The following is a 105,238-nucleotide window of genomic DNA, read 5'->3' on the forward strand; positions in this document are numbered from 1 at the left end:
AAGCCTAAGTGGAATCAAAGGATAATTGGGGGGGAAAAAGAGAAATAAGAGGGAAAGAATGGAAAGAAAACTCAGGTGGGCTTGTTAGCTCTGCCGCCGCACAGGGTTCTACTTCTGTGAAGGAAAGGGGCTGCAGAAGTGGACACGGGGAGGCCACCCAGGCAGCCCAGCAAAGCAGGCCCCAGAGAGCAGGGGCTGGGCTGCGGCGAAGCAGGCGTGGCCAGGGCTGGGGAGGCCCAGGCCCTCTGCTCTGTCAAGCGGGCCAAGCAAGCTCAGAGAAGACAGGACACCCTTGAGTGTGGGTGGGTTGGGGACGCCTGGGGACTCAGTGGTTGAGCGTCTGCCTTTGGCCCAGGGCGTGATCCTGAGTCACGGGATCGAGTCCCAAATCAGGTTCCCTGCATGGAGCCTGCTTCTCCCTCTGCCTATGTCTTTGCTTCTCTCTCTGTGTGTGTCTCTCACTAGTAAATAAATAAAATCTTTAAAAAAAAAAAAGCGTGGGCGGGTTGATTTTCCCCTCCATGGGCTTGCATAATGCTCTTTCAGCGGGGTTCTGAAGGGCAAAGGACCCATGAGAAACAAATGAGGAAAAACACCTAATGTCCTTCCTCCTCCCTTTGCAAATTCTACAGCATAATTTTCGCACACGTTTTCCCCAGTTTTTTTTAAAGATTATTTATTTATTCACGACAGACACACACACACAGACAGAGAGAGAGAGAGAGGAGAGGAGAGGAGAGAGAGAGAGAGACAGGCAGAAGGAGAAGCAGGCTCCATGCAGGGAGCCCGACGTGGAGTCGATCCCAGGTCTCCAGGATCACACCCCGGGCTGAGGGTAGCACTAAACCGCTGTGCCACCGGGGCTGCCCATTTTCCCCAGTTTTATTAAGACATGTTACATTACAGCCTTGTATACATTTGAGGTGTACAGCATAATGATCTGCCCTTACGTATATTGTGAAATGATTACCATGGTAGGTTTAGTTACCATCCATCATGTCCTAGAGAGAGAGATTTAAAAAGGAAAAAGAGAAAAAAGGAAAGCAAACAGTTTGTTCTTGTGTGACTAGAAGTCTTGAAATTGAATCTCTAAACTGTCCTATATCCCATAAGGCAGGGCTCAGTATAGTCATCATGTTACTTCCTAGTCCTAGTCCTTATTTCTCTTAAAACTGCAAGTTTTTAGGCAGTTTCTGCACCACCTCTTCTAGTGGTCACAAATCTGATCCTGATTCCTATGAAGTGGTTGGGGTTTTTCATTTTTAGATTCCACATACAACTGAGATCATAGAGTGTGTGAAGACGATTTTTTTTTAAACATTGAGAGAGAGAGAGAGAGGGGCGAGACAGAGACACAGGCAGAGGGAGAAGCAGGCGCTCACAGGCAGCCCGATGCGGGACTCGATCCCAGAACCCCGGGATCACGCCCTGAGCCAAAGACAGACGTTCAACCGCTGAGCCACCCAGGGGTCCCTGTGCGAAGACGATTTTGACGGATGTCCCCCACCTGCAGTGAGAGTTGTTTTCTGAATCCAGTATTAGAAATATGGAACTAGTATCGGTGACTATGTCACGTAGGCTACTTTGCATTTATGTAGATTTGGCCTCCGGTGAACTTGGATCCCCCAAGATGAGGTCCACAGCACTGGTGTTGTTAGACTACATTTTCATGCAGCAGGAAGGCCAACCAGGAAGATGGCAGAGGGAAAATGAGTCAACGGAGAAGAGTAGAGGCCCCTGGTCTCAAGGGACATTTGCAAATTGGGAATGTCTAATACGAAATACAAAGAAATTCCGTTAAGTAGGATGCAGAGAGGACAGTGGCCTCCAAAGCACAGGTTTCATTTGTAGGGTTCACAGTTGGCAGGTGTCAGAGAGGAGCCATTTTGTGACTCCTCACCCACACGGTGGCTGACGGTCTTCCTAAAATGTCAGTGTCACCTTCTTGCCTTAAGAATACCGTATGATCTTTTAAAAAGGATTTTGTTTATTTATTAGAGAGAAACAATAAGTAGTGAGAGAGAGCATGAGCAGGGAGGAGAGGGAGAAGCAGGTTCCCTGCAAGCAGGGAGCCCTACACAGGGCTCCACTCCAGGACCCTGAGATCGTGACCTGAGCCGAAGGCAGACGCTCAACTGCCACCGAGGAACCCCAGGAATACCATGTGATTGCACTTATACGTGTGGAATCATCAGAACAAAAGAAACGAACAAACAAAGCAGATACCGGCTCAAATACAGAGGACAAAATCGAGGTTGCCAGAGGGGAGGGGTGGGGTTGGGGGGACAAGCCAAACAAGTGAGGCGGATTAGGAGGTACCAAGGTCAGTTAAAAAAAGATAAATCAGTCCCGGGGATGAAGAGTATGACATAGGGAATATAGTCAGTAACACTGCCATCATTTTTGTATGGCCTTGAAGGGTGGTGACTCCACTTAGGGCGGCGAGCCATCTTGTGAGTAGAGAACCGTGGAATCAGTATGTCGTACGCCCGAGATGAATACAATATTGTAGGTCAATTATCCTTCAGCGAAAAACAGAAACAAGAATAAGGGGTGGGAAGGGGCCCTCCCGGCTGAGTTGAGGGGGTCTAGGGAGCCCCGCCCTGCTGGGCAGCGGGGGTCCTGTCCAGGGTGCTGGAACTGTAGCCCGAGCAGAGTGAGCTGACCGGGTGCTGAGCCCAGGAGAGCCTGGAGCAGGGTACGTCCGGGCTGCAGGCTGCAGAACTGACAACAGCGACAGTGGTGTGCCTCTTCTCCCTCAGCCCGTTGGCTGGGCAACGATTTTAAGGATTTCACTAAATCCGGTCCTAGTTAGTCTAAACATTCATTGCCCCCAACGTCTAAAATACTCAGGTCGCGTCCGCCGCCTCGGCTCCCTTCTGTCCCAGCCAGACAAGCCACGGGCTCCTGGGCCCTCCGTGCCCAAGCCTCGCTCACAATACCGTCTTTTCAAGCTAGGGAGAGGTTTCGGAAGATGAAACCTTTAGCCATCCATCCTTAAGGGAAAGCTGTCGTGGAAAGATCCAGCGCGTCCCTATTGATGATTTTCTGTACGTGGAAGGTGGGCGTTGTTCCCCGCAGCAGGACTTTTGAATGGCCCTGAGCTTCCCCCACAAGCGGCGTGACACCTGCCTGGTGACTAGGGGTGACTTGGACAGCTGGTGGTCAGCTGTGAGGGCACAGACATCCCAGGTGGAACAGCGGCAGCAGGGACGGAGCGCGGTTCCTCCGCTACACCTGCTGCTGAGAACAGGGGGCAAGAGCAATATGCAGGGTGGGAGGGCAGAGTCAGAGCAGTGTCCCCCCAAACCCAGGGAACAGGTAAGTGGGCAAAGACAGACATGATTAGTTCACACGGATAGCGTGTGCTGTCCTCTTGCCATACTGCCAGTGGGCTGACCATCACTCGTGCTCCTACGGACCCTCGTTAATGAAAAAAAAACAAAAACACAAATGGACTGAAAATAGGACATGTTCGCGGCAAGGTACGGCCACCGGGAATGTGTGATTTTGTGTCGTCTCGTGGTGAGTTCGGCCACACCTGCTGGGTGGAGGTAGTTGTCGCTGCTATCCTTTACAGAAGGGGAAAACAGGGTTTTAAAGTGGAAAGATAATAAGCAGTCCACAGGGTTAGCCAGCCTAAAAAGGGGGTGACGAGCCGGGAGTTGCAGGTTGCGGCGGACTGCTCCAGAGCCCACTCCCAATGACGCCGGCCCCACGGAACCATGAGAGTGGCGTTTTTGCTGAGGATGAGCTCCATTCCGGTTTTAATTTAAAATGCTGCGAGTGTGAAGAAGGTTAAGTAAAAATTTTAATAAGTAAAAGAAAACGCTACCCACAACCGATGCCCCAGGTAGGGCGATGACATGGCCAGGCTCCCGTGAGTACCTTGAAGGAGAGAGCACCGCGGATGTGACGCTCCGGGCGCCCTGAGACAGGGAGGAAAAGAACCTGGCACGGGGAAGCCGCCACAAAAGATATCGTAGGATAGCGACCACCCAAAGAGGAAAACCTGTGGTTCTCTACGACAGTAACTGATCGTCAAGTCCAGTGTTGTGCTTGGTGTCCAGTCGGGGCACACGATGGGCGTGGGGTGGGCGTGGCGCCTGTGGCACCCCAACGCGGTGGCCAACCTGGGGAGGGACAACTTGGTGTGAGCGAGAGGGAGGCAGTCCTACTGCCATCCTTACCGCTCTTGAAAAAATGAATCGGTCTCCACAGATCCTTTGTAGGTTTAGTTTCTTGCCCTCCATGCAGGAGCACGGGGGCAAGGGGCGCGCTTTCACTCCCTTAGGCACAGTTAGTGAGGCACCTAGGGCCCGAGATTTGGGTTTTAGGAGCCCACAGAATCGAGAGGCAGCTTTCTGCATTCAATTTATTTAAGATACTTTTATCTATTTAAAACACGGGGGGTGGGGGGGGGGCAGAGAGAGAGAGGCAGAGGACACAGGCAGAGAGAGGAAGCCGAACTCCATGCAGGGGGCGCGAGTGGGCAATGGGGATCCCAGGTGGTCTCCAGATCACGGCCCGGCGGCCGGAAGGGCGCTAAAACAGCCGAGCTACCCGGAGCTGCCAGCTTCTGATTTCAATGGAGTTGGAGGGTAGTGAGGCTGTGCGGTAAAGTGGGTGGTAAGTCAAGTCCCGTTGTCCGACAGGACCTTTCGTTGTTGAATCTATGTTCAAAATGTTCAGGATACTAACACAAAAGTGCTGGGCATCTGTTAAAAACAAGCCTCTGGGGCCAAGCAGCCACGGTGGATCAGCGGTTTAGGGCCGCCGGTCGTCGTCCCGGGGCGCGATCCTGGGTCCGCGGATCGGGTCCACGATGGGCTAACCTGCACGGAGCTGCTTCTCCCTCTGCCTGGTGCTCTGCATCCTCTCTCTCTGTGTCTCTCATGAATCTATAAATAATCATCTTGAAAAACAAACAACACACACACACGAAGAAAGAGAAGAAAACGAAGAGAATAGGGAGGAAGGAAAGGGGGGTGGGGAGAAGAAACGGTGGCGGAGAAGAAGTGGGGGGTCATCACCCCAAGATCCCAAGGGTCCCACCCTAAGGGGCATACATGCATTGCTTGTCTAGAGCATCTGGGAAGAGGCATAGACGCTTAGCCCAAACGGGGCTTCAGGATCCATGGTGCAATGGAGAGAAAAACAAAGGGTTTTTGAGCCAAGGGCCCCCTGGGAAAAAGGAAAAAAAAACGCCCCCAAGCCGGAGCTCGTACACCGTTCCAGCCAGGACCAGGAACGCCACTTGAGCGCTTGTGCGGGTTCGGAGCCCTTGTACCGAGACGGGGCTCAAATACTCCAAATTCTAGAGGCGCAGGACATTCTCAAGGCGCAAAAAGGCTCGGTTTTCTGGCAGTTAGTGCGACGTTTCTGAGCACCAGGCACGCAGTCAGATGAAGAGCCGAGCCCCAAGCTTTATGTTCTAGGGTTAACCCGAGAGTCTGGCGGGGAGGGGGGAGGGGGGGGGGAGAAGGGGAGAGGGTCTGGCGGGAGCTCTGACTGGTACGGCGCCTCACAGAAAAAAACAAACTCACAAGTGGCTACACTCGGAGACCGGTGCATTCGTCGGATTTGCCTATCAATGCCTAGTCGCCGCCGCTGGATACGCAGGGCGGCCCAAGAGCCACATTCTCCCAAACACTTCTCGCAAGGGCTCCAGAGCAGGGGGAGGTCTGCCTCTACGCCTCCCAGATTTGGGGCGCGCCATGAGCCTAGCTGGGGACTTGCTTGAAGAAGACTTCAAACCTGTCTCGCTAGGCATTGACCGACGGATTGCACCGAGGGCAAGAAAGTGCTCCCACCGGAGCCTCCCCGCAAAGTGCACCGGCCCTGGGTGGGTGGTACAAGCCACGCACATGACGCACCTCGCCGAGCCCACCCCCGCCCCGCTCGGAAGGGGTTTTTTGTATGATAGAAGTTAGAGAGAGGGCCGTTCTAAGCTCACCCCTCCAGTACATACACGCTTCCTACACACCCCTGTTTACCCTGCTGCCCCGGGGGGTGGAAAACTGAAAGCGCGAGGACCCCGCCTAGTGGGAAGCCTGGCGGTCGCGGGCAAACCTCTCTGCACGCCCGAACCACACGGATCCAGGGGGGACCCCCGCGGGAATCTGCAGGAAAAACAGCGCGAGGGCTATGGAGCCTCTGAGCCGACGCGTAGGACGAAGTCATGGGTTCTTAATCGGCCGGGAGAACAGTCGACGCAGGGCGGGGGGAAAAAAAAAAAAGAGCCGAAGGGTCGGTGTGCCGTTGGGACACGGGCCTCCATGCAAGCCCAGAAACAGAAGGTTCCTGGGCGGGAGGGTGAGCAGGCCCGACGCCCCGCAGATGTGATGCCCCTGCTCCCGCCTCCCCACAGCCTAGGCTCCGATGCCCTGATTGTTCTCCTTACCGTTGTGGCTTTCCCCTTTGCGAGAAAAGGAAAAACCAGCCTGTGGAGCCATTGCGTCGCTGACCCACGAGGGGACGCAGCGGCGGCCGAGTTCACATACTCGGCGGGGGGACACGGCGGGGGAGGCAGACCAGGTCATAGGCGGCAGGGACGGCGAGGGTTCTGTGACGGTTTTTTTTGGACGGTGACGCGATTGACGGGAGGGTGACGGTCAGGGCCAGCGCTGGGCAGGTGACAGGTCAGGGCCAGGCGACGGTTGAAGACAGGTCAGGGCCCCAAGAGCGCGACCGTGACGGTGAAGGCCCAGCGCGACGGCGAGGAGGCAGGGGTGACGAGCCGGGGGATATTTCCACTGCCGGGGGAGCGAGCGAACCCCCAGGGGCACGGCGACCAGGGCCCCCCGCGCCAGGGCGGCCGCCCCCAAGCCACCGTGCGTGTCCCGCGGCCGGGCAACGGGCAGTAGGCGGGCCAGCGCATCGTGATTCAGCCGAGTGCACGTTGCATGAGATGGAGAGCGTGCTTCCAGACGCACCAGTACCCCAGCGGCGGCCCTACGCGGGTTTAAAGCACGGCATGCCACGCGGGCAGGAGGGGCGCGGGGTGGGCGCCGAGAGGGGAGGGCCCGGGCCGGGTTATCAACCGTATCTACCCATCAGAGGCTGAAGTCTGAAGAGTCTAAGCTACTGATTCTAGGCGGCGGGGGGCCGGCTGGGCAACTGGGGCTCGGGCTCGCGCTTCGGCGGTTGTCGGAGCCAAGAGCTCCGGGGGCGGGCCAGGGCGGCGAAGCGAGGTGGGAGTTGGAAGTTTAAGCCCATGTGCTCGGGCCCCCAGCGGGCGTCCACCAAGCATGGTGACATATAAACAATCCCGCCGGAAACACCGTGGCGCGAGAGGCGAGGGGGGCGGGAGGGCGGCAAACCGGCTTAGGGTCTACTACCTACTAAGGTGGTTTTTTTTTTTTTTTAAAATCCCTGATGCGCAGCAGGGCAGCCCGGTGGCTGAAGAGGTTGGCGCCGCCTCGCCAGGGCTGTGATCCTGGAGACCGGCATGGAGCCCCACGGTGGGCTCCCTGCTATGGAGCCTGACTTCTTCTGCTGCCCTGTGTCTCTGCTCCCTCCTGTGTGTTGTGTGGGTTGTGTGTGTGGTGTGTCGTGGTGCTGGCGAAGGAATGCATGAATGAATGAATGAATGAATGAAGGAAAATCAGGACAGTCCTCTTCGTCTCAAGTATTTTGCGCCTGATTCTTAAAATCTTATTGGTTTTGTTGAAGGAATCTCACGCTCACAGTAGGGCCCTGCACAACTTGACATTTTTTTTTAAGTAAGCTATGTCCTATTTTTAAAAAATTTTTTTTTTTAGTTATTCCTGAGAAGCCACAAAGAGAGAGAGGCTGTGGGAGAAGCAGGGCTCCACGCAGGAAGCTGAGTGGGACTCTAACCTCGGTCTCCAGGGATCAAGCCTGGGCTGAAGGCAGAATGGCGCTAAACCGTGGACACACCCCGTGGCTGCCCGAAGTGGTACATTTTTTAATACTATGCAGCTGAAAAACGGATTGAGTGGAATATTCTGCAGCCTGAATTTTGCTCAAGGTCTTTTGAAAATCTTTAAAAATTAAAAAAAAAAAAGAAAGAAAGAAAAAGAAAAGAAAAAGGGGGACGCCTGGCTCTGGCTCGGGCAGTAGAGAAAGGTGTGACTCTTGATTGGGGGGTGGGAAGTTGGAGTCCACACCGAGTGTAAGAGAGATTCTTTGAAAAATAAAATCTGAGGGCGCCGGGTGGCCGATGGTTAGGAGCGTTTGCCTTTTCATCTGAGGTCAGGATCCCGAGTCCGTTGTTTTTTGGATGACCCCAAAGTGGGGCAAATGCATACTGGCTCCTGCTGACCAGGGAGTCCGCTTCTCCCTCTCTTCTGCCCCCTGTCTCTGTGGCACTTGCTCTCTCTACTCATCTAACTGTTCTCAATATCAAATACGTGTAAAATCTTTGAAAAAAATAAAAAAGTTGAAATCGAATAGAAATAAATTAATTAAATTTTGTTCAGAGGAGGAAAGAGCAGAAAACTGCCCCAGAAAAGGAGGCCTCAAGCTAGCCATTACAGAACAGTGTGTGTTGTGTGTGGTGTGTGTTGTGGGGGGGGGGGTGGTAGCTTATGGTTTTGCTGCCCGGCGTCAGGGGACAGAGGCAGAGGGGGGGGGAATTAGTGAACCCACACTTTTAAACACAACACAAAGAATGAACAGCAGTTGTGTGCCATCCTTGACCCAGCGCATGTACTCCAACTTGATCATCAGAGGAGGCGAGAAGAGATGGAGGGACGTTAGGGCTCAGTTACAATGTAAGCACGACGTGAGAAGTCCAAGAGTATCGTCTCAGCATGCCATTCAGGGTACCAGACAGCCGATTGTGTGCTGGTGCGCCCCCTCTCCCAAGACTGCGGGTGGGGGGGGGGGGGGGGGGGGGGGTGGGGGGGGGGGGATGGGAGGGGGGGGCTTCACCGGATAAGAGAATTGTGGTTTTGAATGAAGCAACTGGTGACCTGACATCATCATGGTGGATATGCCCCCATCCTTTCATGAAAGGTAGTTATTCTGCTCATGTGAAACAATTGTCATGCATCTTCACGTTGCCTCGAAAACTAAAAACTGCATTAGAGTGCGTGTAGTCTGGATGGTCACCTACCTCAGCGATCACTGTGCGCTACCCATGAAATTCTCTTTGTTCAACAATGAATCTCGCTGTTAAATCCTCGAAATGGTCCCTAGTGACTTTTTCCAGTGTCGAGACTGGTTCAGAAAAATGCACTGACATTCCCCCCTCCCCCCCAAAAAAAAAAAAACTTTTGTTAAAGAGAGGAACAAAATACACTTGTATTTTATTTTAATTAACCAAACTCCACAATACTGAATACTTGTGGATTTTCTACCCTCAGCCAGTGAGCTTGCAACAAGATTCATGGATTGTGTCTGAAGCCAGAGTGCCGGTCAGTAAACTCAAAACAAAAACAAAGTGGCTGGGAGACGCATTTCTAAAACTGGCCCATCAGGCTGTGGGCACCGTTGTCCTAGGACGAGAGTTATGCACCTCCTGGGTTTTTGTTGCATCTTTTAATAGATTGGGAAGAGAGAGTAGAGTGTTGTGTGAAACTTTTGGGTTGGGGCAGAGGAGTGGGGCTGTGGTGCGTGTTGTGGGGAAGGCGGGGGGGTACGGAACATTGGGATACCTAAAGCCCAGGTTTGGAAATTGCCATTTCGCCGAGGGAAATGTCTGTCCTAAAGGAATGAAAAAAAATTAGTATAGTAGGGGGATTCGCTTCCCCATTACCCACTAATTAAAATCGTGGTTATAGTTATTAACTGTACCTATGTTTATTACTTTAGATGTCACTGAATTATGACGAAGTGAATACACATATTTTATAGTTTTTAAAGGTCTAGTATGTAAATAGGAGACGCTGGGTGGCCTCAGCGGTTGAGGCGGTTCTGCCTTGGCGTCAGGGGCTGTGGATCCACAGAGTCCTCGGATCGGGAGTCCCACATCGGGGGGCTACCCGGAATGGGAGCATGTTCTCCCTGTGGCTGTGTCTCTGCCTCTCTCCTGTGGTTTCCTCACGATATATAATAAATAAAAAGCATCTTTTAAAAATTAAACTAACTAAAAAAAATGGAAAATAGAAAGATAATCACAAGTATAGATTTCATATACAGTATATGTGCTGTTTGTACGCAAATATTAGATTTTCTAGATATATAACATTATTACTTATATATTATAAATATGTACCTGTAGAAATTAAGGAAGTGAGCTGTAACATAAATATAGATACATAAACATACATTTTAATTTGTAGAGAACATATGCCTAATATTATCTTAATAAGGAATATGTATTTTTAAAAGATTTTTTATTTATTTATTTATTTATTATTTATTTATTTTTTATTTATTTATGACAGCACAACACACAGCGAGAAGAGAGAGAGAGAGGGAGATGAGAGAGAGAGGAGAGCAGAGGCAGAGACACGGGGAAGAGAAGAGAAGAGAAGCAGGGCTCCATGCCGGGGAGAGCCCGACCCGGGACTCGGATCCGAGGGACTCCATGGATCGTTGCCCTGGGCCACAGGCAGAGGCGGCCCAAACCGCTGTGAGCACCCCAGTGGGGGGATCCAGAATGATGTATTTGATGGTTTTAAGTTGTACATGTAAAAATCAGTGAGGATATCAAAAAAGACAATATCTTTTCTTTTCCTAAAGTACTCCTTTTTATTGTTCCGTTTATTTTTTTATTGGAAGTTTCCCTGAGTATCTCCTATAGCAGCAAACACCATAGATATCCGTTAGGAAACATCATTGCTATGACAACACAATAAAATACATTTATAGAGGTCAATCAAATTCATATAATTATCACCACATATTGATAGTAATTCTGTAACATCGAAATTGCCATTATACTCCCTGTATATAATATAGCCAATGAGTTGTTCCTTACTGTTAATACGGATCAAATACAGATCAATGGGATCCTGGGATGGCTGGCGGTTTGGCGCCCTGCCTTGGCACCAGGGCACGATTCATGGAGTCCCGGGATCGAGTCCCACATCGGGCCTCCTGCAGCTGGAGGCCTGCTTTTCCCTCTGCCTATATCTCTGCCTCTCTCTGTGTTCTCTCCATGAATGAATGATAAAATAAAACCTAATAAAACAAAAAAATACGAATCAATGGGTCACGTACCATATTAATTGATGGTGATTCAATTAGACACCATCAATATGTTGATATCGTAAGATCATTATGTGGTATTATGGTTCTCTAGAATATAGTCATCAGCTATTATTTGATTCGTATAAATATGAGGTATATTATGAGTTCATATATTATATTTAAGGTTAAATACTTAACATTTAAAACTTGGAGACACCAGTTAGATATTGTGACATAATTTTACATATAAATATATATGTAAACATATATATAATATTTTAAAGATTTTATTTATTCACGAGAGAAAGGCAGAGACGCAGGCAGAGAGAGAGAAGCGAGAAGGCAGCTCATCGCAGCCGGATGAGGAAAACCGGGATGCGGGGATCGATCCCGGGGACGGTCCGGGGTCAAGCCCTGAGGGAAGGCACACAGGATCAACCACTGAGCCACCCAGGTGTTCCCTTATACATAATTATTTTAGACAGAGAACACATTTTTAATAACTATATACTTAACATATGTTATTTTATAGGAACTATAAAGAAAACTCAATGCCCAAAAAAAAGCACACATACTCACCACAGAGGGCAATACTTCATGAACGGGTATATCACTAGGCGGACCTTCATTTGTCGGGACACATCCAATGGAAAGAGAGTCTGGAAGTAGAAATCGTTTCACAATTAATGCAACAAGGAGTTTAATTAGGACAATTACGGAGAAAACAAGCATAAGCTGTTGCAAAAGGATGAATTGACAAATATTTTTGGGCATTGGTCTTCGGAAGAGGGAAAGAAGAAGGACGAGTCAACTATGACAAAGCGAGAAGCAAGAACCTTACGTCCAGTTTAAGCTGAGAATTGATGGGGAGGGTGTTGTAGCTAAAGTACAACTCATAGGCCTCGGCTCTTGGTGTGTCACTTTTAATACATGATGTTTTGTTTTGTAGGGGGATCACCGAAAGCAATTTTATGATCTTTCAATTTATAAAAATTACTTGTAATTTAGTTTTAATCTTATTTTATTTTTTTCTTTTATTTTAAAGTTCAGAAAGTATTTATTTTTACTATTACGCTTTTAGGCTTTTTTTGGCAAGGTGCCGTGACCTCTGCGTGTATTTGGTTGTTGTGTGGTGGTGTGGTTGGTGGTGGGTTTTTATAGGTTATGATTTTGCTCTAGGATCAGGTGAAGGGAATTTTCCACTTTTGTTTAAAAGAGATTTTTATTTGTTTATTCCTTGACAGACAGAGAGAGCGAGCATATAGCACACACAGGCGAGAGGGAGAAGCAGGCTCCATTGCAGGGACACTGACGTGGGGGACTCCGAGCCTGGGTATCCAGGGGATACACGCCCCGGGCCGAATGGCGGCGTCTTAAACACTTTGAACCGACGGGGCTGCCAGGGAATTTCAACTTTTTAATCAATAAAAAAAAAAAAAAAAAAGATTCGTTTAAAAGCTTTTAATTTCATTACTTAGTAGTTTTAGAGCTAGTTGCTTTGAAGGGTTTTTTTTGGTAAAGAGGTGTGGAGAGTGGCAGGAGCTACTTTTCATTTTCTATGGGGAACTCCTGGATGCGTCCAAGCATGCAAAACATGCTAGAGGACAGGTAGGTTGTGGCATTGTGGAGAGGGTAGGGAGTGCCCCGGGCAACTTTGAATCTGTCTAGAAGACAGAACGGATCAAATCGGTAAAACAACAAGTCAAAACAGGGTCCACAAACCTAACAAAAGGGTGGAGGCAATCTACCAGGTGGAAGCCATTCCTAACACAGGTGGAAGCATAAGGGCGTGACTGTGCCTCGGGGGATGTGAACTCACGTTCCATTTCTGAAACTACCAAATGCACTGGTGAAAAGATTCCGTTTGGGAATGTCTGAAACCTTGTTGATTTTTATCGTCTTGTACTTTTAGGAAGAGATTGTGTGGAAATGGTCACTAGTGGGAATCGCTCATTAGCTCAGGCTGGGTTCTGCGAGGGGGCAATTGGAAAGACTTTGTCTTGGCTCGTCGGGACGGCTCAACTTGTGGCTCGATGGATCAAGGGGTGATGAAACCACAGAAAGCCTACTAAGTGGAATCAAAGGATAATTTGGGGAGGGAGAGGGAAAAAGACGAAATAAGAGGAGAAAGAAATGGAAAAGAAAACTCGGGTGGGCTTGTTAGCCTCTGCGCACGACACAGGGTGCTACTTCTGTGAAGGAAGCGGGTATGCGGAAAAGTGGACACGGGCGAGGCCACCCAGGCAGCCCAGCACAAAGCGGCCCCAGAGGCAGGGCTGGCCTGCGGCGAAGCAGGCGTGGCAGGGCGGGGAGGCCCAGGCCCTCTGCTCTGTCAAGCGGGCCAAGACAAGCTCAGGGAAGACAAGGACACCCTTGAGTGTGGTGGGTTGGGGAGGCCTGGGTGACTCAGTGGTTGAGCGTTCTCCTTTGCCCAGGGGCGTGATCCTGAGGTCACGGGATCGAGTCCCAAATAGGTTCCTGCGCATGGAGCTGCTTCTCCCTTGCCTATGTCTTTGCTTCTCTCTTTGTGTGTGCTCATACAATAGTAAATAAATAAACATCTTTTAAAAAAAAAAAAAAAGCGTGGGAGGTGTTGATTTCCCCTTCCATGGGCTTGCATAATGCCTTTCAAGGGGGGTTTGAAGGGCAAGGACCATGAGAGAAACCCAAATAGAGGGAAAAAAACACCTAATGTCCTTCCTCCTCCCTTTGCAAATTCTACAGCATTAATTTTGCACACGTTTTTCCCCAGTTTTTGCTTAAAGATTATTTATTTATTCACGATAGACAAACAACACGACAGAAGGGAGCGAGAGGAGAAGATGAGAGAGGAGAGGGGAGAGAGGTGAGAAGGGAGGGGGAGAGAGGACAGGCAGAAGGAGAAGAAAGGCAAGGCTCCATGCAGGGAGCCCGACGGGGAGTAGCCACCAGGTGCCTCTTAAATTCTAAAAAATACCACCTGTAAAAAGTTACTTTTTAGGCAATCAGAAAACTCTAAATGTAGGCAACTGGGCCATGATTCCAACAGATTGTTGTTGTTTTTAAAGATTTTATTTATATATTCGTGAGAGACACAGGAGAGAGAGAGAGAGAGAGAGAGAGAGAGAGAGAGGCAGAGACACAGACAGAGGGAGAGGCAGGCTCCATGCAGAAAGCCCGACGCGGGACTCGAACCCGGAACCCCGGGATCACGCCCTGGGCCAAAGGCAGACGCTCAACCGCTGAGCCACCCAGGCATCCCTCCAACAGATTGTTGCTGCTATTTCGAGGCTCGGATTGCGCTGTGGCTATGGAGGTGAAGTGTCTAAGTTTTTTGGAAACTCCATACTATAAAAGTGTAGAGATGAAAAGACATACTGTCTTGAGTTTCACTCATTTCTTAAAAGGTTGTTTTTGTTTGTTTGTTTGGTTTTTGCTTTTGTTTGTTAAGTAATCTCGACAGCCAACAGGGGCCTCAAACACACCACCTGGAGATCGAGAGTCCCATGCTCCACTGCCTGAGGCAGCCAGGTGCCCCGCCCTTGAGTTTCTTTTAAATGATCACAGCCAGAAGAGAAGTATGGGCAGAGGAGAGGAAGATGAAAGGAAAGAATGGAGGGAGGGACGGAGAAGACAGGAGTAGATGATGGAGGAAGGAAGAAAGGAGGGAGGAAGGGGGGGGGGAGAGAGAAAAGAGAGAAGAAAGGAGAGAGAAAGGGAAACCATCTTTCCGTACTTCATAAGAATTCTGTGAGGTGATTACCATTATTTTAGTGAACCCTGGTAGTAACAGGAATAGTTGCCCTATTTTCGGTTGGGGAAGAGGCGGCGAGAGACAGTCAGGCCTGCCAGTGTCACATAGTGAGCGGATAGCAGGAAAGCGGAAGGAGTGAAACTGTGCCCTGAAACCAGATGCAAGCGCTCCAAGTCCAGGGCCTGCTTCCTTCCTCAATTCCCTGGTCTTCCCTAGAAGATTTCTTGAGGTGGGAGCGGGTGGTGAGGGGCACCGTCTCCACTCGAGCCCATGCAAGTGCACACGTGACTTAGACAGATGCCACTACACACACAGAATTTTACATTCCAACTCAAGGGGACCTCCGATGTACCTGGTGGACAGCGGTGGCCTCCGAGCAGGGACTCTGGCTCTGGACCTGGGTGCCCACCCCCCCCCCCCCACTAACCGCAAGGAACTGAACCAAGAACCAGCTGAGAGAATCGCCTCCTAGAAACTCATCCTAAAACACTGCTTCCGCCAGGGCTCCCCCTGGCCCCAAACTCTCTCACGTTAACCATCATCCCAGACACACACACGTTCCAACGCCCTCCTTGAATTCACCCCCCACCCACCTAACATGTAAACTCTACGTGCCCCTCAGTATTACAGAGTTCTCTGCAGACACCTCTCTAGCTTCCTCTCCAGGTCACACTCCAGAGCCACCCTGGCTGTGTCTGGGTCCCCCTGAGATGAGCTGTATGCTTCTTCCCTCCTGGGGCTGCTCCTACTACCCCCTTGCACTGAGGTTCCATGCACGGCCTGCTTAGCATTTGCGGAACTTGGACTCCCTCTGAGGTGTAAGGGAAACCCCCACTGCTCCCCAAAAGCCCAATGTGCTTCTACCCGTGGCTGCGAGGAACAGTCTCTTCAGAGGTTTGTATGCCCCACCTCCACCAAGCTCTGCACCTTGTCAAAGTCACGGACACTCTCTAGGCCTTCACTGCCTTGGTTAAGAAAAAAAAGTGAGGCCTCCACCGCCCCCAGCCACCCAAACCCCCTTCCCTCCTCGGGGCAGTAGTAGGATTGAGAGCCAGGCCCTGGGGCACAGTGAGCACTCACAGGAGGTCATAGCCGCTCAGGAGCAGGGGCGAGGCTCCCGGGCCGGCACCTCCGATCCCGGTGAGGGCCCAGGTGCAGCCTGACCCCACGTGGTCCTGACCCCTTCTTAGCTCCAGCGTCAGCTCCAGGTGTCTGAGCCCTCCCCGTGGGCCCTGTGTCAATCAATGGAAATGGCACAGCTCAGGAGAGCAGGGGCCAGCACGAGGAGCCCCATGCTACAGAGGGGCGGCATGGGACGCCGCATAGAGATGTCAGCTGATTTATTTACCTGGGACACAGACAGAGCCAGTTAGAGGTGGTGGGACTCCCATCAGTCTCTGCTTCTTTCCCTCAGGTGGGCTGATGTCTCTCCCCAGCCTGGGAGGGGCAGGATGCACGGCGGCGGCGGCGGCGGAGTCTGGACCAGAGACGCTCCCCACGCTGCCTGGCAGAGGGCCCTGTAAACACAGCAGCCAAAGAGGTTTATGGACTGAAGCCTACGGGGGTACAATGAGACCGGGTGGCTCAGCGGGTGGAGCGGGCGACTCTTGGTCTTGCAGTCACCGGCCCCCAGCCCCACACTGGGTGTGGAGAGGACTTCAAAAAAATCAGAAAAACAGAAAGTCCCCCCCAAAGACAGGTAGGGCAAAGACAGACCTGATAGTCACAGGATAGCGTGCTGTCCTCATTGCCATCTGCCAGTGGGTGACCATCACCTCGCTGCTCTCACGGACCCTCGTTAATGAAAAAAACACAAATGGACTGAAATCGGACATGTGCGACGGGCAAGGTACGGCCACCGGGAATGTGTGATTTTTGTCGTCTCGGTGAGTTCGGCCACACCCTGGTGAGGTAGTTGTCGCTGCTATCCTTTTACAGAAGGGGAAACCAGGGTAAAGTGAGAATAAGCAGCTCCACAGGTTAGCCAGCTAACAAGGGGTGAGCGAGCCGGGGTGCAGGTTGCGGCCGACTGGCTCCAGAGCCCCCTCCCATGACGCCGGCCCACGGAACCATGAGTCGTGGCTGTTTTTGCTGAGGATGATGCTCCATTCCGGTTTTAAAATGTGCGACGTGTGAAGAAGGTTAAGTAAACATTTTAATAAGTAAACGCTACCCACAACCGATGCCCAGGTAGGGCGATGCATGGCCAGGCTCCCGTGAGTGACTGAAGGAGAGCACCCGGGAGTGAACGCTCCGTGGCGCCCTGAGACAGGAAAGAACCTGCCACGGAAGCCGCCACAGATATCGTAGGTAGTCGAACACCAAGAGGAGGAAAACCCTTGTAGGTCTCTCACGCAGTAACTGATCTCAAGTCCACAGTTGTGCCTTGGGTCCAGTCGGGCCAAGAGGGCGTGGGGTGGGGTGGGCGCCTGTGGCACCCAACGAGGGGCCAACCTGGGGAGGAAACATTGGGTGTGAGCCAGGAGGAGGCAGTCCTACTGCCATCCCTTACCGCCTCTTTGAAAATGAATCGGTCCACAGACCTTTTGTAGTTAGTTTCTTGCCCCTCCTGCAGGAGCACGGGGCAAGGGGCGCGCTTCCATCCCCTTAGGCACAGTTAGTGAGGCACCTAGGGCCCGAGATGCGTTTTAGGAGCCCACAGAAATGAGGCAGCTTCTGATTTCAATTTATTTAAAGATCTTTTATCTATTTAAATACACGGGGGTGGGGGTGGGGGCAGAGAGAGAGGCAGAGACACAGGCAGAGAGAGAAGCCGACTCCATGCAGGGAGCGCGACGTGGGACTGGATCCCAGGTCTCCAGGATCAGGCCCTGGGCCGAAGGCGGCGCTAAACCGCCGAGCTACCCGGGCTGCCCAGCTTCTGATTTCAAATGGAGTTGGAGGAGTGAGGCTGTGCGGTAAACGTAGGGTAAGTCAAGTCCGTTGTCCGGCACAGGACCCGTTGTTGGAATCTATGTTCAAAATTCAGGATACTAACAAAAGTGCTGGGGCATCTGTAAAACAGCTCTGGGGGCAGCCCCGGTGGCTCAGCGGTTTAGGGCCGCCGTCGTCGGTCCCGGGGCGCGATCCTGGGGTCCCGGGATCGAGTCCCACGTCGGGCTCCCTGCACGGAGCCTGCTTCTCCCTCTGCCTGTGTCTCTGCCTCCTCTCTCTCTGTGTCTCTCATGAATATATAAATAACATCTTTGAAACACACACACACACACACACACGAAGAAAAACTAAGGGGAGGAGGAAAGGGGTGGGGAGAAACGGTGGCAAGAAAGTGGGTGGGTCATCACCCAGATCCCAAGGGTCCCACCCTAAGGGGCATACATGCATGCTTGTCTAGAGCATCTGGGCAGAGGCATAGACGCTGAGCCCAAACGGGATTCAGGATCCATGGTTGCAATGAGAGAAACAAAGGTTTGAGCCAAGGGCCTGGGAAAAACGCCACCAAGCCGGAGCTCGTACAGTTCCAGCAGACCAGGAACGCCCTGAGCGCTGTGCGGGTTCGGAGCCCTGTACCGAGACGGGCTCAAATTACTCAAATTCTAGAGGCGCCGGACATTCTCAAGGCGCAAGCTCGGTTTTCTGTGCATAGTGCGCGTCTGAGCACCAGGCACGCTCAGAAGAGCCGAGCCCAAGCTTCTGTTCTCGGGTACCCGGGAGTCGGGCGGGGAGGCGGGGGGGGAAGGGGGAGTCTGGCGGGCTCTGACTTGAGGCGCCTCACAGAAAAACCTCCAAGTGGCACCTCGGAGCCCGTGACATTCGTCGGATGCCTATTCCCTGCCTAGTCGCCGCCGCTGGATACGCAGGGCCGGCCCAAGAGACATTCTCCCAACACTTCTTCTGCAAGGGCTCCAGAGCTAGGGGGAGGTCTGCCTCTCAGCCTCCCCAGATTTGGGGCGCATGAGCCTAGCTGGGACTTGAAGAAGACTCAACCTGTCTCGCTAGGCATTGACCGACGGATGCACTGGGCAAAGAAGTGCTCTCCCCCACCGGAGCTCTCCCTGCAAGTGCACCGCCCGGGGGGTAACCAAGCCCAGCCGCATGCGCACCTCGGCGAGCCCACCCCGCCCCGCTCCGGAGGGGGTGTATAATAGATAGAGAGAGGCCGTCCTGCTCAGAAGCGGGGGGAACCTGACAGCGCGAGGACCGCTCAGTGGGAGCCTGGCGGCGCGGCACCTCTCTGCGCCCGACCCACGGATCCAGGAGGACCCCGCGCGGGATCTGCAGGGAACAGCGCGAGGGCTATGGAGCCTCTGAGGCCGACGCAGGGACGAAGTCATGGGCTTCCTCGGCCCGGGAGTCGACGAGGGCGGGGAAGAGCCGCAGGGTCGGTGCCGGTTGGGGACACGTGCCTCCATCAAGCCCCAGAAACGAAGGTTCCCTGGGCGAGGGGAGCAGGCCCGACGCCCCGCAGATGCTGCTGCCCCTTGCCTCCCGCCTCCCACAGCCTAGGCTCCGATGCCCTGATCTCTCCGTGTGGCTTTCCTCCTTTGCAGAAACCCAGCCTGTGGCCAGTCGCTGACCCACGAGGGAGCGGCGGCCGAGTTCACACCTGACCACGGCGGGGGAGCAGACCAGGTCATGGAGGCAGCTGACGGCGAGGGTGACGGTGACGGTGACGGTGACGGCGAGGGTGACGGTCAGGGCCAGCGCGACGGTGACGGTCAGGGCCAGCCGCGACGGTGACGACGGTCAGGGCCAGCGCGACCGTGACGGTGAAGGCCAGCGCGACGGCGAGGAGGCAATGGTGGTGACGAGGCCGCGGGATTTCCACTGCCGGCGGGCGACGGGACCCCCCAGGGCACGGCGACCAGGGCCCAGCGCCAGGGCTGCCGCCCCAGGCCACGTCGCGTGTCCCCTGCCGGGCAACGGGCAGCAGGCGGGCCAGCGCATCGTGTTCAGCCGCGTGCAGCTGCATGAGCTGGAGAGCGTGTTCCCGCGCACCCAGTACCCCAGCGCGCCTACGCGGTAAGCCGGCTGCCCCGCGGGGCGCCGGGGAGCGGGAGGGCCAGGGGCCGGTATTCACCCGTCTCTCTCCTCGAGGCTGAAGTCTAAGCTACCGGCCTCGAGGCGGCGGGGGGCCGGCTGGGCACTGGGGCTCCGGGCTCGGCCTCGGGCGGTTGTCGGGAGCCCAGCGCTCCGGGGGCGGGCCAGGGCGGCGACGGCGGAAGTTAAGAGCCCATGTGCTCTCGGGCCAGCGCGTCCACCAGCTGGTGACATAAACAAGTCCCGCCGAACACCGTGGGCGAGAGGCGAGGGGGCGGAGGGCGCAACCGGCTAGGGTCCTACCTACTAAGGTGGTTTAAAATCCTGATCGCGGCAGGGCAGCCCGGGTGGCTCAGAGGTTTGGCGCCGCCTTCCGCCCAGGGCGTGATCCTGGAGACCCGGCATGGAGCCCCACGTGGGCTCCCTGCATGGAGCCTGCTTCTCTCTCTGCCTGTGTCTCTCTGCCTCCCTCTCTGTGTGTGTGTGTGTGCTGTGTGTGTGTGTGTGTCGAATGAATGAATGATGAATGAATGAATGAATGAATGAATGAAATCCTGATCAGTCCTCTCGTCCTCAAGTATTTCTGCGCTGATTTCTAAAATCTTATTGGGTTGAAGGAATCTCTACGCTCACCGTAGGGCCCCTGCACCAACTTGTACATTTTTTTTAAGTAGCTATGTCCTATTTTAAAAGATTTTTTTTTTATTTATTCCTGAGAGACACAAAGAGAGAGCTGAGGGAGAAGCAGGCTCCACGCAGGAAGCCTGACGTGGGACTCTATCCTCGGTCTCCAGGATCACAGCCTGGGCTGAAGGCAGGCGCTAAACCGCTGACACACCCGGGCTGCCCGCGTTGTACATTTTTAAATACTGCAGCTGAAAAACTGGATGAGTGAATATTCTGCATGCCCTGAAATTTTGCTCAAGGTCTTTGAAAATCTTAAAATTAAAAAAAAAAAAAGAAAGAAAGAAAGAAAAGAAAAAGGGGGCGCCTGGCTGGCTCAGGCAGTAGAGAATGTGACTCTTGATTTGGGGTGGGAAGTTGGAGTTCCACACCGGCTGTAGAGATTCTTTGAAAATAAAATCTGAGGGCGCCTGGGTGGCTCGATGGGTTAGGCTTCTGCCTTCTTCATCTGAGGTCAGGATCCCAGAGTCCTGGGATTGGACCCCAAGTGGGGCTGGCTCCCTGCTCGGCAGGGAGTCCGCTTCTCCCTCTCTTCTGCCCCTGCTCCTGTGCACTTGCTCTCTCTCTCTCTCACTGTCTCTCAAATAAATACGTAAAATCTTTGAAAAAAATAAAAGTTAAATCTGAATAGAAATTAAATTTAAATTTTGCTTGGCAGAAAACTGCCCCAGAAAAGGAAGCCTCAAGCTAGCCATTACAGAACAGTGTGTGTGTGTGTGTGTGTGTGTTGTGGGGGGGGGGGGTATGGTTTCTGCTGCCGTGCTCGGGGACAGAGGAGGGGGGGGAATTTAGTGATACCCACACTTTAAACACAACCAAAGAATGAACAGCAGTTTGTGCCATCCCTTAGCACCCAGCAGCAATGTACTCCAACTTGATCATCGCTGAGAGAGGGAGACAGAGAGAGAGAGATGGATGGGCCGCACCTTGTTTTAGGGCTCTAGTTTAATCCCATAAAATGGGTAAGAGCAACGACTGAAAGTCCATAGAGGTAGTTCCTCAGGCATTTTTCTTCATTTTCAAGTTGGTAACACTAAAAGACACTGCATCAGAGTGTCGTGTGTTCTTGGGGACTGTGCCTCCTTTACCCGCGACACTTGGCTTTCCTGAAATTCTCTGTCAACTGAATCTCGCTGTAAATCCTGAAATGGTGTGACTTTTTCCAGTGTAGAGACTGGTTCAGAAAAATGCCACTGACATTCCCCCCTCCCCCCCAAAAAAAAAAAACTTTTTAAAGAGAGGAACAAAATACACTGTATTTTATTTAATTCACCCCAAACTCCACATACTGAATACTTGTGATTTTCTCCCCTCAGCCAGGAGCTTGCAAGATTCATGGATGTGTCTGAAGCCAGAGTGCAGGTCAGTAAACCTCAAAAAAACAAAGTGGCTGGGAGGCATTCTAAAACTGGCATCAGGACTTGGGCACCGTTGTCCTAGAGAGAGCTTCTCACCTTCCTGGGTTTTTGTTGCCTTTTCTAGATTTGGGAACGGAGTGTTGTTGAACTTTTGGGTCTGGGGCAGGAGGGGGGGGGTGTGGGGAAGGCGGGGGGTACGGGACATGGGATACCTAAAGCCCAGGTTTTGGAAATTGCCCATTTCCAGAGGGAATGTCATTTCCTAAAAGGAATGAAAAAATTAGTATAGTAGGGGATCGCTTATATACAAATCTACATATACGTTTGTATTAACTGTACCTATGTATACTTTTAGATGTCACTGAATTAGACGAATAATACACATATTTATATAGATTTTTAAAGGTAGTATAAATAGGGACGCCTGGGTGGCTCAGCGGTTGAGCGTCTGCCTTTGGCTCAGGGCGTGTGATCCCAGAGTCCTCGGATCGAGTCCCACATGGGGCTCCCGGAATGGAGCCTGCTTCTCCCTGTGCCTGTGTCTCTGCCTCTCTCTCTGTGCGTCTCTCACGAATAAATAAAGAGCATCTTTAAAAATTAACTAACTAAAAAAATGGAAATAGAAAGATAATCACAAGTATAGATCATATACAGTATATGTGCTGTTTTTGTACGCAATATAGATCTATATACTAACATATACTTTATATATTATAAATATGTACTGTAGAAATATATGGAATGTAGTAACATAAATTATAGAATACATAAAATACATTTAATTTGTAGAACATATGCCTATATATTTATCTAATACAGAATATGTATTTTTTAAAGATTTATTTATTTATTTATTTATTTATTTATTTATTTATTTATTATTTATTTATGACAGACACACACACACAGAGAGAGAGAGAGAGAGAGAGAGAGAGGCAGAGACACAGGAGGAAGGAGAAGCAGGCTCCATGCCGGGAGCCCGACCCGGGACTCGATCCCGGGACTCCAGGATCGTGCCCTGGGCCAAAGGCAGGCGCCAAACCGCTGAGCCACCCAGGGATCCCCAGAATATGTATTTGATATGTTAAGTGTACATGTAAAAATATGCAGGATATCAAAAGCATATTCTTTTCTTTTCCTAAGTATCTCCTTTTTATTTGTTCCCCGTATATTTTTTTATTGGAGTTCCTGAGTATCTCCTATAGCAGATAAACACCATAGATATCCGTAGGACATCATTGCTATAGCCAACATAAAATACATTTATAGAGGTCATATACAATTCATATAATTATCACCCATATTGATAGTCATCTGTAACATAGAATTGCCATATAATCCCTGTATAATAATATAGCCAATAGCGTGTTCCTTACTGTATTAATTACGGATCACATACAGATCAATGGGATCCCTGGGTGGCTCGGCGGTTTGGCGCCTGCCTTTGGCCCAGGGCACGATCCTGGAGTCCCGGGATCGAGTCCCACATCGGGCTCCCTGCATGGAGCCTGCTTCTCCCTCTGCCTATATCTCTGCCTCTCTCTGTGTCTCTCATGAATGAATGAATAAATAAAACCTTAAAACAAAAATACGAATCAATGGTCACGTACTATGAATTGATGTTATTCATTAGCACATCAATATGTTGATATCGTAAGATCATTATGTGGTATTAATGGTTCTCTAGAATATAGTCATCGCGTATTATTTGATCAGTATAATATGATGGTATATTTATGGAGTTCATATATATATTTACGTATAAATTACTTACATTTAACTTGGAGACACCAGTAGATATTGTACATAATTTTACATATACATATATATGTAAACATATATATATATATTTTAAAAGATTTTTATTTATTCACGAAGAAGGCAGAGACGCAGGCAGAGAGAGAAGCAGGCTCCTCGCAGGGAGCCGGATGCGGGACTCGATCCCGGGAGTCCGGGGTCACGCCCTGAGCGGAAGGCACACAGGCTCAACCACTGAGCCACCCAGGTGTCCCTATACATAATATATTTAGACAGAGCACATTTTATAATACTATATACTTAAACATATGTATTTTATAGAACTATAAAGAAATCAATGCCCAAAAGCACACATACTCACACAGAGCGCATCTTCTGAACGGGTTATCACTTAGGCGACACTTCATTGTCGGGACACATCCAGATGGAGTCTGAAGTAGAAATCGTTCACATTAATGCACCAAGGAGTTTAATTAGACTAATCTACAGAAAACAAGCATAAGCTGTTTGCAAAAGGAGTGAATTGACAAATATTTGGGCATTGGCTTCGGGGAAGATGTCACACCTATGACACAGCAGAGAAGCAAGAACCTTACGTCCAGTTAAGCTGAGACTTATGGGGAGGGTGTAGCATAAAGTACAACTGCCTAGGCCTCCTGCTCTTGGTGTTCACTTTTAATACATGATGTTTTTGTTGTAGGATTCACACGAAAGCAATTTTATCTTTCAATTATAAAATTACTGTAATTTAGTTTTAATCTTATTTTATTTTTTTCATTTTATTTTAAAAGTTCAGAAATGTATTTATTTTTACTATTACTGCTTTTAGGCTTTTTGTGCAAGTGCCCGGAACTCCTGCTGTATTTGGTTGTTGTGGTGGTGGTGGTGGTGGTTTTATAGGTATGATTTCTTGCTCTAGGATTCAGGTGAAGGGAATTTCACTTTTTTTAAAAGAGATTTTATTTGTTTATTCCTGACAGACAGAGAGAGCGAGGCATAGACACACAGGCAGAGAGGGAGAAGCAGGCTCCATGCAGGGAGCCTGACGTGGGACTCGATCCTGGGTCTCCAGGGTCACGCCCCGGGCCGAAGGCGGCGCTAAACCACTGAACCACCGGGGCTGCCCAGGAATTTCACTTTTTAATTCAAAAAAAAAAAAAAAAAAGATTGCATTTAAAAGCTTTTAAATTTCATTTACTTAGTTTTAGAGCTATTGCTTTGAAGGGTTTGGTAAAGAGGTGTGGAGAGTGGCAGGGCTACTTTTTCATTTTCTGGAACTCCTGGATGCGTCAGCCTGAAAACACTGCTAGACAGTAGGTTGTGCATTATGGTGGAGATGCCCCGGTGCAACCTTTGAAATCTGTCTAGAAGACAAAAGAAACGGAAACAACAAGTTCAAACAGGGTTCCACCAACCTAACAAAGGTGGAGGCCAATCTAACCAGGTGGAAGCCATCCTAACACAGGTGGAAGCATAAGGCGTGACCTGTGCCTCGGGGATGTGACTCACGTTCCAATTTCTGAAACTACCAAATGCACTGGTGAAGATTCCGTTTGGGAATGTCTGACACCTGTGATTTTTATCGTCCTTTGTCCTTTTAGGAAGAGATTGTGTGGAATTGGTCACTAGTGGGGACTGGCTCTTAGCTCAGGCTGGGTTCTGCCGGGGGCAATTGGAAAGACTTTGTCCTTGGCTCAGTCAGGGACGGCTCACTTGTGGCTCGATGGATCAAGGGGTGATTGAAACCACAGAAAGCCTAAGTGGAATCAAAGGATAATTTGGGGGGGAAAAAGAGAAATAAGAGGGAAAGAATGGAAAAGAAAACTCAGGGTGGGCTTGTTAGCTCTGCCGCACGCACAGGGTCTACTTCTGTGAAGGAAAGGGGCTGCAGAAGTGGACACGGGGAGGCCACCCAGGCAGCCCAGCAAAGCAGGCCCCAGAGAGCAGGGGCTGGGCTGCGGCGAAGCAGGCGTGGCCAGGGCTGGGGAGGCCCAGGCCCCTCTGCTCTGTCAAGCGGGCCAAGCAAGCTCAGAGAAGACAGACACCCTTGAGTGTGGGTGGGTTGGGGACGCCTGGGTGACTCAGTGGTTGAGCGTCTGCCTTTGGCCCAGGGCGTGATCCTGAGTCACGGGATCGAGTCCCAAATCAGGTTCCCTGCATGGAGCCTGCTTCTCCCTCTGCCTATGTCTTTGCTTCTCTCTCTGTGTGTGTCTCTCACTAGTAAATAAATAAAATCTTTAAAAAAAAAAAAAAAAGCGTGGGCGGGTTGATTTTCCCCTCCATGGGCTTGCATAATGCTCTTTCAGCGGGGTTCTGAAGGGCAAAGGACCCATGAGAAACAAATGAGGAAAAACACCTAATGTCCTTCCTCCTCCCTTTGCAAATTCTACAGCATTAATTTTCGCACACGTTTTCCCCAGTTTTTTTTTAAAGATTATTTATTTATTCACGACAGACACACACACACAGACACAGAGAGAGAGAGAGAGAGAGAGAGAGAGAGAGAGAGACAGGCAGAAGGAGAAGCAGGCTCCATGCAGGGAGCCCGACGTGGGAGTCGATCCCAGGTCTCCAGGATCACACCCCGGGCTGAGGGTAGCACTAAACCGCTGTGCCACCGGGGCTGCCCAATTTTCCCCAGTTTTATTAAGACATGTTACATACAGCCTTGTATACATTTGAGGTGTACAGCATAATGATCTGCCTTACGTATATTGTGAAATGATTACCATGGTAGGTTTAGTTACCATCCATCATGTCCTAGAGAGAGAGATTTAAAAAGGAAAAAGAGAAAAAAGGAAAGCAAACAGTTTGTTCTTTGTGACTAGAAGTCTTGAAATTGAATCTCTAAACTGTCCTATATCCCATAAGGCAGGGCTCAGTATAGTCATCATGTTACTTCCTAGTCCTAGTCCTTATTTCTCTTAAAACTGCAAGTTTTTAGGCAGTTTCTGCACCCACCTCTTCTAGTGGTCACAAATCTGATCTGATTTCCTATGAAGTGGTTGGGTTTTTCATTTTTAGATTCCACATACAACTGAGATCATAGAGTGTGTGAAGACGATTTTTTTTAAACATTGAGAGAGAGAGAGAGAGGGGCAGAGACACAGGCAGAGGGAGAAGCAGGCGCCTCACAGGCAGCCCGATGCGGGACTCGATCCCAGAACCCCGGGATCACGCCCTGAGCCAAAGACAGACGTTCAACCGCTGAGCCACCCAGGGGTCCCTGTGCGAAGACGATTTTGACGGATGTCCCCCACCTGCAGTGAGAGTTGTTTTCTGAATCCAGTATTAGAAATATGGAACTAGTATCGGTGACTATGTCACGTAGGCTACTTTGCATTTATGTAGATTTGGCCTCCGGTGAACTTGGATCCCCCAAGATGAGGTCCACAGCACTGGTGTTGTTAGACTACATTTTCATGCAGCAGGAAGGCCAACCAGGAAGATGGCAGAGGGAAAATGAGTCAACGGAGAAGAGTAGAGGCCCCTGGTCTCAAGGGACATTTGCAAATTGGGAATGTCTAATACGAAATACAAAGAAATTCCGTTAAGTAGGATGCAGAGAGGACAGTGGCCTCCAAAGCACAGGTTTCATTTGTAGGGTTCACAGTTGGCAGGTGTCAGAGAGGAGCCATTTTGTGACTCCTCACCCACACGGTGGCTGACGGTCTTCCTAAAATGTCAGTGTCACCTTCTTGCCTTAAGAATACCGTATGATCTTTTAAAAAGGATTTTGTTTATTTATTAGAGAGAAACAATAAGTAGTGAGAGAGAGCATGAGCAGGGAGGAGAGGGAGAAGCAGGTTCCCTGCAAGCAGGGAGCCCTACACAGGGCTCCACTCCAGGACCCTGAGATCGTGACCTGAGCCGAAGGCAGACGCTCAACTGCCACCGAGGAACCCCAGGAATACCATGTGATTGCACTTATACGTGTGGAATCATCAGAACAAAAGAAACGAACAAACAAAGCAGATACCGGCTCAAATACAGAGGACAAAATCGAGGTTGCCAGAGGGGAGGGGTGGGGTTGGGGGGACAAGCCAAACAAGTGAGGCGGATTAGGAGGTACCAAGGTCAGTTAAAAAAAGATAAATCAGTCCCGGGGATGAAGAGTATGACATAGGGAATATAGTCAGTAACACTGCCATCATTTTTGTATGGCCTTGAAGGGTGGTGACTCCACTTAGGGCGGCGAGCCATCTTGTGAGTAGAGAACCGTGGAATCAGTATGTCGTACGCCCGAGATGAATACAATATTGTAGGTCAATTATCCTTCAGCGAAAAACAGAAACAAGAATAAGGGGTGGGAAGGGGCCCTCCCGGCTGAGTTGAGGGGGTCTAGGGAGCCCCGCCCTGCTGGGCAGCGGGGGTCCTGTCCAGGGTGCTGGAACTGTAGCCCGAGCAGAGTGAGCTGACCGGGTGCTGAGCCCAGGAGAGCCTGGAGCAGGGTACGTCCGGGCTGCAGGCTGCAGAACTGACAACAGCGACAGTGGTGTGCCTCTTCTCCCTCAGCCCGTTGGCTGGGCAACGATTTTAAGGATTTCACTAAATCCGGTCCTAGTTAGTCTAAACATTCATTGCCCCCAACGTCTAAAATACTCAGGTCGCGTCCGCCGCCTCGGCTCCCTTCTGTCCCAGCCAGACAAGCCACGGGCTCCTGGGCCCTCCGTGCCCAAGCCTCGCTCACAATACCGTCTTTTCAAGCTAGGGAGAGGTTTCGGAAGATGAAACCTTTAGCCATCCATCCTTAAGGGAAAGCTGTCGTGGAAAGATCCAGCGCGTCCCTATTGATGATTTTCTGTACGTGGAAGGTGGGCGTTGTTCCCCGCAGCAGGACTTTTGAATGGCCCTGAGCTTCCCCCACAAGCGGCGTGACACCTGCCTGGTGACTAGGGGTGACTTGGACAGCTGGTGGTCAGCTGTGAGGGCACAGACATCCCAGGTGGAACAGCGGCAGCAGGGACGGAGCGCGGTTCCTCCGCTACACCTGCTGCTGAGAACAGGGGGCAAGAGCAATATGCAGGGTGGGAGGGCAGAGTCAGAGCAGTGAGCTGAGCCAGGGCCTGGCGCCTGGTGGGTGCTGCTGTGTCAGGGTGAGCTGCAGGGAGGCCTGTGTCCCTAACTTCCCTAGGATGTTTTAGCGAGAAGGAAATAGCTTCCCCGGTGCAGGTTCCACCGTGCAGGGCAGAGAGAGAGAGTGGGCTGCGGTGTTGTTTCCCGTATGACATTCAGTGCTCGATGTACTAAACTTTTTCTCTCTCTCTCTCTCTCTCTCTCTGATTTTAGGTTTGGTTCAAGAACAGGAGGGCCAAGTGGAGGAGACACCAGAGGGCAGTGAGGTTCAGAACCATGCCTCCCGTGGCCCTGGTCCCCCCCATCGTCATTAACTTGGGTGGACCCTGCCGTACCATCCTCATTCAGGAGCCGAATCGCATATGGGTTCTTCAGGAGCCACTGCTGCTGGGGCCACCTCAGCCGCTCATGCCATCCTTTCCTGTGGTCTTCTTGCCTCCTCTGCCCTGGCTTCCTCCACCTCTCCCTCTGTGCGGCTACCCTCCCGTGGCCGGTCCGGCTTTCCTACCATCCCTAGTTCTGCTGTAAGCCCTCTGCCCCGAAAAGGGCCTCCGTGACCGCTTTTTCCCCACGGGAAATGCGCTCTGCAGCGCGTGCGGATTCTGTGTAGCTCACCATCAGGAGCAGTGCGCTACCTGCCGCCTGCTCGGTGGATGCAAGACAAGTGCAAATTCACTGACCCTCCGTTTTAGGGCACTTTCTGTCTCTTCAATAAAGTTGTGAACGAGTTCTCTGCGTATTTATTTCGCGTGTGGGACCGGGTCAGTCCGTGTGACGGCCGGTGCCGTCCATCCGGAAAGGCAAGGGGGTCTGCGTCCGTGCGGCCGCGTCCCTGGGCCGCCATCAGGAGGCCGGGCCCACCTGCGAGGTTCCCCAAGCGCCCACGGCCCGCCTGCAGGCTCCCGAAGGCCCACCCGGGGCCCCGGGGCCCCGGCTCCCCCTCCCCCCCGCCGCGCCGCAGCCGGACCACAGCGCCCTGCAAGCCCGGGTGGCGGCGGCCTCCAGGGAGGGAGCGGTGGGCTTCCCGGCGGGGCCGAGCCCCAGGCGCGGGGAGGAGCCGAGGCCCCCCCGGGGGCGGGAAAGGGAAACTTCTGAGGGGCTACTCACTGGGCTCTCGGAGAAGCGGCAGCCCCGCGCGCGGCGGGCGCTCTGCAAGCGGCGGCCGGTGCCCGCCCTCTGGGTGCCGGACACGCGGCGCCAGCCTCCGGGCGGCGGGCGGGCGGGCGGTGCCTGCGTCCGCGAAGGGAACGCGAGCCGAGACCCGCGTCTAGGCCGGCGCCGGGCTCTGCGTCCTCCCTCGGCCCCGCTCCCCGGGGGCGGGGGGGGCCCGGCGGCGCTCGGTCGCCAGCTCCCGGCTGCCCCGCGGCTTTCCGCGACATCGGCCCCGCGGCCCGTCGTCCTTGCGGGCGGTCCTTCCGAGCCCGCGGCGGAGAAAGGACCCGGCTTTCCGTGCACTCGGACTTGGGGGGCGAGAGGGGTTCCTGCGGAACCCAGGCCGTGAACCTGTTGCCCGACCGGGTTACTTACACTGGCACACACCACCCTTCTGGTTGCCAGGACGACCCCAGCCCTGGGGACGAGTTTTGCCGGTGCACCCAAAATGTCTCCTCCGGTCCCCCAGGTTTGGGCTGTGGTGCCGCCGCGGGTTCTGTGAGCCCAGGCGTCCGGGAGCTCCCGGATCCCAGACCGGGCGGCCCCCTCCTGCGCTCGCCGTGGTTCCAGGGTCTCGCCTCGGGACGGGAGCAGCAGAGCCTTCCTTCCAGGCGCCCCCGCCCCCCGACTCCCGTCCCCCCGCCCCTCCGCCCCCCCGCCCGGCCAAGCCGCTGGCTTTCTGCGTAGCCGGCGCCGTGACTCACCTCCTTCCTGGCTGCAGAGACCTGGTTGGCCTCAGCCCTTAGCTGTGGGGCCCTCGCCCCAATCCTGCATCTCCCTCTCGAGGTGTGTTCTCAGGACCAGTGGGGCACCATCTTCACCTATGACTGCACGATCCTTGCGTGGAAATAGCAATTTTTGAAACCACTTCTGGTATGTATCTTGATTGATCTCGTGCTTTTTCTTTTATTTGTGAAATTTAAGCGTCAGATTGTAGAACGAGACCTGTTTATTTTTATTTTATCATTTATTTTTATAATAGAGTTAATTTTGATTTTTGTTTATTTTACTTCGTTTTATCGTGTATTTTCCCCATTATTTATGTTTATTATTGTCTACTTTTACAATGTATTTTCCATTGTATCATTGTTTTTATGTAATTTATTATTTTATTTTAATTTATATGTATTATGTTCTTTGTTTTTATCTTTAAAAATTTAATTGAAATGTACTTAAAATAGTATATTAATAATTTCAGTTGTACGACGTAGTGATTCGACAATTATATGTATTTGGAATTGCTCACCATGGACGTGTAGTTAACCATCTGTTAACATAGAATGTTATTATTTTTTCATTAATTATATTCCCTGTGCTATACTTTGCATTTGGGAGACGTATTTATTTTCTACTTGAATTGCACTGTTTAATTCTCTTCAGCTATTTTGCCCATCCCCCCTCCCTTTCGGCAACCTCGTTTGTTCTCTACATTTTTTATTCTCTTTCTGGTTCTTTGTTGCTTTGTTGTTTAGATTCCACTTATAAGTAAAATCATGTATTATTTATTTCTCTGATATTTCACATAGCATAATACCTCCTGGATCTATCTTCGTTACCAGTAATGGTAAGGTTTCATTCTTCAGTATGGCTAAGTAAAATATTCCATTGTGTCTATATACCACATCTTTTTTATCCAGTCTTCCTTGGGTGGAGGTGTAGGTTGATTCTATATCTTTGTTATTGTAGATAATGCTGGAATAAACATAAGGGTAAATACATCTTTTCGATATTCATGTTTTTGTTTTTGTTTGGTAAATACTCAGAAGTAGAATTACTGTATTGCATGATACGTGTGTTTTTAGTTTTTTGAGGATTGTCCACACTGTTTCCCACAGCAGCTGCATCAGTTTATGTTTCCACCAACATTGCAGAAGGGTTCCCTTTTCGATACATCCTGTGCAACACTTACTTTTTTTCTTTTCGACCCTGGGCATTCTGACTGGTGTTAGGTGATATTGTGGTTTTGTTTTTTTGTTTTTCTAAGATTTTACTTATTTATTCATGAGAGAGACACAGAGAGAGGCAGAGACACAGGCAGAGGGAGAAGCAGGTTCCCTGCAGGGAGCTCTGCCTGGGACTGGATCCCAGGACTCTAGGATCACATCCTGAGCCAAAGGCAGAGGCTTTAACTGCGGAGCCTCCCAGGCATCCTGGATATTGTGGTTTTGATGTGCATTCCCTGATAACTTAATGACGTTGAACTTATTTTCTTGTGTCAATTGGCCATATGTAGTGTTTTTTTGTTTGTTTGTTTTTTGTTTTGTTTTGTTTTGTTTTTTTACGAAAAATGTCTGTTTAGGTACTCTGCCCTGTTTTGATTAGATTTTTGTTTTGGTGGTGAGTTCCATGCATTTATTATACATTTTGATTATTAACTCCTTACCAGATATATAATTTGTAAATATTTTTTCAATTCTAGAGGTCATCTTTTTGTTTTGTTGATTATTTCCATTACTGTGCAAAAGCTTTTTAGTTTGATATAGCCCCATTTAATTATTTTTGCTTTTATTTCCCATGTCCGAGGAGACATATCCAGAAAATTATCGCTATGGCTGATGTCTGTAAATTTACTGTCTGTGTTTTCTTTTAGGAGTTTTATGCTTTCAGATATTACATCTTGGACTTTATCGTTATTTTATTGTTATTATTTAAGATTTTATTTATTTATTTGACAGAGTGAGTGTGGGAGCACCAGTGGTGGTGGGGGCACTGCAGAGGAAGAGGGAAAAGCAGGCTTCCTCTGAGCGGGGAGCCAGATGCAGGTCTTGATGCTAGGACCCTGGGATCTTGATCTGAGCCAAATGCTTAACCAACTGAGACACCCAGGCACCCCTTTATTATTATTATTTTTTGAGCAGCCTCCATGCCCATCTTAGAGCCCAACACAGCGCCTGGAACTCTTAGAACACAGATCAAGACCTGAGATGAGAGTCAGATGCTTAATGGACTATAGCACCAGGCACTCCTCATTTTGGTCTTTATTTTCAGTTTATTTTTGTGTGTTGTGCAAGAAACTGATCCAGTTTCATTCATTTGCATGTGGTTGTTTGTTTTCCTAGCACTATTTATTGAAGAGACTGTTTTTCCCCATTGTAAATTCCTGTCTCCTTTGTCATAGATTAATTGACCGTATAACCTTCAGTTAATTTCTGGGGTGTTATGTTCTCTTGATTTATTGTGTTTTTGCCAGTACCATTCTCTGTTGCTTTGTAGTGCAGTTTGAAATCTTGGATTGTGAGACCTCCAGATTTGTTCTTAAGGTTACTTTGGCTATTCTGGTTCTTTTGTAGTCCAAGGAAGTTTTAGGTTTATTCTAATTCTGTAAATCCTTTGCAACAACATGGATGGTGCTAGGGATTATAATGCTATATACTCATATGTGGAATTTAAGAAGCAAAACAAATGAGCAACGGGAAAAAGAGAGAGAGAGAGAGAGAATCCAAGAAACAGACTCTTAACTATAAAGAACAAATTGATGGTTACCAGAGGATGGGTGGATGGATGGATGGATGAAGTAGGTGATGGGGATTAAGGAGTGCGTTTGTCTTGATGAGCTCTGGGTGATTATATGGAATTGTTGAGTTATATTGTACACCTGAAACTAATATAACACTGTCTGTCACTACACTGGAATTAAAATAAAGCTTAACAGAAAAACAAAACAAAAAACCCACCATAGGTATTTTCATAGAGATGACATTTTAAAAAAAGGTTTTATTTATTTATTCATGAGAGACACAGAGAGATAGGCAGAGACATAGGCAGAGGGAGAAGCAGGCTCCCCGAGGGGAGCCCGATATGGGACTGGATCCAGAGACTTCAGTACCACGCCCGGAGCTGAAGGCAGCTGCTCAACCACTGAGCCACCCAGGGGTCGCAGGGATGGAATTAAACCTGTGAGTTGGGGCAGTCCGGGTGGCTTAGCGGTTTAGCGCCGCCTTCAGCCCAGGGCCTGATCCTGGAGACCTGAGATCAAGTCCCACGTCGGGCTCGCTGCATGGAGCCTGCTTCTCCTTCTGCCTGTGTCTCTGCCTCTCTCTCTGCCTCTCTCTGTCTCTCTCATGAATAAATAAATAAAATAAAATAAAATAAACAACCTGTGAGTTGCTTTGTGTATTATAGAAGTTTTAACAATATTCATTCTTTCGATCTATAATCATAGTATATATATCTTTTAATTTGTTTCATCTTCAGTTTTTTTCATTAAAAATTTTTTTTACGTTTTGCTTATTGAAATAGCTGACATAGAGGATCCCTGGGTGACTCAGCGGTTTAGCACCTGCCTTTGGCCCAGGGCGCGATCCTGGAGTCTCGGGATCGAGTCCCACGTCGGGCTCCCATGGAGCCTGCTTCTCCCCCTGCCTGTGTCTCTGCCTCTCTCTCTGCCTCTCTCTGTGTCTCTCATGAATAAATAAATAAAATCTTAAAAAAGAAAAACAACCTGTGAGTTGCTTTATGTATTATAGAAGTTTTAATAATATTCATTCTTTTGATCTATAATCATAGTATATCTATCTTTTAATTTGTTTCATCTTCAGTTTTTTTTTATTGGTGTTCAGTTTACCAACATACAGAATAACCCCCAGTGCCCGTCACCCAATCACTCCCACCCCCCGCCCTCCTCCCCTTCTACCACCCCTAGTTCGTTTCCCAGAGTTAGCAGTCTTTACGTTATGTCTCCCTTTCTGATATTTCCCACACATTTCTTCTCCCTTCCCTTATATTCCCTTTCACTATTATTTATATTCCCCAAATGAATGAGAACATATAATGTTTGTCCTTCTCCGACTGGCTTACTTCACTCAGCATAATACCCTCCAGTTCCATCCACGTTGAAGCAAATGGTGGGTATTTGTCATTTCTAATAGCTGAGTAATATTCCATTGTATACATAAACCACATCTTCTTTATCCATTCATCTTTCGATGGACACCGAAGCTCCTTCCACAGTTTGGCTATTGTGGCCATTCAGTTTTTTTCATTAATTTTTTTTTTTTTTTTTACGTTTTGCTTATTGAAATAGCTGACATAGAGGATCCCTGGGTGACTCAGCGGTTTAGCGCCTACCTTTGGCCCAGGGCGCGATCCTGGAGTCTCGGGATCGAGTCCCACGTCTGGCTCTCCGCATGGAGCCTGCTTCTCCCTCTGCCTGTGTCTCTGCCTCTCTCTCTATCATAAATCAATCAATCAATCAATCAATCAATCAATCTTAAAAAAGAGAATATGAAATAGCTGGCATACAATATTACTAGTTTCAAGTATACAATTTAGTGATTGGAGAATTCTCTACATAATGCATTATGCAATGCTCATGTGCATAGTTACTGTCACCATTCAAAAATATAATATTATTGAGTATATTTTGTATGCTATACCTTTCCTCTCTGATATTTATTTTTTTGAAGATTTATTTATTTGAGAGAGGGAGAGTGATGGGGGAGGGGCAGAGGAGGAAAATCTAAGCAGATTCCCTGCTGGATGCAGAGCCCAATGTATGGTTCAGGGCTGGTTCAGGCCTCTATCTCACAACCTGCACTGAAACCGAAAGTCCAGCGCTTAACCCACTGAGCCAACCAGGCGCCCCTGTGACATTTATTTTATAACTGGTAGTTTTTTTTTTATTTTTCATTTTTATTTTATTTTTTTAAAAGATTTTATTTATTTATTCATGAGAGACACACAAAGAGGCAGAGACACTGGCAGAGACACAGGCAGAGAGAATCAGGCCCCATGCAGGGAGCCTGATGTGGGACTTGATCCCAGGACTCCAGGATCACGCCCTGAGCCAAAGTCAGATGCTTAACCACTGAGCCACTTAGGCGTCCCTTTTTTTTTTTTTAAGATTTTATTTATTTATTCATGAGAGACACAGAGAGAGAGAGGGGCAGAGACACAGGCAGAGAGAAGCAGGCTCCATGCAGGGAGCCCGATGCGGGATTCAATCCTGGGACTCCAGGATCATGCCCTGGGCCAAAAGCATACGCTCAACTGCTGAGCCACCCAGGCGTCCCATAACTGGTAGTTTGTTCATCTTCATTCCCTTCACCTATTTTGCCTATTCTATCTCTTCCTCCCTTTCCTCTGGCGGAAGGAGTATTTAGGAGTTCTCTGTATTTAGGAATCTGTTTCTGTTTTTTATATGTTTGTTCTCTGTATTTAGGAGTATTTCTCTGTATTTAGGAGTCTGTTTCTGTTTTTTATTTGTTTTTGAATTTGTTTTGTTTTTTAGAATCCATGTACAGGTGACATCATATGGTATTTGTCTTTCTCTGTCTGATTTATCTTATGCAGCATAATACCCTCTAGGTCCATCCATGTTTTTGTGAAAGGGAAGATTTTTTTCTTTTTAATGGCTGAATGATATTCCATTGAATGTATATTTCACATCTTTTTTTAAAAAAATTCATCTATCAATGCACACAGGTTGCTTCAATATATTGAGTTTGTAAATAATCCTGCAGTAAACATAGGGGTACATATATCTTCTCGAATTATTGTATTTGTATTCTTCGGGTGTATACCTGGTAGTGGAATTACTGGATCACATGGTATTTTTATTTTTAATTTTTAAAAATTAAAATAAATTTAAATTTTATGTATATGTTTGAGAGAAAGAGAAAGAATACAAGCATGGGGAGTGTGGCAGAGGGAGAGGGAGAAGCAGGCTCCCTGCTCAGCGGGGAGCCCCCTGTGGGGCTCGCTTCTAGGACCCTGGTATCATGACCTGAGCCAAATACAGTTGCTTAACTAACTGAGCCACCCAGGTACCCTTCTATTTTTAACTTTTTGAGGAATTTTCATAGTGTTTTCCACAATGGTTACGCCAATTTACATTTCCACAAACAGTGCACATGAGTTTCCTTTTTTTTCTCTACATCTTCAGCAATAGTTATTATTTCTTGACTTTGATTTTAGCTATTTTGACTGGTGTGAGGTGATACCTCAAGTTGTTTTGATTTCCATTTCCCTGATAACTAGTGATGTTGGGCATCTTTTAATGTGTATTGACTATCTTTATGTATTTTTTGGACAAATGTACTGTTGATTTTATAACATTGTAGTATAATCTGGGACTGTGATACTTGCAGCCTTGTTCTTCTTTCTCAGGGATTGCTTTGGCTATTGAGGTCTTTCATAGATCCATACACATTTTAGGATCAGATCATTTGTTCTAATTCTGTGAAAAACACTGTTGGTATTCTGATAGGCACTGCTTTGAATCTGTAGATTGATTTGGATAGTATGGACATTTTAAGAATATTAATTCTTCTAATCAATTTTTTAATGTTGTGTTCAATTTTTTAAAAGATTTTATTTATTTATTTATTTATTTATTTATTTATTTATTTATTTATTTATTTATTTAAGACACAGAGAGACTGGCAGAGCCATAGGTAGAGGGAGAAGCAGGCTCCCTGTGGGGAGCCTGATACAGCACTTGATCCCAGGACCCTGGGATCACCACCTGAGCCCAAGACAGATGCCCAACCACTAAGCCACCTAGGCACCCTCAATTTTTTTTTTTTTGTATCAGTGTTTTATTGTTTTCAGACTGCAAGTCTTTCACCTCCTTGGTTAAATTTATTCCTAAGCAATTTTTCTAGTGCAATTGTAAATGGGATTGTTTTCTTAGTTTTCTTTCTGATATTTTGTCATTGTGTAGAAATACAACAGATTTGTTTATTGATTTTGTTTTTTTTTTGTTTATTGATTTTGTATCTTACATGTTTACTTAATTTATTAATTCTAGTAGGTTTTTTTTAGGTTTTTTTTTTTTAAAGATTTCATTCATTCATTCATTCATGAGAGACACAGAGAGAGGCAGAGACATAGGCAGAGGGAGAAGCAGGCTCCATGTAAGGAGCTCGATGTGGGACTCGATCCCGGGACTCCAGGATCACGCCCTGGGCCGAAGGCAGGTGTCCAACCGCTGAGCCACCCAGGGTTCCCCTAATTCTAGTAGTTTTTTTGGTGGTCTTTAGGGTTTTTTATATATAGTATACTATATAATATATAGTATTATATCATCTGCAAATAGTGACGGTTTTACTTCTTCTTTACCCATTTGGATGCCATTTATGTATTCTTCTTGTCTTATTTCTGTGGTTAGTACTTCCAGCAATGTATTACATAAAAAGAATCCTTGCCTTCCTGATCTTAAAAAAAACCCTCAGATTTTGACATTAGTACAATGGTTGTTGTTTGTCATGTATGGCCTTTATTGTGTTGAGGTGTGTTCCTTCTATATCTACTTTGTTGAGAGTGCTTCTCATTAATGGATGCTGAATATGATGAAATGTTTTTTCTGCTTCCGTTGAGATGATCACATGATTTTTCTCATTCATTTCTTGATGTGGTGTATCTCAGTGATTGATTTGCAGATAGTGAATCATGCTTGCATCCCTGGAATAAATATCACTGGATCGTAGTGAATGGTCCTTTTAATGTGATGCTGAATTCATTTTGCAAATATTTTGTTGGGGATTTTTGCCTGTATGCTCATTAGGGATATTGACTCGTAATTTTCTTTCACTGCAGTGTCTTTCTCTGATTTTGGTATCAGGGTAACGCTAGCCTTGTAAAATGATTTGGAGGCATTTTTTCCTCTTCTGTATTTTTGGAATAGTTCAAGAAAAGTAGGTATTAATTCTTCTTAAAGTTACCCTGGGTGGCTCAGTCAGTTAAGAGCCTGCCTTCGGCTCAGTTCATGATCTCAGGGTCCTGGGTTCGAGCCCCGTGTTGGGTTCTTTGCTCAGCAGGGAGTCTGCTTTGTGTTTTTCCTCTTTCTCTGCCCCTTTCCTCCACTCATGTTCTTTGTCTCTGTATCAAATAAATAAATAAAATATTTTTAAAAAATTCTTCTTTAAATGTTTGGTAGAATTCACCTGTGAAGCTGGTCCTGGATTTATGGGGGTTTATTATTAATTAATTAATTAGACTATTTATTATTGTAAGTAGGCTCCACACCCAACATGGGATTGAACTCACTACCCCAACATCAGGAGTTGCAAGCTATAGTGACTGAACGGTTAGCCAGATACCCCTGGTCCTAGATTTATGTTTGTCGGGAGTTTTTTGATTACGTATTCAATTCCATTATACTAATTGTTATGTTAAGATTTTCTGTTTCTTCCTGGTTGTTCTTGGGAATATTGTCTATCTCTAGGAATTTATGCATTTCTCCCTAATTTGTCCTATTTACTGACAATTTTTCATAGTATTCTCATAATCTTTTGTATTTCTGTGGTATTAGTTGTAACCTCTTTTTCATTTCTGATTTTATGTATTTGAGCCCTCTCTTTTTTTGTCTTAATTTGACTAAAGGTTTATCAATTTTGTTTATCTTTTCAAAGCATCAGTTCCTAATTCCTTTGACCTTTAATATCATGTTTTTGGTCTATAATTTTATTTGTTTCCATTCGTCATTATTACATTGATTCTGCTAAATTTGGGCTTCATTTTCTCTTCTTTACTAGCTCCTTTAGGTATGTTTATGTTAGACTGAGATTTTTCCTGTTTCTTGAGGTAAGCCTGTATTGCCATAATCTTCCCTCTTAGAACCACTTTGCTGTATCCCATAGATTTTGAATTGTTTTCAGTTTCATTTGTCTCCAGTTATTTTTTATATTTCCTCTTTGATTTCTTCATTGACCCATATGTTGTTTAGTAGCATGTTGTTTAGCTTTTAGTTTTATAGCACATTTAGTAGCATGTCTGTTTTGTTTTTCTAGTTCTTTTTTTAATAATTGATTTTTAGTTTCATAATGTTGTGGGCAGAGAAGATGCTTCTTATGACTTCAGTCTTCTAAAATTTATTGAAATTGTTTTGTGGCCTAACGAGATCTGTCCTGGAGAATATTGCATGTGCACTTGAAAAGAATGTGAATTCTGCTGTTTTTGAGTGGATTGTTCTGTATATCTCTGTTAAGTCCATCTTGCCTTGTGTGTTATTGAAAGGTGCTGTTTCATTATCAGTTTTCTGTCTCAATCATCTGTCCATTGATAAGTCTTCCATTATTGTTGGATGTCTATTTCTCCCTTTATGCCTGTTAATATTTGCTTTATATAATTAGGTGCTCCTATATTAGGTGTATAGATATTTATAAATGTTATTTCTTTCTGTTAGATTTATGCTTTTATCATATGTAATGCCCTTCTTACTTATTACAGTCTTTGATTGATTGATTGATTTAAATTCCAGTATAGTTTCAGGTGTATAATATAGAGATTCAACAATTGTATACATTGCTCAATGCTCTTCATGGTGAGTGTACTCTTAATTCCCTTCACTTGTTTTACCTATCTCCCCCACCTGCTTCCCCTCTGATAATCATTAGTTTGTTCTCAATAGGGGAGAGAGTCTGTTTTCTTGGTTTGTCTCTATTTTTCATTTTTGGTTTGTTTTGTTTCTTAAATTCCACATATGAATGAAATCATAGGATATTTGTCTTTCTCTTCCTTTTTTTTAAAAAAAAAATTTATTTATTCATGAGAGACACAGAGAGAGAGAAAGCCAGAGACACAGGTAGAGGGAGAAGCAGGCTCCATGCAGGGAGCTGATAGGGGACTCGATCCCCAGACCCCAGGATCACGCCCCTAGCAGAAGGCAGGCGCTCAACCACTGAGCCACCCAGGCATCCCTGTATTCCTCTTCCTGACTTAGTTCATTTAGCATTACATCCTCTAGATCCATCCATATTGTTTTTTTTTAACGATTTTATTTATTTATTCATGAGGGACACAGAGAGACAGGCAGAGACATAGGCAGAGGGAGAAGCAGGCATCCTGTGGGAAGCCTAATGTGGGAGTCCTTGATCCCAGGACCCCAGGAATCAGGACCTGAGCTATAAAGGCAGATGCTCAACTATTGAGCCACCCAGGTGCCCTTGTATTTTTTTGTTTGTTTGTTTGTTTTTTTAAGACTTTTACTTATTTATTTGACAGAGAGAGCACAAGTTGGGGAAGTGGGACCGGGAGAAGCAGGCTCCCCACTGAGGAGGGAGCCTGTTACAGGGCTTGATAACAGGACCCTGGGATCACGACCCAAGATGAAGTCAGATGCTTAACCAATTGAGACACCTAGATACCCCTAGATCCATCAATACTATTGCAAAATGATAAGATTTTATTCTTTCTCATGGCTGAGTAATATTACATTGTGTGTGTGTATGTTTATATATATATACACCACTTACATATATAAAATGTATATTTTAATATGTGCATTAAAATAAAAATATGTATAAAATATGTATATTTTTATATATGTGTGTATATATATATATATATATATATGTATTTTAAAGACTCTCTATGCCTAGTGTGGGACTTGAACTCATGAGCTAGAGATCAAGAGTCACATGCTCTACTGACTGAGCCAGCCAAGCACCTGGATACCACTTCTTAATCCATTCATTCATTGATGGACACTTGGACTGCTTTCATAATTTGACTACTGTAAATAATAGTGTAATAAAGGGGTGCCTATATCTTTTCAAATTAGCATTTTTGTATTCTTTGGGTAAATACCTGGTAGTGGAATTACTGGATCATATGGTAATTGTATTTTTAGTTTTTTGAGGAACCGTCCTACTGTTTTCCACAGTAGCTGCACCAGTTTGCATTCCCATCAACAGTGCATAGGGCTTCCTTTAGCTCCACATTCTTGCCAACACCTGTTTCTTTTGTTTTTCATTTAAGCCATTCTGACAGGTGTGAGTTGATACCTGATTGTGGTTTTGATTTGCATTTCCTTGATACTTAGTGATACTGAGCTATAGTCTTTAATATCTAATTTGTCTGATACAATCATTGCTACTCAGAGTTTCTTTTTTCTTTCTTGGCTTCCATTTGCATGGAATATCTTTTTCCATTCTTTCCCTTTCAGTTTGTATGTGTCTTGAGGTCTGCAGTGAGTCTCTTGTAGACAGCATATAGATGGGTCATGGTTTTTTTTTTTTTTTAATTTTATTTATTTATGATAGTCTAACACAGAGAGAGAGAGAGAGAGAGAGAGAGGCAGAGACACAGGCAGAGGGAGAAGCAGGCTCCATGCACCGGGAGCCTGACGTGGGATTCGATCCCGGGTCTCCAGGATCGCGCCCTGGGCCAAAGGCAGGCGCCAAACCGCTGCGCCACCCAGGGATCCCTGGTTTTTCTTTTTTTTTTTTTAAATTCTTTTTTTAATTTTTTTAATTTATTTATGATAGTTACAGAGAGAGAGAGAGGCAGAGACATAAGCAGAGGGAGAAGCAGGCTCCATGCACCGGGAGCCCGACGTGGGACTCGATCCCGGGTCTCCAGGATCGCGCCCTGGGCCAAAGGCAGGCGCTAAACTGCTGCGCCACCCAGGGTTCCCGGTTTTTCTTTTTTATCAGTTCAGCCACCCTGTCTTTTTTTTCACCATATGTCTTTTGATTGGAGCATTTAACTTCATTTACATTAGGAGTAATTTTTTTTTTTTTTAGTTTTTAAAAATTTATTTATTCATGAGAGACACAGAGAAAGGCAGAGAAAGAAGCAGGCTCCTTGCAGGGCGCCCGATGCAGGACTTGATCCTGGACCCTGGGATCATGCTCTGAGCCAAAGGCAGACGCTCAACCACTGAGCCACCCAGGTGTCCCTAGAGTAATTATTATTATTATTTTAAAAATTTATTCATGAGAGACACAGAGAAAGGCAGAGAAAGAAGCAGGCTCCTTGCAGGGAGCCCGATGTGGGACTCAATCCCTAGACCCTGGGATCACGCCGTGAGCCAAAGGCAGACGCTTGGCCATTGAGCCACCCAGGCGTCCCCCTAGAGTAATTATTGATACATATATATTTATTGCTATTTCGCTCATTGTTTTCTGGTTGTTTTTATAGTTGGCTTTTCTTTCTGTTCTTGCACTGTTCCCTTGATGTTTAATTACTTTCTTTAGGGTTATGCTTGGATTCCTTTGTCTTTATTTATTGAATATCCCAGGGTTTTGGTTTGTGATTACCATGATGTTCATTTATAACTTACTGTATAGCAATATATATTAAATTGGTGGTCACTTAAGTTTGAGCACATTTCAAAAGCACTACATTTGTTCTCCCCCCTGCATTTTTTAAAAAGACTTTAATTATTTGAGAGCAAGAGAGAAGCAGGTTGCCTGTAGAGCAGGGAGCCCAATGCAGAGCAGATCCCAGGACCCTGGGACCATGACCTGGGCCACAGGCAGACACTTAACAGAACGTTGGCCTAAACCACCCAGGCCACTGCCCTCCCCCCTTGCATGTTTTATGTGAATGATGTCATATTTTATGTTTTTATTTTATGTATTCCTTGACTAAGTTTTTAGATATAATTGATTTTATTACTTTTGTTTTTTTTAATCCTTTATACTACCTAAATACATATTTAGGTATGGAACTCATATCTTTATTATATGTTTGCTTTTACAGTGAAATTTTTCCTTTCGAAATTTTCTTACTTTGGGATGCCTGGGTAGCTCAGCAGTTAAGCCCATCTGCGTTTGGCTCAGGGCCTGATCCTGGAGTACCAGGATCGAGTCCCACATCAGTCTCCCCTGCATGGAGCCTGCTTCTCCCTCTGCCTGTGTCTCTGCCTTTCTCTCTGTGTCTCTCATGGGTAAATAAATAAAATTAAAAAACAAAATAAATAAATAAATAAATTTTTCTTACTTCTAATTATGGCCTTGTGTTTTCTCCTTAAATAGGTCCATTTAAGATTTCTTGTATAGTTGGTTTAGTGGTGATGAACTGTTTTACGTTTTGTTTATGAGACTCTTTCTCCTTTAATTCTGAATGATAACCTTGCCAGTAGAGCATTTCTGGCTGTAGATTTTTTTCCTTTGCACTTTGAATATATCATCCCATTGTCTTGGCCTCCACAGTTTTTATTGAAAAGTCAGCTGGAAAAAAAAAGAAAAGAAGAGTCAGCTGATAGCCTTACTGTTTTCCCCTTACGTGGAACTGCTTTCTTTTGCTGCTTTGAGGTTTTCTTTGTATCCTTAATTTTTGACATTTTAATAATTGCATGTCTTGGGATGCCTGGGTGGCTCAGTGGTTGAGCGTTTGCCTTTGGCTCAGGATGTGATCCCGGGGTCAGGGATCGAATCTCGCATCGGGCTCCCTGTGAGGAGCCTGCTTTTCCCTCTGCCTATGTTTCTGCCTGTCTCTCTGTGTCTCTCATGAATGAATAAATAAAAAATCTTTAAAAAAATTGTGTGTCTTGTTGTGGACCACCTTGAGTTCATCTTATTTGGGGCTGTCTGTGCTTCCTGGACCTTATGTATCTTTTCTTCCCCAGATTAAGGAAGTTTTCAGGTATTATTTCTTCAAGTTATTTTTCTATCTTTTCCTCTTTTCTCCTGGGACTTCCATTATGCAAGTGCTATTATGCTTCATGTTATCACAAAGGTACCTTAATCTATTCTCATGTTTAAAAATTCTATTTTCCTTTTGCTACTCCTCATGGTTGCTTTCTGTTACACAGTCTTCCAGCTCGCTGATTGTTCTTCTTTATTCTCTAATTTGCTGCTTATTCCGTCTATAGTGTATTTTTCACTTAAGTTAATGCATTCATCAGCCCTGAATGGTTCTTTTATGTATTTTCTATCTCTTTGTTATATTTCTCACTGAATTCATCCATTGTTCTCTTAAATCCTGTGAGTGACTTTATGACCATTACTTTGAACCCTTTGTCAGGTAAATTGCTTTCCTTTGTTTCACTTAGGTCTTTTTCTTGTTCTTTCTTTCAGAACATATTCCTCTGTCCTCTCATTTTGTCTTACCCTTTGTGTTTCTATGTATTAAGTGAGTCAGCTATGTGTGTCTCATGCTCTTAGAAGTAGTGGCCTTATGTGGAAGGCATCCTGTGTGCCCTTTAGTGATCAGGAGGGATCCTGGTCACCAGAATCAATATACTCCAGGGCTGTCCCCTGTGTGGGTTGTGTGTACCTTCCTGTTGTGGCTGAGCCACATTGCTGCATTTGGATCGGGGGGTCAGGCTGGCCCTCAGCTTCGCTGGCTGCAATTATTGTAGTCTAACTTTTATAAACTATTCAGTTCTTTCTTGCACTGGAAGTCTTCTTAAAGGTAAGATTTTTTGTTGAAGGGGAGAATAACCCACCTCAGAATGTGTCACTTTGGCTTGTGGATCATTTGGAGCTGAAGACTTGGAGACCACCAGACAAAGGAAGAGCTTTCTTGCCTAAAAGAATTTTGATATGGGGCCTGTAAGAAGAGGACTTCTATTAATAGAGATGGCTTTTAATATCAGAAAGCCTTATCTGCATGGTATGGTAAACATTTATTTATTAAACATTTGTCTTTCTCATCTTCCTGTGTGTTGTCTTTTTCACACTTGAAGCCCTAGGCCCCTACCCCCTTCTCCTTAGTCTGTTATGATACACAAGCCTCAAATACCTCACTCCTGGTGATTCTCATATTTTTGTTTATTTGTTTTTCTTCTGTTAATCTGTTTTTTATCAATTTAATTATTAAAGCAGCTGAAAAATCTAAAAGGGAAAAGTTTTTTGCCCGTACAATACTTAGCCAAAAGTATGTTCATTTTTAATGTGGAATTCAAATTTAACTCAGGTCATGTATTTCATTTTTTTCTTTTTAAAAATCTGTTATGGAGGTACAGTTGACATACAATGTTATATTAGTTTCAGGTGTACCACATCATGATTTGACAATTCTATATATTATTCAGTGCTCACTTCGATAAGTATAGTCACCATTTGTCACCATGTATTATTACGGTATGATTGACTGTATTCCCCATGGCATACTTTTCATCTCCATGACTGATTTATTTTATAACTGGAAGTTGGTCATTTTTAATCCCTTTCATGTATTTTGACTATCCCCTCACCTTCCCTTCTGGCAACCATCTGTTTGTTCTCTTTGTTTATGAGTTTATTCCTTTCATTTGTTCTTTTTTTTTATATTCCCACATATAATACAATCCCATGATATTTGGGTGGTTTTCATTTCTTGGCTGTTATAAATAATGCTGCAATACATATAGGGTACATATATTTTTTGTTAGTGTTGTTAGTGTTTTTGTTTTCTTTGGGTAAATACCCACTAGTGGAATTATTGGATCATATGGTATTTGTATATTTTTTAAAGATTTTATTTATTTATTCATGAGAGACACAGAGAGGCAGAGACACAGGCAGAGAGAGGAGCAAGCTCCATGCAGGGAGCCTGATGCAGGACTCGATCCCAGGACTCCAGGATCACACCCTGGGCCAAAGGGAGGCGCCCAACTGCTGAGCCACCAAGGTGTCCCTGGTATTTGTATTTTTAATATTTTGAGGAATCTTCATATTGTTTTTCACAGTTGTTGCATCAATTTATATTCCCATGAACAAAACATGAGGGGTTCATTTTCTCTACATCCTCACAAACACTTGTTATTTCCTATATTAGTTGGACTATATATTTCTATTTGCTTGGTCTTGTAAATATAAGGATTCAAAGTTTGCCACCCTAAAATGAGTCTTTCGCTGTGAATTGTTATAGTATGATTATTTTTATGAAATACAAAGCTCAGGAAGAACTTTTGACCTTCTTTTTAATTGCCTAAAAGAATTTAGGTAGAGGACCTGTTCCAAGACAGGAATATCAGCATAGGTAACTACAGTATAATATGAACTAAGTATGATAGGGAGGAACCTAGCAAGACCTGTTTGTTTAAAGTCATATCACGTCCCATTGTTCTTATATGGACCAGCAAGCATTAGTTTCACAAATATTTACTCTTTTTCATCCACCTGTGAATTGCTTTCTTTTCCTTTGACATTCTTAACCCATATCTGTTTCTCTTTAGTACAGAATGAAATATACACTTTGTTTTGCCTGACTGTGTTTGGATACTCTATGTGGATTCCTTGTAGGTACATAGTTTTGATTTTCTTCTCTTGATCTGTCTCATGTTAGTTTAATTCTTAGACCAGCAAGAAGAATCTTGAAAGGTGGAAGAAATTTTTATTCTCCAACAGTTGTCGTAGGTGGCAGGATAAATTTTAACTGGATGGACATTGCTCTCCCTAGGACTGCTGAAGCTCTGAGGTTCTGGGACTTCTGACAAGTTGGCATAAATTATCAATTTTTACAACTTTAATCTGCTTGGTCTCTGCCTGAAGGCATATTGAATCAAGAGTGGTACGTCCTAAAAAAAAAAGAGTGGTACGTCCTTTTCTTTATCTAAATTTAGATTAGCAAGAAAAAGTCTGTGGAACTAGTTCCCTGAGTATAGGGACTTTGGTAATACTTTGTTTTGGAAAGCAAATTAATATTCGGAGACTGAGTTTGTCTTTGCTAACAATTTAATTAGAAGAGGTTTTCTGGGCAGCCTGGGTGGCTCAGCGGTTTAGCGCCCCCTTCGGCCCAGGGCCTGATCCTGGAGGCCTGGGATGGAGTCCCACATCGGGCTCCCTGCATGGAGCCTGCTTCTCTCTCTCTGTGTCTCTCATTAATAATAAACAAATAAAATCTTTAAAAAAAGAGGTTTTCTGTGAGAATTTTACATTGCTAACAATTTATTTAGAAGAGGTTTGCTGTGAGAATTTTACAAGCCAATAGCATGCAGGATAATATTTCTTTCATAAGCCAGTAGAGAAATAACATACTCTAAATTTATGATAGATTAATCACACTATTGTTCTATGAAAGGAATAAAGTCCGAACATAGTTGAGGTGTGCCTTTATAGGAGTTGTACTCAGGAGAGACTGCTTAGTCAACTGAAAGCCGAGGCCCACCCACCAGCGCAAAAGTAAAGACCCTCTGTTAGAGTGTTTTGCTGGGGATTGATGGCACCATTGTGATTGGCAAGAGGATTTTTTTCTCAAAGCTGTGGCTTTTGCTACTGCTTGTAGAAGATTCACTTTTACCAGAAACAGGAGCTAATTGCCACAAGGTTGTCAGAGAGCTATTTTAGATTAGTGGAATGTTGCTTCTCTAAGACCAAACACTTGGATTGTCCTCATAAATGCAGTATTTACTGTCAAATGTCCCCTTGTTATAGTTGCTTCCTTATATGTTTTTACTGATATGCCCCCAGCAGGGCCCCACAGCAGCTGAGCTATTGAGTTCTTAACAGTGGGAACAGGTGAGAGGACAACATCCTAACCTGACTTACTTCATTCTTATATCAAAGCAATGTTATTTCTAAAAACTTTGTCTTTATCATAAACAAGTGGACTTGAAATCACATGATAACAATACATAACAGTCCAACTTGTGATTTCAAATCAACACACTAATTAATCCTAAAGGTCTAATGCCCTGTACAAAGCTAAATTCACAAAGATATCAATCTACCTTCTAATTCTGTATCACTTACAACCTTAATCACATGGCAATCATTTTTGAGGAGTGTTTTTCCTTTGCTGCACGTTCTTTTTTTTTTTTAAGATTTATTTATTTATGATAGACAGAGAGGCAGAGACACAGGAGGAGGGAGAAGCAGGCTCCTGCCGGGAGCCCGACTCGGGACTCGATCCCGGGACTCCAGGATCACGCCCTGGGCTAAAGGCAGGTGCCAAACCGCTGAGCCACCCAGGGATCCCCATGCACATTCTTTTACATCATTGTTTAATGACCAGTTTAAGCAACCATATTCCTTTTTTTTTTAAGATTTTATTTATTTATTCATGAGAGACACAGAAAGAGGCAGAGACAGGAGAAGCAGGCTCCATGCAAGGAGCCGGATGCGGAACTTGATCCAGGGACTCTGGGATCACGCTCTGAGCAGGAGGTGGATGCTTAACCTAGAGCCACCCAGATGTCCCAACCATATTCCTAATATTAGGGACAAAAGCATAATAATAAGTAACTCTTTGGGGATCCCTGGGTGGCACAGCGGTTTAGCGCCTGCCTTTGGCCCAGGGCGCGATCCTGGAGACCCGGGATCGAATCCTACATCGGGCTCCCAGTGCATGGAGCCTGCTTCTCCCTCTGCCTGTGTCTCTGCCTCTCTCTCTCTCTCTCTGTGACTATCATAAATAAATAAAAATAAATAAAAATAAATAAATAACTCTTTAATACACTACCATATCCAATTGCCAAATGAGAACAAATTAAGCTTTTTTTAAAAAAAGATTTTATTTATTTATCTGAGAGGGAAGCATGAGCAGAGAGAGGGAGCCCAGTGCAGGGCTTGATCCCAGGACCCTGAGATCATGACCCAAGCTGAAGGCAGACTCGTAACCAACTGAGTCATCCAGGTGCCCCACAAATTAAACTTTTTAACCCATTCGGTTAAATTTCCTTGAGAATTGTATTTCCATCTATAAGTCATTTTTATAAGGTTCCAGAGGGTATAAGCACGTATAGTATATACAATATCAATATACAATATAAGACACAGGTAAGATTGACATACTCTCAGAATTCAAGGCTGTCATAAGTTTGGGGATAGAATTTTTTTGTTCTCTTTTCAATTCCTGCTAAATTATTTAGCTTTATGAGTCTTATCTACCATGTTTGTTTATTTTGGTTTTTGTTGTATAATTTAAATTGACTAAATTTATTTTAAGAGTTTCAGTGTGAAATATTTCTCTGGTTATTTTACCTTTTTATTTTATTAAAGTTTTTATTTTACTTCCAGTTAGTTAACATACAGTGTTATATTAATTTCAGATATATAATATAGTGATTCAGCAATCCCATACATCACCCAGTGCTCATCATGACAAGTGTACTCCTCAACCTCATCACCTATTTAACCTATCCTTCCTCCCCCCACCTCCCCTCTGGTAGCCATCAGTTTGTTCTTTATAGTTAAGAATCTGTTTCTTGGTTTGTCTCTTTTTTTCCCCTTTGCTCATTTGTTTTGTTTCTTAAATTTCACGTGACTGAAATCACATGGTAGTTGTTTTTCTCTGACTGACTTACTTTGCTTAGTATTATATTCTAGCTCTATGCAAGATTTAATTCTTTTTATGGCTGAATAATATTGCATCTTTATCCTTTCATCAGTTGATGGACATTTGGGTTGCTTCCATTATTTGGCTATTGCAAATAATGCTGCTATAAACATAGGGGTCCATGTATCCCTTTGAATTAGTGTTTTTGCATTCTTTGGGTAAGTGCTCAGTAGTGTGATTGCTGGGTTGTAGGGCAGTTCTATTTTTAATTTTTTGAGGAACCTTTATACTGTTTTCCACAGTGGCTACACAAGTTTGCATTCTCACCTATAGTACACAAGGATTCCTTTTTCTCCACATCCTTACCAATACCTGTTGTTTCTTGTGTTGTTGATTTTAGCCATTCTGATAGGTATGAGGTGATATCTCATTGTAGTTGTGATTTGCGTTTCCCTAATAATGAGTGATGTTGAGCATCTTTTCATGTGCCCGTTGATTGTATGTCTCCTTCGGAAAAAAAAAAAAGTCTGTTTATGTCTTCTGCCCATTTTTTAATGGATTATTTCTTTTGGGTTGTTGAGTTGTAGCAGTTCTATATATTTTGGATACTAACTCTTTATCAAGTCATTTTCAAATATCTTCTCCCATTTTGTAGGTTTTCTTTTAGTTTTGTTGATTGTCTCCTTTGCTGTAGAGAACCTTTGTATTTTGATGTAGTCCCAATAGTTTAGTTTTGCTTTTGTTTCCTGTGCCTCAGGAGACATACCTCGGAAAAAGGTGCTGTTGCTGATGTCAGAGAAGTTACTACCTATGTTCTCTTCTAGGATTTTTATGGTTTCAGATCTCATATTTATGTATTTAATGCATTTCAAATTTATTTTTGGGCATGGTAAAAGGCAGTGGTCCAATTTCATTCTTTTGCATGTTGTCCAATTTTCCCAACACGACTTCATGAAAAAATTTTCTTTTTCCCATTACATATCCTTGCTTACTTTGTCATAGATTAATTGCCAATAAAAGTATGGTTTTATTTCTGGGTTTTCTGTTCTGTTCCATTGATCGTTGTGTCTGTTTTTGTGCCAGTACTATACTGTTTTGATTACTATAACTTTATTTATTTACTTTTTGATTACTATAACTTTATAATTTGAAATCTGAAATTGTGATGCCTCTAGTTTTGCTTTTCTTTTCTTTCTTATTTTCTTTTTCAGAGGGGAGGGGGGAAAAGGGAGAGGGAGCAGAAGGATCTTAAGCATATTCCATGCCCAGCATGGAGCCTGACACAGGGCTTAATCTCCCAACTCCAAGATCATGACCTGAGCCAAAGTCAAGAGTCAGACACTTAACTGATTGAGCCACCCAAGTGTCCCAAGATTTTATATATTTTTTCAGTAGTCTCTACACCCAGCATGGGGCTTGAACTCACAACCCCAAGATGAAGAGTCACATGTTCTATCGACTAAGGCAGCCAGGCACCCCTTTTCTTTTCTTTTCTTTTCTTTTTTCTTTTCTTTTCTTTTCTTTTCTTTTCTTTTCTTTTCTTTTCTTTTCTTTTCTTCTTTCTTTTCTTTTCTTTTCTTTTCTTTTCTTATCTTTTCTTTTGGATTTTATATACTTATTTGACAGAGAGAGAGAGCACAAGCAGGGGGAACAACAGAGAGAGAGGGAGAAGTAGGCTCCCAAGTAGGGAGCCTGCTGTGTGGCACTTGATCCCAGGACCCTGGGATCATGACCTAAGCCAAAGGCAGATGCTTAACTGATTGAGCCACCCAGGCACCCTGATATTTTCATTTTTAAGTAGATCCTATGCCCAATGTGGGGTTTGAACTCAAGACCCTAAGATCAGGGGTCACATGCTCTACTGACTGAGCCAGCTAAGCACCCTGTAGTGTAGACATTTTAACAATATTTGTTCTTCCAATCCATGAACATCGAATGTCTTTCCATTTCTTTGTATTGTCTTGAATTTTTTTTTTTGTCTTTAATTTCTTTTGTCAGTGTTGTATAGTTTTTGGAGATTGGATCTTTCACCTCTTTGGTTAGGTTTATTACTGGGTGTCTTATTTTTGGTGCAATTATAAATGGGATTGTTTTCTATTTTGTAAGGTTTTATGTATTTATTCAAAAGAGACATAAAGAGAAAGGCAGAGACATAGGCACAGGAAAAAGGAGGCTCCCTGTGGGGAGCCTGATGTGGGACTCGATTCCAGGACCCTGGGATCACGCCCTGAGCCAAAGGCAGACACTCAACCACTGAGCCACCCAGGTGCCCCTAGGATTGCTTGCTTGCTTGCTTTCCTTCTTTCTTTCTTTTTAAATTTTATTTACTCATGAGAGACACACAGAGAGAGGCACAGAAACACAAGGAGAAGCAGACTCCATGCCGGGAGCCCGATGCGGAACTCGATCCCGGGACTCCAGGATCATGCCCTGGGCTGAAGGCAGATGCTAAACCGCTGAGCCACCTGGGGATCCCCATATTTTCTTAATATCTCTTTCTGCTGCTTCATTATTGATGTATAAAAATGCAACAGGTTTCTCGACATTGATTTTTGTATCCTTTGACTTTACTGAATTTATCATTTCTAGCTGTTTCTTGGTGGAGTCTTTTGGATTTTCTATATATAGTATCATTGTCTCTAAATAGTGAAAGCTTTACTTCTTTCTTACTAATTTGGATGCCTTTTATTTATTTTTCTTGTCTGATTGCTGTCACTAGGACTTCCAGTACTTTGTTGAATAAAAGTGGTGAAAGTGGACATGCTTGTCTTGTTCTTGACCTTAGATGAAAAGCTCTCAGGTTTTCTTATTAAGGATGATATTAGTAGTGGATTTTTCATATATGGCCTTTATTTTATTAAGGTATGTTTCCCATAAGCCTACTCTGTTGAGGGTTGTGATCATGAATGTATGCTGTATTTTGTCTAGTGCTTTTTCTGTGTATTCAAATGAACATATGGTTCATATGCTTTTTTAAATTGATGTATTCATGACTAATTTGCGTATATTGAATCACCCTTACAACCACGGGATAAATCTCACTGTATCATAGTGAATGATTGTTTTAAGGTATTTTTGGCTTTGGTTTGGTAGTATTTTGTTGAGAATTTTTGTGTCTGTCTTTATCAGAGGTATTGGCTTGTAGTTCTCTTTTTGTGGTATCTTTATCTTGTTTTGGTATCAGGGTAATACTGGCCTCATAGAAGGAATTTGGAAATTTTCTTTCCTTCCCTAATTTTTGGACTAGTTTAATAGTAGATATTAACTCTTTAAATGTTTGGTAAAATTAGCATGTGAAGGCCTCTGGTCCTGGAATTTTGTTTGTTGGGAGTTTTTTTTTTTAAGATTTTATTTATTTATTCATGAGAGACAGAGAGAGAGAGAGAGAGAGAGAGAGAGAGAGGCAGAGACACAGGCAGAGGGAGAAGCAGGCTCCAGGCAGGGAGCCTGACGTGGGACTTGATCCGGGTCTCCAAGATCACGCCCTGGGCTGAAAGCGGCACTAAACTGCTGAGCCACCTGGGCTGCCCAAGTTTTTTTTGTTTTTTTTTTTTATAAAGATTTTATTTTATTTATTCATGAGAGACACAGAGAGGCAGAGACTCAGGCAGAGGGAGAAGCAGGCTCCATGGAGGAAGCCTGATGTGGGACTTAATCTCCGGACTCCAGGATCACGCCCTGGGCGGAAGGCAGGCGCTAAACCACTGAGCCACCCAGGGATCCCCATGTTGGGAGTTTATGGATTAGTGATTCAATTTCTTTGCTGGTTATCAGTATGTTCATATTTTCTGTTTTAGTTTTGGTATTTTATTTTATTTATTTTTATTTATTTTTTTAGTTTTGGTATTTTATTTTTATTTATTTTTTTAAAGATTTTATTTATTCATGAGACAGAGAGAAAGAGAGAGAGAGAGAGAGAGAGAGAGAGAGAGAGGCAGAGACGCAGGCAGAGAGAGAAGCAGGTTCCATGCAGGTCTCTAGGATCACGCCCTGGGCTGAAGGTGGTGCTAAACCGCTGAGCCATCCGGGCTGCCCCAGTTTTGGTAATTTATATGTTTCTACATATTTATCCATTTCTTCTAGGTTGTCCAATATGTTGGCATATAGTTTTCCATAATATTCTCTTCAATGCTTTGTATTTCTGTGGTGTCAGTTGTTATTTCTCCTTTCTCTTTTGTGATTTTAATTATTTGGATCCCTTTTTTCCTTGATAATTCCGGCTAGTGGTTTATCAATTTTATTGATTTTTTTTTTTGTTTCAAAGAACCAGCTCTTGGGAGTGCCTGCATGGCTCATTTGACTAAGCATCTGACTCTTGGTTTTGGCTCATGTCATTATCTCATGGGTTCTGAGTTCAAAGCCCTGAGTCCGGCTCTACACTCAGTAGGGAATCTGCTTTAAGATTGTCTCCTCTGCCCTCTTGCTAGTCGGATTTGCACATGTGCTCTCTCTTTCTCAAATAAATAAATACTTTTTAAAGTATTTTAAATAAATACTTTTTATAGAAAAGAAAACAAACCAGCTTCTGGTTTCGTTGACCTTTTTTATTTTTCTTAAAGTTTCATTTATTTCTGCCCAATGTTTATTACTTACTTCCTTCTGCTGGTTTTAGGTTTTGTTTGTTGTTCTTTTCTAGCTCCTTTAGGTTTAAGGTTAGGTTGTTTGAGATTTTTCTTGTTGTTTAAAAAAATACATATTTATAACAATTTATTCATTTTAGAAAGAGAGAAAGAGCAAGAGAGAGGTGTGGCACAAGAGCCAAGGAAGGGGTAGAGGGAAAGAATCTCAAGTAGACTCCACTGAATGCAGAACCTGCTGCAGAGCTCTATCCCACAACTCTGAGATTGTGACATGAGCTGAAATCAAGAGTTGGATGCTTAACTGACTAAGCCACCCAGGTGCCCCTTTTCTTGCTTCTTTTTTTTTTCCAGATTTTTTTTTTTTTTTTATGATAGTCACAGAGAGAGAGAGAGAGAGGCAGAGACATAGGCAGAGGGAGAAGCAGGCTCCATGCCGGGAGCCTGACGTGGGATTCGATCCCGGGTCTCCAGGATCGCGCCCTGGTCCAAAGGCAGGCGCTAAACCGCTGCGCCACCCAGGGATCCCTTTTTTCCAGATTTTTAAATTTACTTATTTATGAGAGAGATCGAGAGAGAGGCAAAGACTTAGAGGGAGAAGCAGGCTCCTTGGAGCCTGATGCAGGACTCGATCCTAGGACCCTGGGATCACACCCTGAGCCAAAGGCAGACACTCAACCAGTGAGCCACCCAGTTGCTGCCCTTTTCTTGCTTCTTGATGTAAGTCTTTATTATTATAAATGTCTGTCTTAAAACTGCTTTTGCTGCATCCTCAAGATTTTGGACTGTTGTGTTTTCATTTTCATTTGTTTCCATGTACTTTTTAATTTTCTTCCTTTATTTCCTACTTGACCCATTCATTGTTTAGTATCATGTTATTTTTTTGTGTGTATTTATTTAAGTAATCTCCCTACCCAATGTGGTTCTTGAACTCACGACCCTGGGATCAGGAGTCATATGCTCTTCTGACTGAGCCAGCCAAGTTCCTCAGAAGCATGTTATTAAACCTCAGTGTATTTGTGAGCTTTCCAGATTTTTTTTTTGGTTGACTTTTAATTTCATAGCATTGTGGTCAGAAAAGGTATATGGTATAATTTCTATCTTGAATTTGTTGAAGTTTGTTTTGTGGCTTATATGTGATCTATTCTGGCGAACATTATACATGCATTTGAAAAGAATGTGTATTCTACTGTTGTAGGATGGAATATTTTGAATATATCTATTAAATCCATCTGGTCCAGTGTGTCACTCAAAGTCATTGTTTTCTTGTTAATGTTATATTTAGATGCTCTGTCCACTGATGTAAGTGGGGTGCTAAAATCCCCTATTATTATTATATCACTACCAGGTTCCTTTATGTTTGTTATTAACAGTTTTATATATTTGTGTGCTCCTATGTTGGGTGCACAGATATTTATAATTGTTATATCTTCTTGTTGGATTGTCCCCTTTATGATTATATAGTACCCTTCTTTGTCTTTTGTTAGTCTTTGTTTTAGAGTGTATTTTGTTTTGAGATTTTATTTATTCATTCATGAGAGACACAGAGAGGCAGAGAAGCAGGCTCCATGCAGGGAGCCTGATGTGGGACTTGATCCCCGGACTCCAGGATCACACCCTGGGCCGAAGGCAGGTGCTCAACCACTCGAGCCACCCAGGCATCCCTAGAGTGTATTTTGTTTGATATAAGTATTGCTACTCTAGTTTTCTTTTCACATCTGTTTGCTTGATAGATGTTTCTCCATCTCACTTTCAGTCTTCAGGTGTCTGTAGGTCTATAGTGACTCTTTTGTAAGCAGCATATAGGTGGGTCTGATTTTTGTTTTTGTTTTTACTTTGATGTGGCCTCCTCTCTCCCTTTAGTTTTGGTGTTTGTTCTGTCAATCTTCAGGTCGATTTCTAGGGCATTTAGGATGATTTGATAGTTATCTTGTGTTCCTGGGATGAGGCAACCTTAGGGTCCTCCTACTCTGCTACCATCTTATCTCTTCCTCATGTTGCTTATTAAGGCTCTATCCTAAATGGGTCATGCTTTTTGTTTCTTGGGGTTTTTAAAAGATTTTATTTATTTATTGGGGAGAGAGCAAGTGTGTGAGCAGGGGTAGAGGCAGAGGGAGAGGGAGAATATCAGGCAGACTCTGTGCTGAGCTCAGAGCCTGATGTGGGGCTTGATCTTACAATCTTGAGATCATGAGCTGAGCCAAACCAAGAGTCAAATGCCTAACCAAGGGAGCCATCCAGGCACCCCTGGTTCATGTTTTTTTTTATTCATTCTGTCATCCTATGTCTTGAGTGGAGCATTTAGTCTCTTTTTACATTTAAAATAAGTATTGATAGTTAAGTATACTTATTATCATTTTATTACTTGTTTTGTGGTTATTTCTGAAGATTTTCTCTGATCCTTTCTTGTCTTTTTCATGGTTTGCTGCTTTTCTTTTTGTGATATATTTTAATTTTTTTCTCTTTATTCTTTGCATATTTATTAGTGGTTTTTGATTTGTGATTACCATTATGTTTATATATATCTTCTGCATATAGAAGTGTATATTAAGTTGATGGTCATTTGATTTTCAACCCATTCTTTATTCCTTTCCTCTCCATGTTTTAGGTATATGGTGTCACATTTTAAATCCTTTTGTGAGTTCCTTGACTGATATTTATACAGAAATATTCATTTTTACTGCTTTCATGTTTCCTACCTTCATGGTGTCATTTTTTTTTTGGTCTTTCTTTTCCACTGAGAGAGTTCTCTTTAATATTTCTTGAAAGGCTGATTTAGTGGTCCTGAAGTCCTTCAGTTTTTGTTTATCTGAGAAAGTATCTCTTTCTATTCTAAATGATTGTCTTGCTGGATAGTGTATTCTTGGATGCAGATTTTTCCCATTCAGCATCTTGCATATATCATTCAACTCCATTTTGGGTTGGAAAGTTTTTGCTGAAAAATCCCAATCGTCTTATGGAGTTTTCCTTGTGTGTTATTGTTTTCTTTGTCTTGCTCCTTTTAACATTTTTTTTCTTTATCACTGTATTTTGCCAGTTCAATTACAGTGTCTTGGTATGTGTCTGCTATTGTTGGTTTTGTTGGGAGTTCTTTGTGTCTCTTGGATTTGAATACCTGTTTCCTTACTCAGATTGGGGAAGTTTGCAGCTATTATTTCTTTAAATAAATTATCTGCCCCTTTCTCTCTCTCTCTCTCTCTCCCTCTCTCTCTCCCTTTAAAGATTTTATTTTATTTTTTAAGTAATCTCAGTACCCAATGTGGGGCTCAAACTTAGAACTGCAAGATCAAGAGTCTCTTGTTCCACTGACTGAGCCAGCCAGGTGCTCCATGCTCCCCTTTCTCTTTCTTCCTCATCTGGGGCTCCTATATGAAAGTTAGTACATTTGATGGAGTCGCTGAGTTTCCTAAGTATGTTCTTGTTTTGCATAATTCTTTTTTCTCTTTTTTATTCAGTTTGATTACTTTCCATTATTCTGTCTTGAGTCATTAATTTGTTCTTCCCCCTCCAGCCTGCTGTTCATTGCAACAAGCATGTTTCTTAATCTTGTTTATTACACTCTTCATCTTTGGGTTTTTTTTTTTTTATGTTTGTGTTAAAGGTCTCACTGATGTCTTCCTCTCTTTTCAAGTCTGGTCAATATCCTTATTATCATTGCTTTCAATACTCTATTGGCCATGTTTCGCCTTCTGTTTCACCAAATGTCCAGCTATGGCCTTGTCCTGTTCTTTGATTTGGGACATATTTCTCTGTCTTCTAATTTTGTCTGTGTCTGTGCCTGTTTCTATATTAGTAACATCAGCTCCATCTCCTGTTTTTGAGGATAATGACCTTATGAAGAAGAGGTCCTGTAGTGCCTTGCTATGTAGTATCCCCTGTTGCCCAGGGCCTGGGGCTTCTGGAAGTGTCCCAGTGTGTGTGTGTGTGTGTGTGTGTGCGCGCACGCTCTACTGTTTTTCCTGGCTGCCTTATCTCAGGCCAATTATCTGCAGAAGCTCTTTGCCTCTTATGGGTAATGTTTGGTCCCTGGCCTGAATATAGTGTTTTTTAATGAGGTGTGCTCGGGTCTGCTTGTGAAATGAGATCTGTCACCACTGCTACTGGAACTGAAGCTCTGCAGTATTCCTAGGTCAGGAGACATGACAGTGGCAGGAGTTTGGGTCAGTCTTTGAGCAACAGGGTCCCACTGCCCTGGCACTGAGGAAATGTGTTTGGGAAGGGTGATTCTACCATAGTGTGGGGTGGGGAACTTGGTGTAAGCCAGTCACTTAGCAAGTGGTAGCACTGTGCTGGTTCCCACAGGGGAGGGAAATGGCACCTATCACTTCCTTTGTTCCTGGACCCGTTCATGTTCTCTCCATGAATGCTGCTTCTCTGGGACATGCCTCAAGATGAGTAAATAACCTCTCCGCTGTGTGCCCCAGGAGCTCTTCAGATTGCTGTTTCCATGCTATATGTGTGCGGGCTCTTTACCCTGTCTTCTCTCTGAGAGCAGCACAATGCCTTCTGTTCTGTATATGAGCCACGCCTTCTGACCTTTAAAAGTTGAGGCTTTAAGTGCCTCTGGTCCCAAGAACTTAAGAAATCCAACCCCTTTTGCTTGCCAAGCCAGTTGCTATGGGGATTCGTTTTCCCTGTGTATTCCCTTGTGTACTAGTCTATTACCCTTCTCTGTGACCCTGGCTTTTGCCCTACCACAGTGGCCATGATCCGTGGTGCTCCCAGACCACATCTCCGTGCTTCCTACCATCGTCAGTGTGTCTTCTTTTCTGCCTTTAGTTGTGGAGTTTTTTCTGCCAGTCTTCCAAGTCAATTTCTGGGGTATTTATGATGATTATCTAGTTTTATTTGCAGCAAGAGGTGAGCCTAGGGTCCACCTATTTGCTGTCATTTTCTTTCTGGTTATTTAATTTTTTTAAAAGATTTATTTATTTAGTTTTTTAAAAAGATTTTATTCATTTATTCATGAGAGACACAGAAAGAGAGGCAGAGACACAGGCAGAGGGAGAAGCAGGCTCCTCGCAGGGGAGCCCGATGTGGGACTCGACCCCAGGACCTTGGGATCATGCCCCGAGCCAAAGGCAGACACTCAACCACTGAGCCACTTGGGTGTCCTAATCTCTGGTTACCTTAAATAATATCTTGAATAATATCTTTTTCCTTTTATTGTCACATTGATTATCTGTTTTATTTTTACACATCCCATTGTGTTCCTTATTTTTTTCTTGATGCAATAGGTTAAGGTATAGTTTGGGTTCAACCATAGTATCATAGTCCTATTTCCCATATTATGTATAACTGGTTGAGGAAGCATCAAGGCCATAGTCATGGGTACTCATACCATAGGTTCATGCAAATGTCTAGCAGTAATAGATGTAATTTGGGTACATTCTACTAGCATATCCTTAAGAACATGCTTTTCTTTTATCATAAGGGAGCTCTCTGTGGTCTATGGGCTCCACTCTCGCTTTTGATATTGGGAACTGCAAAAGTATGGTAACCCAACATCATGTTCTTTTTAAAGTGCCAATTTATTAAAAGTTCTGACAGCATTTTTCAAATAAGTCAAGGCTACCTCTTGAGTCTCTCTGTTCATCTGACTTCCCTATTCTTTCTAGTTATTTAACAGATAGGTTTTTTTTTAAGATTTTATTTATTTATTCGAGAGAGAGAGAGAGAGAGAGAGAGAGAGAGGCAGAGACACAGGCAGAGGGAGAAGCAGACTCCATGCAGGGAGCCCGACGTGGGACTCGATCCTGGGTCCCCAGGATCAGGCCCTGGGCTGAAGGCGGCGCTAAACCGCTGAGCCACCCGGGCTGCCTAACAGATAGGTTTTAATATCTTCCCTAATGTGGTATGTGGTGTTTCCAATATCCAAACAGTCATCAATTTATGATCTTCTTTTGTGGTAGGAGATGTTATGCAATCTCTCTGGTTCATGACTAGGTTTGGTGTTTTTCTACCTTCAGAGAACCACATTATGTTTACAAATTTTATTATACTGTGGGGTCTGTGGACCTTATGTGTGTTAGTTGTCTGTCCTCTGAGTGTAAGGAATTTAATTCCTATTTTTTTAAAGATTTATTTATTTATTCATTCAGAGAGAGAGAGAGGCAGAGATACAGGCAGAGAGAGAAGCAGGCTCCATGCAGGGAGCCTGACGTGGGACTTGATCCCCGGTCTCCAGGATCACACCCTGGGCTGCAGGCGGCGCTAAACCGCTGTGCCACCGGGGCTGCCCTCAATTCCTATTTTGACCTTAATCTGTTCTTCTACAGTATTACCATAATTAAAGATGTCCTATTAATACAGGAAATAATGGTTTATTTATGTGTTGTATTTTCCTGAATGGCCTGGATGTCTTGTGTTAGAAGGTTGTGGGTTTTCACTGGTTTTTAAAGGTATCCTTGTAGTAATAATATAGTAAACTGATATTGTCAGTCTTCCCATGTGAATGCAGTCATGAGTTGGTTTTCCTCATTGATTAAAATAGCAAAGAAAATGTCATATAAGTCTATCACTGTATCATATGTTCTGGATCCAGTGGTGCTGTTGTTTATGATCATGCCTATGTTTGGGAATGTTCCCTCAATTTTGGGAGAATGTCTGTTTAAATTCCTGTAATTAAAAAAAAAAATTCCTGTAATTTACTGTAAACCTATATGATCCATCTAGCTTCTTAACAGGCAAGATTGGGTAAAAATATTAGGAACAATAATTTGTTCCTATACTAGTTCGTGAGTATTGTCAACATGAATATGACCTCCCTTTAGATTATATTGGGGTGTATTTGTTATTTTAAATGGGGTGGGCAGTTTAATTGCAGTACATTTTGGTATAGCTAAGGTATTCTGTGGGATCATTATATCTTTGTTGTTTACATCTTATATTATTATATCTATTTTAAGAATGTTTTCTAAATTGGGGCCTACAGGGCATTTATCCTTAATGGGTGGTATATCATCAGTTAAGAGTGTATGCACCCATGTCTGTGGGACTAATTTTCCTCCTGATCCTTCAATTAGTCTCTTTTATTGTTAAAGTTTTCTAAATTAGCAGGATATCCTTGTATCATTGTTGGGGACCCCGTGTCTAACAGCATAGTAGTGTATGTAATATTTTTATTTACAAAAGGAGTTTCCATAGATGTGGGCACTGTAACATGGGTAAAGAGCAAAGAGATGGAGTTGAGCAAAGAGATGGAGCAAAGAGATGGAGTCCCTGTAGGGGGGAAGTTCCTGGTGCTTTCTGTCTTTCACCTATCAATGGCATATCTATTTATGGGATTAGGTTTTATAATGGGATAGTATTTAAAATAATTGGGTTAGTGGGTCTACATGTGGGTTTATTTTCTATTGGCTTATTTCCTCTAAAAAGTTTGGTGTTTCCATCTCTCTGCCACTGTAAATAGTTTCTGGGGTTCTTATTTGGATTAAAGGGTGGTAGTCTAAATGGTCTAGATGGTCTAGGCCAAGAAGACCTTGTGGGTTTTATTGTGTTAGGTCTATTTACATTAGGTGTGGGCATTAGGTGTGAAATTTTAAAATCCGAAAATAAAAAGGAAAAATAACAACTGACACCACAGAAATGCGAAGGACTACAAGAAAATGCTATGAAAAAGTATATGCCAAATAAATTGGACAACCTATGGGCAGCCCGGGTGGCGCAGCGGTTTGGTGCCGCTGTCAGCCCAGGGCCTGATCATGGAGACCCGGATCGAGTCCCACGTCGGGCTCCCTGTGTGGAGCCTGCTTCTCCCTCTACCTGTGTCTCTGCCTCTCTTTCTCTCTGTCTATGAATAAATAAAATCTTAAAAAAAATAAATTGGACAACCTAAAAGAAGTGGATAAATCCCTAGAAACACATAAACTAGCAGAACTGAAGCAGGAAGAATTAGAAAATTTAAACAAAGTGATTGCTAGCAATGAAATTTAATCAGTAATCAAAAAACTCCCAATAAACAATAGTCCAGGTCTAGACAGCTTCATAGGCAAATTCTACCAGATTTTTTAAAAGATTTTATTTATTTACTCATGAGACACACACAGAGAGAGGCAGAGACACAGGCAGAGGAAAAAGCAGCCTCCATGCAGGGAGCCTGACGCGGGACTCGATCCTGGGTCTCCAGGATCACACCCCAGGCCAAAGGCAGCACTAAACCACTGGGCCACCAGGGCTGCCCTCTGCCAGATATTTAAAGAAGAGTTCATACCTTGGGTGCCTGGGTGGTATATTCAGTTGAGTGTTTAACTCTTGGGTCTGGCTTAGGTAGTGATCCCAGGGTTGTGGAATCAAGCTCCATGTCAGGCTCTGTACTCATTGTGGAGTCCACTTGAGATTCCCTCTCCCTCTGCCCTTCCCACCCCCTCTAAAATAAATATTTTTTTAAAGATATTATTTATTTATTCATGAGGGAAACAGAGAGAGGCAGAGACATAGGCAGGGGGAGAAGCAGGCCCCTATAGGGAGCCTGATGCAGGACTTGATCCAGGCACCTCGGGATCACACCATGAGCTGAAGGTAGACACTCAACCACTGAGCCACTCAGGCATCCCTAAAATAAAGAATTTTTAAAATACAAGAGTTAATACCCATTCTTCTCAAACTACTCCAAAAAAACAGAAGAGGACAACTTCCAAAATCATTCTATGAGGCCAGTATCACCCTGATACCAAAACTAGATAAATACACCACAAAAAAGAGAACTACAGGCCAAAAGTGCTAAAAAACATGGATGTAAAAATACTAAACGAAATACTAGCAAACTGAAACCAACAGTACATTAAAAAAATCATTTACCACGATCAAGTGGGATTTATTGCCAGGATGCAAGGGTGGTTCAATGATTGCAAATAAATCAATGTGATACATCACATCAAGAAGACAAAGGATAAATACCATATGACCATCTCAACAGATGCAGAAAAAGAATTGGACAAAGTACAACATCCATTCATGATTTTAAAAAACTCTTAAGAAAGTAGGCTTATAAGGAACATACCTCAACATAATAAAGGCCTTATATGAAAAATCCATGCCTAACATCATACTCAATGGTAAAAAACAGAGCTTTTTGCCTAAGGTCAAGAGCAAGACAAGCATTCCACTCTTCCCGCTTTTATTCAACACAGTACTGGAAAACCTACCCACATCAATTAGGCAAGAAAAAGAAATAAAAGCATCCATATTGGTAAGGAAGAAGTAAAACTTTCACTATTTACAGATGACTTAATACTATATATTAAAAAACCCCAAAGACTCCACCAAAAAACTACTAGAGCTGATAAATGAATTGAGTAAAGTGCAGGATACAAAATCAATGTACAGAAATCTGTTGCATTCCTACACACTAATAATGAAGCAGCATAAAGTGAAATTAAGAAAACAATTCCATTTATAATTGCACCAAAAAAATATCAAGGAATAAACATAACTGAAGAGGTGAAAGACCTGTAATCTGAAAACTATAAACCATGGATGAAAAAATTAAAAAAAATAAAGAAATGGAATGCCATTCCATACTCAGGGGTTAGAAGAACAAAAATTGTTAAAATATCTATACTAGCTAAAACAATCTACAGATTTAATGCTATCAAAATACCAATAGCATTTTTCACATAACAAGAAGAAATAATCCTAAATTTGTATAGAACCACAGAAGACCCCAAATAACTGAAGTAATCTTTTAAAAATATTTTATTTATTTGAGAGAGAGAGAGAGCACAAGCAGGGAGGGGAGAGGGGGCAGAGGGAGAAGGAGAAGCAGACTCCCCACTGAGCAGGGAGTCTGCCGCAGGGCTCAATCTGAGGACCCTAAGATCATGACCTGAGCCAAAAGCAAACGCTTAACCAACTGAGCCACCCAGGCACCCCTAGCCAAAGCAATCTTAAAAAAGAAAAGCAAAGCTGGACATACAGTCTCTTCTTTGCTGTCCTGGCTGCTGCCCTTGCAATGTATTCAATAAATATCTATTTCCTTTGTTCTGCCTTGGGTGAATTTTTTCACTGTTCCTGCACCATCAGCCTTCCCCTAATTAAGCTGCCCCACATTAGATGGGCCTGCATTCTCCAATGACTTCTCAGGACTTTCCCTTGGTGGACTGATTCTAATACTCCTTATGCAACTGATGAATTCCAGCTAAGGTTACTTCTTATTGGGCATCCAAAGCCCTAGGGGAAACTTGCTGGACTACCCTTGACTGAAAGAGTGAGGGATTTCCCCTCTTCCCCTTCAAAGGGATCCCTCCCTCCCTCTCCTTTCTCTTTTTGTCCCTTTGGCAGTCTAACCCTAGTACTCCTCAGACAACTGAACATCTCTGGGCAAGGTGGCTCCCTGATCTGGTCTGAAGGTCTGAAGTTGAACATGTTGAACTGTCTGTACCCATGAGGGCAAAGGACCTTTTTCCTTTCCTTTCACACTTCAAACCCCTGAGGTCTTCATTCCTGACATATGGTAAAACTGGCATCAGATGCTTGTCCAGAGTGAATCTGCGAACATTTTGTACTCAGTTGTGGCCCTTCCCTGACACTGGCTAACTATCAGCCACATTGCTTCTTTTTTTCCCAAATATTTTACTTATTTATTCATGAAAGACAGAGAGGCAGAGAGACAGAGACAGAAAGAGAGAAAGGCAGAAGGAGAAGCAGGCTCCCTGTAGAGCAGGGAGCCCAATGTGGGACTCAATCCCACAACTTTGGGATCACAACCAGATCTGAAGGCAGATGCTTAACCAACTGAGAGGCACTCTGGTGCCCAGACACGTTGCTTCTTTTAGGTCCCTGCTTTTTTCTTTTATTCTCACAGATCTAGCTGCCATCTTGATCTACAGGCAAAATACATTCCTACATGTCTGAGTGAATCCAACAATTCCATATAGGAATGGTAACTCAACACGAATTCAAGCCCACACTATCAGAACATACCTTCCACCTAATTCCTATGGATCTGGCCACAGGGAATTTCACTCAAATTTCCTATCAGCACATTAATATAATACCTTATTTGGGTTGCCTGGGTGGCTCAGTCAGTTAAGTGTCTGACTCTTGGTTTCAGCTCAGGTCATGATCTCATAGGTCGGGGAATGGAGCCTTGTGTTGGGCTATGCACTCAGCAGGGAGTCTACTTGAAATATTCTCTCCTTCTGCCCCTTCCCCCACTTGTGCTCACACTCCAGTTCTCTGAAATAAATAAATAAAATCATATTTTTAAATTTTTTATATTTTAGATTTTATTTATTTATTCATGAGAGACACAGAGAGGGAGAGAGAGGCAGAGACATAGGCAGAGGGAGAAGCAGGCTCCCCACATGGAGCCCAATGTGAGACTTAATTCCAGGATGCCAGGATCACAACCTGAACCAAAGGCAGACACTCAACCACTGAGCCACCCAGGCACCCCAATAAATAAAATTTTAATATAATACCATGCTCTGGTCTATAACCTCACAGAATCCCTGATGGACCAACAAGTTTAGGTAGGGACAGCACACACACTCCCTGTCCAGCATGAAGCACCTACTGAAGATGAGACCTCCACCAAAATACCAAATATTTGTCATTGTTGATCTATAATGGGGGGATCCAGAGGCTGCTTTTAAGCAATTGGTTTGAGCAATGAAACCCTGAGTAAGATAAAAGGGCCCACGGTGACCACCAGGCTAAATGCACAGGCTCATTAGGTGACCCACCTCAAAATCCATAGGCCCTAGTTGCCCAATGGGGTGCTTACAACTGGGTATAGGTACCAACAAAGGAAAATTCCATATATTCCCATACCTCCTCACTCCTCACCCTTAATTGTAACTGCCCACCACCGCCTCCTAGCAGACGGTCTCTCCTTTGTTGTCCTGCCCAGGGATCCCTTTCAATAAACTTCAATCTTCAAAAGTAAGAATAAAGAAAAGAAGGAAAGAAAGAAGGAAAAATAGCAAGCAAGCAAGCAAGCAAAGCAAAGCTGGAAGTATCACAATTCCAGACTTCAAGATGTTACAAAGCTGTAATAATCAAAACAGTATGGTACTGGCACAAAAACAGACACATAGATCAATGGAACATAATAAAAGATCCAGAAATAAACCCACACTTTTATGGTCAATTAACCTTGGACAAAGCAGGAAAAGAATATCCAATGGGAAAAGGACAATCTCTTCAATAAATAGTGTTGCAAAAACTGGTCAGGTACAGGCAAAAGAAATGAAACTGGACCACTTTCTTACACAATACACAATAATGAACTCAAAATGGTTTAAAGACCTACATGTGAGACCTAAAACCGCAAAAATCCTTCAAGATAACATAAGCAGTAATCTCAATGACATCAGCTGAAGTAATATTTTTCTAGATAATCCCCTAAGACAAGGGAAATAAAAGCAAAAATAGTCTACTGGGACTACATTAAAATAAAAATTTTCTCCACAATGAAGAAAACAACCAACAAAACTAAAAGGCAACCTATGGAATGGGAGAAGATATTTGCAAATGATATATCCAATAAAGGGTTAGTATCTAAAATATATTAAGAAATTATACAACTCAGGGCACCTGAGTGGCTCAATGGTTGAACATCTGACTTTGGCTCAGGTGGTGATCCTGGGGTCCTGGGATCAAGTCCTGCATCGGGCTCCACAGGGAGCCTGCTTCTCCCTCTGGCTGTGTGTCTGCCTCTCTCTGCATCTCTCATGAATAAATAAAAAATAAAACCTTTTTTAAAAAAGAAATTATACAACTCAACACCCCCCAAAAAATAATCTAATATACAGGGGCAGAAGACATGAACAGACATTTCTGCCAGGAAAACATATAGATAGCAACAAACACATGAAAAGACGCTCAACAAAACAAAACAAAACAAAATAAGGGGGACGACTGGGTGGCTCAGCGGTTGGGCGTCTACCTTTGGCTCAGGGCATGATCCCAGAGTTCCGGGTTCAAGTCTCACATTGGCCCCTGTGGGGGGCCTGCTTCTCCCTCTGTCTCTCTGTCTCTCTCTGTCTCTCATGAATAGATAAATAAAGTCTTTTAAAAAAAGAAAAGAAAAGATGCTCAACATCACTAATCACCAGGGAAATGCAAATCAAAACCACAATGAGGTATCACCTCATACCTGTCAGAATGGCTAAAATCAAAAACACAAGAAACAACAGGCATTGGGCAAGGATGTAGGAAGCCTCTTGCACTGTTGGTGGGAATGCAAACTGGTGCAGCCGCTGTGCAAAACAGTATGGAGCTTCCTCAAAAAATTTAAAATAGAACTAACTACCCTATGATCCAGCAGTTGCACTGGTAAATACTGGGTATTTACCCCCAAAATACAAAAACACTAATCCAAAGGGATACATGCACCCCTATGTTTATAGCAGTATTATTTACAATTGCCAAATTATGGAAGTAGCTCAAGTGTTCACTGACAGATGAATGGATAAAAATGTGGTATATATACACAATGGAATATTATTCATAAGAAAGAATAAAATCTTGCCATTCACAACAATAAGGATGGAGCTAAAGAGTATAATGCTAAGTAAATAAGTCAGCCAGAAGAATACAAATATCATATAATTTTGGGAAGCTGGGTAGCTCAGAGGTTGAGCATCTGTCTGCCTTCGGCTCAGTGTGATCCCGCGGTCTCAGGATCCAGTCCCACATTGGGCTCCCTGCAGGGAGCCTGCTTCTCCTTCTGTCTATGTCTCTGCCTGTCTCTCTGTGTCTCTCATGAATAAATAAATAAATAAAATCTTTAAAAAAGTATATCATATAATTTCAATCATATGTAGAATTTAAGAAACAAAACAAATAAGGGAAGAAAAAAAAAGAGAAAGACAAACCAAGAAAGAGACTCAGCTACAGAGAACAGACTGATGGTTACTAGAGAGGAAGTTGGGGGTGTGATGGGTGAAATAGATGATGGGGATTAATGAGTGCACTTGTCCTGATGAACACTGGGTGATGTATGGGATTGTTGAATCACTATATTGTATAACTGAAACTAATATAACACTGTATGTCAACTATACTGGAATTGAAATTAAACACTTTGAAAAATCACTACATGTTGAAGGGCCCCATGCTATTACTGCTGTGTCAGTTAGAAATGGAGTACTTGTTATTGACGCAGCCAATGATAATGCTCCAAAGCATTCTTTGATACTCAGTTTCTTATCTACTTTGCCCTTGCAATAGACCGAGAGAGTGAACTTGGACTTTTCAAAAAATAAAAGTATCATCTGTTAATGGGGCACCAGGATGACTTAGTCAGTTAAGTGACTGAGTATTGATTTCAACTCCAGTCATGATCTCAGGGGTCCTTAGATCGAGCCCCACATCAGGCTCTGTGCTGAGTGTGCAGACTGCTTAAGATTCTCTCTCTCCCTCTGCCCACCCCTGCTCCCTCTCTCTCTCTCAAAAAAAAAAAATTAAAAACTAGGGTGCCTGGGTGGCTCAGTCAGCTAAGCGTCTTCCCTTGGCTCAAGTCATGATCCCAGGATCCTGAAATTGAGTCCAATATTAGGCTTCCTACTTTACAGGGAGTCTGCTTCTCCTGCTCCCTTTGCCTGCCACTACCCTTGCTTGTGTGTGCGTGCTCTCTCTCGAATAAACAGATAAAATCTTTTTTAAAAAATTAAAAATTAAAATAAATCCTTTTAAGTATCATCTGTTACCATAACACCTACCAGATGGTTCAATTGAATCATTTATCTCTGGCGATGAGTTTCATAGCCAGCAGCAATGCCAATACCAGACTATCAGCCTAGAAAAGGAACTTGCTCAATTATTTGAAAAATTGAGACACGTTGTGTAAGTTTCATAATCTGGCAGTGGTTTTGATGTATACCTTATTTTCCTTATAGCAGACATAGTATGAATCTAGCAATCTTTAGACCACAACAGTACTTGTACCATGTACTCAAGAAAGGGCCCCCTTTTCCATCTTACACTAAAGAAAGAGCCTGGGCGCCTGGGTGGCTCAGTTGGCTAAGTCACTGACTCTTGATTTCGGCTCAAGTCATGATCTCAGGGTCCTGGGATCAAACCCAGAGTCATGCTCCATGCTTAGCACAAAGGCTGTTTGAGGATTCTTTCCCTCTCCCTCTCTCTCTGCCCCTCTCTCCACTCACATGCTATAAATAAACAAATAAATAAATGAAGCCTATGGATATAATTTATGGACAGACTGATTGTTATCTTTTCTTGAGTAGGGTCTTTCTTATTTAGTGTGAGATCTGGGGATACCAAAGAAATGCTTTAATACATTACAGCTCCCATGGTTCTAGTCCAGTCACCAAATATGCATGAAATTCTTTTTTGGTGAGTCAGAATCAAAATGGTACTTTGATCCACTTGAGCCAATGTGTTCCACATTATACAATATGTCCAGGCCTGTGGAATGAAGTAGATTTTTTTTATTGTGAATAATAACAAGGACATATTTCTGTTTTAATCATTTTATTTCTTTGCATCGAGTGTGAGGAAGATAAAATGGCTTAGAAAAAGTAATAAAATCAGGGGTGCTTGGGTGGCTCAGTGGTTGAGCATATGCCTTCGGCCCAGGGCGTGATCCTGGAGTCCCGGGATCAGGTCTCACACTGGGCTTCCTGCATGGAGCCTGCTTTTTCCTCTGCCTGTGTCTCTGCCTCTCTCTCTGTGTCTCTCATGAGTAAATAAATAAAATCTTTAAAAAAATCTGGTAGAATTTGCCTATGAAGCTGTCTAGACCTGGACTATTGTTTGTTGGGAGTTTTTTGATTACTGATTAAATTTCATTGCTAGTAATCACTTTGTTTAAGTTTTCTAATTCTTCCTGCTTCAGTTCTGCTAGTTTATGTGTTTCTAGGGATTTATCCACTTCTTTTAGGTTGTCCAATTTATTTATTTTTAAGATTTTATTTATTTATTCATAGACAGAGAGAGAGAGGCAGAGACACAGGTAGAGGGAGAAGCAGGCTCCACACAGGGAGCCCGACGTGGGACTCGATCCGGGTCTCCATGATCAGGCCCTGGGCTGACAGCGGCACCAAACCGCTGCGCCACCCGGGCTGCCCATAGGTTGTCCAATTTATTTGGCATATACTTTTTCATAGCATTTTCTTGTAGTCCTTCGCATTTCTGTGGTGTCAGTTGTTATTTTTCCTTTTTATTTTCGGATTTTAAAATTTCAGTCTTTTTCCCCCCTAAATATTATATTTATTTATCTGATAGAGAGAGGGAAACAAGCAGGGGAGTGACAGGCAAAGGGAGAAGCAGGCTCCCCAAGGAGCTGGGAGCCTGATGTGGGGCTTGATCCCAGGACTCTGGGATCAGGACCTGAGCTGAAGACAGGTGCTTAACCAACTGAGCTACTACCCAGGCACCCCAGGTCCTTTTTTTTAAATGAATCTGGCTGGAAGTTTATAAATTTATTGATCCTTCAAGAAGTAGCTCCTGGTTTCATTGATCTGTTTTATTTTCTTAATTTCGATTATCATTTATTTCTGTTCTAATCTATTATTTCCTTCCTTCTGCTGGTTTTAGGTTTTGTTTGTTCCTCCTTAGCTCCTTTAGGTATATGGTTATGTTGTTTAATTGAGATTTTTCTTGCTTCTTGAGGTAGGCCTGTATTGGTATAAAGTTCCTTCTTAGAACTGCTTTTGCTGCATCCCAAAGACTTTTGGCTGTTGTGTTTTCATTTTCATTTATTTCCGTGTAATTTTTTTATTTCAAATTTGATTTGTTGGTTGACCCATTCACTGTTTAGTAGTACATTATTTAACCTCTATGTATTTGTGCTCTTTCCAGATTTTTTTCTTGTGGTTGATTTTTAGTTTAATAGCATGATGGTCAGAAAAGATGCATGGTATGACTTCCATCTTCTGAATTTGTTGACACTTGTTCTGTGGCCTAATATGTGATCTGTTCTGAGGAATTTTCTGTGTGTACTTGAAAAGAATGTGTAGGGGCACCTCGGTGGCATAGTTGATTGAGTGTCTGACTCTTGGTTTCAGCTCAGATCCTGATTTCATGGGTCCTGAGATGGAGCCTTGTTTCTGGCTCCGTGCTCAGCAGGGAGTCTGCTTGAAGATTCTCTCCCTCTGCTCCTCACCCCACTTGTGCCTGTGCGTGCACTCTCTAAAAAAAATAAATAATTTTCAAAAAGTAGGCCAATACTGTTTAAAAACATTATTTTAATAGAGAAAAGCCAAATCCTAATTTTGTACCAGCATACTTTTGATATTAAAACTTACTTTAAGGGAGCCTGGGTACATCAGTTGGTTAAGCATTTGCTTTTGGCTCAGGTCATGATCACAGGATCCTAGGATCAAGCCCTGCATCAGGCTGCAGCAGGGAGCCTGCTTCTCTTTTTCCCTCTGCCATTCTCTCTTCTTGTGCTCTCTGGCTCTATCTCTGTCAAATAAATAAATAAAATATTTTTTAAAACCTCATTTATTCCAATTTTAGTTAGTCCTGATCATGTATAAAATTACTTTCCAAATATTCCTTTTTTTTTTTTAAGTAGGCTACATACCAAGCATGGAGCCCAACATGGGGCTTGAACCCATGACTCTGAGATCAGGACCCAAGCCAAGACCAAGAGTTGGGACACTCAACTGACTGAGCCACCCAGGTGATCCCCCTATCCTTTTAAACGTTTATCTATTTTCTTTAGTAATCTCTATATCCAATGTGGGACTCAAACTCATAACCCCGAGATCAAGAGTTGTATGCTCTTCCAACTGAGCCAGCCAAGTGACCCTCAAAGAATCCTTTTCATGAGCAAGAGGAGGGGCAGAGGGAGAAAGAGAATATCAAGGACTCTGTGCTGAGTGCAGAGCTGACATAGGGCTTGATCTCACAACACTGAGCTGAAATTGAGAGTCTGACGTTCAACCAACTGAGCCACCCAGGCACCCTTACAACTTTCTTTTTTGCATTGAGATTTTGTGTTATGTTTTCCCTCTTCCCCAGCCTCTCTTTAGGAAAAATTTACTTTATTTTCAATCAGTAAAAATTCATCTCCATTTCTCATACTTTTATTTTTCAAGAGAATATATTAAATTGCTTATTGATTACACATGATAATGGACGATACACAAGCTTTAATCCCATCTATAATTTTATCTGATACCATAATTCAATTTAGATATATTGCATAAGATGTGCCAACAATCATAATAACCAAATAAACTCCAGGACTTTGCTTGGGTGACCCTTTTAACGGTGAACTCCAGGTCACAAGTCATTAATTGTCAGTTCAACCACACCAAGGTTTGTGGAAACAATGGCTTCTGTGCCCAAGCAGGTTGCAAATAAATTTCGAATGGAACCTGGCATCACCCTGAAGGAATTCTAACTTCACACTGTTGGAGTAGTTTACCAAGATGGCTTCAGAGTAGACTAACTTTACAGAGAACATTTTTAAAAAGACAGATTTATTCAGCGTCATGATCAGACTACTACATTTAGCAATCAGCAGCATGGGTGGAAAAAAACAATCTACATTAAAACCCTTTGTTGGAATGCTTTACACTTTCTACAGAACAAACTAAAATAATCTGTTACGATTAGTCACAAATACAGTCCTCGAGTTTTTTGCCAGTACACATGAGTATTGTCTAAAACATGTCTTCTTTGTAGCACCTAGGCCCTGCCCCCACTGTGCTTGGCTGAGTTCACAAATTTGTTGTAACCTATAGATTCCCTGTCATTTCTCTGGCTCTCCTCTCCTGTAAGCTTTGTTTCCTGGCAGTAATTAAAACCTTCTGCCACTGCCATAACTGCTGCTGCTGCCGCCTCCAAAATTTCCTCCTTTCATTGGTCCAAAATTTGAGGATTGATTGTTGTAATTGCCAAAATCGTTATAGATTTTGCCACCTCCAAAATTGCCTCCATCATTACCAAATCCGTTATAGCCATCCCCACTGCCACCGTATCCACCACCACTTTGACTGCCACTGAAGCCACCTTGACCACTGAAGTTCCCTCCATGACCAAAGTTGTCATTCCCACCAAAACCACCTCCACGACCACCACCAAAGTTTCCAGAACCACTTCGGCCTCTGACTGGATGAAGCACTAGCCATCTCTTGCTTCGATAGGGCTTTCCTTACTTCACAGTTGTGGCCATTCACAATATAGTATTTTTGAATGACAATCTTGTCTTGTCATGGTCATCTTGTCATGGTCATCAAATGTCACAGAAGCAAAACCCCTCTTTTTGCCACTGCCTCGGTCAGTCATGATCTCAATCACTTCAATTTTCCCATATTGTTTAAAATAATCTCTTAGATGATGTTCTTCAGTGTCTTCTTTAATGCCACCAACAAAAATCTTTCTCACAGTTAAGTGGGCACCAGGTCTTTGAGAATCTTCTCTTGAGACAGCCCTCTTTGGTTCCACAACTCTTCCATCCACCTTGTGTGACCTTGGCTGCATCCACCTCCTTCACGGTGGCATACGTGACAAACCCAAAGCCTCTGGAGTGCTTGGTGTTTGGATCTCTCATTACCACGCAGTCCCTAAGCATTCCCCATTGCTCAAAATGGCTCCTCAGACTCTCATTGGTTGTTTCAAAGCTCAAACCTCCAATGAAGAGCTTCCGCAGCTGCTCAGGCTCTATGGGAGACTCTGACTTAGACGTGATGGCAGTGGGAAGGGAGACTTTAGCGATGCTTACTCAGCCGGCCGCGTCCAGGGGCAGAAAGGAGCTCTCATACTTTCTTTTACTGAGAACATACATCTTAGCTTTTTTTCATACAGAGTTGTTTTTCTTATTATTTTTAGTAGCTTTAACCACATATGTTAATTGGAATTCTTAACCCTTGGAAACCTTTATTCCTAGTGAAAATAAAGTAGTAAGCAAATGTGAACTGTTATAGCAGCATTCTTTAGATTGGCAAATTTATGAATACATTTCATGATTTCTAGAAACCTATGCTTCTTCATAGTACAACCTTTCAGTAAAGCATGAAGAATATTTACTAACAGACCCAAATTTATCTTTAGTTTCTCTTTAATTGGAAAGACAAAAGTAGATAAACCTATGCTCAGTAATTAATGTTTTACTTCATTTTGTTTATTTATTTTATCTTATTTGGAAATGACGTCGATATTTAATGAATTTAACTTAACACCTCACTTAACCTAACAGCAAAAGTTTAAGCAAACATTTAAAAAGTTTACCTACCAACCTTTTTTTTAATTTTTTTTATTTATTTTTATTTTTATTTTTTTAACCTTTTTTTTATTTACACCTTTTTCAATTTACTTGTTCTTAACCCTTATGTTTCGATTACCCACAAAATCTTCATTAGACATCAGACAAAGTCAACCATTATTTTTTGCTGAGAAATTTTGTAACAGAGGTATCATGGATTAATTTGATTTTTAAGTAAACCCAGGCAGAATAAAAAGTTTTATATTTAATACTAATAACTCTAAATGATGCAGGAAATGGTTTGCAGCTGATGGCCAAGAAAGAATTCTTGAGACTTCTTCGGTGCAAAAAGGTGATTTTATTAAAGGACGGGGAGAGGACCTGTGGGTAGAAAGAGGTGTACTGGGGTTATGAGAAGTGGCTGATTATATACTTTCAAGTTGGTAGGGGCATAGGCATAGCTTGAGTCTCTAAGGAATTTTGGAAGCAAGGTTTCCAGGACCTTGAAGGGACTAGCTATTGTTAGGAAAGGTCTAGTAAAACCCTAGTCATGAGACTCTTCATCGCGTCGGTGGGCCATATGTTTGGGGGGTGATTGCCAACGTATATCTTGGGGGGTAGAGATAAAGGAAGCTTCCAAAGGAATTTTTGTATGTTAAGGTAGACTCACAGGATCCTGGGGAGCGGGCTAAGATTTCCTTTTGCCCTTAAGAAATTATCAACATTGAGGCAATTGAGTTTCTAGAGGAAGGTCTGCCTGTTTCAATGACAAGTCCATAGGCTACAAGAATTAAGGAAATTTAATTATTTTCTATTCCCTTTCCTTCCCACATTATAAAGACATGTCAATTGTCATTAAACCAACAATATTAAATTAGCTTTAATACTGAATATTTTCCAAGATCACGTGAACCTGAAATTTGTTTGGAGTATACCTTTATTTTATTGTTGTGAATTTTTATGAATACCAAATTTATATAAGTGTAATTTTCTAGAAGCCAATTGAATAAAGTTCTTTTACAAATTAACTTTAGCAATACCATTGGGAGGTAGAAAGATATCTCACATTTACAGTGTGTGTGTGTGTGTGTGTGTGTGTGTGTAGACAAACAACATAAACAGACAAATACAAAGATATTATAGCTTTTGTTTGTACTAGTATTTTTGGAGAGGACATTATAGGCCCAGTTTCTAAATATCTTTCTATTTCTGCTGAAAAACTTCTCCTTTAAGTTTGCATTTGAAGGAATGGTTATTAGGTCTTAAGAAAATGGGGGGAGAAAATCTACACCACAAAGGCACAGAGAAAGTACCTGTGTTTTCTGCAAGGTAGTGATTCTTGGGGAGCTTATTTGCCTGTTATCAGAGGTACTAGAATGTGGGCACCAGAGCCTTTTTTAGCAGTTTTAATTTTTAGGAGGCCTCTCCCTCCCCTCTAGTTTTCAGTCTCAGGTGATTCTAGGCTGTGTTTACATTTCAAAATCATAAGATTTATAATTTTAAGGTAAAGAGAAAGAATGCAGATTATTTTCTGAGAGTTCAAAGTAATTGCTATTTAATATTTTTTTCTGTTTTCTTAAGTACCGAACAATTTGGTCTAATATTCTAATAGATCTTTATAATATCTACAAGCATTTTGAGAGGAATAGGCGAGTTTTGAGGGTTGTTAAAGATAGGTGGGTTTTGAATTGTTTCTAGAGTTGCATTTCTGGTTTTGTATAGATTTGCAAGATAAAGACAGTTATTTCTAATTCCCCCAAAAAACTGGATTACAGCCTATTTGGAGATTGACCTGCTTCTTTAACTAAACTTGCTTCCATCAGGGAGATTTGTGACCAAAATGGAAATTAAAAGACTTCATGCTTTTGTAATGTCTGATTAAAACGTTTTAACAAAAACCTTTCTCAGTATGCAATTCAACTTCAGCTTCTGTTAGTTAGCCCCTGAATATTGGCCTTTACCTGATCACTTGTAGGCTGTTTCTCTGTGATGAGGGTGGGGCAAGTGGTTGGGAATTTAATTTAACTAACCTCTCTAAATTTGGTAAAATCTTCTCAAAGGAGAGGTTAAAGGGCTTTATAATTTAAAAGATCTGCTGCTATCCAGAGGACATGGAATTTTTTTTTTGGCGGGGGGCCTAGGATGCATCTGCAAAGGATGTTCTATAGGAATGCCTGAAACTGGCAGAACCTGATTACAAGCAAAATGAGCCTTACTTCCAGTTTCAGGGGCTTCTGTTCAATTCACTTCCTGGCGTTTAGCATTTACATGAGCAACTTTGGGTCTCAACATTAGGCTGGTGGCCTTGTGAATTTTGCAGGGGAGAGGAGCTGGATTGTAATAAGGGGATTTACATTGGATATAGACATTAATTTTTATTTTAAGTCTAATTTCTATCCTGTTAATGGGGTTCCTAAGGCCAGCTGGTATACTAAGACAGTTGAGAGTTCCCTTTAACTTTTTTCCTGTCAAATATAACAAATGTTTTTCTTCAAATATAACCAAATTAAAGGATCCATTGTCTGGCTATTGACAAGTAGGATCTATTAATCTTAATAGTGAGTTAAACCAATAAGCCTTTTTTTAAGGCTTAACTGTGGACATAAGAGGCATACCTAAAGACAGTGTAAAAAATTAAAAATGCAGCCCAAACAAGATGCAGAAAGTTCTCTTCTCAAAGTTGGTCTAAGAAAACAAAGGCCTTTCTTGTAGGTAGTAAGGATCCTGTAGTGAAACAGTATTTTTGGTCTTCCACGGCAATGTGAGATGCTTACAGTCACAGGCCTGCTAATCTGTGACCCTGGACAGGTTCTAATGGAATGGGAGTTTTCCAGCACTAACAAGCAACAAAAGTTTAAATGACAAAGGTTTCTTATGGGCTGGGATCTCTTATGACAAACTCCCCTGAGATTTGGCACAATTGGGCAAGAACTATAAGGCACCGTATCTTTTAAATTGAATTTAAATTTTTTAATGAAAAAAATTTTTTATTTTAGTATAGTTAACATGCAGTGTTATATTTCTTTCAAGTGTACAACATGGTGACTCAATTCTATATATTATTCAGTGCTCATCAAGGTGAGTGTACTTTTTTTTAAGATTTTATTTATTTATTCATGAGAGACACACAGAGAGAGGCAGAGACACAGGCAGAGGGAGAAGCAGGCTCCACGCAGGGAGCCCGACATGGGACTTGATCCCCGGTCTCCAGGATCACACCCTGGGCTGAAGGCGGCGCCAAACCGCTGAGCCACCCGGGCTGCCCTGTACTTTTTTTTTTAAAAGATTTTATTTATTTAAGAAAGAGAAAGAGAGCACAAGCTGGGGGAGGGGCAAAGAGAGGGGGAGAAGCAGACTCCCTGCTGAGCAGAGAGCCCAACCTGGGGCTCTATCCCAAGACCCCAGGATCATGACTGGAGCTGAAGGCAGACGCTTAAGTAAGCTACCCAGGTGCCCCAAGATGAGTGTACTCTTAATCCCCTTCACCTATTTCACCTATCCCACCACTCACCTCCTCCCTGGCATCCATCAGTTTATTCTATTAAGAGTCTGTTTTTTGGTTCATCTTTTTTTTTTTTTTACTATTGTTCATTTGTTTTGTTTCTTAAATTGCACATATCAATGAAATCCTGTGGTATTTGTTTGACTAGCTTATTTTGCTTAGCATTATACTCCCAAGCTCTATCCATGTAATTGCAAATGGCAAGATTTCATTCTTTTTTATGACAGAATAATACTCTATACTATATATATACCACATTTTCATTATCCATTCATCTATCAATGGATACGGGCTGCTTCCATAATTTGGCTATTGTAAATAATGCTTATGCAATAAAACATTGCTTATGCAATGTTTATGCAATAAACATAGGGATGCATATCTCATTTCAAATTAGTCTTTTCATATCTTTGGGTAAATACCCAATAGTACAATTACTGGCTCATGGAGTATTTCTGTTTTTAATTTTTTGAGGAACCCCCATGTTGTTTTCCATAGTGACTGCATAAGGTACCCTGGTTTTATTTTAATTTATTTTACTTTTTTATTTTTATTTTTTAAGGATTTTATTTATTTATTCATGAGAGACACAGAGAGAGAGGCAGAGACACAGGCAGAGGGAGAAGCAGGCTCCATGCAGGGAGCCTGATGTGGGACTTGATCCCTTCTCCAGGACCAGGCCCTGGGCTGAAGGCAGTGCTAAACCACTGAGCCACCCAGGCTGCCCCAATACAAGACTCTTTAAAGAAAGGGAATATCTATTGCTGATTGTGAAAATTTTTGTTTTAATTTTATACATAGAAAAAGACTGGAAAGATATATGTTAACTGTTGAAGAAAACAGTGATTTCAAAATGACAGGATCATTAATGACCTCTTTACTGAGTTCCAAGGCCCTAGGAACTAGTTCCACAAATATTTTTTCCTGCTAATATATATATATATATAATATATATATAATATAATATATTATATTATGATATATATATATACCACACACACATGTATATATATATTTTATAAATATCACTCTTGCTTCACTGGACTCAACAGACAAGAGATTCCAGGAGACTGACATGGTAAGAAATCTTACCTTCTCCTAGCTGAACGTCAGATGCCCAAAGATTTGCAGAATTTTTTGAGCAAATATCCAGTGGAAGTTTATCCTGCCAAGTATGGCAACTGTTGGGGAAGAAAAAATTCACTTTACTCTTCAATGGTCTTCTAGCTGGTCTAACAATTAAATTGATATGAGACATATTAACAGGACAAAATCAAATTTAACCGCAAATGTACAGGGAATCCACACAGACATGGTGGGCAAAATGAGGTAAATACGTCATCTAGAACTAAGGAGAAGGGAATGCGGTCTGGGACTTGAAAGTGTGCTGGAGTCCTGCTCCAGCTGGGGTGGGTCTCTTGAAGGAAAGGACGGCATAGGCGAAAGAGGAGACGCAAACACCACAGAGTCAGGGTGCATACATCTCCTCCTGATCATTTCGGAGGGGCTTTTATATCATTTTACATTGCCTTGTTTTCCCAGTTTCTTTTTAGTAGATAATTACATTTTACATTTTATCACAAGCATCTTAGATCATTCTAAAGATTAAGAAACAGCTTTTATCATAAATATTTTTCCTTTCAGTTTAACATAACCTTTATTGATTTCCTGAGAAAGCAATGATCGTGACACAAAGACTAAGGTGCTAAACAGAGCGTGACCTACTCTAGTGGAAGAACAAGTCTATGGTACTATGGTTACATGAAATGGGTTATTATATTCTAAAGGTTACATGCAGAAGTGTTTAACTTTCTTTTGTCAGTTTACAATACCTACAACCTACCTACAACCTATTTTATCAAAATATTTTTTCCATTGGTTAATTAACTGTCGTCTTTCTGTCTTATTCAAAAGACACCATGGAGGTCCAGACCTCTTGATTCTTTCCCACAGAGACACAGAACTAGCTAAAACCTTTTCTCCATTATTCTTAAACCATTTTATTCATATTCCACTTCTTCAATGATAGCTTTAATTGGGCTAGGTTCCCAGATATCTTTTACCCTTAACTGATCAAAAAACTCAGCATTACTCATATTAGAGGAATCACAGAGTGGGGGGCATTGGGTTTTATTCTAAGAAGCATGTTAGAGGGAATCCCTGGATGGCGCAGCGGTTTGGCGCCTGCCTTTGGCCCAGGGCGTGATCCTGGAGACCCAGGATCGAATCCCATGTCGGGCTCCCGGTGCATGGAGCCTGCTTCTCCCTCTGCCTGTGTCTCTGGCTCTCTCTCTCTTTCTCTCTGTATGACTATCATAAATAAAAAAAAAAAAAAAAAAGAAGCATGTTAGAGATTTTGATTATTTTTAGACTCCATATTTATTTTATGAAAATTCCCCTTTAATATTATAATTATGCTGAAGATAGCCAAAAACAAAGTGAAAGGAATCAGTGGGAGCCAGCTGTGGCTTCTCCTGATTTTTCAGGATTAACCCTCATGCCTGGACTTTGTCAAACAGCATGAGTAGCTTGGCTGCATCCCTGGACTTTGTCAAACAGCATGAGTAGCTTGGCTGCATCAAAAGTGAAGGAAAAGCAATCCACAGGAAGATGAAAAAGAATAAATATTTGGTAAGTAAATGTTTGCCTAGCCATCTAGAAATAATGGATCACAGAGAGAACTTCAATCAAAGAGGTCTTGCTAGGTTCCTCCCTGTCTACCAAATCATATTATAATGTAGTTCTTTATATTGTTACTCTTTTCCTGGAAGAAGTCCTCTATATTCTTTCAGGCAGTTAAAGGGAAGGTCAAATTTTCTTACGGAGTCCTTTGGGCATTGATTATTTTGAGCTCAAAATAATCTTCCTGCCAAAGTGGCGTATCTTGGGGTGGCTTACGCTTGGCCCCTACATGTGGAAAATAAAAAAACATACTTAAGCAAATAATGGGTCAAATAAGAAAAATACAAAGTTAAGTATTTTGATACAAATGAAAAAGTAAACACAACAGACTGAAAATATGAACTGCAGTGAAAGCAGTGTGGAGATAAATTTACACTTGTAGGGATGCCTGGGTAGCTTAGCGGTTGAGTGTCTGCTCAGGGCATGATCCCGGAGTCCTGGGATTGAGTCCCACGTCAGGCTCCCTGCATGGAGCCTGCTTCTCCCTCTGCTTGTGTCTCTGCCTCTGTCTGTCTGTCTCTCTCTGTGTTTCTCATGAATAAATAAATAAACTCTTCTAAAAATTTGCACTTGTAAATAGTTTATTTTTAAAATTTTTATGACTTTTTATTTTTAGAGAGGGAGAGAGAGGAGGAGGGGAGGAGCAGAGGGAGAGGGAGAGAGAAAATTGCAAGCAGTCTCCACACCCAGTGCAGAACCTGTTGTGGGGCTCAGTCTCACAACTCTGAGATCATTACCTGAGCTGAAATCAAGAGCTGGACGCTTAACCGCCTGAGCCAGCCAGGTGCCCCATCATTCTCTTTTATTTCTAACAGGTCTTTCCAGATACTCTATTTCTTTTTGAGTCAGTTTCACTAATTTGTGTCATTCTAGGAATTTGTTCATTTCATCTCAGTTATCTACTTTGTTGACATACTTTGTTGGCATACTCTTATAATTCTTTTTTGTTTTTATAAGATTATTAGTAATCTCTCATTATTTACTTCTGATCTTAGTAACTTATGTTCTCTCTCTCTCTTTTTTCTTTTTTGGTCAGTCTAGTTAAATGTCAATTTTGTTGATATTTTCAAAGAACCAACTTTGAGTTTCATTGGTTTTCTCTATTTTTAAATTTTCTATTCATTAATTTCTGCTCTAACCCTTATTTCCTTTTCTACTTATTTTGGGTTGAGTTTTCTCTTATTCTCATTTCTTAAGATTGTTGATTTGATATCTTTCTTTCTTTTTTTAATTTTTTTAAAATTTATTTATGATAGTCACAGAGAGAGAGAGAGAGGCAGAGACATAGGCAGAGGGAGAAGCAGGCTCCATGCACCGGGAGCCCGATGTGAGATTCGATCCCGGGTCTCCAGGATCGCGCCCTGGGCCAAAGGCAGGCGCCAAACCGCTGCGCCACTCGGGGATCCCTGTATCTTTCTTTTTTAATGTAAACATTTACAGCTGTAAATTTCCTTCTAAATACTGCATTCAATGTTTTCATATGTTTTATTGTCATTTTCATTCATCGCAAAGTGCCTTCTAATTTCCATTGTGATTTTTTTCTTTGATCTATTGTTTATGCTGTTCTTTAATTTTCACATATTTTTGCATTGCCCAAATTTCTTTCTGTTTTTAATTTCCATTTCCATGCCATTATGATCTTCGACATACTTTGTAAAATGATTTTAATTCTTTAAAATATTCTGAGTCAGGGATCCCTGTGTGGCTCAGCGGTTTAGCACCTGCCTTTGGCCCAGGGTGTGATCCTGGGGTCCTGGGGATCGAGTCCCACATCGGGCTCCCTGCATGGAGCCTGCTTCTCCCTCTGCCTATGCCTCTACCTATGTCTCTGCTTCTCTGTGTCTTTCGTGAATAAATAAATCTTTTAAAAAAAGGTTAGAAATTAAAGGGGTGCCTGGGTTGCAAGAAGTAATCAAAAATAAAGATAAAGAGAGAATCTTAAAAGCAGGCAAAGGACAACAAGAGAATACCCATAAGACTTCTAGCTGATTTTTTTAGCAGAAACTTTGCAGGCCAGAAGGGAATGGTATGATATATTCCAAGTGGTTAAAGGAAAAACCTACAACCAAGAATACTCTTCCCAGCATGGTTATCATTCAGAATTGAAGGAGAATCCTAGACGAAGGAAAGCTGAATTTATCACCACTAAACCAGCCTTACAAGAAATGTTAAAAGAACTTGTTTAAGTAGAAAAGAAAAGGCCATAACTAGAAGTAAGAAAATTATGAAAGGAGAAGATTGCAGTGGTGAAAACAAACACACAGTAAGATAGTAAAGGTAATATATTGATCAATCATTTATAAAGCTAATATGAAGGTTAAGCACAAAAGTAGTGAAATCAATTATACCTACAAATATAAGGAGAAATAGGAGTCATGGCTTTGGAAGTTATTCCCCATGATCTCCTTATTGACTACAAATAAATTTACAAAAAAACTAGTTAAGGGATACTCAAAATGATGTAGACCATGACATCATTTACATAAAATATGGAGAGGGGATAAAAATATAGTGCTTTTAGAATGTGTTCAAACCAAAAACCTATAACATACACAAAAAAAGAGAAAGGAATCCAAGCAAAGCACTAAACAAAGTCATCACACCACAAGGGAAGGGAGCAAGAGAAGAACTCTTCCCACAAGGGAAGAGAAGAACTGCAAAATAACCCAAAAACAATAAAAAAAATCACAGTAAGTACATACTTATCAATAATTACTTAAAAATAATTACTTTAAATGTAAATAGATTACATGTTCCAATCAAAAGACTTAGGGTGGCCAAATGGGTAGAAAAAACAATGCCCAGCTATATGCTGCCTACAAGTGACTCACTTCAGACCTAAAGACATGTACAGAATAAAAGCAAAGGGATGTAAAAGGCATTTCATGAAAATGGAAACAAAAAAGCTACGGTAGCAATACTTATATCAGACAAAATAGGCTTCGAAAGGAGTGTATTAAAAGATAAATGTATTACATAACGACAAAGGGATCAATTCCACAAGAGGATGTGACAGTTGTAAACCTCCTAACGTAGGAGTACCTAAATATATAAAGCAAAAATGAACAGACGTAAAGGGAGAATTGACAGTAATAATAGGGGACTTTAATGCCCCTCTTACATCAGTAGATAGATAATCCAGACAGAAAATCACTAAGGAAACAGTGGCTTCAAATGACACATTAGGCCAGGCAGACTAATAGATACATACAGAACATTCCATCCAAAAGCAGTGGAATACACATTCTTTTCAAGTACACCTGGAACATTTCCCAGCATAGGTCACATTTTAGAGTACAAAACAAGTTTCATTAAATTTAAAAACAGAAACAGACTCATAAATACTGAGAACTGGTGGTTGCTAGAGAGGAGGTTGTGGGGAGATGGGCAGAATGGGTAGAGGGTAATTAAGAGGGACAAAATTCCGTTATAAATGTCATGGGGATGGAAAGTACAGCATTGGGAATATAGTTAATTATATTAATAACTTTGTATGGCAACAGATGGTAAATAAACGTATTGTGGTAGACATTTTGTAATGTTTATAAATGTCAAATCACTATGTTGTACATCTGAAGCTAATATAATATTATTTGTCAACTATACTTCAATTAAAAAAAAAGAAAAAAGCTTGAGTAAGGTGTTTTTGGCTGTACAATATTAAGTGTGAAGTTCATTTTATGCCCAGAGTCCATATGCCCCATATGCACATGGCTTGACTTTCCAGGATCTGTTTGCTGAGATCCCTCTGACTGGAAGTAGATCTGCCTGTAAAGCTCTTACTGTGTGCTTCCGGCCTGGTGTTTAGTTGGCCCCCTCCATAAGGATGGCTGCTGGGGAGGAAATTAAACATCGGAGTCCTCTGCGACTGCATTTCTCATACTGGGATGCCAGGCTGGGTGTTCCCTGGGTCTGGATTCCTTTCTATACCACACAGTGCCCCCTGGTTTGTCCTAGTCTCATATCCCAGCTGCCAAGCACCCAGGCCTCCTTTACTTCTCCATCCATAGAGGCTGTGAAGCCAGGCTGCAGACTGAACACGTGGTGACTCTATCTCTCCACTGTTTTTCCTCCTCCACCTCTGCCTCCACTCGGTGCTCTCCTCCTCCAAGCCAACACCTTACCTTGTAGGCAGAGAGGGTCATTCGCTGAATAGGGAAAAAAATGAAAGCCAGTGGGTTGGACTGAGGGGTGACTGCTAGGGACCTTTTGGGCCTAAGAATCTGATGGGACAGGACAGAGTGAGAGTGGCCAGTCACTGCAGGAGATAAGAGCCTAGGTTGGGACTATTGTGCTCCCCTTCCAGGGGTTGCTACCTGCCCAGCATGGCAGATAGAGGGTTCCTGGTACCCTGTTCCTTCAGCTGCCAGAGTCAGGGGCTGTGGTTGGAGCCTGATGCTCATCTGAGCATATAGGTTTTCTTCACAGGAATGAAAGTAGAAGGAAAAGAAAAGGGGGCAATGGAAAGAGTTGAGTATATGGAGCACTTCCTGGCAGGCCCTCTTTAGTGGTCCAAGCTTGTGGGATACCGGTAGCTACTGACTGGGCTCTACACATTTAAGCACACATGTGTTTCCATTATGCCTGGAGGAAGTAATCTGGATGCTTTCCTGGTGGTCTATGGGGAGGAGGAATGAGCCAGTTTCAAAGAAGGCCTTCTCCATGACAGCCATCACATAAAGGGAGGGTTCTGACTTCAGAAGATTACTATTCAACAGGCATTGCAGGGTATCAAAGAGGTAGTGAAATTGAAGCCCAGTTAGGGAAATATACTTGGCCAAGGTCAAACAATGAGTTAAGGACACAGCTAGATACATTCATTCACACATTCATCCATTTATTTACTCATCAGGCACTGTTTACATATCTGTTGTATTCCAGGTACTGTGATAGACACGGGAGGTATAGCAATGCTGAAACCAGCCGGGCCCTACCCTCCTGGATTCCCTAGTCCCGAGTACTGAGAAGTGAATGAACTAATTACCATTTATATTTCTGGGATTGGAGATCAAGGATCATATAAATCTCTATAGACCAGTTCTGCCTATACTTCAGCCTTTTTTCCTCCTCTCCCTTCTCAGTCCCTGGGTTCTAGTCATTTGGGCCTTTAAAACACACCAACCTTATTGCCACCTTGAGTCCTTTGCACTTACTGTACTCTTTGTCTGGAATACTCTCTCTACAGGTCTTTGTATGGCTGCCTCCTTCACAGCATTCATGACTGCTTGGATGCCACCTCCTCAGAAGCCTTCTCTGAGCCCCTGAGCTAAAAGCCACCCCCCCTCCCCCCAGGGTTTGGTTATTTGCTTTCTTGTTTCATCTCTGTCTCCTTCCTAGAGGACAGCACTCAGTACTTTAATCTGTGCCTGGCACATAGTAAGTACTCAGTTAATATCTTCCAGTGGTAAAAAAAAAATCTATATATATCTTCCAGTGGTCATAGAAAAGGCTCACAGACTCCTCTTCTTCCCATAAGGCCTCTGAGCACTTTGGGTTCAAAATCTTTGTAGAGGACAGACACTCTCAATTTACAAACAGTAACTTGAGTTCCAGAGAGAGGCAGTAACTGCCTGAAGATTCATAAGTTCCAATAATCTCTTACCTCACCCTCATGCTCCCCAGTCTTGGGGACATCAGAGCCAGTTCTTTTTTTCCCCAAGATGTTATTTATTTGAGAGAGAATGAGCGAGCAAGAGAGAGAGCACAAGCTAGGGGAAATGCAGAGGGAGAGGGGAAACAGACTCCCCGCTGAGCAGGGACCCTGATGAGAGAGGCTCTATCCTGGGATCATGACTGGAGCTGAAGGCAGATGCCTAACTGACTGAGCCACCCAGGTGCCCCCGAGCCAGTTCTTCAGACATTTCTTCTCATTGCAGGGAGAGGTGCACTGAGACCCTAAGAGAATGTTATACCCCAAGGACACTCCATTCGAAATCAACAAATTTTCTCTGTTTTTGTGTAACTGGGAGCATCTTTGCCTTGATTTCTGAAAGATAGCTTTGCTGGTTGTAGGGTTCTTGGTTGACAGCTTTGTGGTTTTTGAGCCCTTTGAATGCTATCCAACTTCATCAGAAATGTACATTTACACACCAACTGCCCATGGTTATTGGTCGGTGGCTGTCCCTGGGAGCATTGATTCCCCAGCATTTCCAGCCTTCCATGCACAGGTAGAGGGGCTTCAGTCCACAGAGGAAATGGGGCAGGTGGATGTTGGGCCCAGCGCATATGGCTGAGGAGTTGTGGTAGGACATTCACATCACCTGCTATAGCTGACTCGCCAAGGTGACACAGCAGCAAGGCCATGATTTGAGCTCAAGGTCATGTGACAGCAAAGTCCTGTTCTTAGCTGCTACTTGATTTGGTGAATGGAGAGGTTGGAAAAGAGTAGCAGATGTTTGCTTAGAAGGTCTGTGAAGATTGCTTACCTGGACTGCTTCTCACATCCATATTCTACAGATTGGCAGACACACCTGCTCTGTGCCCATCCTCTGGCTGGCCTTTCAGGTCACAAAGAGTAACCAGGGATGTTTCATGCCCTCAAGGTAAATATGTCTGCTGGGAGATGGTCATCTTAGGGGATAAACCCACACTTTGTTCCCCATCCCATCTCTGTTGACTAGGGAGTCCTTCCTGGAGGAAGTGTTGCCCAAGCACTGCAGAGGACTTTTGGAGGTTATCAAGCCTATTCCTTTCACTTTACAGATGAGGGAACACAGGACTATAGCAGAGAAATGGCCTGCAAAAGAGGGCACAAGGGGGCAATCTGGAGGCCAGCCTCTGAGTGGCTGTGCCCTCCCTTGGGTTCTAGTCCCATATTCAGACACTGTACACACTGCCAGATGCAGCTGCTCACTGCCTAACCCTTCCATCCCACCCAGAGCTCTTTCCCTCAAAGGGCTGCAGACTCAAGGCTCTGCTCTATGCCTCAGCACTGGGCCATTTTACCTTTAAACAATGTAAACAGTCTCTCCTGAGAGAATTTAGTATAGTGGTATGGGAGAAGGTGTGTGTGTACACCTTAGGCTGAGAGTGTGAGAGAGTATCTTAAGATTTGGTGAGTTGCTTTTTCTCCTTTGGATTTACATTGTCCTCAGTTGAGTCCTGGAGGGGAAATGAGCCATAGGGGAAAAAGGTAAAAAATAATTATACTTCCAAACTTAATAGCATAAATTTCTCAAAGAAACTTTTAACAGATGCTTTCCGTTCCCCTCTTTCCCACAGCTTTTGCAAATATAATGTCTGTTTTATGGGGATATGGACCTAATAATGACCTATAACACAACCCATTGTGGATATTTGGCCAGCGGTACATCCGAATTCCCCTGAAATGAGTTGTTACAGTGACCTAGTCTACTGTATATGGCACTGCAGGGGGCCTTCACAGTCATCAGGTCCATTTCCTTCCTTCCTCAGATAAGGAATGCAGGCCCAGAGCAGTGGAGGGGCCTACTCAAAAGAGCCCTGAGAGCTCTACCTAGGGAGGGCCAGCTTCTGGGTGGCCTTGTCCTCCTTCCTGTGTGTTGAGGTCAATCAGTTTGGGCAACACACCCAGGTTCACAGCCAGATTCCTATCCTAAGCACTTACCACACTGTCCTGCCCAGAACTCTTTCACCTAAAGGGCTGAAGAGTCAAGGCCCCTCCCCAAGCCATGGTACTGGACCTTTTTGCCTCTCAGAAACTTAAACAACCTTCCCTGAAGGCATGCATTATCCACCTTGGAGTTAGTTTTTGCAGGCCTTAAGAGAGCCTTGCAATTTGTACTCTTCTTAAAAGGCCAAGTGTGATTCCACAACTCTAAATTTCCCCCAATCTTACAAAGATGTGCCTGCCAGTTGGCAGTACAATGCTTAAGGAACAACCAGCTGTGGACTTATGTTGAATTAACTCTCTTAGAAAAGCAGGCCAATAGCTTGGAAGCTGTTCTACTGATATTGTAGAATCCAGGAAAACAAAAGACTCCTTCTGAAAGCATGTTCTGTCTTGTTATATAAAGAGACAGAAGAGATTTTAGATGGCATAATTGGTATCCCTGTCCTCCAAAGCACAGCCCCCAGACAAAACTAGGGCTCTTATGAGAACTGCAGAGTTGGATCATAATTTTCTATTTCAAGGCCAAGAATCTTGGTTTAGGACAAATAATGGAGATAAGACCGAGAATAAGGAGGAGTCCCTATCTGGTACCCCCTTGAATTAGGGAGACCAAAAACAAAAACAAAAACAAAAAAACAAAGGATGTTTTGAAATCAGAAGTAGAAAAGAAGGTTTTAGAGACCTAGAGGAGAAATAAATCTATGGCAGTGGCTGAACCCAGACCAGTTGGGGTGTGGGGACATTGGTGGTAAGTGAGGGCTGACTGGTGGGTACTGCCCCAGTGAAGAGGCCAATAGAGCACAAAGAGGTAGCTCTAAAACAGCTGGGCTTTACAAAAGAAAACCTATAAGGGAAACTGATTCATTTGTAAATCAGTCAATTCACATGTAAATTTAGATTAATATGTAAATTGGCCCCTAAACTCTCCTTCCAAGGTCTCCATCACAAGGCAAAGCAATAGGGTTTCCTTCCTTTAACTCCACTGGTCATCCTAAAAGGTTTCATTGGGATTAAAATGTTCATGAAAAATGAGGGAAAATCAGGACTAAGAGGAAGTTTTACAATGTGATTCACCCTGACCTAGGTCCCAACTCTAACACCCCAGGAAACACAAAATCACATTTGGCCACATCTTCACCTTAATCATAAGAAATTTCCAAGGATGTCTCATGAATTACATGGACCCACATCAAAGTCTGAACTCCAGTAGGGAGTCAGAAATATTTCTAGGTGTTAAATCAGTTCTGGTATTTAATTAATATGAAACCTTGGACTTTGGAATCTCACCATGGCCAAATTTGCTAGGTGAATAGATTTTTTTTAAGATTTTTATTTATTTATTCATGAGAGACAGAGAGAGAGAGGCAGAGACAGAGGCAGAGGGAGAAGCAGGCTCCATGCAGGGAGCCCGATGTGGAACCGGATCCTGGTCTCCAGGATCAGGCCCTGGGCTGAAGGCGGCGCTAACCCGCTGAGCCACCGGGCTGCCTGAATAGATTTTGTAGTGTTAAAACATTGCTTAACTCTCCACTCAAGTGAGTGTTCAGTGTTTATTCGTTCTGAACTGGAAGCAAGGAAGTTAGTTACTAGCTATGAATCCTGACCAACATGTGGGATGTGAAGAGATGAGGAAGTAATCTTCATAGTCATTGAATTGCTGTTCAAGAGCAGCAACCACAGCCAAGGCCATAAATCAGGTCTATTCACCTCACTGTACTCTTCCTCCCCTTGGAAACATGGGAAAAATTCAATCCACAGGCAAAATAAAAATGATATTTTGAATAACTCCGTTAACACCCTCCTGTGCACCATGCACAAACTGGCTTATTCTCTCTCATAACTGGTAGCCTTGTCGTATTGTACATAGATATATCAATTAAATAGAATTACATGGATGCCTGGGTGGCTTAGTTAGATAAGCGTCTGACTCTTGATTTCAGCTCGGGTCATGATTTCATGGTTGTAGGATTGAGCCCCACATTGGGCTCCATGCTGGGAGTGGACCCTCCTTGAGGTTTTCTCCCTTTCCCTCTACATTTGTCCCCCCCTCACCCCCCCATCTCTCTCTTTAAAAAAAAGAATCACAGTAGAAGAGAACTTCAGTTCATCAGGATCATACATGTATTGCAGGAAAAGCCAATATCCAAGAAAATCATTTTTACTTTGCCTAATCTTTTTGTTCTTTAAACTGTAGTATGCATTGTGTTTTGTTTTATATACTCTTTAAAGGAAATCCGAGGAGTGAGCATGCATTCAGTCTAAGAGCCTTCATCTGTTCCAGCTACAGTCATGACAACGAAGTTTGATCTCTGGACTGATGTCTGTTAGATACTACAACCTCACAGCAGTTCCTTAGAACATGCTTACTCCTTTCTGACCCTCCATCTTTGCTTGTGCTGTTCCCATTCCAAACCCTTCCTCATCTAGCTCAGTCATTTGGGTCTTGCCTTTTTTCCTCTCAGATTTTCTGCCTCCTTTCACTCACCTTCTTCCTCTTCTTTCCCTGTCTCAACCTACCTATACCGTGATATCTCCCCTCCCTGAACCATAGAGGAGGCCTGAAGTATGGATCACACATTAAGAGAGAACAGCTGTAACCCATGGCCTCCCACCGAAAACGGTTTTGTGGGTGTCATTCTTATGTTCCCTAACTGCACAGTCAGCACTTGAATTGTCCGACTGGGTGACCTACTGTTTTGTTTCCACACTTGAAGCTTTGGGTGTGCTTTACACGTAGTAAAAAATGAGCAATGATTATAGTAACAGCTGAAACTTTTGGCAGGCTTACTGTGTGCCAAGTACTATGCTGAGCAATATGCATGAATTAGGATCATTGCTATTTTATAGATGAGAAAATAAAGACAGGGAGAGAGTGATTATTTGCCCGGATCACAGAGCTGACAAGTGGTACAGTGGAATTTATTCATCATATATTCCATTCGGTTCACTAACTAGACTCTCAGTTTGAGAAGAAAATGGTTACATGCATATTTTCACATATCTTTTGGTTTTTACAATTTATTTATTTATTTTAGGTGTGGAGCACGCAAGCGCGTGTCTGGTGGGATAGAGGGAGAGGGAGAGAGAATCTCCAGCAGACTCCCCACTGAGTGCAGAACCAACTTGGGACTTGATCCCATGACCCTCAGATCATGACTTGAGCTGAAATGAAGAGTTGGATGCTTAGCTGACTAAGCCACTCAGGTGATCCCCAAATTGGTAGTTTTTTAAAAAAGAGAGAAAAAGCCATCACCCTTTCCTAAGTGAATGGTAGTAAGTCTGTGGACATATAATATCATTGCAGTTTGGAAGCCTTACATGTTAAAAAGCAAGAAAAGGGGCACCTGGGTGGCTCAGTGGTTGAGCATCTGCCTTTGGCTCAGGTTGTGATCCCGGGGTCCTGGGATCAAGTCCCTCATCAGGCTCCCCTCAGAGAGCCTGCTTCTCCCTCTGTCTGTGTTTCTGCCTCTCTCTCTGTGTGTCTCTCATGAATCAATAAATAAAATATTTAAATATATATATATATAATTTAAAAATAAAAAGCAAGACAAGATCAAAGCTTGGATATGGCCAATATCTCTGCTCATTTGAATTTAATATTTTCAAGAGATGCCTATTTTGGTGAATCTTCCAGTTTATTGGTATGGTTTAACTAAAGATATCTGTATTCAGAAGTCTAGTTCTTTCTTTTTTGAAGTAAAGGGAGCAAAAAACATTTTCCCCATTGAATGCAAACTGCCGCAGCCACTGTGAAAGACAGTATGGAGATTCCTCAAAAAGTTAAAAATAGAACTACCTTATGATCCAGTAATTGCACTACTGGGTATTTACTCAAAGAATACAAAAACACTATTTGAAAGGATATATGCACCCCTGTGTTTATTGCAGCATTATTTACAATAGCCAAATTATGGAAGCAACTCAAGTGTCCATCAGTAATGAATAGATAAAGAAGGTATGGTGTATATATTCAGCCATAAAAGATAGTGAAATCTTGCCATCTGTGACAACATGGATGGAACCAGAGGGTATTATGTTAAGTGAAATAAGTCGGGGGCCCAGGTGGCTCAGCGGTTTAGCGCTGCTTTCGGTCCAGGGCATGATCCTGGAGACCCGGGATCAAGTCCCACATCAGGCTCCCTGCATGGAGCCTGCTTTTCCCTCTGCCTGTGTCTCTGCCTCTCTCTCTTGTGTCTCTCATAAATAAATAAAATCTTTAAAAAAAAAGATAAGTCATTTGGAGAAAGACAAATACCATAGAATTTCATTCATATGTGGAATTTAAGAAACAAAACAAATGAAGGGGAAAAACAGAGACGAACCAAAAAACAGATTCTTAGCTATAGAGAACAAACAGATGGTTACAAGAGAGGAGGTGGGTGGGTGGAGGGTGAAACAGGTGAAGGGGATTAAGAATATACTTACCACCATTTGCTTCAATGTGGATGGAACTGGAGGATATTATGCTGAGTAAATCAATCGGAGAAGGACAAACATTAGATGTTCTCATTCATTTGGGGAATATAAATAATAGTGAAAGGGAATATAAGGGAAGGGAGAAGAAGTGTGTGGGAAATATCAGAAAGGGAGACAGAACATAAAGACTCCTAACTCTGGGAAACGAACTAGGGGTGGTGGAAGGGGAGGAGGGCGGGGGGTGAGGGTGAATGGGTGACGGGCACTGAGGGGGGCACTTGACGGATGAGCAGTGGGTGTTATTCTGTATTTGGCAAATTGAACACCAATAAAAAATAAATTTATTATAAAAAAAAATTCATAGATTAGGGCAGCCCGGGTGGCTCAAGGGTTTAGCGCCACCTTCAGCCCAGAGCCTGATCTTGGAGACCCGGGATGGAGTCCCACATCAGGCTCCCTGCATGGAGCCTGCTTCTCCCTCTGCCTATGTTTCTGCCTCTCTCTCTCTGTGTCTCTCATGAATAAATAAATAAAATCTTTTAAAAAAAATTCATGTGGAAACCAGTAAGATATTAAATCTGACTCAAATGAGAAAAAAAAAGAATATACTTACCATGATGAGCGCTGAGTAATGTATAGAATTGTTGAATCACTATGTTTTACACCTGAAACGAATATAACACTATGTGATAACTATACTGGAATAAAATTTTTTAATAATTAAAAATAAAAAAAAACAGGGCAGTCCGGGTGGCTCAGTGCCACCTTCAGCCCAGGGCATGATCCTGGAGACCCCGGGATCGAGTCCCACATTGGGCTCCCTGCATGGGGCCTCTGCCTGTGTCTCTGCCTCTCTTTCTGTGTGTCTCATGAATAAATAAATAAAATCTTTTTTAAAAAAGCAAAAAAACATTTTTTCTACATCATCTTATGATACATTTTGGCATTTGTTAATGTCATATATGTCAGTCACTACTCCAGTATATCCCCTCTGTTTCACTGGTAAGTATTACCCTTTGGAGCCAACATTAGTCTTAATTAATGTTTCGTAGTTTGTTCTAATAAATATGTGGTCATTTGAATCTCTTACGTACTTTTTAGACTGTTCTTTTGTTTTCCTGCGTATTTTTTCATTTTAATTAAAATTGTGTTAAAATTAGAAAATTATTTGGAGCAAATGGTCATATGTACATATATGCTGTCTTCCTATCCAAGAGCATATCTATAGTGAATCATTTTGCAAATAATATCTAAATCTTACGTATTCTGTCAGCATTGCTTATGTCAGAATTCTGGCCATCTATCGGTGGCCCCTAATCTCTCTTTAGCAAGAGGGTCGAATTCTCTTTGTAACCTTCAGTAGCTAAGTATAAGTTGCACAGAAGCTCTTTACACAGACCTAGTTTTGTTTGAGCCTTAACCTTCTTTCTCTGAGGCCAGTAATATCTAGGAGGCCTGATCTTGGCCCCTTTCTTTCTGACATCCAGAACATTCTGGAAATAATTGCTATCCATTCCATAGAGTCTGTACCATCCCATCTACTCCTACTCACCTGTTTTTGTCCTTCTATCAGCATCTGTAAAACACTTGGGGATCAGGAGATATTCAGAAAAGGTAAAAAACGGGGCTCTTGGGTGGCTCAGTTGGTTAAGCATCTGACTTTGGTTTAGGTCGTGATCTCAGGGTCCTGAGATCAAGTTCCACATCAGGCACCCTGCTCAGTGGGGAGTCTGCTTTTCCCTCTCCCTTTGCCCCTCTCCCTGCTCATGCTCTCTCTATCCCTAAATAAATAAATAAAATCTTTAAATATAAAAACCTGGGGTGCCTGGGTGGCTCAGCGGTTGAGCGTCTGCCTTCAGCTCAGGGCGTGGTCCTGGGATCCAGTCCCACATCGGGCTCCCTGCCTGGAGCCTGCTTCTCCCTCTGCCTCTGCCTCTGTCTCTCTCTTTCTCTCTCTCTCTCTTTGTGTCTCTCATGAATAAATAAAATCTTTAAAAAAAAAAGAAAAAACCAACATTTTGATGATGTTATCATAGGTGTATGCATATGTCCAAACTCATCAAAATGTATATGTTAAATATGTGCATTTTTATGATTACGTATACCTCAATGAAGCTGAAAGAAAGAAAACAAAGTTTTTGCTAAATTGGTAAATTTGGTAAGCTTTGGGGAATTAGTCATATGGTAACTTGATCCTTCAAAGAATGGCTTGTTTGTTTACTTGGTCAATTCTGTGACTTGGCTTTTGGTAAAATGGCTCTTGATTAACTGACTTAGTGCCAAATCCGTGACTTCTAATACCAAGCAAATGAGGCAGAATTTTTATCCACAGATAGATCCTCTTTAGAACTTCCCCATGGAAACCGGTGCTTTGTCATGAGAAGGAAAATTCTGGGATTTTATCCCACATAACCATGGGAACAAATCTCTCTTGACTTTCCTTTTCAGTGGCCATTTCTAGTTCCTTTCTCCCTTTACCTTCCGGATGACAGGCTAGATGGGCAGAAGGGACGGGAAGTGTCAGGGGTCTAGTAAAGTTTAGAGTCTGGGTGGTCAACGGGGAGAACCACTGCAGGGTCTTTGTGTGTAGGACCCGCTCCTCGCAATCCTTTATATTTGTTGAAAGCAGCAGCTACTGGAGAAGCCCCAGAAGTCTTTCAGCCTGTGTTCCCCAGAGTTCCCAGAAGGGAAATGTATGACTGCTGCTATGGCAACCATTTCAACCAATGGGATGTAAAGCTGAAGCATTTCTGCCTGCTTCCGTTCTGGCAAGGAGGGGGAAATGGGAGACAGTTGAGAGAAGGAGAGTATAATCAGTCCTAGTAATTATCTGATCTCAAGAAGAGGACCAGTCTATAGTATTCATATACTGTTTCTTTCCAGCAGAAGATGAGCTTGCAAGGCTGTGCCAGGATGAAGAATAATGACAAGCCTCGCCTGTGGTATGTACTGGGGGTCCTTATTTGCTAGTCACTGGGTTAAGGGCCCAGTATGTGGTAGGCCATTTCTTCTCACAATAGGCATTAATATTTTCATGTTAGATTTCAGAAAACAGAGACAAAGAGCATTAATTTGCCCAAGGCTCAAACCCAGAGCTTCTGTGCTTTTTCCTTGGTTATTCCCAGATTCTGAGATCAGGGCCTCTGTTGTATGCTTGTTGGTTTCCTCTCTTTTTAAAAAATATTTTTATTTCTTCTAAAGATTTTATTTATTTATTCATGAGAGACACAGAGAGAAGGCAAAGACATAGGCAGAGGGAGAAGCAGGCTCCATGCAGGGAGCCCAATGTGGAACTCAATCCTGGAACTCCAGGATCATGCCCTGAGCCAAAGGCAAACGCTCAACTGCTGAGCCATCCAGGCGTCCCTTTTTAAAAATATTTTTGCATTTATTTATTTGACAGAGAGCGCGAGAGAGAGCGAGCACAAGCAGAGGGAGAGAGAGAATCAGGCTGTCCACTGAGCAGGGAGTCTGCTGATGCGGGACTCGGTCCCAGGACCCTGGGATCATGACCTGGGCCAAAGGCAGATGCTTAAGTGACTGAGCCCTCAGGCGCCCCTTGATGTTTTCCTTTAAAGGTATTTTTTATCAGGGCACCAGGCTGGCTCAGTCCATTGAGCATGCAGCTCTTGATCTTGGGGTCATGAATTCAAACTGTGCTGGGCGAGGAGCCTACTTAAAAAAAAAGTCTAGGGACACCTGGGTGGCTGAGCGGTTGAGCGCCTGCTTTTGGCCCAGGGTGTGATCCTGGAGTCCCAGGATTGAGTCCTGCATCGGGCTCCCTGCATGGAACCTGCTTCTCCCTCTCTGCCTATGTCTCTGCCTCTCTCATGAATAAATAAATAAATATTTTTTTAAAAAAAGTCTAAAAACAAACCTAAGGAAAATAAGGATATCTTTTATGAAACACAGATGATAGAGAGTATACTATAATGGTTATCAGCATAGAATCAGGAGGAATTTACATAGTGCTTTTTTTTTCTTCAAATTTTCTTGCTTACAAAATGGGGAAAAAAGTGTTGCCTATTGAATAAGATTTTTATGAGGATTAAATCAAATAATTCATCGAAAGATTAAGAACACTGCCTGGCACATTATAGCCTTTTTTCTTAAGGTTTACATATTATTACTGTCATTTGTAGTAGGAGGAGTATAAATATTCTTTTATTTTATTTTTAATTTTTTTTTGTATTTATTTATGATAGTCACAGAGAGAGAGAGAGAGAGAGATTGAGAGAGAGAGAGGCAGAGGCACAGGCAGAGGGAGAAGCAGGCTCCATGCACCGGGAGCCCGACGTGGGATTCGATCTTCGATCCCGGGTCTCCAGGATCGTGCCTTGGGCCAAAGGCAGGCGCTAAACCGCTGCGCCACCCAGGGATCCCCGTAAATATTCTTTTAAATGGTCTTAATTGGTGATATGAAAAGACCATGATCTGTGTCAGAACCCAGTTTTTTTTTCATTTAGTCCATAAAATCTCCAAGGCTGGGAACCCCTGCCTTTAATCAATGTGCTTTGTATATGGAGTGGTTGATTTCCCATGTTGAAGCAACTGGTCTCCCTCCCAACAAACAAAGGAAAGTACTTTGCTAAGTGTTCTCTCTTTTCAGGAAGAGATGCTGAGCTCGCTGCCTGGAAAACACCAGACACGTTCAGGACTGCCACAGAGATTGTGCTGCTGAGGTGGCATAGAGGTAAGAGCATGGGAGCGGGGAGGAAGGAATGGGGTAGGTAGTGTGACCTCATGAGAAGAAGATGAACCGTGGACTCACAGGGTTGCAAACCACAGATCTGCCACATACTGGCTTCATGACTTCAGGTGGGTTGTTTCAGCTGTCTGAGCCTCCTCTGAACAATAGGATTATAATAGGAATTGACAGGGCTAAAAAGAAGATGAAATGAAGGAATTCCTATAGAGCACCCAGAACATGGCCAGTCTTGCTGTAGGTCTTCAAGTAAACATTAGCTTCCCCTATAATGATGATGAAGAGACTGGTCACAATAGACAGAATAAAAAAAATGGGGCATTGGAAAGAGCCCACATCATCCCTGAAGCTGGGAAAGTTTTCTCAGATTCTAGGAACAGGTGTGGCTCCAGAGCTGAGAATACTGTCGGTGATGGTGACCAGCCTCTGTTTTGCTCCCTTGTCCAGATCCTGTAAAGCCCATCAGACCAGCTGCTATGGATGTTGTAGTGCCACGGCAGGCCCCGAACGGTAGCCCTGCCCTCGTCCTGTGTGCCCTGTGTTTGTGTGTGGTAGAGGGGGCATGCGGTACCTCTAGAATGGGAGCCGGAAACACCCAGCCCCACAGCAAGGGCTTTCCTAAGGGGCAGAGCTCTGACTTCCTTTGTGTCCTGCTTTTGGGACAAGGACAGTAAGACCTCTCATAGGAAGTGCTGGGACCATGGGAGAGAGTAAATAGTCTGGCTCCTGGCCAAAAACTTTTGTGTGGTCTTTCAGGCAGTTACAAAGGTTTGTTTGACAGGTGTCATGGAAGGGGGCTGGTTTCTCCACATCACACTTGCTGCACAGCCAAGATCCTGCATTCTCTGAAGGGAGTAGCAGTCTTGGACTCAGGACCCCTGGTCAACGACACTCTTATATGCATTAGCTGCATTCTTAGCCCAGGTGCCTCTGTTTGGAGGCTGCTTTCTCAGGGGCCTATGGCAGAGGCCTTCCTCAGGCACTTCTGCTAAAGCCTCTTCATGTGGGGCAGTAGAGCACCTAAAGACACATTTTCTCCACTCAGTACTCAGGACTTTTCCACTCCTCGCCCTTCGTCCTCCCATCCTCCTGCCTCTCGGTCCATGAGATGTCAAGAGCCTTCTGGTCAGGGCTTCCTCCATGGTGCAACCGTTCCTGGATTCCCATGCCAATCCATCTGACCCTTGCTGGAGCCGTTCTGTGGGACAAAATGGAACAGTGGGGTAGTCTGCACCTTCTCTGCTTCACCCCCTGGTCATACTATGCAAGGAAGTGTTTACAGGCTCAACTCTTAGTTTTATTTTGACTTTTTGTTTTAACCGGTTACTCTGAAATCTGGCAATTGAACTCTCTATCTCAGCTCAGCTCTTGAAAAAGAGGTGCAGCAAGCAGGGTAGTTGATCAAGCACAATGTTGTTTTCAAAGACCCCAAAGCCTTAAAATCTCATGGGGCACTTCACCAATAGGGTATTAGCAGAGCGTGCTAGCAAGTCAGCTGCAAGAATCAGAGGGTCTCACAAGGCACTTCACCAATGGGTGTCAGGAAGTGGCAGCAGAGGCCGTGGGGCATTCTTAGAGGATGATAGCAATTGTTTTTTTTTTCTTTCTTTCTTTTAAGTTTTATTTATTTATTTGAGAAAGAGAACATGAGTGGGAGGGGTAGAGGGAGAGAGAATCTCCAGCAGATTCTGTGCTGAATGCAGAGCCCAACATGGGGCTTGATCTCAAACTCTGAGATCATGACCCGAGTCAAAATGAAGAGTCAGTTGCTCAACCTACTGAGCCATCCAGACACTCCTCAAATTGTTTATATAAGCTTTTTGGTTCCAAGGTGGACCACTGGTCCTTCTCCTTTGCTCCCAGCACCCTGGCTGAAATCGTTGGGTGGATCAAATTAGAAATCCAACAGTGAGGGACTATAAGAAAGCCAGAGAAGCAATTCCCTCACTACTGTTTCCTGTTCTCTGATGACAGGACCAGAAGTTGTCAGAGACTCTGTAAACTGAGTTGCATCCAATGACTGTTCTTAGATCTAAGCAGATCTCTGGTGCCAATAGACAGCCTGCTCTGTGCATTGTGTTATGGAGACTCATGCTTGTAATAAAAAAATTGCAGAGCTCTTTGAGATTGCTATGTCCAGTGTGCTCTGAGGAGACCTTAGGAACTTGACTAGTTTGCCTCCATGATGAAAGAGGTAATCTCATTAAACTTCATGAAGGACAGTGACTCCTAGTGATGTGCATCACTGTACACACCCTCCTCCAGAATGCCTGACAGTAGCCACTTTGCCTAAGGAGGAAGAAGAATCTCCAGAGGTCAGAGGGTAGGATTACCAGAGACCCTCTTCTTCCTCAGCTAGGTACTCTTTGGGCTCTGACAGATTTGGCATGATGAGTCAATAAAAAACTTGTCTGGAGCAACCTTACAGAAGCTGCGGGGCCCTGTGCCCAGCCTGGTAGTCTTTTGGGCCTGCAGTGAGGGAGTGGGAACAGTGGATGATGAGATGGTTCACCAAAGATTTTGAGGTTTGTTCATGCTGCTCCTGCTGGTTATTGAGCCCAATTAAGCTTCAGAATGAGGTTAGGTCCGTTGCTCAGCAACGCAAGCTGGATCTTTACTGAGAAATTTCTTGGAACTGAAAAAGTGACGACTGCAAAAATAACAAATTTGACTGACCAAAGCAATGTCAAAATGGTGATCAAGAGCCCCCTTGTGGACTTTCTGGGCAAGAGCTTTTTCCAAATACAGCTCTGGACCCCGTCACCCAGTAACAGGTCTCAAAGGAGGGGATTGATGTACTCCCCACTAAGGAACTCTGGGCCCGTACCAGGTCATGGGGAACTTGATAGATGGTCCTACCAGGGTCTGCATGGTGATGGCCCTCTGCCTCTCCTGGTGAATCAGGAGTTGAATCAAAGAGCCCCAGTGTCATAGTGTCTTAGCTCAGGGCAGAGTTATTGGCCTGCTGTTGGGCTTTGGTGGATACTGGGCACATGATCAATGGCTGTGAAATAATCCTAAAACCAGAAATCCCAGTCATGTCACGGATCCAAGCATATGTCTCAAATCACCTGGTGGAGGTGGTTCAAGAGTCTTCTGTACTAAAATATAAATGGTACATACAGGAATGAAGAAAACTGAGCCCAAATGAGGTCTTATAACTCCAAGAAAAGATCTTAGGAGTGTCCTTCTGGCTCCCTGGCATATTTTCCAAGGAGGTACTGCCTCCACCAGCCCAGTGAGGTCCCAGATATATAGGCTTCCTGGACTACAAACGGGCCTGTTCACTGTCTGCCCCTCCTGGTTAACTACTAACAAGCAGGAATGGGGTGCAGCTGCCATCCACATTGAGAGAGACTTTTCCTACTGAGTGTGGTAAGGGATGCTTAGTGTAACAGGTGGAGCTTCACACAGGATGAATGGCTGGCTGTCCCTGCCACGTCAACAAAGGAGGCTTGCTGTATTTTTCATTGACTGACTTATGTATTGTGGCTAATGGCTTAGACATTTTGGGGGGCCTCTGGCAAGACTCAGATTGGCGTGTAGAACAAGCCTCCCTGTGGGGACTAGCCACTTGGGTAAAAATCAATTCTGCTCCTAATAAGCTTCTTCTGTTACTCACGTAGATGCTCACCAAGAAACACTCCTGCACCGACATAGGGGGACATTGCAGACGAGCAGACTGCTCGTCAGTCACGCGTCCTTTACCCCAGAGCAAGTGGATATGCTTCTTGGATCCACAAGAAGATGGCCATCAGGAATTCAGTGTAGGGAAGGAAAAATTCTTTCTCTCCCCTTCAGGGTCTTCTAGCTGGACTAAATTAAATTGACGTGAGACAGATTAATGGGAGAAAAAAAACAGTGTCATTATGTGGGCATGGAGGCCCAGTAATGAAATGACCACGGCAGGCAGTTTTTATACTTTTTAGACAAAGAGACAATAAACTTGCAAGAAATTGATGGGATAAAGGAAATAGGTGCTAGGGAGCTTTAATTAGTAGGGAATTCTTTTTTTTTTTTTTTTTTTTAGTAGGGAATTCTAAGTGGAATTGAGGCTGAGGTAGTAGATTAGGGGAAAAAAAAAAACCTGCACGATGTTTGTTTCTACAGTTTTCTTGGCTTTAAAGTCTTAATCTCTGGTCATAAGGATGTTTTTTTCACTTTTTAGTACAAGGAGGGTATTTTTCACAGGGGATATTTGTTTCCTGCTTTCTTGGGGACAGGACAGTCTGAGCATCCTTACATTGACTGTTTCTTAACTTTTCTTTAAAATTATGAGTATGCCAAAGTGGCAGATTTGGTGGTGGCTTGCCCATGGCCCCATATCAGAAACCATCCTAGACTGGGTCTACATGCATGGGCTGCCACTGTTGTCAGAAGAAAACTGAGGGAAAAAGCTCTCTGATGTTGGTTCTGACAGTGATGTCTTGGATGTGACACAGAAAGCACATGCACCAAAGCAGATATAAACAAGTGGGACCACATTAGACTAAAAAGCCTCTGCACAGCAAAGGAAACAAACAACAGAAAGAAGAGGAGAAAATATTTGCAGGCCATATATCCACTAAGAGGTTAATATCTAAAATATAGAAGGAACTCATATAACTCAACAGGGAAAAAACAACTAATGGCCTAAAAAATGGGCAAAGGGCCTGGGTAGACAGTTTTTCAGAGAAGCCACACACATGGCTAACAGGTAGGTGCATGAGCAGGTTCTCAGCATCATTCCCCATCAGGGAAATGCATATCAAAACCATGTTGAGGGGGCGCCTGGGTGGTTCAGTGGTTGAGTGTCTGCATTTGGCTCAAGTCGTGATCCCAGAGTCCTGGGATTGAGTCCTGCATCGGGCTCCCCGCAGGGAGCCTGCTTCTCCCTCTGCCTATGTCTCTGCCTCTCTGTGCATCTCTCATGAGTAAATAAATTTTAAAAAAATCTTTAAAAAAAAAACCATGATGAGTTATCACCTTTTGGGAGAGCAAAATTTGCCACCCCAAAATGTATCTCTTTAGCATGAGGATTAATTTAGGCTGATTATTTTTAAGAAACCTCTTCCTTTTTACCTTTACCACTGCCTAAAAGAATTTAGAGAAGAGGACCTCTTCCAGGAAAAGAGCTACCATCCTAGATAATTACAGTAAAGTGTGATGTAGGTGTGGTAGACAGGGATAAGCCCAGCAAAGTCTGTTTGTTAAAATTCCTCTGCATCTTGTTGTGTCTTTCTGGCCCAGCAAATATTCATTTACCAAACATTTATTCTTTTTCATCTTCCTGTGAATGGCTTTTCTACCCTTTGAAGTCTCAGGGCCCTACCCACTTCTCCTTAGTTCAGGATGGCATCCATCCTTCATTTTGCCTATCTTTGGAATGTCTTAGGTTTATGTGGATTCCCCATAGGTATATGATTAAATCTGTTTTTCTCCTATTATTCTATCTTGTGTCATTTTAATTATTCAGCCAACCAGCCAAAAGAACTAAGAGGGGAAGGGGGAAATTGTCCCTTCAACAACAACCTCACACCTGTTGGGGTGGCTACTATCAAAAAGACTGGAGATAACAGGCATTGGCCAGGAAGTGGGGTAAAGGGAACCCGGTGCACTGTTGGTGGGTGGTGCAGCCACTATGGAGAACAGTGTGGAGGTTCCTCAAAACATTAAAAATTGAATTACTGGGCAGCTCCGGTGGCGCAGCAGTTTGGCACTGCCTGCACCCTGGGGTGTGATCCTGGAGACCCAGGATCGAGTCCCACGTCAGGCTTCCTGTATGGAGCCTGCTTCTCCCTCTGCCTGTGTCTCTGCTCCTCTCTCTCTGTCTCTATGAATAAATAAAATCTTTAAAAAAATAATAAATAAAAATTGAATTACTATATGATCTAACGATCCCACTTCTAGGTATGTATCTGAAGGAAATGAAGTCAGTTTCCCCCCCTCTTTTTTTTAAGATTTTATCTTATTTATTCATGAGAGACACAGAGAGAGAGAGGCAGAGGGAGAAGCAGGCTCCCTGTAGGGAGCCCGATGCGGGACTGGATCCCAGGTCTCCAGGATCAGGCCCTGAGCTGAAGGCATCACTAAACTCCTGAGCCACCCGGGCTACCCTGAAGTCAGTTTCTTGAAGAGATGTCTGCACTCCCATGTTCATTGCTGTATTATTCAAATATTCACAGTAGCCAAAACATGGAAATAACCTAAGTGTCTGTAGATGGATGAATAAAGAAATATATATAAAATCTGAGAGAGATATATAATGTGAGATCTAAATATCTGCTGTCATTTGTGACAACATGGATAAAGCTGGAGGGCATTTTGTTATGTGAAATAAGCCAGACAGAGAAAGCTAAATACTGCATGATCTCGTTCATATGTGGAATTAAAAAAAAATTAAGTAAAACTCATAGAAACATAGAGTTGAATCGTGGTTACCAGAGGCTTAGGCCTGGGGGGCATGAGATGCTGGTCAAAAGAGAAATAAAGTCTGGGGATCTAATGTTTGGTGTGGTGGCCACAGTTAGTAATACTGTACTGTATACTTGACATTTGCTAAGAGAGTCTATCTTTGTTTCTTTTTTTTTTTCAAGTTTCAGATATTTATTAATGATTTCCTGCATTTAGAGGGGAAATACTTCCTAGGTAAGTGGAAAATTGTGCCTACAGCTTCTGGAAGACCTTCTTCATTCTAAGCAGCTTTATTGTGAAACATTTCACTTAGAAGTCTCGACCTTCTTTCTTCAGTTTGCTGGAATCTACGTTCGCTGTGTAGAATTCATATCAATTATTCGGACCCAGTTTGTTCCAGGGTTCTGGATTGAACAAATACCAGGCGCAAGACGTACAGCCCAGCTCCAGTACCTCTGGCTCCACTAAATACGAAGAGAGGTATCAAGCTTGGCTGCTTCTTGGAAGATCTTGGAAGATTTGGCAGAACGTTGTGGTGACAGGAGCCTAGAGTCCAAGAGAAAAGAACAGATCTGCAAGGCGTGGGTGCTGAGAAAATAGATCTTAAGCCTTCTTTCTATACACAGAAGAGGTAACTGTGTGAGATGAGGAATGTGTTAAAATTACCTTAATTGTGGTCATCATTTCACAACATATGCATATATCAAATCATATGGCACATTTTAAGAATATACAATTTTGTCAGTTAAAATTAAAGCTGGGAAAAAATTAAAACATCAGTTAGATCCACTGATTGATGGTTCTGTTTAGTTCAACTGTATCCTTACTGACTTTCTGCCTACTGGATCTTTCAGTTACTAATAGAGGCAGTGCTGAAATCTCTCTCGTTAGTAGTGGATTATCTATTGTTCTCTGCATTATTGGTTTTTGCCTCTCGTATTGTGACACTTTGTTGTAAAGTGCATATATTTCAAAGATTATTGTGTTTTCTCAGAGAATTGACCCCCCCCCTTATTATGTAATACCCTCTTTGTTCTTGGTAAGTTTCCTTGTTCTAATGCCTTTTTTGTCTGAAATTAATATTGGTACTCCAGCTTTTGTTTGATTTAGTGCCAGTGTGGTACACCTTTCCCCACTCTTTTACTCTTAATATATGTGTGTTTCTGTGTTTAAATTGGGTTTCTTATAGACAGTATATAGTCTGGTCTTGTTTTTCATCTACCCTTACCGTCTCTTCTTTTAATTGACATATTTAGACCATTCCCATTTAAAGTGATTATTGCTACGGTTGGATTTCTATCTACCATGTTTGTCAAAATTTTGTATTTGCTGCACTTGTTCTTTGTTTTTTTTTTAATCTTCCTGTTTCTGCCTTCTCTTTTAATTGAGCATTTTTTATTATTCCATTTTCTCTTCTCTCTCAGCGTATCAGTTATATTTCTTTTTAATTTTTTAGTGGTTTCCCTCGACTTAGACTGCGCAACATAAATTTACAACTAATCCAGGTCCACCT

At 43.4% G+C, this 105,238-nt stretch overlaps 2 long non-coding RNA genes across 2 annotated transcripts; one reads left to right on the plus strand and one right to left on the minus strand.

Moving 5' to 3' along the window:
• Positions 1 to 15,772: 15,772 nt before the first annotated feature.
• LOC119878080 lies at positions 15,773 to 19,475 on the minus strand. The gene is made up of 4 exons (XR_005386415.1): positions 19,401 to 19,475; positions 16,553 to 16,630; positions 16,185 to 16,353; positions 15,773 to 16,068 (listed from the first exon to the last, which is right to left on the minus strand). It is a non-coding gene; the product is annotated as an uncharacterized LOC119878080 (long non-coding RNA).
• Positions 19,476 to 30,539: 11,064 nt separating this feature from the next.
• On the plus strand, positions 30,540 to 104,504 carry LOC106558431. The gene is made up of 5 exons (XR_005386414.1): positions 30,540 to 30,735; positions 95,511 to 95,569; positions 97,237 to 97,320; positions 103,908 to 103,959; positions 104,062 to 104,504. It is a non-coding gene; the product is annotated as an uncharacterized LOC106558431 (long non-coding RNA).
• Positions 104,505 to 105,238: the final 734 nt, after the last annotated feature.

The sequence above is a fragment of the Canis lupus genome, chromosome X, assembly GCF_011100685.1.
Source record: "Canis lupus familiaris isolate Mischka breed German Shepherd chromosome X, alternate assembly UU_Cfam_GSD_1.0, whole genome shotgun sequence".
Lineage (NCBI taxonomy): Eukaryota > Metazoa > Chordata > Mammalia > Carnivora > Canidae > Canis > Canis lupus.